This window comes from Wyeomyia smithii, chromosome 2 (genome assembly GCF_029784165.1).
Source record: "Wyeomyia smithii strain HCP4-BCI-WySm-NY-G18 chromosome 2, ASM2978416v1, whole genome shotgun sequence".
Taxonomy (NCBI): domain Eukaryota; kingdom Metazoa; phylum Arthropoda; class Insecta; order Diptera; family Culicidae; genus Wyeomyia; species Wyeomyia smithii.
This window is the reverse complement of record NC_073695.1, coordinates 2,341,870-2,486,048: the sequence shown is the minus strand read 5'-3', so window position 1 is coordinate 2,486,048 and position 144,179 is coordinate 2,341,870. Positions and strand designations below refer to the sequence as shown.

Here is a 144,179-nt window from a genome sequence, read left to right as displayed (position 1 = left end):
TCAGAATCGACCTCCCCTCGATCTCGAATATTGAAGTCGTTGCCATTCAAACGAATATGAATGGAAAAGACCTATGCCTTGTTTCGTTATATATCCCTCCATCCGCGCGGATTGAACAGAGGCATCTCACTAATATAGCAGAGTTGCTTCCCGCGCCTTTTTTGATATTGGGAGATTTTAATTCTCACTGTTCGCTATGGGGGTCGCTGTACGACGACAACCGATCTTCTTTAATCTGTAACTTAAGCGACGACTTCAATATGACACTTTTAAATACTGGGGAAGCGACACGTGTACCTAATCCTCCAGCACGCGAAAGCGTGCTTGACCTATCCCTTTGCTCGACATCACTAGCGTTAGATTGCCAGTGGAAAGTAATCAATGATCCCCACGGTAGTGATCACCTACCAATCGTTATCTCAATTGCTAATGGGTCAACTCCAACGGATCCAATCAATATTGCGTATGACCTCACACGTAACATTGATTGGAAGTCTTATGAGACCATAATATCGCAAAGAAGCGAGTCCCACGTGGAACTTCCTCCGGAGGAAGAATACGCGTTCCTTTCTGGCTTGATCATCGACGCCGCGGCTCAAGCTCAGACGAAACCGATACCCGGGGTAACGATTAGACGGCGCCCTCCCTCCAAGTGGGGGGACAAAGAGTGCTCAGACCTGTACGCGCGGAGGTCCTCGGTGTATTTGGCCTTCCGAGAACAAGGCACTATCGATTTGCTCCGAAAGTACGATGTACTGGAAAGACAAATGAAGAGCTTGATAAAAGCAAAAAAAAAACGCGGATACTGGCGGCGGTTTGTGAACGCGTTGTCGAGGGAAACAGCGATGAGCACTCTTTGGGATACCGCCAGGCGCATGCGGAATCGTAACGTTTCGAATGAGTCCGAGGAGTATTCAGCTGGCTGGATACTCGATTTCGCCAAAAAGGTCTGTCCGGACTCTGTCCCCGAACAGAAGACCTTTCGCGACGCGTTTTTAGTAGCTACGGAAGAGCCTCCATTTTCGATGTTGGAATTTTCAATGGCTCTCCTCTCGTGCAACAATAAAGCTCCAGGGTTGGATAGGATTAAATTCAACTTGTTGAAGAATCTACCCGACTCTGCAAAAAGACGCTTGTTGAACTTGTTCAACAAGTTCCTTGAGCTAAACATTGTTCCGTACGACTGGAGGGAGGTAAAAGTCATTGCTATTCAAAAACCCGGAAAACCCGCCTCTGATCACAATTCTTATAGGCCGATTGCTATGCTCTCTTGCCTCCGGAAATTGATGGAGAAAATGATCCTCTTACGGTTAAACATATGGGTCGAAACAAACGGGTTACTTTCAGATACTCAATTTGGCTTTCGCCGGGGCAAAGGGACGAACGATTGCCTAGCGTTGCTTTCTACCGAAATTCAACTCGCCTTTGCTCGAAAAGAGCAAATGGCTTCTGCATTCTTGGACATTAAGGGGGCTTTTGACTCTGTCTCTGTTGAAGTTTTAACCGAGAAACTTCATTCGCAGGGACTTTCATCAAATTTGAATAACTTTTTGCTCAACTTGTTGTCAGAAAAGCATATGTATTTCTCACATGGCGATTCGACAACTTCCCGAATTAGTTACATGGGCCTCCCCCAGGGCTCATGTTTAAGTCCTCTGTTATATAATTTTTACGTCAATGACATCGATGAATGTCTTGCAAATTCATGCACGCTAAGGCAACTTGCAGACGATAGCGTTGTATCCATTACTGGTGGCAAGGCTAGCGATCTGCAAGGACCATTGCAAGATACCTTAGACAATTTGTCTGAATGGGCTCTTAAGCTGGGTATCGAATTCTCTCCGGAGAAAACTGAGCTGGTCGTTTTTTCTAGGAAGCATAACCCAGCTCAGCTGCAGCTCCTACTAACGGGTAAAACGATCTCTCAGGTTTTAGTCGCTAAATATCTCGGGGTCTGGTTCGACTCTAAATGCACCTGGGCTTGCCATATTAGGTATCTGACACGAAAATGCCAACAGAGGATTAATTTTCTTCGTACGATTACCGGAACCTGGTAGGGAGCCCACCCAGGAGACCTTCTAAGGTTATACCAAACAACGATATTGTCAGTTCTTGAGTACGGGTGTTTCTGCTTCCGCTCCGCAGCAAACACACATTTGATCAAACTGGAGCGAATAGAATATCGTTGTTTGCGTATCGCCTTGGGTTGCATGCAGTCGACCCATACGGTGAGTCTTGAAGTACTAGCGGGTATTCTTCCATTGAAACATCGTTTTTGGAATCTCTCTTACCGGTTGCTAATTCGATGCACAGTTATGAACCCATTAGTAATAGAAAATTTCGAGAGGTTGGTCGACCTTCAATCTCAATCCAGATTTATGACTTTATATTTTGACTATATGGCTCAAGATATTAATCCTTCTTCATACGATTCCTCCAATGTCGCACTTTTAGATACTTCTAATAATGCTATATTCTTCGACACCACCATGAAACAAGACATTTCTGGTATCCCGGATCAATTGCGACCCCAAGAGATCCCTAAAATTTTTTCCAATAAGTTTAAACATGTTAGTTATGATAAAAGGTTTTACACTGACGGATCTTGCTGCTATTCAGTACTCTCTTGGGATCATCGAAACCCTGCCCATAGACCACTACTTCATCTTCACAGACAGTCTCAGTGCCATTGAGGCTCTGCGATCGATGAAGACTGTGAAGCACACCCCGTATTTCCTGGGGAAAATACGGCGGTTTTTAAGTGCTTTAACAGATAAAAATTACCGGGTTACCTTAGCGAGGGTCCCTTCTCATTGTTCCATTCCGGGCAATGAAAAGGCTGACGCTTTAGCTATAAGGTGGGTGCTATTGATGGCGATATTTATGAAAGACCAATTGCTTATGATGAATTTTATAGCATTTTGCGTCAGAGAACACTCAACAGTTGGCAATCATCATGGAACTCAGATGAACTGGGACGGTGGCTACATTCCATTTTTCCTAAGGTATCGACGAAAGCATGGTTCAAGGGGTTGGATGTAGGTCGGGACTTCATTCGCGTGATGTCCAGACTTATGTCCAATCACTATACGTTAAACACGCATCTCTTTCGTATAGGGCTTGTAGACAGTAATCACTGCGTTTGTGGCGATGGCTACCATGACATCGAGCATGTTGTTTGGTCGTGTACCGAATAGTGTGGTGTTAGGTCTGAGCTTATAGATTCCCTTCGGGCCCGAGGAAAACAACCGAACGTACCCGTTAGAGACATTCTGGGAAGCGGTAATCTCCAGTACATGACACAACTGTACTGTTATTTGAAAAAGACTGACATTAAAATTTAATATTCTTTTGTCTATTTGTCAGAATACCCGTATACGACGCTGGAGACACGAACACGAAGAGCCTAAATCTATGTTTAAAAAACAAAAAAGAACACCAGTCGAAACACAAATAGATCGTATATCTTAATTAGTTTTAAGCAAGAATTGTATTTCCCTCCTCTCACCTCGTAGTCGGCCGCGAGAATAAATAAAAGGCCTCCCTCTTTTCCCTGCTAACGTAGAATTAATACTAATTGTACTTGGCTCAGTAAAACAGAAAATGTATCGTGCCGTGTCAAATAAACTAATTTTAAACTGAAAAACAAACGAAAATAAAAATAGCATCTTTTTACCCATCTTTTGAAAAAAAAAAGATCTTAAATCGGACAAAAACTGAGCTCAAAACGGTGATTCTACGAAACCGGGTTTGTTAAAGTGGTAGTCAAATTATTTCTTATTTTGAGTAAAAAAGTCTCAGAAACCGAATGGTAGGTGTCTGATCAACGTAAAATGTCAGCAAAATGTCGATTTTGCCCCAATTCCCCTACAACACTGAAATAAGTTTATCTGCTGAAATTTTACGTAGATCAGACACCTACCATTCGATTTCTGAGACTTTTTTACTCAAAATAAGATATAATTTGACTATCACTTTAAGATATTACCGAATTACCATTAATGCTCAGAAATAATCGATATTATTTTGCTTTGTGAAATATACTAAAACTATGCCAAAACAGTTTTTGTCCGATTTACGATCTGTTTTTTTTTTTTCAAAAGAGGGGTGAAAAGATGCTAATATGTGGACAAACTCTTAGAATTTTGATATTTGGCCTCAAAACAAAATGGCATCGAAAAAACATAGAAAATTACCGGTTTCTCAAAAATTCAAAATGGCGCCATTGTTGCCCCTTAAGTTGAAACACACCAGGGTGTTTTTTTACGCGGTTTATTAAACGCGATTTTTTTACAATAACACGGATTATTTTTATGTGATTTGTAAGACTATTTGTACGCGGTATCAAATAAGTTCAGTATAAGTACATCTAATCTTACCCCTAAAAAGCGGTTCAATCAACCGCGTAAAAAAGACCCCAGTGAATGTTCAAACTCGGGGAAATTTAGTTTTGCATAAAAATACACAAAAAATATATATAGAAGCCAAGGCAGAAAAAAAGTCAATTTTTGTTGCACTGTGTTATAGCTCGTTAATCTTAGGACATAGAAAATTCATGTCTTCAGCAGAGTTTTCCAAGTGATTGAGCTCTATAGAATTATGATCTGTTTGTTAAGGAATTCTGTCACTTCGTGGCGCTAGTGTATATTTATTTGATAACAGAAGAAATTTTACATCATCTAGATCGACAGGGGCCAATTTGACGGAAAACACCCTGGTATCTTTAGGATTTTTATTTGGCCGATGATAACTGCAAAATGGACCCAGGTTCAACTTTCGTTAGACTACCGGTTGCCCTCCGGATCCAAAAATACCGTAGAAGAGGAAAACTGAAAATTATTTTGCCCATAGCTCTGGTATAAGTTATCAGTTTTTCTTTGATATTATAGTATATTATTGCGTTCTGCATCAATTTATACAAAAAACCCAAAAAGTGAAAAAATGGCACATGTACCACATTTTGCTCTCAACGGCTCATGTCAGACCTCCTCGCGTACATACCACCCGTGCATCACGAATTATCTCATAATCGAGGAGGGAGTTGATTCTGATACGGCCCGTTGGAATATTTTGAGCAATAATAAACATTATAAATCGATACACTAAAGTGGCTTTTTACGTGGGAGATACGTGCCGCGTAAAAAAAAACGCGTAAATTCCGGTTTCCGCGTAAAAAAAACCGCGTAAATTCCGGAATCCGCGTAAAAAAGCCGCGTGAAAAAAAACTGCGTAAAAAGCAACCTTAGTGTATATCTTATTATATAACATATTCAAATGCCATTTTTTTCTTGATTTTCATAGAGAAAATGACAGCTGCTCTTTTCGTGAACAGCCCAGTGATAGTTTCGATTTTTACGCTAGTTCCGGATCTTCCGGTGAGCCATCTGGCTTTAGATCAAAAGATTATTTCGTTTCTAGTCAATCACGCAGAAGCAGTTGAGCATGAGCATGAGCATGATTGACCGCCTGCGGTTGCTACTCTGTTATTGCCAGATCAGCTGTATTAAGACAGAGAACCAAGGGATGATGCTTGGGACTAACATTCATCCTCAATGTGTAAAAACTGGTGACCTTATTCTTTCTATTAGGCAATACCAGCGCCGGCCGCATCCGAATGCAGGTCAATGAAGGAGTGTGTATGGAAATATGTTGACGTGATACTCGCTATATAGGAAGCCGAGAACACCTCTGCACTTCCACGAGAAATCACTGGGATATTGGGGAAAATGGTAGGGTTTGCAGCAGAGTTCGTTTTGGTAAACGATGCGCTGAGTTCAAGTACCGAGTTCGTAATAGCAAATATCGCGCCTACAAGTTTATTATATCCTCCGCGAACGCGCACGAGAGAATACCGGACCTTTGACTAAATTAAAACAGACTAAAATATTTCAACATCTCCTTACGAAGTGATTATGCAACTACCGAAACGTATCTACCATTGATTTATCTCAGCCTACTACACAATGCTACGAAAGCTATGGAAGTTGTATTCACGTTAACGTCTCTCCACTCCTGTCACTTCCTCGTAAAGTGAACCTTTTTATACTGAAAATTATATCGCGTATCTATCTGTAGAAAATACGACCTCATGGAAGGTATCTACGCGAAGTCTGTAGATAATCGCTCACCCGGATATCCGGCTTATGCTTAATAGATCGGCTAACGAGGTTCGTCCATTCTTAGAAAGTGATTTTATATGATAAAGTGATTTTATAAAATATCGAAAGATTTATCATTAATGGAACCGAGTTAAATCAATAGCAATAAAAATGTTGTTGGGGCCACGCAAGAGTTTGTGTAAATTTCGAAGGTGTGTTGAATTCTACGATTTTAAACCGGTTTAAACCAACAGCAAAGGTACTGATGGGGTTACACATACGTGAGCGTGCTTTGTATCGTAATATATACATTTTCTATATATCACTTAAACGAGTCTGTTAATAAGATGAGTAACCTAAGACACCTATTGGGTATAAAAATTGGCAGTGTTCCATGCATTCAAAGCTCAAAAATTAATAAAAGACATGCAATTATGCATATTTAACAAAGTAGTTACCATATAAACAAAGTTTTTTTACAAAAAGCCAAACCAAACAAAATCCGAATAGTTGACATGAACTAGTGTCATGTTTGCTTACAAAATTCAACAGTTGCAATTACTTACAATTGAAAATATTTAACAATATTTGTTCAAAAGCTAGAGAAATCATGAATTGCAAAAAAGGTTATGAATATATATCTCTTAATCCCGCGCGCGACAAATAAATGTTTGATTATATAGTTGTTGACAGCTTCCTGCATCGTAATATAAGTATAATTTGCATGGTATAAATTAAATAAATATTGCAGAAAAATTTCCCAGTTTCATTTTACTGATGTTGTCTACTTTACGCTATAAAATAAATTTTTAAAATTTGAAATATAGAATGTGCAAAGCATAATTACAAGAGTTACGAAGCAAAAAAAAAAAACAAAATGCACTTCAGATTCATTAGCCTGTGCTCCCTGAGAACAACATGAATTCTTACTTCGACTCAGTTCTAAATCATAAAACCTCTTCTCTGCTACCACTGTGACAGCTGTTGCACAATACATATAGCTATGGCAGCCAGGAACAATTTCGCTTGGTGGAACCATTTCTCCATAAACTTCTAGCTCGCCAAAACCAAAAATTGAGCAGCGATAACTAGTCAAAAATGTGATTCTCAAAGCGCCGAATTATTCTATTTCTCACTATTGGAAAAAAAAAATCTAAATAGCCGCCATCGATGGCAAACACAAGACAAGGATTTTTTATCCTTCAATTTTCAGCTAGACGCTGCAAATGGCTAAACGGCTCTTGCAACCTCTCGTTTGTAGTCACCTGCCTTAAACAATGATTAAGAAAACAATGGACAGATCATTAAATTGCCGCTGCGTTTATATACAAAATAAAACTTATATCAATATACAAACCATTCGATCAGTTTCTTAAAAATCGATCTTATGTGTATCGATTTGATGTATCGAATGAAAAATAATATATGAATATAGTGTATACGGTCCTGTATTCCATGTGACGTTACCTTTGCGAACACAAACACTAATACATATGTTGTTCACTAGAACCTTCGTTCAGAGTAGAATATGTTTATGATAAAAATAAATATGAAAATATGTACTTATCTTTGAAACGAGTTTCATTAGCTTGCAGAACCGTTTCGATGAATGTTACAACTAGGGTTAAAAACAATTTTTCTGGCGTATAGTAACACATCTACAATGATAGCCGTGACTCGGGAGCTTCTCGATCTTATATATGTTCACACACACTGACAGTGCAGCAATTGCTTGAATGAAAACGCTGGAGCAAGAGCCGCAAAAGTGAACACTTTTCGCTTCGAAAATCGCACTTCCTAGTACATTTTTCACTCAACTTTATATGTATGACAGTACACATCCATCATTTAGTAAACCACTCTACGTTTCTTTAACGGAGACATTTCTTTTCTTCTATATAAAAGCTAATTTCACTGTCAAAATGCTTGATTGTCGCGCTCCTGCTCTCGCACAAACAAGCATCTCAATCACGCAGAAGCAGTTTCGAAAAAACTAGGACGTTATTTCTGGATCTTCCGGAAGGCTATCGGTGGCCTGCCTAAAGCCAAACCTGGGTCCAGTGTGTAAATGTATATCTATTTCAGACATCAGAGTGTGTTCTTATAAATTGGCCACAGCATACGAGTTGATACCGAAATAGGTAAAATTCAAATAGATAAATAGTCACAAATACACTAGCGTCACGTAGTGAGAAAATTCCAAAGCAGACAGATGCATCTGAAAGTTCTCAAGCACTTGACCAACTTTGCTGAAGACATGATTGTTTTATATCCTAAGATCCTCGACTTACAATTCATCTAACATGCACAGACTGAACATGTACCACTTTTGCTCTCATCGGAATGGTGATTATGTTAATTACCAAAAATTGTTTTGGCTATAACTTTGGTTTGGGTTATCAGATCTCGGTTTTTCTTGGATTTTCTAGTACAACGGTTCTCAACCTGGGGTACGCGTACTTCTGGAGGAGCAATTTTTCTGTTTAATACTCTATTTGTTGTTCAATCTTGCTCTTAACGTGAAACGGGACGGAACCCAAGCACGGGATGACCGATGGCTTCCTTCTGCATACTACTGAATTTTTGGAATGCGTCATAAAATATCGTTAATTTTTCAACTAACCGGCAACTATTTATAATTAAACTGCTAAACCACCACCAGAGCACCTAATTCAAAATGACACGTTTTGACACTTGTGGTTTTACTATGTAAGTTTTCAACAAATACCGGTACGAAGCAGTCGCATAACCACTCAAACTAAGTATTCTATTTGTAAGCTCTCATCAGCTCAGAGGGAGGTAAGGGTACAGAGAGGGAGGAAACTTAACCCTGAAGGGAATTAGCTGTGATCTTACTCCACCAAACCTGAATACTTACTTCAGCGAGGAGGTTCCCCGATTCAATGACAGCAGATCAATAAGGTGAAAGTTGCCAAAGCGGAATCTAACAACGTTGGACTGCTCAAAAGCGACAATGAACCTCACGAATGCCGAAACTCACCAGATCGAGAACTGACAACTTCCTTTACGAGTCCGATGATCGAAATTAAACGGTGTAAACTACAAAAGTATATGGACTGTGCTTTACAGTAAAAAGCTGCCATACAAATTTAACTTATAACATAATTTATTCTAAGCGGTTACATTTGGTTTTACTTGCGGTTTGGGTTGTTATCTGAGCATCTTCGAAGTGTCGTAGCAGCCAAATAGAGCGATGGCGGTTGATCCAATCCCCGACTAATATGGAGACTGACGAGGACCATGGCCGATCCTTGCTTCGCCAACGATAACGGCGTCTATGTGAAGCCTGACTGCTTACGGGAGATTGCACGCACGACCCAGCGACCTTAACTGGCAGCGTACGGTAGGCTGAAAGCTGGATACAGAAGATCCTCACTTAGTTAAGTGTAAGGGGCGATTCTATCTTAGCCTGTTCGGGCCCCGTGATCCTTGAAGCGTGCCCAAAACCGTACAGGCTCTGAATGCTGAGGCCGAGAGTGGCGAGGGTAGAGCTCACTCAGTTTATTCGGCTGATGGAACCGGAATCGGCTTCTAGTCCCCAAAAATGACGGAATATTGGATGGCTTTCCAGCTACTGACTGTACCGGAGAAAAACTCCGAAAAAAGACCGATAATAAAAAAAGGCCCAGCTGGACCTGTCCAGCTGCATTAGTCTCAGATCAACAAAACTATTGTCCCACTCTCAACCCGTACCGCATATTTAGTTTTAGAATTACCTTTTTCTTATTCTATTGTTTTAAACAGTTAACAATAAGTAGTTCTTCCTTTTTCCAAGCTAAACAATATTTGAACAAAGAATAACTTTTAGCCTTACTTCATATCACAATTTTCATACTATTTCACTAACCGTACTATTAGTTTTAATACCTTCACTTTTGCACATGTAGGCTTGATTTTTAAACTATTTATTCAACTGTAAAAACAGACATATACTTTAGTTGAAGTTACACCATATAATATAAATTTTTGTAATCATCCACCTTTACGAGCCGGCGCGCACTTCTACTATCTGTGTCGTTTCTGACAGATCGAAAGGTTCATCGTAGTGCGCTGAGCTTTTTATGCGGTTAACGGCGGAAGTTGTCAGACGAGTCAACGACAAACTCGAATCTTTCCGAGAGATCTTTTGGCCTACGTCCGCTGAGTAAACCTCTCTTATGATCTTCTGTGAAATGTGTTGTACGTATACCTCACACTCACTGTCACCGTAACGGGCTTGTATAGATATGTGATTCCTCCGTGAGTGACTCATCCGTTTAGTATAGCGAACCTGTAACTCTCTAATTCATCCCTCCCTACGCGCACGGGGTAAATGTAGGGAGAGCGATCTCGGGGTCGTTCTTCTCCCAAGGCGGGTAAAATCAGGCTGTTCAATCTCACGTAGCCCGGAAATATTTCACCCAGATGTGAATGGGAACTTTTCGCGAATCAATGACAAAGACTAGCGGTCGACTGTGGCCCGTCTACACACGCGAACCCTAACAAAGAAGGTATGCTCACAAGCCGAGAGATGTCTAAGTTTTTAAACCGACCTAAAACAAGCGAGGGTTGGAAACCGCTTTACCGGTTCGGAGTACAGCGAACTTTTCAAAACAAAAAGGAAAGTGTATGGACTCACGCACGACACTTGCGATAAACTTTTATCTGCTAGGCTTAACTTCGGTTATGAACAACTCACAAATTTTCCGTTAAATACTATTTCCTTCCTGGTTGCCTTCAGCACAGTCCCGTGGGTTCCTTCTCTAGTCTCACTCGTCACTGAAGGACGACGATTGCCAATGTAGGATCCGAGTCGATCCGTCGGGACTCCAGCATTCGGGATGTTGCTTTACCCACCGTGAGTTTGGATACTGAATCGATCAAACCGCTCTTCCGTCTTCGTCTCCGCCGTCTGGTTAACTGTTGGATCGGGGACTGCTAGTCGAACTGGACAGCCGAAATGCCAACACGTGGACTGATTCGACTCAACGGCCTTTCTGTTTTTCGTCTCTGTAGGCCGATAGCCTCTTCGATCGGGGACCCCTAATCGACCTGTACCGCAGAAATGCCAGCACGTGGAATATAGCGACACAATCCAACACCTCTAAGCTTGAAGGCGGATTTTTCAGGGGTTTCTGTTCCTGCGAAATAAAACTCGGAAATTGATTCCAAGAGACGGAAAAAGGCCATATCAGGCCTTTTCGATTTTATTAGCTAACTCATCGAAATTCTCTTTTTTTTCACTGTTACGATACAATATCAAATACATTACAAATATTTTAACAATTTTACCATACCTTTTCCGTTTTTTTCTTGTTTTTATATTTTAAGTCGTACAGCGTGCACTAGCTTTTAAGTCGCAATGTGTATTATTTAGCTATAAGTTTTAGTGAATATTAAACCCTGAGATAATTTAAAATTATATTTAACACCACCAACCTTCGTGCTCACTTCTACTTTTCTGTACTAACTTTAACTACTTAATTTTCTGTGTATCCCTGTGGGTTTTTTTTGTTATCTTCTTTGCCTTTGGTAAGACCAACACTTCCTTTTATATTATAAATTTTAAACGATTGAAATATTCTTAAGACTGCGCCGCGCACTTCTACTCTTGTCGAAGGTCGGGATCAGAAGAAAGACATCTCCCCATCAGCCAAGCTTCTGAAGCTAAAGGTTGTTAGGAGGGAGTTTACATCAGCGAAAAGTAGCCGAAGTTTGACAATTCCTCCGCATCCGCTTGCGTTAGTTGGGTTCCGGAGGACGCGGTTAGTGAATGTCCCTGATGTTTATTTTTCGGGGTCCGTTCACACCATTCTATGGGCAGGTATGACGGTTGGTACGCAGCCCCAGAAGTACACCGCTGCCAAATAATTTGGTAGTGGTAGTATTTCTGTCACCTAATCGAACTGTCAGCCTGATTTACAGAGCCAAACGAAGGAGAACGACTGCCCGTGAGTGTTGCAAATAGCTTGGGTTGAAGACCCAAGGCCAGTCCCTTTGAAACCGTTGGTTACAAACCTATACATTAGAGAAATGACAAGACCCTCACCGTTAAGGCAACTGTCAACATCAAAACGGATAACGGCAATGCAAATTTATACAGCTCGCCGTTTTGATGTTGACAGTTGCCTTAACGGTGAGTGTCTTATCATTTCTCTAATATATAGGTTCACTAGTTTAGTACAACTTGGATGACCATCACTCACCGAGTCCACCTAACCCCAGGGACGGACTTCGGGACCATAAAAGGAAACTCCCTTCAGATTGAATCAAGCTAAGTTTTGTGGCGAATGACACAACACAAAATTGTAACCCCAGTGTTACATATTCTCTTAACATTAATAAACAGCGCGATCGTAACTAATTTACATGAAAAATTGGCCGAATGGTCTTAAACTTGCCTACACTGAAAAAACTGCACACGCTCCATCCAAGTGTTTCATCAATTGAATATGAAAATGACTCCGCATTATTCTTTGAAATTTTTTTTTATCGAATTCAGTCATTTTTCACTTTCGTTTCAAGTTGGCGCACATATCAACTTACATCCATGAGCCGCACTTCATTTACGTATGATTCCAACATCCTGAATTGCACTTGAATCTGCCCCACTGTTTCATCACAGTGATTATCATGTGCGAAACACTTTCGGTTGATTTGTTTTGTTTTTATGTGTCAAATGAAATGCCGTTTGTGCTGAAAAGTAGAAAAATGGCGACAGATGAAAAGTCAGCGAGTGTCATACGACTTAGAAGCTCGACGATTTTCCGGACTAAATTTGTAAATGTTTGCAAGGTAAGTTATTTATGTCACGTAAAAGAATCCAATACTAATCATATTTCGTTCTTCTAGCGCAACATCACAGAGATTCTGATGAAAGCATCTTTACGCTAGAGGCAAGTATTTGTTTACTTAAACATTGATTAATACAATTAAATTAATTAAATTTTTTGTTTGCTTCACAGGCTTCTAGAACAGAGAAGTAAAGTTTATATTTGACGATGAATTATTATAGATAAAATTAAATTTTAAGTTTTATAAATAAAACAAAGGTTGCATTATATGCAATAATTTCCATGTAAAACTGTTTTCATTTTAAAATCGAATAGAAATCATTCGAAGCTCGGTAAACATTCATTTGAGATTCGAAATCCAAATCCATGTCTATATGTCATAACACGAGAACTGAAAGTGTTTTCCTTTTGGAAATGAGGTGTTGCACGATAAATAATTCTAATGTGTTTCGCATATGAATTCTATATGTTTTGACCAGTAGGGCGAAATCAAGTGCAAAACACTTTATAATGTCGTGTCGATTTCTTTGAGTGTATAAAGTGTAGTGCCTCGAAAAATCGCGGTTTTTGCTCTTTTCTAATTTCAAGTTAATTGTGTGTGTCAAGTTGTGCACCACTGTTGTCAGCATTATCAGCAGCAGGGGCAATGTTCAACATGATGATTCTGTTGAATTTTATGGCATCACAAATATTAGAAATTTGGAATTAACCATGCACTGTTAACTATGATAAAATAATGATTGAATTCCGTCCCGCTTCACCTTAAAATATGACTGTAGCAATCAAGTAAACCATAGTTTTATTTGTGACTTGAACTAGACTACCACAGCATGGTCTATCACTAATTTGCGAAAACATTCCAAGCCAGGGGACATGACAAATATTGTCAAGGGGTACGCGGGCAAACAAAGGTTGAGAACTAGTGCTGGGACTTTTAACCGGATATATTCGTGATCCGGTTATCCGAAGCTCGGACTATTCGGATGTCTGGATATCCGGATACGGATAATCGAATAGTCGGATATCCGGATATCCGGATTTTTTTTTTCTAGCTTTTACGCCCTTTCGAATGAAATGAAACGCGAAAAATGGCTTTTCCACAGTCCCCTATCCCCTCGTAAGTATTAATTTACATAATTCTCATTGAACTATGTTCGGATACAATATCCGGATATCCAACAATCCGAAAATCCGGATATCCTGTCGGATAATATCCGGATATCCGATCGATCCGGATTTTGGATATTTGTCCGAAATCCGAGGTCGGATATCCGGATATTTTAATCCGGATAGTCCCAGCACTATTGAGAACCACTGTTTTAGTACATTACTAGCTGAATGTACCCGGCCTTGCTCGTGTAAAAATTTCTGCTTATTTTATAATTTTCTATATTTCCATATATTTTTTCCAGCCCGAGCATTTCAAATAATATTTTTATTTTAGTAATAAACTTGCCTATATACCATCTTTTTCGTTGATTCACAATCGATGCGGAGGCATTCCAATTGGGTCGAGTGAGTTCAAAAATTCCGTTGGAAAATGGATTGCCTCATCAGTATCTTCGACGGCATCGATTACCTTACAATAAACTCAAATTACACTCAAATTACATAATCAATAGCCTAGGCTCATCTCTAATAGTTAAAATTATTGCTTGCTATGTCTTCTCGTTTTACTTTTTTTGTGTAAACAATATCAATATCATCGTTATAGTTGAACATCAGTCTTCATGAATTAATTAATAATTTGGAGATACGGGGACTATCTCCAGATTTTTCTCAAGTTTTGAATAACTTCCAGTGCAGAAAAAAACCTTCGCTATACCAAACGTTCGGACACCAATTTTCGATTTAGGGGAATCAGCTCTGACTTATGAACGTAATATCAGGTAGTATTTGAATATTTTTCTTCAGGAATTTGAAAATAGCGTTGGACGCCCGTTGTCATTTTCTGAACATAGTTCTCTTTCTAGAAACAGGTCGCTTTTTACGCGGTTTTTTTTGCGCGGCCTTTTTTCGCGGATTCCGGAATTTACGCGTTGTTTTACGCGGATTCCGGAATTTACGCGGTATTTATTTTTGCGTGGATTTCGGTTTCCCTTTACTCGGAATGCAGAATTAACGCTGTTTTTTTACGCGTATTCCGGAATTTACGCGGTTTTATTTTACACGGATTCCGGAATTTACGCGGTTTTTTTACGCGGTATGTATCCCCCGCGTAAAAAGTTGCTTTAGTGTATCGACATTAGTTAACCATTTTACTTAGTTTTACACAGCTTGACAGAAAGCAGAAATCGCGGAATTGATTTCTAAATAACGGTTCAATATTACGTCCAAGCCTTCTTCTGTATTCTAGTAACCTTTCCAGAAAATGTAATCCGCCATGCACGATTTAAAAATTTGGGCCGGAGATGAATTTTTGGATTCTGGACGACATCTTGAATTCGAAAATATACATATTGCAGAGCATATATTCGTTTTTCATAAAACTCTAAAACCGGAAGTCGCCATATTGAATTTAAAAAATGTCATGGGATTTTTAGTTCTGCTTTCTAAAAGATCCGGGTTCCGGAAATACCAATGTTTGGAGGTTTGAAAACGTTTTCTACAGTTGTATACAGCTTCCCAGCAACCAAAAGTCGCCAAAAACATCCGGAATCATATTCCGGTCCCTAGACATCAACTTCTGGCCATGACCGACCGAGGCTATGGAAGTTATCGTACCTTCAAAAAGTTTCCATAGGGCACTAAAAGACCTGATTTTCTTATAAATTAAGACCCTCCCCTCCCTCTTTGATAGCTGCTCCTTTCTCTTTTCGACATCATGTTCCGGTCTCTAGAAATCAGTTTCCGGTCTCCAGATATGACCAAAGGCCTAAAAACCATCGTATTCATTCAGAAAGTTCCCATAATGCATGAAAATAGATTTTTCGATCAATTAAGACCCTTTCCTCCTTTGGGGGTTGCACCTCCTTCATCACACTATTTCTATTGCCACTTTTTCTGTACAAAGAACACGTATGTCAAGTTTGGTTAAAATCGGTACAATCATTCGAGAGTTATGCTGGAACATACATACATACATACAAAACTTAAATACAAACTTAACTAAATTTTTATTCGGTAATAGTTGAGCTTCAGCAACTTTTCCAAACATATTTTTTATCCAAAACGCTAAATTGGACTCTCCGTTATCAAATTATGCATTAAATATGTCAAGAAATCGTTCCAAAAACGGATCAAAGCAGGTTGGATGTTTTGAAACACTTCTCTAGAAACATTTGCACGAAAGCCGATTTTCGGCTGCAAACAGACGTCACTACGTTTCAAAAAAGGCCATTATTTGGAAATATATGATCGATTTTCTTATGACGACGTCATTCCGATTCTGAAAATACCCATATTGCCAAGCATTTAATTCAATTATTAATATTCGCAGATTTCCAGAAACCGGAGGTCGGCAACCCAAGTTTCAAAGTATCGTCAGATAACGATAACCGGTTCTTAAGAGCCATTTTTGCTCCGAAAACTGCAACATTGGGGGGTTTGTGAGTGTTTTCCACAGCTTTAAATGGCTTCCCAGAAACCAGAAGTCGCCATCTTGGATTGAAAATGGCATCGAACATCATGTTTCGGTCTCTGGACATCAACTTCCGGCCTCCAAATATGACCAAGAACCCGAAAATCATCATATTTCAATGAAAGGTTTCCATTTATATGAAAATTTATTACTTTTGACCCCCTCCTTCTTTAAGGGTGACCCCTCCTCGTATCCAATATTTCTATGACCACTTCACCCAACGCAAACGGGGAATATTTTATTACTTTTGGGCAATTTTTTATTATTTTTTGTGTCTTATGACTGCGCATTATACACAAAAAGTAACAAACAAAAAGTAATAAAAATTATGACGGCCACACGCTTGTATGTGTTTCTGCAGGAGAACATACAGCCAAGCACCGCAATGCATGTGTTGGCAAGAGTTCACACGCTGCATTTGTATTGATGCAACGATCTGGTTCATTTTTGTCTCCCTTCATCCACACATAATCAGAATCTCAACCGTCAACCTCAAATGTCCAATAAGAAACACTTTCGTTTCGTTCCCCAGTGTTTACTTGAAATGGAAATATGTAATACTGTCTGACCAGAGTTGCCGAAGTTGCGAATATTGTTCTGGATGGGCACGAGTTTTGTATATTCAAACAGGTCCAAATGAGTTTCCATGAACCAATGATTATGTGCTGTAAATAGCTTGCAAAAAAGCGAATGTTTTTATTTTTCTCTAGCGCAGTTTACAGATCGTGATGTCATTTTAAGGCGCATTTCAAGTCTTTGAAAATGTTGCTTGGCAGCTCTTGTCAAATTTTTTCGCTACTCCGTATGCATACAACGAGCGAACTAATACACGCCAACCGGATGAATTGGAGATTGAAAAAACTTGTAACATGTGCAACTTATGCGTCGGTGTGTGATTTTTTTTTTTTGACTTGAGGTGGAAAGGGAGCATTTTTCGACAGAAAAAATGTTGCATGTGGTTGAAACGACCATTATTAGATAGTCGTACTCTCATAACACGTGCTAAATAAATGACAGTATGTGTTGTTACTTAACTGGGGAAGAATTTTATTGCTTTTTAAGTAATGGATTTGTTACCTAAAAGGTAATTTTGCGCTATTGCTTTTAAAGTAATAAGGAAAAGTTTTGCGTGTTCCTTTACACAAAGAACACGTATGCCTAGTTTGGTTGAAATCGGTTCAGGCCTTCGAGAGTTATGCTGGAACATACATACATACATACATACAAAACTTCTCTTTTATATATACAATTATTAAATTATTATTATTATTGTTATTGCTTTCTGCCGTAATTTATACAAAAAACCCAAAAAGTGTAAAAATGGCACATGCACCACTTTTGCTCTCAACGGCTCAATTATAAGTCGGCACAGCACTAAACTAAGCAATATCTCTTTTCAACTGTCAACTTCAATCTTTTATTTAAAATTTTCGCTTTTCTGTCAGTCGTAGAATATAAATTGTTTTCCTTTCCTAAATGACATGAACAGTAGACCTAAGAACTCCAGGTGATTACATTTGGTACACTTTGCAGTACATTTTTTTGAATTTTTTACTTGAAATTTTAAAACTGCAAAACTATGTTGAGTGTGCTGAAGAACAGAACTATATTTAAGGAAAAAAAAAGGACGATATCAACTTTCCTTTGTTCACATTGATATGCCATTGTTGCATCCAAAGGGGCTCTAAATATCGTGTGCAACGTTAAAGTTTGTACCTCTTGTAAATCATGATGGAGCTGTTGTTGATATCGATTTCGACTTGGTTAGCGAAGAATAATTTGTTTAACAGTTACGTTGGTATGTCATACTAAATACGTACGATCATAGTGACAGTGTCAATAAAAAAATCTCATTTTTTTATAAATATATGGTATCATTCCTATATTTATATATTGTATGACTGTCAGCAGGTTCTATTCTTTGTGTGTTAAAATTACTGATTAGTTTAAACACGGTCAATTTGTGAGTGAATAAATTTTAAATACCAATTACTCGAAATGATATCTTTGGTGCTTGGTTCAGTTGCACTCTGACCAATTAATGCTCATGTCAGTTATCATATGCATAAAATTTTCTCTGGCTCAAGTAAGCTAAAAACTCATTTTGAAAAAAAAAAAAAAAACTCTGAAGTTCTTACCGGTTAGAGTTTGCTGCCCGAGCGACGGACTGGCTGCTCTTATTGTCGCCGCCTAAATGTTCCAATTCTACATTTTTTAAGCGGGATACGCGATAATCAAATCATGATTATCCATCCTGCTCTTGGGGCGCTGTCGAAAACCAGTTCCACACCGAATCGCCACCACATCGGCCGCCGCCGCGCCAGCAGAAAACTGTATCGCTATGTCATTGACATCGAAGAGCCGTCGTTTGTCATGTATTAAGTTTGAAATTAAAAGTGACAAGCAACGCGTCCATCGCACTTCCAATCTTTTTAGGAAAGTGCTGCGATGAATGAACACACCACGAATACCAAGAAACGATATCAATCGCCGAGAGAAGTAAATCGATATCCGGAAGAAGAAAAAATACTTCGACTCCGTGATATCGTATTAATGAATATCTGCTGAGTTCGATGGATTTCTTTCTTCGGCTCTGGTCCAGTCCAGAATTCGATAGCCGCGCGGTTCCGGCCTGCATGCTTTGCGCAATCAATGCCAGGCGGAGAGAATGATGTTTGCCGAGAGCTTTCTGTTACCCGCCTGAAAGAAAAGAAAAGCTCCCAAAAAATTTCCGATGATTATGTTTAGAATGCTGTCTCCAATCTTTTCTCCTTTGCAATTGAATCTTAGTTGATCGAACGTCTGGAATCAGTTATCTGAAACGAGTTAAGCAAAATATGTAATGAAATATTGGTACAGTAACTGAATATAGACGCAGAATTTTTCAATGAAAATCATGAAACATTTCTTGCCGATATTGGACTAGTTAATTAGATAATTTAAACGCAAAAGCCTTGTATGTTAAAGGTTATAAAAAGCAATTGGAGAAACCCGTCAAGTTTAATTTTTTCGACAAGAAAAGCTTTTGTCAAAATATAACAAAATGTTTTTCGTCAATCTTTTTATGGGTGTTTTACTGCCAAACTTGAAGAATCAGTGCAACGATAATGTTAAGCTGTGATTGAAGCCACACAGAGTGATGAAATACAATTAGGCAGAAAATGAGTTAAATACAAGTAAAATATCAGTTATAAAATACCAAAAAATATTTCTCAAATTTCAATCTGACAGTTAGAAAATAGCTCTGAACAGTCATATTAAATTACTTCACAAGAATGTATAAAAAATAACTTTTTACATAAGATAACTATAAACTGGTGCTGATTTCTTTAAACGATTTTTATGTATGTATTGAAAGTATTATTCAACTAGCTTAATCTTGATTATAAGAGATTGCCAGTTATCGAACCTATCGAATTGAAGATACATGTATTAGTTATATACAAGTATAGCTATAAATCCAGGATTACTTCTTCTTCTTCCCCTTTGATTGATGGAAGCTGCAAAAGAACACTGCTAGAGTGAATTGCACGTATACACGAACTTGACGAAGCAATGCCATTAAAAAAATAAGCTTCGAAATGTTTCCTAAACGAATTCAAACTATCTCTAGAACAAAAAAAAAACTCAAATCGGCAACCCTATCGGACACCAGGTCCCCGCATTCCTCCAGATTCATTCAAAACTCACGAACAGAAGTTTGTTTAGAGGAAGCGTGTTGCCCCGCTAGACATTGAGATGAGATAATCCGTTTTAAGCTGCAGGATCACCGAGCATTCAACGTGTTTATTGGAAACAGAGAACTCCGTGTTATGAATCCTTTTCTTTTCCCTTGACATTTCCTTCCTAGTTAGATACACCTACCAGCCGAGAAATGAACGAAGATTTCGGAATTTGCAACAATTACTCTTTCTTTTCATTTCGTAAAGAAGGCAGAGATAATCTCTTAAACATATAAACACGTCAAGCTGTCGTACAACTGTCGAGACGACAGCCCAAAGAGGAATATCAACTGCTGTGTCAGGAGAAAAGATTAAACTGAATTGATAGGGCTATCTTAGCATTAGAACATCAAAACCTATAGGATGAGAAACCACAAAAGGCACATTATACAAGTCATTTTTGTGCCTTACTGTTCTATCGCCGCTAGCAGAAAATTGAAAGGCCAAATTCGAAACGTGCTCTCGGATCTTGTGTTCGCCTGCGAGATTGAATGAAGAGTGTTTGTACAAGGTTGACTTTTGATTTAGCTAGATTTTACTTACCAGTTTTGGCTAGGCAGGTATTTTTTTCTGAGCTGTGTTTTCTGACTGTTTTTTTTTTACAACGATCGATCAGTAGCAGCAGAGTTGGTTCTGTTTCGCCATCCGTAAATTAACCGAGAATGTTGTGCAATTCCAGTGTCTAGATCAAAACGACAAAGGTATCTGTTTAATCAAAAATCACTGTTAAAATACAAACCGATTAGCAAAAGTCTAACACGCAGGTAACCGAAACTCACCTGCGACTTTTTGGTTTACACACATAGGTATTAATTTTACCGCTATCAAAATGTCAACACTCATTAGTAGCACGACCCATCAATAACAACACGTTGTCATGTGTTGTTGCTAGGTACAAGCGAAACAAAGAAGAAATCAAAATAAGGCTGTTTTTCTCCAGTGGGAAAGACGAAACGATAGATCTGAAAGGGAAAAACAGAAAACGAAACAATACGGAAAACTTGAAACTTTCGTAATGACATTGGATGATTCAATTATTTATCATTTATCTCTTGTTGAAACTGTTAATTAAACATTAATTTAATGACAACAGAAGTGGACAGAAATTTTGCAAGGTGTGTTCAACAACATCAATTTGCCATATCAAATACCATTTTCAACTCGAACACTTCAGAATGAAAATCGAATTATTACAGCTAGTGTTATGAAAAGTATGATAACTATATACCAGTTTATTCCTTGGAATCGTTTTTTGTTGATTTTGGTCAGTACTAAAATAAAATCCATAAACAAAAAAAGATATCATGTGCAATGCACAGCTGCGTTCATGTTTCATTATTGGAGCCGAGTATTGATTAAAAGTTTTTAACATGAGATCTTCGACCTTTTCGGAAAATCTGATATCAGGTTTTATGTTACAGGAAAAAACTCACTCACAATTATACTAGAGTCTCACTATTCTCAAAAGTACATATTTTATACCGTAAAGTCGCGTTTATTGAAATAAGAGTTTTTTTACATCTTGTTTTTTTTTTGCTAGCATCACCAGAACCAACTCTCAGAAATTACAAGTTTCTCACCGCGGGGGATTCTCACATGCACTGTGGGAGGTAAGCTTGATGAGAGTGAATTGAATATTTGTCTCTATTCTTTTCAAGCAAAAAAAGGGTGACAGTGTCGTCAGTACGTTTTTAGTCAGTACACTCTTCACAAACACATAGGTATGAAATTTTGAGAGGCCCGCTTAACGATACTTTGCTCCTAAGACTTTGCTCTGTTCATTTTAATTTTTTGATATTAAAATCAAAATGCACCACTCAAATAATAAGATTGTAAATGAAAACTATCGCGTGACAGAAAAGAACTCTTTTCAATTTACCCCAAGATTTATTCAATCTCTCCTGAATAAAGACGCTCAAACTGAAGCCAGCTGTTGACTGTTGCGTGATAGAAATGAAATTAAACCGCCCCGCGCCGTTGATGAACCATTGTGGATTTCCTTTGCTTTGATCAATCATGTAATCTTTTCTGCGTTGAGTTAGTGAAAAACAGAGTGCTTAATTCAAAATATCTGTTACAAAAAGCCTCTCATTTCACAAAATTATCAATCAACTAATTAACAGCAACAAGAAGATGTTCAACCGATATAAATTCAACCCATTTCCGGTGGGCGATAAAATATGGCATCGTTTGATGACACGATCAACCTGTATGATATTTCGAATAATTCATACAAAATCTTACTAAGCCCTATTATGGAGGGATGGGAGCCTTATCATGAGGGGATGGGAATTTTACATAACATACCTACCTGAATATCATACTACACTATACTATATATTTTGGAATTATTTCACACATATTCAAGATCATGGTTGAGTCAACCCGAAGTCAAGAAGAAGTGGTGATATCCTAGGGGTAATATCCACTAAAAAAAAATTTGTTTGTTCATTTTTTTTATTGGCTTGATTCAAGCTAAAACTAACCTAGAATCAAAATTTACATCGCCCAACGACTACTATGATCGATATCGTATATTTGAAGTATAGAGGTTGCTGCACCAAGTTTCGACCGTTACAGCGTCTCTACAGGACGTGTTTACTCACAATTTCCCTTTATCCAGTCGATCAGCCGTTCTCGTTGTGTACGTTCTCTGTTTGAGTTTTTCTATACTTTTTGACTGTGAGTTATACTGCCCATGATCGCATATTTGTAACATTTGCAAAATCGGTTGTTCGAGGAAATGACACTTTTATATTTTGACTTCAAATGCTTGCGAATAAGCAGTTCAACTAAATTTAGTATCATGAAGAAAGCAATACTTTACATTGATCATTACTTTTGAAGTTAAATTGGTTGAAATTTTTGCAATGATACTTTTATGCCGTCACTTTCAAGCTACTTTTGAAATAGATCACAGTGGAAAGAAGTTTTTCTTGTATTCAACGAGCATGAGCTGAACATCAGAAACGGATCACCGGACCAGAATAATTTCCGAGTTTCAAAGGATACAGATGTGGATTGAGATGGAAGCTTTTTTGACAAAAAAAGTTGAAAAAGATAAATAGTGTGACAATTATGCGGTTATTTACGCTATGTGACAAAACAACTTGGTATTTTTTACAACCTTTTTCAAACAAACATAAGCATATTTTTCAGATGTAAAAAGTACATATTCCAAATAAAAAGCATGAAATCCATAAAATGTCGAATGTTACAATTTTGCGAATTTTGGCAGTATATTCAAAAGTACTTAAATATGAGTGACAGGTTTGAGTTTTGCGTGGCATCGGACGCCAACCGTGTCAAAGTCGCTGAACATTGCATGTCCGATATCGCGAAAGAGGCTAGGTGCAGCCTTGAATCGGACAAAGAAGGAAGAAGAAAAATATAAGGCTCAGGAAGGGCAACTTTACGGCTCAGGGATAGCTGACTGAAGGTTGAAAAATTACCCCGAGCTATAACATAACATAACATAACATAACGTAACATAACATTTTTTTTCCAAACCCCTGAGGTGGCCAACCTCAGGGAGTGTGGGGTTGGTTTGAATCAGTGACCGGACCCACTAAAACCCCTTCAGTCTCCAGCCCATGATACTCCCCGGGACCACCGCTAGGTATTGCTTCGGGGAGCGGCTTTTGTGCTCTGTGCACCCTCTTGGTTTTTTAGGTCTTTTTGCTAACTTAGCTAACTAACCTGGAGACTGGCCGTTAGCTAACACTGGCGTGTCGGTGGTCAACCTGTCGCCTGTTTTGCAATTCTAAAACTATTTGAGAGGCGGCTGTACAAACCGCCCTCCAAATGTTTGGGTCTTTACACATCCTCCGAACTAGGTTGTCCGGAGTGGTGTCTGGCCCGCTCACTACCATCATATCTCTCCGCGCATGCACAAAACGAGGGCACACGAAGAAGACATGCTCAGCAGTCTCTTCCGCATCCGCGCACTCGGGACGCATGGGGGACCCCGCATGCCCGAATCTGTGTAGATACTGCCTAAAGCAACCATGGCCTGACAGAATCTGTGTCAGATGGAAGTTCACTTCTCCATGGCGCCTCCCGACCCATCCGGATACATCCGGAATAAGTCGATGCGTCCATCTACCCTTCGCGGAATTGGACCACTCCTGCTGCCATCTGATCATCGAGAATGATCTTCTGGTACCTCGTATGCCCCTTGTGTCACGTTGATCGAAGCATTCTATGTCCTCCTTAATGGCTATGCTGATAGGCATCATGCCGGACAGGACACAGATTGCGTCGTATGACACAGTTCGATACGCGCTCGCAACCCTCAGGCACATGAGCCTGTAGGTACTTTCCAACTTACTCCGATGTTTACTAGTACCTAGTGCTTTGGACCACACTGGCCCGCCGTATCTCAGTATGGACGAAGTCACGCTAGCTAGAAGTTTCCGCTTGCTGCCGTACACTGCTGAGCTATTGGACATCATGCGAGATAATGCTGCAATAGCCATTGAAGCCCTCTTACAGGCATATTCGACATGGCTCCCGAAGGCGAGCTTGTCATCGATCATCACCCCCAGCAGCTTCAGGGAGCGCTTAGAGGCGATGGTGCAATTCCCGACACTGATCAACGCCTGTTGCTTCGACTTGCGGTTATTGACAACTGAAATCTCCGTCTTATGATGCGCCAGCTCCAGTTTTTTGGAGCGCATCCAGTCCTCGACGACGCTTATAGAGTGCGAAACCGTCAACTCAACCTCCTCGATCGACTCGCCGTAGACCTCAAGTGTGATGTCGTCCGCAAATCCAACGATCACAACCCCTTGGGGGAGCTTTAGTTTCAGCACTTCATAGTACATGATATTCCACAGTACCGGGCCCAGGATGGAACCTTGTGGAACCCCTGCGGTGATTGGGACACATTTTTGACCCTCGTCTGTGCTGTAAACTAGCACACGATTCTGAAAATAATTTTCCAGAATCCTGTACAAAGACACCGGAATGTCTAGTTTCCGAAGCGAGTGGGCTATGGAATCCCAGCTAACACTATTGAACGCATTTTTCACGTCCAACGTGACGATTGCGCAATAGCGCTCTTTTACGCTGGAGTGCTACCTCTGCTGTTTTGGTGACGGACAGAATAGCATCCACCGTAGACTTGCCTTTTCGGAACTCGACAGACCGTTTACACTTTCGGTGTACCTAACCAGTCTATTGAGAATAACCTTCTCGAGCACCTTACCCGCCGTATCGAGCAGACATATCGGTCTGTATGCCGACGGGTCACCAGGTGGTTTCCCTGTCTTCGGCAATAAGACCAGCTTGTGTCGCTTCCATCTCTCTGGGAATGTACAGTCATCCAGGCACTTCTGCATGACTTCCCGAAATAGTCTGGGGGCCTCTTTGATGGCCTTCTTCACAGCCTGATTCGGAATCCCATCCAATCCCGGTGCCTTGCTCACCTTCAGGGAGTTGGCGATTGCGATGAGTTACTCATTCGTAACCGTTTCCGCCTCCTCTGCCTCGGCACGGCTAACGCCGTCACTCATATATTGGGTGTTCGGCAGGTTGGCCGACCACCTCTGGTCTGAGTTTGAGATACTGGAACGTCGGTGAAGTGACTCGCCAGCCGGAGGCCAGGGATATGGCTCATGGCGTTTAAAGAGTCCCTCTATGATCCGCTCAAGCATCGCTGGTGATTTTTCTGCGCCATCGCACCCTTAGTCTTGGCCATCACCATCCTATAGGCGTTACCCCACGGGTTAGTGTTGGCACTAGCGCACAGTCTTTCGAAGCACGCACGTTTACTAGCTTTTATTGCTATCTTAAGTGCCGCTCTTGCGGAACTGAATTCCCCTTGACGATCTTTCCTATCTTCGTCGGTTCGCGCACGTTGAATCCTTCTTCTCGCTTGAAGACACGCTCTGCGGAGGTCCGCTATCGCGTCGGTTCACTAGTAGACTGGTGGCCTTCCATGCCTAGGCTGGCGGTTCCTAGGCATAGTGGTGTCGCACGCCCGCGAAAGTATGGCAACAAGTTGATCAGCGCTCGGGTTACGAGTTCTGCTCGCCTCGTGTTCTAGTCTAATTGCTTCCGCAAATACCTCTCCGATGAAGTGTGATATCCTCCACCCGCGAGGAGCTGGAGTGTTAATTAAACTCGCCACATGCGGTCTCGCTTTACAGTCTACGCTATAACAGAGCGCCAGATGGTCGCTATGAGTGTAGCCATTGTCTACCCTCCAGTTCGTGATCAATCCTGGACTACAGAATGTCACATCGATGATCGACTCCGCGCCGTTTCTACTGAAGGTGCTCTTCAAGCCGACGTTGGCCAGATCTATGTTGTGCTTCGCCAAAGCCTCCAACAAGATCCGGCCTCTCTGGTTTGTGCGTAGACTTCCCCACTCAGTTGCCCATGCGTTGAAGTCGCCCGCCACTACCAACGGTGTTAGACCGATCAGCTCCCCGGTGGCTCGGTCGATCATCCTTGCTAACTGCTCGGTAGACCAACGAGGCGGAGCATAGCAGCTGCAGTAGTACACTCCGTTCACCTTGGCAACCGCGTATCCTTCGTTTGAAGTTGACACTATCTCTTGAACCGGGAACCTGCTCGTCGTCCACATTGCCGCCATACCGGACCCGTCCGAAATCCAGTTACCGTTTCCGGAAGGAATTCGGTAGGGGTCCGAGGTTATGGCGATGTCCGACAACGACTCAGTGACTGCTTGGTATAGCAGTTGCTGAGCCGCGAAGCAGTGGTTCAAATTTAGCTGTGTCACTCTCACGCCCGTGGCTTGCTAGTCGGCTTACCGGCCGTGCACCTCGGGCCTCCCATTATGTGCTTTGCGTCACGCTTCCCGGCGCACGCCAAGCACGTCGGGGGCTCTCCGCAGTCTTTGCTTTTGTGGCCTGCTGCACCGCACCGCCTGCATTGGGAGCTCCTGTCAGGCCCCTTGCAGCTAAAGGACTTGTGTCCTTGCTCGAAGCGTCGAAAGCAGACCTCCGGCGGCTGGTAGATGGTGAGTGGGCACATTGACCAGCCCACTTTGAGCCTCGCTACCTTTAGCGCCTGGTTTGCGTCTACTGACGGAAGCCTGACAGTGGCGGTCTGACCGGTCTGTGATTGTCGATAAAGTTTGTGCAATCAATATCAATTTTTACGAAGATAGCTTCACTGTTCAGTTAAATCAATATGCGTATTAACTAAATCCGCACGTCGATGGCGGGTGTCATATCACCTCACCTAGGCGAAACCTGCCAGATTACGCAGGAGGTCCGAGGTCTAGAACTGGTCTGGATGATAAATGTGGACTCGCGACAATTATCTGTGAATTTTGTGTTTTTTTCACCTGTTATCAAAAATTATCAAATGCCCTGCAAGCCAAAGTGACAGGATAGCGATGAAAGCTGACAGCGCCTGGATGATAAATGATTCCACGCCTGTCAGCTCAGCCGGCCTAGATAAATTTATTTTATAAAAATTGTTACAAAAGAATTGATAAGAATTTTTTAACTTGAAACTACGGTTCGCTAGTGGTAGGAAAATTTTCCCGTTAGCAACGGCCATTCTCAATGCTAAAGCTTTTCGAGTTACGTGACTGTTTTGGGCACGTTTTATCACTTTATAATTTTATTTTTCTACCTCAAAATCATTTTGCCAAACGACGGTTTGCTTACTAGGAATTTTCGGTTCAAATTTTGTTAAGTTTACTAAATTCCAAACTCGAATTTCAATTCTACGACAGCAAGGCACGCCTACTTTTTATTGTTCTAGTTAGCCATTTTGAATAACCAAAAACGCTTACTACCGTTGTGTTTGAGTTCTTGATCGCAACATATCGTGACTTTCACTACCGGTTGGCATGATGAAAATCTGCTTGAATTGTACGATTCGCCAATATGCCATTTTTGCAGGTTATGAATGAGAAACCTGTTTTCTCTTCGTGATGATGATTCCTTACTTTTCACGATATGATACAAGGTTAGTAGAGATGGTAATAGACTTGTTCGTTACATTTTTACCGACTTAATTTTGAATAGGAAAAATACATTAAAAGATTATCGATTTAGGCTACGGTTGCGACACAAGTTATTGATGGCTTTCATGGTTCAGTGGAAGCATATGCATAATTATCGAATTTTTTTCACACTTTTTTTTTTTCATATCAACATGTACTACCTTCTATACATGTATTAATTCTCCAGCTGCCCCGTACAAATTGCCACCGCTGGTTAGTTTGCTGAAACTGAGAATTTCCAGCGCCCGTAATAATAGCAATGTGCACAAAGAAATATCCTGGAACATATTTCTACATTTACAACAAAAAAGTAAGAGAGAAAAAGCTTAACAGAAACATGAATATGTACGCATTTCGAATATGAAGGTGACATGACAGGAAGATGGATTGTTTTTTTCTCTACATGTCCATCCACACTCAAACATCTGAGATCTCAGGATAAACGTGGCTTGACAGAGTGGCATTTATGAACATGAATGTGCCATCTCTCATCTGAGATCGGGTCGGTTATATAGCTACTATTTCAATTTGCTGGCTGTACTAAAATAAGCAGAAAGAAGGGAAACTGAATGGATGTAGAATTTCGTTTTTGGCGCAGCACGACGGCTCCCTTCTTCTCATATTGCCGCTCAGTGAATGACAGCACTTCGATATGCTTCTGTATTCGGACCCATACTTTTATATTATATCTTCAGCATCCATTCGTATAATTCCGTATGTATACATCTATATTTTGTTAATATGTTCTAGCAGTTGACAGGCCGTATGTCTTTGCAAAAGTAAGTATTAAATTAGAACTTGAATTGAGGCGTCATGCTGGAAATGCGCCTGAACGCCTGTCACTACCAACTTGGCATCTTCCAATATAACGAATACAGAGCTAATTTGGTGATGGTGTTATTACGAATAGTAAGTATTATTTGTTCGAAAATGTTTTTAGTATAACTAAATTGTTTAAACGGCAAGAAAAGTTATCTAAAATTCTTGAAAGTTTTGATGTCATAAATGCTACAACACGTGAGAAAGAAACTAGGAAAATTTGCACTGACGCAAAATAAAATGAAAAAATAAAACTAGTTAAAAACAATTTCCGTAACAATTAGAAGTATGTGAAATTATTCAGGGCTCAATAAACAAGAACACATAACTTTCAGAAAGAAAATGAAAATTAATCGGCTCAATACTCAATAGATTAAAAAGGTTTAAATATGAGGCACTGAAAACAACTAAAAATATTCGAACGAAACCGACGGTTAACGGAACTAGTGGAAGTTTCGAAACAAACCCAATAGCCAAAAATAAGAGAAAATGAGGAGTAGAAACTATACACAAGTTAAGTTTGTTTTCAAACTTTTATGCAAGAGCTATTTTATATAACACAAATAAAATAGCAACAGAAATAATAAAACTTACATATAGTATAGAATAAATAAAATGCTTGGAATGTAGGGTTAAGTGAAAACTATAAAAAATCATTAGACCGCATAATTTTAAACCGAACAATTTATAATACATATAAAGGCACCAGAAACGGAAAAAAATCCTTAATCTTACTAAACAAAATATAAACAGCAAAAAGTGTCCCTAAAATTATCAACTGAAACAATCAGAGCATGGATAGAAATTTTTCAAAATCTAGCATAATCACAAAAAAAAGTTATTGAAGTTGAAAAGATATAAGCAAATTGTTATATTTCTTTAGAATACTCAGAGTATTGAAAATCATAAAATCGGTAACGATTAACAATTGAAAAAAGCAGGGCATTTAAGACAACGGTTTAAAAATATTAAGGTGCTGAGTGCATGAAAGAATATTACAGAATAACATAAAAAATATGTTGAATTTTGTCAGAAAATACTCAAACTGGACAGTCAAAGTGATCAAAATCAGAAAAATTCAATTTCGATTAAGTCATTTATAAAGATGCATAAGCAACGACAACCATCAACGAACCGTTTAGTTTTGTTATACAATGAGTTAAAAATAACCGCATGGTATCGATAGTGAGGCATAAACATGCTTTACCAGGCGGAGTTTTATTTGTCATGAGAACAAGAAAGAGAGGTTTATAATATTAAGTGCTAAAGTATGAGAGCTACAGCTTGGGTGCAGAGACTTTTAAAATTTATCACGACGGTAAAATGAAGCAGAAAAATTTATCAATGGGCTAAGGCTCACTGAATCTGAGAAGGTCTCGTGGCATCAAACAATATTGTAAAACCCATAAATAAAATTAATCACTAAATCAGTAAAAAAACCGGAACACCATTAATTTTCAAACGTTTAACGTGTAGCGGCCGAAAGTTTTTAAAACTGAATTTTGGAGATTTTCGAAGAATAATTATTCAAAAAATTAAAAAAAACAAGAATTCTGATACTGATAAAATAGATTTGTAATGGAGATAACAATAATAATGATTAATCGAATCCTGGAAAACCAGGGTAATGAAAACTACAATAAATAGAGGTCGAAGAATGAATTCAAAAAATATATATATATTTGAAACTGATGTTGAGTAAGAATTATCAAAACTATTTTAGGGTCCTGATAGTCTTACTTACCTTACTAATCAGACGAAGGTCTGCGTGGCCTTTGCTGTATCTTATAGCCGACGCCATTGTTCAATCCATGGCTGCTCGTCGCCGCTTTTGCAGACTGCGTAGGCTTCCACCGTGGATCTCGATCCACGTTGCGCGCCACGACGCCGCGTTCCTATTGGGTCGTTATCCAAAACCATTTTGACTGGGCTTCCATTCGAAATCCTCAACGTCTCATATATGCGTGTCATAATGTAAATGTCGTCGCTGCAGCCAAGTAACACCTTCCTTGGTAATGTTAAAAAGCAGACATGAAAACCTTACCGAGATTCGAAAGGACTCGAGATCGTCCACAAAACTCGCACCATACACATCACTCTATCCATAGTCGCTCTGACCAATCACGCAATTTCGTCAGAGAACCCTTGTTCGTGCATTACTTGCTATAGCTGATCACATTCGATTGTGTCATACACCGCTCAGAAGTTGATGAATCGGTGGTGCGTGGTTACGTTACGGGTCCTGATAGTCAAATATATTAAAATAAAAAAAAATGCCTAAACTGTACCTAACAGAATGCCAAAAAACTATTTGGTTCTGCTCTTTTTGCGTTTTGATAAAATGTTTGTTTGTATGGCGAGCAAACAAGTGGAAGTAGGGGGATTAGGGGCATCCCGCGACCAATGTTGGCCCATTAGTTGTACATCTACGCAGTTTCAAGATATGTTCTATAAGAATGCTCAATATACCTCGTGGGTGCTCATTATGCCCCACACATCGACTGATTGCGAGTTTTTGATGCATGAATCTAAATTGTGTTTTTCACCATTATACGATAAACTTTCCAATTTGTGAATAGTGTACTTTTAATTATAGCTAGTTAATTCAAGTTTTGCACTGAAGACAGCTTAAAATTTTTGTCGTTTTCCATGCTTAAATCAGCAACCAAGTTAGGGTGCTCATTATGCCCCTATTCTCCCTATTCTCTAATTTAATCGAAATATATTTATTGTTAAATGGTGCAGTGAGTAGTTGTTTTGTAATGCCTTGTTTTAAATAAATATTTAAATTGAAAAATATTTTCAATCAACTTTCTCCATAACAGGTAATAGGTACTACAAACTTCTGAACTTCGAACGAAAGCATTTCTAATTTGTTTCTGTTCGAAATACAAAACAGAGTTTATTACTTACTTTTACTTTCATGGCGACAGATCGTTGAGATCCTATGCCGAATCCAGAATACGCCTCCACAAAACTCGGTCTTGGGCTGCTTCTCTCCTGTCTCCCCTTACTGCTCTGGCATCCTCGTCGACAGCACACATTCTACGCGTGCGAGGTCTGCCTCGAAGTCGTCGGCCTCTATCCGGTTCTCTGCTAAATATTATCTTTGCCGGTCGCTGTAACCTGCTGTGTTTCATCAGCTTGACAATATCAGCGTGTTTGTATACTTCATAAAAAGCAAAGCCTTGGTGCTACATTCCAAATAAGGAATTCGACCTTTTGTTTATTATACACAGACTTTGCAGCCAACTGTTTGATGTACAGGACATTTGCGGGGCTAGCGCTACGATCCTACCGACACTAACAGTTTCTTCCGAGCCCAGACTCGAACCTATGACGACTGGCTTGCTAGGCCAGCATCGTACCTCAAGACCAACTGGAAGGTCTGTATACTTCGTATAGCTCGTGATTCATGCGCTTGCGCCACACGGATTCTACGCTCGAAGACCCCAAGGGCTCGTCGATCGGCCTCCTTCCACGTCCACGATTGATGTCCGTAGAGCGCCACCGGGAGGATAAAGGTCCTATAGAGCGCACATTTTCTACGGATTTGTAGGCTATGAAACCTAAGCTGGCTACGCAATCCGTAATAAGCCTTATTCGCTGCCGCAATCCGTCTCTTCACCTCGCGGCTCACCTCGTTGTCACATGTCATGAGAGTAACAAGAGAAACAAATTCGTCGACCACTTCAAAAGTCCATCTCCACCGCAGCACCAACACCCGCAGAACTATGCAGAACTACGTGCCGCGCAAAAAGAAACCGCGTAAATTGCAGAATCCGTGTAAAAATAACCGCGTAAGTTCCAGAATCCGCGTAAAAAGCCGCGTAAAGAAAAACCGCGTAAAAAGCGACCTTAGTTTACTTGCTTTTGAGAGCCGTAAAGGCCTCCTCAACTGCTCCCCGGTTAACACCAATTATATCAAAATCGTCTGCGAAGCCCAGAAGCATGTGAGACTTTGTGATGATGGTGCCGCTCCTCTGCACACCTGCCCTTTGTATTGCACCTACTAAAGCTTTGTTGAACAGCAAGTTCGAGAGCCTATCACCCATCTTCAGACCATCTAACGTCACAAACGCTTCCGGAAAGTCGCCCGCTGTCCTGACGCATGTTATGAAACCATCAAGCGTCGCACGTCACAGTTCAATAAGTTGTGTTGGAAAACCATGTTCCAGCATAATTTGCCACAGCTCGTTGCGTTTCACCGTATTGTACGCTGCCTTAAAGTCAATGAATAGATGATATGTCTGCAAGTCGTGTTCTCGAAGCACTCAGCATCGAACCACCCAGTACGCGGTGGTTCCCGTTGTCATGTCTATCACTTCTCGCGCTGTTTCGCGAACCTTGCCTACCTCGAGATAATGATCCGAGTCGATGTTTGGCCCTCGAAAGGACCCTCTCCGCGGCGAAGTTCTCTAACCTCAAGCCGTTGGTAATAGAGTGAAGGCTTTCCCTACCAATAATGGGACGAAAGAACTCCTTTTGTCCGAGTTGTGCATTCATATCTCCGATGACAATCTTACGTTTTCTCAAGAAGCTCATAGAACTCCTCCTTTACGTCATCGATTTTATCGTTTGTCGTACACTTTGACAAGGCTGTTTTTAAAGAATCTGCCCTTGATCCTCAATATGCATAGAGGGTCATTAATAGGCCTCCACCCAATGACACGCTTCATTTAGTTTACGAGTTTATTATTTGATCAAATAAGAAAACAACGTTCGAATTCATGAGCGTTTCAAAAGGTCATAATCAGTTTAAATTTTTTCATTTTTGAGCATGTAACATACATTCTTTACATTCTCCTTGGTCTTTCTGAGTTCCTGTTTCATCGTAGCCCAATCTTTTTCGATAGGCCGGCTCCGGGTAGTTTGGCAGATTCTTGTCTTCAGGAACAATCATGACCGTCCTTGCCTTATACCATTATAACACAGTTTTCAAATAGTAGCAAGAGGCTAGATCTTACCAAAATGGCTTTCTCTATGTTGTCTCAGAAGTGGCAAAAGCTCTTTTTGAGGCATTCAGTCTTGTAAATTTCACTGTTGATGGTTCCTTCTGTGGCGAAAACTTGACTTCGCTTGCCACCTTCCAAATGGCAGCGAATTTGGGCACTTTCTCCATCTCGAAACTATCATCCACTTCAAATTTATCCTTTCCCGAGAAAAACTCCTGTCCGGATAGTTGTTAAAAGTCAACTTTGACATACGTTTCATCGTCCACCTCACAGTAACTACTTTTCGTCTACAGGTTTATGTGGACCTATCCGGCACGGGTTTTGGTAGTTGTCTAATGGCATTCATCAAGATTTTTGAACCTTGTATGTCTATAATCTACTACTTACCTTGATCTTCTGGACGTACGATTTCGAAACTCCTAGCCTTTTGGCCGCATCATGTATTGAAGTGTTGAGATGACAAGTAAATTTTATTTGATCTTCCCTTCGATTTTTCTACCTATTGATGCCGGTTTTTTTCCAGCTCAACTCTTGTGATCCAAAGTTAAAAACTTTAAGAACTCTTGAGACGGTCGAATTACAAATGTGAAGCATTTTTCCCGACTTTCACTTGAACCCTTTTACTTGAAGCTTGCATATTGGCGGCAACAAAACACACAACTGTCAAATTCACAGCATGTAAACAATACATTTTGAAGACGAAAAGTCCAAAATTTGGGTAGTTTTTTTCGTACAGGAAAAAAAGTTCGTGTCCATCGTCGTGACGTTAATGAAGATGTAATGTGTGGGCACGTTGTATTCGCAATAGTTATGTCAGATCTGTCAGATTTAAAAGGTCTGGTTCGTGGTGGCCCGCTTGGTACTGGCCCACGAAACTCCTGGGTAAAGATGATAGATAACGAAACAAGAGTAATTTGCAGGCAGCACTGATAAGTGAGATACCGTGGTAGTTGTGGCACTCCATCCACCCATCCGGTAGCTATTCTTCCTCCCAAATCGCAGTGCAGCGCGCTAGCCTACACCTCTCTACCATGCTTAAAGAACTCTCCCTGCAATCCGTCTTTGTCGCCGGTTTTGTTGTTCTTTAGTTTCCCGATCTCTCAACGAACTTCATGAACATCGGAGGCTGGTACTAGGTCATCTGCTGCTAGTGCTCCTAGATCAGTTCCAGTTCCGCTTTTGCTTGGTGTTCATCGAAGTGCTCCTTCCACCTGTTGATCACCTTTTTGGACCCCATGGGAAGGTTTCCATCCGCGTCGTTGTACATGTCGGCTTGCGACACATAGCCTCCGTGAGACCGGATAATCTTCTCATAGAATTTCCGCGTATCGTTGGCCCGTTTGTAGTTGGCTTTAATGTAGTTGTAGAACCGTCCTTTCATTCTCAACATACACACCCTGTCGGAGATCTACTGCTATTTGATCACACGACTCTGCATCCTGCATAGCACTATATAGCCGGTACCTAGGCCCATGGTATTACTGTACCCTGCGACCATAAGTCCTCCGTACCTGCCATTCTTTTCGGTAAAGCTCCTGAAGCACAACGATTTCGAAGTGGCGTGGTTCTAAACGATTGTTTTCATAGGTCAGTCATCCACTACGGATCAGTCGATGTTTGAGTGCCTTCGGCACGGGAAACTCGGAATCGTTGCTTGGGTCGAGTTCATTGAAGTATTGTGGACTCCTTTGGTTGCCGCTCGCCTAATCCGAGATTCGGTAGCTTTTCGATATTAGATCTAGTTGTCACTGTCTAGCCAAGGAATCATCAGTGTTAATAATAAATCAGTGTTAATAATAACCTCCAGCTTTTCTCTGATAGGGTCTGCAAACTTCTATTCTATTTTCAATTTCAGTTGCCCAAGACTGCTCTTCGAGCATCGCTTTTTGCATTTTGGATTTTTCGACCAGGTGCCCCTTAGATGTGTTTACTTTTAAGAGGAATAATCTCGATTCCAATGTCTATTGTCTGATAAACTAAATTTATCAGAATCATGTCAATTTTTACGCCATCGAGGAGCTACAAGGAGTGAGATCTAAGACTTCTTGTCCTATAGCATTGATGAGAGTGGGTTCGTTTGTTGAAAGTTAAATATTCAAGCAGGTTTTCATCCTTGTGTACACATTCGAACTGCCCCAAAAATTTAGTTATTTTGCTAAAAGATGCTGAAACCTTAATCATTTAAAATATTCCACAACGCGAAATTGGTCGAACGGGCTTTATCTTGACTTTAATGATTAACACCAAGGATGGAAAAACTCGTATCGCATAACAATCATTCGGGTATCATTTCTGAACGTGCTATTTATAAGCTTTCAATCCTAGCAAACCATCGCTATTAAAAGTTACACATTCTCAAGCTTGCAAGAGACAACTTAGAGCAAAGAAATATATGGTAGCTTTCTTTGATGATTTTGTTTCAGTATTGCCTGCTTTAGGCGGAGCGAGCAACATTTAGCGAGTGTTTCACGAAAGAATCGTAAACGATTGCACTCAAGCGATCGCAATGATTCTTTCAAATGTTGGTTGCTTGTAGGCGTAATTCGGCTACTCCACGTCGTGCTTTCACCGTGATATACCACGATGATTCTTGGTGATTTCAAGTATCAGATGCTAATGAACCATGCTACAATTTCTATAAGCATTGATGATACCTATTTGCTCCGGCAAGCAAACAATTGAACGCAATCTAACGTTCATTTGGATTCATAATTTTGTATCACTGGCGATAATATCTCAAAGCTTCTCGCGATAATGTTGAATGCAAGTGAACTTGGATACAATAAATACTATCGTGTTTGAATCATTCAGTCTCCTTCTAAGGTAATCGGAACTCTTAGAAGCGAAAAACAATCAGCAGCGTTTCTATGGAAAACTTGTACGCGAGTGGAAATAGTTGAACGATAACTGATAAATCAAAGAACACATTTGCATGAAATATTGCTAGTGAGTGAACTTTTCCATGCTTGATTAACACTAATAAAATTACTCTCTGGAAATAATTTGGAGGCTCTGATAAGATTCAAAATGGTAGCTGGAGACAATTAACGGCCTATGAATATCATTCCGATTCTAGCAATACTCATACAAGCAGGTTTTTAGTCATCTTTGACTGATTTCCAGGAGCCGGAGGGTCAATATGTTGAATTTCAAAATGACTGTAAATCGACTTCAGTTGCCATTTTGAATTTTTGTAGTGTAATCATATTATTTCCAGAAAGTTATTTTATTAGCGTTGCACAGTGGTTTAAAACGCGATAAACGTGATCGTCAGCCTTTTGAGTATAAAATTGCCATTTAAATGCTACAGTGTATTCGACAAAGTTTTTGTAGATCTTAAGGGGCATCTTTTGTTGTAAATAAATTTTTGATTAATTCACCTAAAAATGAGATAAAAATTTAATTTTTTTATTTACTTATCAAATCAAAACAGAGATAGGTACCCTAATTTTTCCTAATTTTGTCTATACGGAAGTACCTAATCCATACCAAAATACCTACGTATGGACAAAATTAAGAAAAATTAGGGTAACTATCTCTGAGCTGACGTTTTCTTTTCAGAATTCAAGCCGAAGTCCGTTAAGAAATTAATTTGGGCACTAGAGGGTTTATCACACCCATAGTTGGATATGAGGCAGATTTAGTACTCAGGAAGAAACGCATATTTTTGAAAAGGCGTACAACGTTCCGTATAGGTTGAAAGAAAAAGTTCTCACCTATTTGGACAAATTATAGAATGAGAAAGTTATTACTCCAATAAAAACTAGCGAATTGGTGTCACCGGTTGTTGTGGTAATAAATAAAAACGGTAATATAAGACTAGTAATAGATTGTAAAGTATCAATAATCAAATTAATTATTTCTAATGCATACCCTTTGCCTTTTGCATAGGATTCATTCGCCGGATTGGCCGACTGTAAAGTTTTCTGCGCACTCGATTTAGAGAGAGTTTACACTAAGCTTTCGCTTTCAGAGAAATTGAAAAAAAATATGGTTATCAATGCAATCAAAGGGTTATTTACTTACAATCGACTACCGCAGGGTGCGTCCTCAAGTGCTTCAATTTTTCAGCAAGTTATGGACCAAATATTACAAAATGTAGAAAACGTTTGTTGTTATTTCGATGATGTATTGATTGCTGGAAAAATCTTACAAGACTGTGTTGATAAATTAAATCTAGTTTCGGCAAAATTGTCAGAAGCTAGTATTAAAGTAATGTAACAAACAATCCTATGTAGTTCTACGTCAACCTTGCGGTCGTAGCTCTGCATACAATCCTTCTGTTATTTTTTTAATCCATCTCAGCTCTGTAGCGTGTTGTGTTGTGTTCCTGATCTGAAGAACAAAATTTATGAAATTGCATTTATTGACATTATCGTTATATTCTATCCTAAGAACTCTGGAAAATTTTGAAATTTCTGGCTACCAACGGTATACCACATCCGAACTATCGTTTTCAACAACAAGATAAATTTTCAATCCTCTCAAGAATAGAATTTTGATTATCTTCGTCCTGATTAGAGAGTCTATACATCGAGATAAGATAAGGCACTCGCCGTTATGGCAAGCTTGAAAAAACACATCCTAAAATGCTAAATATATAGCCAACAAAACATTAAAACCCAATTCTGATGTTCCAGATCTTGAATTTTGTTTAAAAAACCTCTCCCAAGCGAAAATCCTGCGTTCGGCTATCAAAATAACGAGAATGAATAAATTAGGAGACAAACAATATGTTATCCATGGATAACCGTACGACCCCATTGCTTTACGTCAAATGGAGGTGATTTTTGCTTTGAGTAATGAGTGGTAAACAATAATCACCGGAAAGGTTCAAATGTTTGTCACAAAATCGCTGGAGGTGAAAATCGGTCGCAGTTTAGAAAGATTTTAGACGATTCAACTTTAGGCAAATTTGCTACAGACACAGTCTAGTTTGTTCCACAAATCTTCGAGCTCTGTTTTTTCTGTGGTGGATCATTTCAGAATAAAGTTTTTTGAGAATTAATTACTAAAAATCATCTAAAAATCATCAAAAATTCATCTCAAAAAAATGAAATGTTAGTTCATTTGAAATACGGACATGTATAGCTGATGACGGAAAGCTCGTGCTTTGATATTTTTCTAATATTTTGTACAGCAAACTGTGTTTTGAAGAATAGAACGATTTGATCAGGCAACATCTATGTAACATTTCAATTGTTTTACAAAGGAGGTTGATTAGAAACCATCGAAGATTTTATCAATTTAATATGTCTGTTTGATAACTTAAACAGTCCTTTTACTAGAGATTTACTATTTCACTAAAAATGTGGGTAATCTTAATGTTATGCTTGAAATTTTTACAATTTATTTATGTACTCCACATTAAAAAAGTTTTCCACAATTCAATCCTATACACCAATAAGGCCAACCGATATGTTTTTTGTGCACCGTATACACATATATTCCTCAAACAGATTGATTCAAAAAGTTAGATTAAAAAGAGTAATGCTTCTAAGCAACGGAAGCAACTGTCTTGAAATAAATTATTATCATAATATGTACTCGATTAATTTATTGTCTTAACTCTCAATTTATGCTAGAATTAAGTTCATTTCTCGACACATTAGAAAGAGAAGATTAAAACGGAAGAAAGCGGCGAACAATTAGCCGTTGCTATCCATCTGATTGCTACTCGTTAATTAACACTAAGCGCATCGTGCTTCGCATGAAAAGTTTAAGAACGTAGTTTTCACACGAAAGGGGTTTGTACAATGGGGATTAATGCTCTTCTGAATAGTAACTGGCACGCCCTATTAAAGTTAGCATAATATATTTGTTTCACTGCTAATTATACCGCAGCATTGTGCCGCACGATGCTGTACTAGTGCTGAACACAACCATGATTTTTCTCAAAAACATTGAACAACTAGACGTTTACCCAAAAGCAACCAATAGTTCTCCATCCATTCTCCATTTGGAGTAGAATGTCATCACAAATTTATCAACATACATTCAACAACACAACTGGGGCTACCTATAAAAGGGCGGAGACATCCGATTCAAGCCCGTGTAAATTTTTAATTCAACAATAGTTGTGACTTGTGTGCAATGTACCTTTAAAATTTAGAGCGGTCTCAAGCGGGGTCCTGGAAAATAGGCACGTATGAATTCGTGACTGCACGAAACTCAACTTTTTAATACAGAAGATAGAGAGAGAGCAAAACCAGACCGTGCATCCATAATTCAACATAATAATCATGTCTGCTATTCATTATTTGCTACTCGCATGACGATTCGCAAAAATGAAACCTTCCTGCAGTAACTATTAGCACTCCGCACATGTACATTTTTTTTTGCATCGTACAAGAAGCCACGCCCCCAAAGCGCATGCCGCCTTCGGAGCGAAGCCCTATGCTCTAGTCCCCATTGGTGGCGTTGAAAGCGAACATCGGAAAGGAACAGAAAAATAAAACCACCGATGCAATGAGTTGTTTTCAAAAACAACACGCGAATGAGGGAGAGAACAAATGAGTAGATGGGACATTTATACAACCATGAGAGTAGGACAGCTAGAGCTGTGTTATAGCCTTTTTAGACGATGGTGCTACTCTGGCGGTATGCCCTGTCCAAAGGTAGTAGACACAAGACATTCAGTCTCAATCGAAATGCTTAGGCAGTGACAACCTCGCGTGCTTCCATTCGTAATAATGAAGAAAAAGATTGATGTGGAGATTTGATTTATATAATCGGATTTGTGGATTCGAATTTTGTGCGAATAATTGAGATGAAATTTACGAAACATACAATTTGTGTTTTAAGCTAGGAAATGAGTAAGCCTGCACTTTTTTTTCAATTCATTGTTGTAGCTCAATATGATTGATGTGAGTGTATACGGAAGTCATGCAATGCACGCGAGTGGTTTTCAAAGTAACGAACCGGGATCAGATGGATATCCTTATTTGTCATCAAATCATCAGCACCATTACTATCACCAACGTCAGTCAGTAGCAAGTGTTGTTGATTGTGCAAACCCGTCGGATTCCCGATCCTTCAACTCGCAGCTCATTGGCAGCATCAATAGTGCGGCCAGTAACAACTGTACGAGTTCTCCCAATTACACCCAACAGCAACCTTACTCACATAGCCATTTGTATAGTCCTTCCGCGATAGAATATGGTATAACCACCTCAAATTCCCCGTCGGATCTTTACTTCGATAGTGAAACTCAGAATATTTTCTATAACAATGGTCAAACCAGTTCCACACCCTTCCAACAAACAAGGATTATTAGTGCAGACAATGGTTTAAGTTATACCAATCTAGATTACATGTACAGTCAGCAGGATTGTGGGGACAGCCTGATTAATCAAGAAAACAAGTTACGCATACATCGCTATGGAACGTTCGGGTTATCCGCCGTTAGCGATAACAGTTCGAGTGACCATTCTGTGAACCATCATTCGATACCGGCGAATACCGGCTGGTCTCATCAGATCTATGGGGAGAATAATGTGGTGCACCATGCGCAGCAGAACTGCGCAACCGGATTTCCGCCAGCCGGCGTCCTTGAGTCACAGGTTCTGCACTCGACGGCAACCGCGCGACTAGAATCCGACAGTAAGCTCGGTATTACCGATGGCAGCAGTAACACCTCCGGGAGTGAAAGTAACAGTGCGTTGCTGCAGCTACGACATGACCATCTGCACCAGCAGAATTCGCATAATGCACCGACCTACAAGTGGATGCAAGTCAAACGAAATGTGCCAAAGCCTCCAAGTAAGTGTTTGAACACAGTATGGTAATTTTCTAAGCTTGTAATGCTTGTAAAGAAGAAATATTAGGTTTAATTGGGGCCTTCTTTTAGCCGGTAATACGGCAATCAATAGCATGAAAAACATCTAATGGTATGCAAACATCTGTTTTAACACAATAGGAAGTCAGTTATTATGTATATTTATCCACGTTAACGATCTTTACGGATATGTTAATGTAGCGCCACTACAAACAAGTGTACTGCTCAAAAATTAAAACACGAAATGTTAGTAATTTTAACCCACCGTGTAAATTAAGTGTCACACATGCGCGGCATATTCTAGCGTTTGGCGTTGCTATGGACACAAACAAACGCTGGACGCGTGCTAATTTAAGCGAAAGTTGACTTTTGAGGGTTGTGAGAAAAGTGATTATCGGTGCTCAAGAAACTACTTAAGAGAATTTATCAATCGAGTTTTATGAATTGCTACTAGGGTAAAATAAAACAATGTATATACAACTCTGTTACGGGTGTTGTTTTCATAGCTTCCGTGAAAATTACAATCTGCCTGATCAAATGAAGTTGAATAAATCCAACTTGAATCTTCACCCTTTCAGCAGGTCTTGAGGTACGAAGCTGTTCTAACAAGCTAGTCGTCGTATGTTCGATTCTCGGTTCGGGAGATACTATTAGTGTCAGTAGGATCGTAGCGCTAGCACCAAGGCTTTGTTTGCTAACCTAATTTTTTTATTCACTATAACGAAACAAACAGTAAACATGGTGCTGGAGATCCAAATTCACGGGAACCAACGCCGTATACCAAAAATAGACGAATTTTACCGCTACCGTTCGATTTCATATCTGATCGAATACTTTTTTACTGGGAATTCAGAGTTGCGTTCATCTACGTTGCACCTTTTTTGTGCCGAACGCTGAAAATATCAGGGAAATTGATGTGATGTTTCAGGATATATCAGGGAAAATCAGCGAATTTGATTTTGAAAACTTTTTCGCCACCATGATAACCACATTTTTTGAATTTAACTATGGCAGTACGAGAAAAAATCGTCTAGAAACTTCTTGCAAATAATATTTTACTATGAATAATTTTAGAGGAGGGATTGTGAAAAGCTGATTTTAATGATAAAAAAATTAGTTCTGGAACGGTTTGTTTGATTAGTCTTCGGCAATGTCGGAAATGATAGTTGTGTCCCTATGAAAAAAATATATACTAGAAAAGATCTAGGGAAACAATCAAATATGATTTAAATATTTTAAAAAGCTAGTTTTTTAGAAATTTCCTTTTAATAATAACTACGAAATGGTACTTAACAATGATAATTATTAGCATAAAGAGAAGGAAAAACTAAAAAAAATGAAGTTTACTCAAAACAATTTTTTACGGTGAATGATTTTTTAAAAAAAGGACGAGATAACGCTGGTCGACAAAAACGAAAAAAAAAGTTACCCTAATGCTCAAAAAGTTGCCCTAAAATAGCTATAGCTTTTTGACTATTCTTGCGAGTTTTGGTGTATGCAAAGGTGCACCAAAATGCCGCACAGTAAGTGCAAGTTCGTCGCTTCTATGTTGGCTTACGGGAAAACTCATTTAAATTTCTGAAAAAGTTATCTTTTCTAGGGGCACAGCAAATCATAGGAATGATAAAAAGGCTATAATCATTCATTTTTTTCCAGTTTGAGCTCTACGGAAAAACCTGTGTTTAGTAGTTTAATTATCTACTACTCTGCGAAGGCAGAAGTTAATTAAAATGTTTTGGGTCCAATAATATGTTTTGTCATAACGAGACACTTGACATAAATCAAATTTACTGAGCCCAGTGTCTACTTACTCAACCAATGCCGAATAAATAGTCCTCGAAAGCCAGGAACTCTAGCGATTTTCTCGACAGTGCACAACCATCTGGTTCGGGGCCTACCCCGGAGTTTACGGCCTTTTCTTGGTTCTCTGATGAGTACAGTTTCAGCGGCTCTTACATCAGGCATCCTGGTTACATGCCCAGCCCACTAGAACTTGTCGCATTTTATCACCTCAACTATGTCAGCACATTTGATTTCATGATGAGCCTAACCTCACCGTTTTTTCCCAAAAGGCTTTAGGGCCTCGTCCACATCTCCACGGTTAATCCCGATTATATCCATATCATCCAAGAAGCCAAAAAGCATGTGAGATTTTGATTGTCATTTGCTTCCACGTGAATCTTTACTTCAGTTCTCCTCACGTCTCGCCCGCTATTCGTACGGATGTTGTTGATCTCTCCAGCATCATTCAAATCAGTCAATCATTTTAGTCGTAAGATGTTTTTAAGCATTATCTGCCACAGCGCATTTCCCTTGACTGAATCGTACGACGCCTTGAAATCCACAACAGAATCTACAAGTTGTATTTCCGGAAGACATTTACCATCTGTCGTAGGATGAAGATTTGACCGAAAATGAAAACCATCCTGGTAATCACCGACAAAGGATTTCACAAGGTTCTCAATCTCGGCGGGAGCCGAGTGTCTATTAATGATGAATAGTTAAGGAGGTTGTATATAAGACACGACCGGTTTACGTGCGAAAACCTATCTCATGTCAATGTATTTCTCGTGATAGGTTTGGGAATACATTCGATTGTGATTATTCAATGTGATAGTATAAAATGAGAAACTTTAGTTCTCTTTCTCCTCCAACTATATTTTTTTTGTTGACTGGAAACTTCGAAAATACTCCTATTAGGTGGTATTTGGCCACTTTGGGCTGTTTTACGTAAACTAGAAGACACAATCTTTGATTCCATAATAACGTCTGGAGTCGATTTGCGGAGTCTGGACATCACTCTGGTTCCGAAAATAGGGTATAACTGCCTTTAGTGGAACACTTAGTAGTGTAGCTGCATATTTTGCAAGAATAAGTGTAAATATCTCAACTGAATAAAGTATTTCATTATGTATAAACATTAAGTAACATGTTTCCTATCTTTTCTGCATGAAAAACAATAAGATAATACCTCTATTTCCTTATATAAAAGAAATAAATCATAGCTGCAGTTTCCTTTAATGGGCCACCGTTTCCTAGTTTGGACCACAACAATTTCCTAATTTGGGCCAGGTCTACTTGAATAATTTTCTTATCCACAAGACCATCCTTTGACCATGTGGCCATTTTTTACTCGTTTCGTGGTCAATCCTCCAAAGTAATTCTGAATATTTCGTACGAAACTTGAAAGACGAGGATTTTCTGAGATGAATCTTGCAGCTGTAGACTGCCGCTGCCGCTCTTTCGTAATCGGGAATCCTTTACAATGCAGCTGGTTTTCCTTTTCGTGATTTTCCTGACCACTTCCTGCTTGCACGGAACATTACGGTGGATCGTGGAAGCTTTTCTAATCGAAACACGACTTTTTATTGCTTGGAGACACTCAGTAACAGCTGCTTCACTATATTTTTCACCAATTTTTGGCGTTTCTCGCATTTCAGCTGCAACTTGTCAATTTCTGCACAGTGGCAACATCAATCGCATCGGCCATTTTTTTCCACCACTTCGCCATATCAGATGATGTTTTGATTGATTTGCCACAATTCTTCAATTTACGCTTGACTATTACCCAATATCTTTCGATGGGACGAGAATGTGGGCAGTGTGGTGGATAAATATAGGCAGTTAGCTATATCCGTCCAGAACTTCACGGGTCCTTCGTGTGACAGGACGAACGGCAAAACTATCATAAGACACTTTTTGTAAGCTCGTCCATTCATGGTTGCTCCAGTGATGAAAACTTTTGTCGTCTTTCCACAGCTACAGATGCCTTGCCAAATCATCAACTTGCCGGCGAGTTTATTCGCGAAAATAAATTTGAACCTGCCTGGAGCATTCCCTTTACGGTTAGCAAGGTAAAATTTTCGACCCGGGATTTGTCCATAGTCCATTTTGACGTATGTTTCATCGTCCATCAAAATACAGCCGATGTACTCTGTCAGGACTTGCTCGTATAGCATTCTTGCTCGGGTTTCGGCAATCAGGTTCTGTTCCAGCGTCCCGTTGGGTTGTTTGCTGGCATGTTACGAGCGTAATCCTTCACGCATACAAATTCAACGAACTGTACTAGGTGCTGCATTGAACCTTTTCGCCAAATCTCGGAGGGAGACTCCAGGATTATTCCGGACTGCCCTGATAACCGTTGCTCGTAGTTTCCGGTCCAATGTTCCACTTCCTCGTTTGGTTTGTTTAGCGCGATTCACCGTCAAAGTCCTGGTAACGTTTGAGCACGGTATTCACAGTCGATTTCGGTAGTTTGAGATCATTCCTCCTGACCATGTTGGGTTTTCAACCTTGGCTGTGCACAATTTTTCTCGTCTCTCACGTTCCATCTTGGATAACTTGTCAACGCGTGTAACAATCCTGACGAAATTTTCACCACTGAGTAAACAAACCTTTCAGATCAAAAAGCTAATACGAATACGAAGTGTAATTAATTCTCGTTTTCGAATTAATTCGAATGTTCGAACCTTGATTTAGCTTTTTCGAAAATGGGAACAACATTTTCCAATTCGTTCGAATCTTTACATACGAAAGTCGGATACGACCGTAAATAAGAATAAGAGTGATTACCGTTAATCAAAAGCATCATGTTCGTTGGACTGCTGGCAAAACACTAGTTTAACCGTGACGACAACTCAAGTTAACTCTTTAGTGTTCTTCGTGCGGCAAACATAATTTACTATGAAAGCCGCCTACAACCGTACGTGTCAGCAGGTAGACGCCAAATGAAAATAATTGTAGAAGTTTTGCTGGAATACGATGTCATTTGGTTGGCAGCATTGCAGGTTAATGACGGCATGCTTGAAATCATTTCGTCTACGCATCTCATGAACGCATCTCATGAACAATAAATAGCAAGCAAGTATGGCTAAAAAGGTCCCACAACATTCGGTATACGGGCCTGGCACTATATTTCATCGGCTGATGTAAAAACTTTACACAATTGTGATGGCTTTTGGATGCCATTTGACCGTGACCGTGATGGTTGCGTTAGATAAAATAATCCAATCGTATGAATAATGTATGGGCGCAATTGACCTCGAAACTTTTCCACAATTTTCAACACGAAAAAAGATCATACCATATAATAAAAATCTTGCACATTTTAACTATCCAGCGACACATTGATTATTACTTTTTGTTCAGTTGTATAAAAGTTACTAGCAGAAGTTTACACTCAAAATATTTTTCACGTTATTGTTACGTGAAAGTTCCTATACTAGTTCATTTTCTGTCATTTTGCATGATTTATGTGACAAACATAACATCTTCGTGAAAATCACATGTATGTCATGGTTTATCACGTATCATCTACGTGAATTTGACAACGTTAAACATGATGTATCGCGTGAATTCTCTGTGCGAAAATATCAAAAAATCAACATGGCGAAACGTTTGTCTGATTCAGTGTCAGAACATAAACAGAATTTTTCGATGGTTTGCAAATAAGTGAGTTTTGGGAAAATATAAATATAAATGCCCTAAGGAGCATATTCAGATACATAGTGTGGAAGAGATGATTTCTACCGGGTTTGTTTATATAAGGGCATCTTCAGCGGTGGTCTATTTTTGAAACAACTTTATACTAGATTTACACCAGCGAAACCTGAATAGAACTAGCTAATATAGACCAATTTTTCGTTCTCCGCACCGGTGTTGAATATCTTGTTGTTTTAAACCGCTGACATCTGTCACACTGTCAACAATTCAATACCCCATGCTATCAGTTTATGAGACTTGTTATAATAAAAAGCACTCAATATTTAACGAACGGAAATTCGATAATTTTTACGCATATTAAACGAATACTTTGGCAAGACACTTTATATCCACGAGACTTTATGGATTTGACGGTTTGACCCGAGCGTCAGTGACATTTCTCAGGATGGATTGGTATGATCAAAAAATGTCTGTTGCAAGTAGGGCTTCGGAGGATAGCGAAAAATATTTGATCGCGTAGATGTTCATCTTCCGTTTTCGTCTCATCAATCTTTCAGAATCTTGCAGTTCTTCAAACTTGCTTTCAGTTTTGAGGATATTGAAACAATCCTTCATTTTGAACGTTTTTAGTTCAGTGTCTTCGAGGAAAATTTTTCTGGCCTCTTGAGGACTCCTCTAGTCCCACTACAATTGAGGCGATTAACGAACAGCCAACATATTTGTCATCCTGGTGACTGATGGTTGCAAACCAAGTGGTTGAATCTACGGTTATGATCTTCCAGAATTCTCTCTTTTGCGGGTCGGTTTCCTTGATGCCAAAAACGACAAACCTGTTCATATTCTGCTTCAGAAAAGCCACAAAAATGAATTGTGAATTGTCATAAAAAATTTTTGTTTTATTTATTCCTCAACAATCGCAAAACGCTCATATGGAAATAGCTAAAAATGAGGTATTCAATTAAAATATGACATTTTACCCACCTATTGGTTGCGTACAAAGGATTTTAGAACGATATATTTCTTGTTCCAAAAAGTGACAAAAATAGACCAAAACGTATACCAGTTTCATTTTTTTTTTAATTTAGATCTGGTATAAAACAAAATTTATACCACCGTTGCAGCAGTGAATTTGAGTTTGTTCCAAAAAAAAAAAAATAGATCAAAACAACGATTTGGACCACCGCTGAAGATGCCCTAAGACTAACCGAGTGCCCGATCTTGCTCGAGATCCAATATCAGCTCTCCTTGTCTTTCTTAAAAATTTCTAAAGACTAATATATATATATATATATATATATATATATATATATATATATATATATATATATATATATATATATATATATATATATATATATATATATATATATATATATATATATATATATATATATATATATATATATATATATATATATATATATATATATATATATATATATATATATATATATATATATATATATATATATATATATATATATATATATATATATATATATATATATATACTAGTCAAACGTTCCCGGCGATGCTCGGGATCAAAAGTTTGAAAATTAGGAATCATTTTTTATAATTCATTGCATTATTAGCACAACTCACTTCAAAAATATTTCACATCTTATATGTCCATCATCACTTTAAGTACTTGAATATTCCGAGAACGCACAGAACGGAAATACCCGTATTGGATTGCATTTTGTGGTTTGGGGATGTTTTACAGAAACTGGAAGTCGCCATTTCGGATTTCAAAATGACGTATGGAGTTTGGAAGTTTCGGAAGTATTGAAATGGTTGGCCAAATACCACCTTAGATTATTTTCCTGAAGCCAGAAGTCGTTATTTTGGAAAATGTTATGTGGGGTCATCCCAGTTCCGAATATACCACACTCGGGTGATAACCGGATATTCGTCAATCGTTCACGGTAAAACCTCTTTTTATGTAACTTTTAGAAGAAAGAAATCAAAGTAAGAAGAATTTAGCGTGACCATTCATGCTTAGTTCTCCTCTATAATCATATCTAAAGAGATAACATGTGAATTTTTGTAACGAAAATGTTTGTTGGTGTCCAAGGAACACGTCTGAGAAGAAGTTAACGTTTTAATTCACATAACTACGAAGAAATTAAAAAAATTAAACCAATGAAATGCGTTCTTCCACCAGCCAAATGTCCCAAGATCTAGTTTTGGTGAAAATGAAAAAGTATTTCGAATCCCGTAATGTGTTACTATTCACAAAACTACGAAAATATTAGAAATGTAATATTTTTCTGGTCGACTCACACCAAATTAAAACATAAATTCTTCTGCAAGAAAACATTTGCAGATGTTGAAGGAACAACGAACATTTTATTGAAAAAAAAAAAATAAATTCACAGGCGAATTGAGCTCATGCTCAAAAAGTCAAAATTTCGCATGTATTATATGTATAATATAAATAAATTTCAAAAAGAGTATTTTAGTGTGTTTTTTTGTATGCAGAAAATCATCTTCAAACATACGTAGTTTTTAAAATAATATCTTAACTTTTAGCAATGAGATACCTATTATTTTTCCTCAAATGTCTTTCCTGAACATTAACAAACATTTCAATGAAGAACAATAACATATCATAGCTTTGATTTTAGATTTAGAGGCGAATTGAGTTCAAATATTCATGATTTTGCTTGTTTAACGTAGTGTTGTGAATAATATCTCAATTTTCAGTAATCAAAAATTTGTTATGTTTACTCAAAAGTCTTTCCTGAACATAAACAAACATTTTAATGGGAAAAATCATGCATCATAGCTTTGAATTTGGATTTAGCGACAACTTGAGCCAAAATATTCATGATATTGCATGTTTTACTTAGTTTTGTGCATAATATCTCTATTTTCAGTTATCAGATAACTATTATTTCTTCTCGAATGTCATTCCTGAATATCAACGAACATTTCATTGAAAAAAATCACGTGTCATCGCTCTGAATTCTGATTTAGAGACAAATTGAGCCTAAAAAATTATAGTTTTGCATTTTTCATGTGGTTTTGTGGAAAATGTGCCGCGTAAATTCCGGAATCCGCGTAAAAAAACCGCGTAAATTCCGGAATCCGCGTGAAAAAAAAACCGCGTATATTCCGGAATCTGCTTAAAAAAAAACTGCGTAAATTCCGGAATCCGCGGAAACAAACCGCGTAAAAAAGCCGCGTAAAAAAACCCGCGCAAAAAAACCGCGTAAAAAGCGACCTTAGTGTATTCAGATACCTATTATTTTTCCCTCAATTATCTCTCCAAAACACAACGAACATTTTATTATAGTAAAAATCACAGATCACTGCTTCGAGTTTTGATTTAGAGGCAAATTCACCATAAAAGTCATGATTTTGCATGTTTCACGTAGTTTTGAAAATAATATATCGAGTTTTAGTAATCAGATACCTGTTATTTTTTCTCAATTGTCTTCTTTAAACATCAACGAACATTTTAATGAAAGAAGAATCACATGTCATCACTTTGAATTTTGATTTGGAGACGAAATAAATATAAAAAGTCATAATTTTGCATGTTTTACGTAGTTTTGTGAATAATATCTCAAGTTTTTGTGATCAGATACTTGATATTTTTTCTCAAATGTCTTTCCTGAACATTAATAAACATTTTAGTGAAAAAAGAATCATATGTCATCGCTTTGAATTTTGATTTAGAGGCAAATTTAGCACAAAAAGTCATAATTTTGCATGTTTTGCGTAGTTTTGTGAATAATATCTCAAGTTTTAGTAATTATATACCTATTATTTTTTCTCAAATGTCTTTCCTGAACATCAGCGAACATTTTCATGTTAAAAAATCTACATGTTACCGCTTATTATTTTTGATTTAGAACGATTCAAAATGATGATGATTACTGTACACCTCAGAGACTGAGGGAATAATATCAATAGGAGTGTTACGGAATTCCATTTTATATAGTAGATATATATATATATATATATATATATATATATATATATATATATATATATATATATATATATATATATATATATATATATATATATATATATATATATATATATATATATATATATATATATATATATATATTTCCTCCCTCTTCTTGTGGATGTATATTCTCTTTTTGATCATTCCGTTCTTCATCTTTTCTCTCTTTTTACATGTTTTTTTTTTTCTTTATTATATTATTTCTTTCTGTCTCTTCTATTTGGTCGCAAATTCAAACTACTTACTTTTCAAATTCAGCCGTCTACTAAACTACCCACTTCCTCCATCACCTATATCCCCCACCCACAAACCGAAAACTTGATGTCGTCATATCGGTTTTCTAAACAGCAACGGACACCAATTTTCTGGCGTCATATCTTTTCCGTGGTCCCCGTGGCTCTGTGGTTAGCGATGTCGGTCGGCTAGCTCTCCCACACGGTTGTGATATCGGGCTCGATTCCCGATCGAGTCAAGGATCTTTTCGAGCTGGAAATTTTCTCGTCTCAGCACTGCGGCACGGTGTATCGTTGTACTTATCCTACACATACAAAATGTGCCAAAAACAATATTGATAACGGATTCTTTCAACTAATAATCTAGTTGATCGAGATCGCTAATAGCCCCAAGGCTATGCGTGCGATATTGTTGTATCTTTTCCGGAAATAGATCAAATTAACCCCTTTCCTAGAGTATTTCGGAAGATTTTCAGAAAACTTCTATCGGGAAACATCTTTTCCAGCCAGTCTGCAATGTAAACATTTATAAAATCCGATTTATGGTAAAAACAATTTGAGTTAATCGGACGGTTAATGAAGAAAAAAGGTCCACAATAGGTCCATTAACCCTATAGATATTGGAAAGTATTTAAGAGTTCTGCTTTTCACAAATTGGAGTATTCCAGAACCAGTTTTTTTTGTAGATTTACATAGAAACGGAAAGTGGAGAAAGGTATTTCGAAATAGCGTTAGACATTTGCTGTTTCTATAGGGTCAGTGCCGAGAATGGAGAGTATATAAGCATTTTAATCAATTTTGATTTCCAAAATGGTTTCAGATATCGGCTTTTGGTCGCTGGGCGGTTCTGAAAATGCCAGTATTAAAGGGGTCTTGAACGGTTCCTTCGTTTTTATTCAGTTTTTTTTGAAACCGGATGCCACCATCTTGCATTTAAATATGGCATCAATCCTTGATATTCGGTCTTCAGACGTTATCCTGAATCCGAAAATATTTCCTCATTTCCGATTTCTAGGCATCATATTTGTTGAGGCAATATAATAATATCTTCACTGTTTTATACAGCTTCCTAGAACCCAGAAGTCGCCATCTTGGATTTGAAATTAACATCGAACATTATGTTCTGGTCTTCAGATATCAATTTCTGATCTCCAAACATGACCCAGGACCCAGCCGGGAAAAATATACCGCATCCAGACGGAAATGAGGTTCCAGACGAGAGTCTCAAATGAAGGCGGTAGATTTTTCCAAATCTGTATCATATTTTCAGTACGCATTTGCTCACTGGTAAAAATGAACCCAAATTCCCACTAATTAGAAGCCGCTAGGCTGGCAACCTGTAATTTAGCATTTTTATGTAAAATTGGTCAATAAATCGATTGATGATAGTTTCATCCTGTGCAGTGCACGGGGAATGGTCTATATTTCCAGAAAAAACGCAAAAATAGGGTGAAAAGGGGCAAAATATACCGTTCTTCGGGCCCTGCACAAAATGAAACAATCACCAATCGATTTATTGACCAATTTTACACAAGAAATGCTATATTTTAGGTTGCCAGTCCAGCGGCGAAGATTTAGTGGAATAACCGGAACCCACATTTTCACTATATAATCGCCGCTGGACTAACAACCCATGATGGCCTGAACACGTGCAAAGTTGAACAGAGTAACACTTTTCCAGATTTGAATTCAACTTGAATCTGCTTCCTCTCGATAGTTTGAGTTTTTTTGCACCGCACACTCTGATCGATTGAGTTTCAATGCGTGCGATGCATGCAGTGACGTGACGTGATGTGACGCGATGAGTTTTGTTTTTAGATCAAATTTATGCTTTCAAATTTGATCTTAAATTGCGAATTTCATCGCAATTCGATTTTTATGCAATTGTTGTTATGCAGGATTCAAACTCAAATCTAACTCAAGTGTAATGCACTGTTAGTAGGGTTTACGTGCAGTCCGAAAATAAATGTGCAAACAAGTTTTAAAACTCACTTGGATACGAGTGCAAAGTCACACTGCCTAACTCTGCTAACAACCTGAAATACAGCATTTCGTATGTAAAATTGGTCAATAAATCGATTGGTGATGGTTTCATTTTGTGCACGGCCCGGAAAATGGTTTATTTTGCCCCTTTTCACCCTATTTTTACGTATTTCTGGAAATGTAGACCATTTCCCGTGCCCTGCACAGGCTGAAACTATCACCAGTCGATTAATTGATCAATTTTACATAAGAAATGCTATATTTCAGGTTGCCAGCCCAGCGACTTCTAATAAGATCGAATTTGGGCTCATTTTTTCCCAGTGTGCATTGTCTGTCTTAATGAAATTGAATGTTAACGGGTAAAAGTCGTTGTTAAAAATAGAAATTAGTTCGAAAAAAGTTCAAATGTTTAAGTTCAACACTATTGCCTTTTCAATTTTCAAGTCTCGAGGGCAATTTCCTTTGGATACAGTGTTTTTGGGTCGAATAAAACCGTTTTCTGCATTCAATTATTTCTTCATATCCAGGATGAATCGTAAGTGCATTTTAATTACCAAAAAACGACAATTGACTTGTTAGGCCAGCATCTTACCTCGAGATCTGCTGGGTGATAAGCGAATCTAATAGCAGGATTTCAAATAAATCACTCAAGCAATGCTTAATACCGAAATAGACCCTCTTTGTTACAATTTTAAGTTTTTCTCCGGTTAAATAGAATATTTTTTCAATTTGCGGTGTTTAGTTAACGACTGCCGCAAATATGGTGAGGTTGCAATAAACTATAATTTTGCTAAAATTAAATTAACTTTGGCCTAATCTCACCCCTTCTATGGGGTGAGATTGTGCCAAAAACAAAAAGTTGAATTTGATACCTGTTAAATAAACAGTAGCGTATCTACGACTAATCCACATGAATATGATAAAACAGTAAGTATAGGGACGACCATAAACAACGTAGACGTTCAAGGGGCTGTAGGGGGTTGACCAGAAACTACGTTTCATATGAGTTATAAAAAAATGTATGACTGGATCAAATCGATATCTAAAGTAACCAGTTATGAGAACGTGGCTTATAGACAGTCTCTTTACACATAGTGGCGTCTCCCTGAGAAGACTTTTCGTTTCAGTTATTATGTGTCATTGACCACTGTATATTCCATTGGAGATCTCAAAACTGCTGGAAACGTACCCACAACCCTCCTTTCTCGCTTAAAAGTCATCAGTTTATATAGAATAGGTGTACAAAACTTTGTTACATTCCATAAGCAATATCAATCATTGTAAATTTCCATCTAACAGTAGAGAACAGTGAGCTTCTTAAGCTTTTAGTCATTATTTTAAATAATATCATAGCTAGACAACATACCCTATGCTGTGAAGAAAAAAAAAACACCCTATGTAAACAATGCGAGTATTTTGGTGTATACTGATATAATTTTGTCGTTTTTTTTTTTTTTTTTTAAGGGGGGATTTGTTAGTAGCTTAAGTATTTATGATAAATATTAGTAAATAACGAGTATGTGTGTCCAATCACAAATGGTGACTTCTCAACACTGTTAGAAATTTGTAATTTTAATTGTTAGGATTTGTTTGCTTTCGCAATTAGGACTTATCATTCGTAGGGATTTAAACCTACTTGTCAGAAAAGGGGAAGTAAACTTACAACTAACTTAATTGCTAACTTATTGGCTATAAAGAGAGCTTATCGTAGCAATTGAGGATTGCAACGATTTTTGTCGAAAATTGTTAATAATTTTATTTGACATAGCTTCTAATGGTTCAACACCAGTAAGTCTATGTAATTCGAGTGTACCAAACCAAGGAGGACGCTTCAAAATCATTTTCAGAATTTTATTCTGAATCCTTTGGAGCGTTTTCTTCCTTGTTGAACAGCAACTTGACCAGATCGGTACAGCATAAAGCATTGCTGGTCTAAAAATTTGTTTGTAAATCAAAAGTTTGTTCTTTAAACAAAGTTTAGAATTCCTGTTAATGAGAGGATATAAACATCTCGTATATTTGATGCACTTGGCTTGTATACTCTCAATGTGCTCTTTGAAAATAAGTTTTTTATCATAAATTAGTCCCAAGTACTTAACCTTGTCGGACCAACTTAAAATAACCCCATTCATCTTGACAACGTGATTATTGTTTGTCTTGAGGAAAGAAGCCCTAGGCTTATGCGGAAAAATTATCAATTGAGTTTTAGAAGCATTGGAGAGATTTTCCACTTTTGCAAGTAGGAAAAAAAATATCTAAACTTTTCTGCAATCGACTGCATATGACACGAAGACTTTTTCCTTTTACGGAAATGCTTGTGTCATCGCAGAACAATGACTTTGTGCATCCTGGAGGCAAATCAGGAAGATCTGAAGTGAATATGTTGTACAGGACTGGACCCAAGACTGAACCTTGAGGCACACCTGCTCTGACAGGAAATCTATCAGATTTTGAATTCTGATAGACAACCTGCAGAGTTCGATCAGTAAGATAATTTTTTAAAATTTTGATTAGGAAAATTGGAAAATTAAAAGTTTGCAATTTCGCAATCAAACCTTTATGCCAAACACTGTCGAATGCTTTTTCTATGTCTAAAAGAGCAGCTCCAGTGGAATAACCTTCAGATTTGTTAGCTCGTATCATATTAGTAACTCTGAGCAATTGATGAGTTGTGGAATGCCCATGGCGAAATCCAAACTGTTCATTTGCAAAAATTGAATTTTCGTTGATGTGTGACATCATTCTGTTAAGAATAACTCTCTCAAACAGTTTACTTATTGAAGAAAGCAAACTGATTGGTCGATAACTTGAAACTTCAGCTGGGTTCTTAACCGGTTTTAAAATGGGAGTAATTTTTGCATTTTTCCATAATTTGGGAAAATATGCAATTTTGAAGCAGCAATTGAAAATTTTCACTAAAAAATCCATTGTGCTCTCAGGGAGATGTTTGATTAGTATATTAAAGATTCCATCGTCACCAGGTGCTTTCATATTTTTGAAATTTTTAATAATTGATTTAATCTCATTCAAGTTAGTTTCAATTATTTCTGCAGGTAAAAAATTCTGGGAAGAAATTAAATCAAATTGACGTGTGACTTCATTTTCAATTGGACTCACAAAATTCAAATTTGAGTTATGAACACTCTCAAACTGCTGAGCAAGTCTTTGAGCCTTTTGTTCATTGGATACAAGAAAACGTTCACCATCTTTTAAAACTGGAATAGGCTTTGAAGGTTTCTTAAGAATCTTCGAAAGCTTCCAAAATGGTTTTGAATATGGTTTCAATTTTTCAACTTTAGTCTCAAAATTTTGATTTCTCAGAAGAGTAAATCTATGTTTAACCTCTTTCTGTAAATCTTTATAAATAGTTTTAAAAACAGGGTCACGAGAACGTTGATATTGACGTCTGCGGACATTTTTCAAACGAATTAGAAGTTGAAGATTTTCGTCAATTATTGGTGAATCAAATTTCACTTGAGTCTTTGGAACAGAATAATTCCTGGCATCAACAATTGCACATTTTAATGCGTCCAAAGCGGAATCAATATTCACTTCGTTTTGCAAATCAAGCTCATTATTGAAATTTCTCTCAATATGAGTTTTGTATCTTTCCCAATTAGCCTTGTTATAATTAAAAACAGAGCTCATAGGGTTTAAAACTGATTCATGTGATAAAGAAAAAGTTATTGGAAGATGGTCAGAATCAAAGTCAGCATGTGTGATCAAATCACTACACACATGACTTTGATCTGTCAGCACCAAATCAATTGTTGAAGGGTTTCTTACAGAAGAAAAGCATGTAGGACTATTCGGAGACAAAATAGAATAGTATCCTGAAGAACAATCGTTGAATAAAATTTTGCCATTGGAATTACTTTGAGAATTATTCCATGAACGATGTTTAGCGTTAAAATCGCCGATTATGAAAAATTTCGAACGATTTCTGGTGAGTTTTTGTAAATCACCTTTAAAATAATTTTTGAGCTCGCGTGTGCATTGAAATGGTAAATATGTTGCGGCAATAAATAAAATCCCAAGTTCAGTTTGAACTTCAATTCCCAAAGTTTCAATAACTTTCGTCTCAAGATGGGGAAGAGCACGATGTTTGATTCGGCGATGAATAACAATTGCAACTCCACCGCCGGAACCCTGAATCCTATCATATCTATGAACCACGTAATTGGGATCATATTTTAATTTTATGTTAGGTTTCAAAAATGTTTCAGTAATAATTGCAATATGCACATTATTTACTGTTAAAAAATTAAAAAGCTCATTCTCATTGGCCTTCAATGAGCGAGCATTCCAATTTAATATTTTAATTGTTTTATTTAAAATCATTGCTAAATTTTAAATTAGAAACAATTTTAATAGTAAAATTTGTGCCTATTTGAATGGCTTCAAACATTGATTTTGCCTGCAACATGGCGTTCATAAGATCGAACATTGCCTGTTGCAAAAAAGAAAGTTTACCTGCCGTAATAGGCCCCAGGCAGTTGACATTAGAAAAAATATTTTCGGCAGCAATATTAGCTGGAGTGATAGGTGTACAATTATTTTCTAGCCTGTTTTGCTTACCCATATTAACGGTCATTTTCGAACTACCAACACTAGGCGGTATAATGTTCGAACTACCTGTAACCTGTGCATAAGTTAAACGGGTATGCAAAGGAGTAGGTAAACTATGCGTCACTGGTACGCTTGGAGAATTTTGTTTTGAAGTTGGTTTTAATTGAGAAATTGAATTTTGTTTACCTTGCCTTGCCTTAACAATTGCTAAACGGACTGGGCATTGATAAAAATTTGACATATGGTTGCCGTTACAATTCGCACAGCGAAAATTTTTACTCTCTTTCACAGGACATGTGTCCTTTTTGTGAGAAGAGTCTCCACAATTAAGACATTTTTGGTCCATGTTACAGAATTTGGAACCATGGCCATAACGTTGGCAAGTACGGCATTGGGTGATATGCTTTTCACCTCCGCCATACTTCCTATAAATTTCCCACTTTACACGCACATTATACAAAGCATGTGCTTTTTCAAAAAATTTTAAGTTGTTAACCTCATTGCGGTTAAAATGAATTAGATAATTAACAAGGGAAATTCCAGTTCTCTGACTGTTTTCGCCTCGTGATTTTTGTTTCATTAGAATTACTTGGGTAGGGGCTATGCCAAGTAATTCTGTTAAAGTAAGTTTGATCTCATCAACGGTTTGATCGTTGGTGAGACCTTTCAAGACAACCTTGAACGGCTTGGCGTTCTTGGTGTCATATGTAAAAAATTTGTACATCTTGTCAGTTAAATACTGAACAAGACGATCACGACCCTTTACTGAGTCGGCTAATAAGCGGCATTCACCTCTACGGCCAATTTGATAGGTAACTTTAACGTCAGAAACAAACGTTGAAAGTTCCTTTTTGAATATATTAAATTCAGAAGAAATAGTTACCACAATAGGTGGAACTTTCTCCTTTTTTAAAGATTTTATATTTTGTATAGTTTCATTATTGGTAACTTCCATTTCACCAGCTTCTTGCTCAGGCAAAATATCAAAAGGATTGTCACTACAGACACTCGATGTGTCAGAAAGAGATGCCTCTCTTTTCCTCCCCGCAGCGATGCGAGGTTTCTTTTTTCGTCCAGCCATTTCAGGTGATACGAAAAAAGTTAAAACAAATGTTAAATTCAAAAGTAGGTAGTCTTGAGAAAGACTGATGGGAAATAACTTTCAGGTAGTCTTTAAAAGACACACTGACAAAATACAAACTTTGAAGCTATAGGCAGTCAAAGACCAGTCCACAAGCAACCGAAAAAACGTCTGATCTGTAGGACAGTTCAAGACGCACTGATATAATTTTGTCGTGAATGTGAATTCCGCACATTGTACCGTTCATTATAGCTTGGCACAATCTCACCCCAAAAGGGTTCATAAAGTGTACAGTTTGAAAAAAAAAAACATTATTTTATAAGCAAACACAGGTTCAATGCACAATATTTCCTAAACACATTGGAGACGACATCCTAACGTACCAACTGAGCAGTAAGTTAATGTGATGTGATCGGGTTGGTTTTCCTTGGACATTTTTGTATAACGTTATTTGCGCATGTTTTCACCCTGTACTTTGAAACATTATTTAAGTGAAACAGTTCACTGATATTATCTATATTTCGTTTGAAGTTGTGAATAAATATGTCACGTTTCATGAAGTATTGAGTTTGAGGTATTAGGTTTTAGAAATCTCAAGTAATTGAACATACAAACATTTTCCGTTTTGGCTCAATCTCACCCCCGTGGCTTAATCTCACCCCGGCAGACGGTATCTGAAATATGCTTGAAATAAACAATAAAAAGTATGAGTCAAGTCTCCCTAAAATAAATTCTTGTTATAAACCATCATCAGACTAAAAAAATTACACAATCTTACGCCCCAATAGAAAGTACAAAATACATCAATAAAGTAATGTATAAAGAGGAAACTTGAAATAGCGGTGACGTTGGACGAGCTTCCGGTTCTAGTTACTGTTAGCTAGATATCCTCTAATTGGTGTTAATGGAAACAATAATCTCGATTTTTCAACACATCATTTACACTAGTGCTGGGACATTTAACCGGATATATTCGTGATCCGGTTATCCGGTTATTTCTCATTAAACTATGTTCGGATACAATATCCGGATATCCGACTATCCGAAAATCCGGATATCCTGTCGGATAATATCCGGATATCCGGTTGATCCGGATTTTGGATATTTATCGGATATCCGAGGTCGGGTATTCGGATATTTTAATCCGGATAGTCCCAGCACTAATTTACACCGGCGGCGTCACAGAAAATTAACGTTACCAAATTTCAATAGTTCGTACATCAGTTGTTTGAGGAACGTGCACTCTTCTCTATTGAGTTGATTCGAATCCGAGGTTGGTTTCAAGAAGGAATTACTGATTGAAAAATCTGATCGGTTTGGGACAATTTGAGAATTCTACATACAAACTGACAGCATCCCGATCAGAAATACAAAACAAAAATGAAACAGAAGCTGTTAGTTTGTTAAGTGAAAACCTATCAGGCTGAGCTTAGAATTTGGTCCCGTTAGGTGTTAAAATAACAAAAAAAATATAACAAAAATTATTCTACTAGTATCAAACTCATAACAAATTTTGTTACTAAAGTATTAGTTTTATAGCAAAATATGATACTATACTGATACATACTTTGATAGAGACGAAGTATTTGGTAGATTTGGTTCAGAACAACTTCGTTCAGGATTTTTTATCGTATCTCGCTCAGATTTATGTTTGGTTTTTAATGCGCACAGGAGAATACAAATTCGTATCAAAATATGTTATTCGTGTCTCGTGCAGATAGAACTTTGAATTTTTTTAGTTATGCTCTTCTGATCGGGATGGGATCTGTTGCGATATGATTAAATACGAACAATTAAGCAAGTTACAGTAGATGACATGGTATGATACCCTCTAATACACTAATAGAAACATTAAAAATATAATCATCCTGATGGGTGATATTCTCACTACTGTTTTATTTTATGCCTAATTATAAACTTTGATGCCTCACCGTCCGTCGGAACGTCTTCTTTTGTTGAACCACCCGTGGAGGAACCAAAGTAGGTAAACATGTTTTCCATTGTAATCAATCATCAAGGTCTATAAACTTCCGAGTTTTTTTTCTTCTTCTATGTTTGTTCAGTTGTAAATCAGTGGTTTAACGAATTACTCTTGAGATGGTTTAGATGGGCGCACAAACACCACCGGAACCGGTTAACCGCGCCCGGAAAGGAAACCGGCAGTTTAGTTTTTTGAGCTGGCTTCTTTTTAGCGGAAAGTTTTAAAAGGCATTTTCGCCATTAGAATCGAGGTGATAATTACCTTCGAGATCAAGATTTCTTAGTGTGCAGAATAATAGCATAGCTATAATACCATGATTTTTGTATTATGATTTTTCTCGACTTGAACTCGAGGGAACAAATATTGACAGCTTTTCACATAAACAATAAAATATGTGTAGAACGGAATCAACATTCGGTGATTGGAATCAAGAGTTGAACCTTTTTTGAAACATGGTTATGGATTTGGTTTGGTGAAGTATTAGATTGAGCAGTGATTGTGGCAATTGTCTACTTCATTATTATCATTTTTTTTTTGAGGAGGAAAGCTGATAGGTAGGAACGGTGTCAATCGATCTTAAATAAGAAACGGGGGATTATCAAATCAAAATTCACAATGTTAAAGATACACTGGATTCTCTTTTTACGCGATTGATACGTGCGCGCAAAAAAAGAATCGCGTAAAAAAAATCGTGTAATTTCGAAAAAATCGCGTAAAAAAGAATCGCGTAATTTGGAGCAAATCGCGTAAAAAAAGATCGCGTCGTTACAAAACCTTTCGCTATGTGGTAAGTGTGTGTGTGTGTATGTGTGTATGTATGTCTATGTATGTGTATGTTTGTGTATGTTTGTGTGTGTTACATATTGGCTCAGAAAGAAATATTTCCCATGTCACACATCGCGTAATTTCAAGAAAATCGCGTAAAAAAATCGCGTAATTTCGAGAAAATCGCGTAGAAAAATCGCGTAAAATAAAATCACGTAAAAAAAGTCGCCTAAAAACAGAGTTCAGTGTATTATCATTCTGCACAGTTTCGAACAAACAGGAAATCTGACCAGAATTAGCAATACTTCTGTTTCCTGACCGAGTTGAATGAAATTTCTTTATGGCTAGTAGCCAATGAACTCTCCTTTAGATTCATTACTGCTTAACCTTTCAGAGTGATTTCACGGCTTTTTCTAGTGTTAGCAATACAACAACGGAAAACCATCTCTTTCAGTGCTTAGGGTGCTGTAGTACATATCCTTCGCACCCCCTAATAGAAGGCTGAACACTCAAAACATGGAGCTAATTAACAGGCGGCTGGAAAGCAAAGCATGCATAATAAAAGATTTTTATCGTTATACATAATTACAATATTTTCACGTCAACCGGCATGCAAACCTCAACGATTGCGCTTGGTAGGTACTCCTTCTTAAGCACTTGACCACGCGGCGCTGGGTCGCTGCTGACTGACTGAATAGGGTTTGCTGACGCGACACTCCGGATCGATAAAATAATTAACAGCTGCGTGCTGTATTTTAACTAGACAATGTGGAAAACTAAAGTATAGCCTTGAAAGAAATTGCGGTCATAATAAGAAAATGACCGGGGGAAAGAAAAACTATTGATTTCGTATACTGCTGAGAGGTGTTGATTATTCTAAGCTAAGAGTTTTTCGATGATCGCCAAAAAAAATAATATTTTATATAAGTCTCTATTTTAAGTAAAAAAATTATTTGCTGGGTGGAAATCGAAACTCTTTCGTTGCACTCCGCCGGTCTAGTTGAGTTGATTTCGCGTGGGGTGAACACCGAGACCAAGCAAAGGCTCAATCGAGTTCTAGCATTCACCTTTCCGTTTGCGGGGGTTCCCTTCGAAAGCACGCGTATTTATGTAAAATAAATAGTCACGCTGTTTGAAAGTGAGATTGTGTTGCACAGATACCCACAGCCAGAGCGGTCCTCTGTTTTGAGGTAAATATCAACGCAACTGTCTAAATAGCATTAGTGGTAGGCCGAATCGTTACCGCCGATCGGATCTAATGTTGAGCAATGGTCAAGTTATTCGATACCCGGTGCAATGTCGGAGAAATCTATCCAATACAAATATATACCAATCGCGACGCTGCTGCTGCTGTTGTTGCTGTTGCTGAAAGGGGGATAAAGTTTGATATCGAATTACACTATCGAGAATTATGAAGCTCGGCTTCGAAAGTTCGAGGTCTTTGCGGGATTATGCGATTACCGTGATATCGACTTGGGGAGAGACATTATATTTGTAAATATTAGCTAATGCAACTCCTGGATTCTCGTTTAGAGGCTAAGGCAGAACAGTCTTGGGTTGGCGGTCTTTTTGACATTTCAGGTGAACAATGAATGATATTCTGAATTTTGCGTGTAAATGTCTAAACGAATTAACACGGAAACGATTTTATTGGAATGGTATATCGCTTCCTCTAAATAAACTACAAACCATTGGAAATTACCAAGATATAATCAGAAGTTTCCAAATAAGAAAAAAAGGACCAAGTCTGTTCTAATATTTACGTGTTAGTGTCCGAGACATTTTCTCTGAATTTTCTTTTTTTTGGGCAGTTTTGAGCAATTAATGTAGCACAAGATTTTAATAAAGTAAAACGTGATTACAAACCCATTTAATAAAATAGCGGATTTCGCCATTTTACTGTACTAAACTATACTAAAATACTACAAGGTATACAGCCCTAGGGGTTGTATGAAATGGTGACGTAGGACTAAATATTTAATATATACTTTTACGAACTAATTTCACATTGCCCGCTTTACTAATTTTTAATATATGCTGAACTAAATATTATTATATGCTGCGCTTAACTGTTCATAGGTAACACTACCGTTTATTTTTGATAGTCGTTATTTTAAAACTAACGATGCATGAATACATGAAAATTTTACACTAGTAGTAGTTGCGAAAATTCTCATAACTCTTATCTTCAAGCATCTATAGTTCTGAAAAGAACCGATTCCATAATATTCAGTTAAAAATTCGTGCTACAGAACGCTGATAATCGCACCATGAATATTTTGAGTTGACTCGTATGCAGCTCTCGTTACTCAATGTCGCGTACCTTTAACAGCTGCACTGCTCTCGCTTATGTGTAACAAACTAAACTGAAGCTGAATTTCCTACACGCAGTCTTTTGTATCGAGTTCAGAGCAGATTTTTGCAATTAAGGCGTGGCTACGTAGCTTCGAGAAAGAGGAACAAACCAAAACACCTTCGATACTACTGAGTGATTTTCATAAGCATCAAAAGAAAGGTTTTGCTTTCCCGATGCGAAAAACACTCTGGTTCTTAGATTAACTAATTTTCGTTTCTAACATTTGACTGATAACGGTGTTCGAGTGAACACAAACAAACAATTAAACCGGAAAATCACTCAATTTAGCAGTGCAAATTCTTGAAATGAGGGTTATATCTTGTTGTGATAAACTATTCATAGGTAACACTACCGTTTATATTTGGTGCGTCCTGGTCGTTATTGTAAAAATGATTATTTAGAAATAGATAAAAATTTCACACTAGTAGTAGTTGTGAAAATTCTCATAACTCTTATCTTCATCATCTTATAGTTTTGAAAAGAACCGATTTCATAATCTTCAGCTCGAAATGTAGCTACAGAATGCTGATGATCACACCACCACCGGTAGCATCGATTATTTTGTTGGCCGCGTATAAAATTTGCTCTCCGCTGTGCCCTCCAGCAGCTGTGCCAGCAAAATATCCTGCAGCGTACGATGGTTATTGTTGCTGCCGTGTGCAGAATACAGGTAACATGCTCCGCGGTGCCTGGAAGTTGACTCGTATGCAGCTCTCGTTTCTCAATGTCGCAAAGCTTTAACAGCTGCACCGCACTCGCTATTGTGGAACAAACTAAACTGAAGCTGAATTTTCCACACGCAATCTTTTGTATCGAGTTCAGCGTAGATTTTTACCATTAAGGCGTGGCCACGTAGCTTATAGAAAGAAAGAGAAACAAACCAATACATCTTCAATACTACTGAGTGATTTTCATAAGCATCAAAAGAAAGTTTTTGCTTTCCCGCTGCGAAAATCACTCTGGTTCTTAGATTAACTAATTTTCGTTGCTAATATTTGACTGATAACGGTGTTCGAGTGAAAACAAACAAACAATTAAACCGGAAAATCACTCAATTTAGCAGTGAAAATTCTTGAAATGAGGGTTATGTCTTGTTGTGATAAACTATTCATAGGCAACACTACCGTTTATCTTTGGTGCACCCTGGTCGTTATTGTAAAAATGATTATTGAGAAATAGATGGACATTTCACACTAGGAGTAGTTGTGAAAATTCTCGTAACTCTTATCTTCAAGCATTTATAGTTCTAAAAAGAATCGATTCGATAACCTTCAGCTCGAAATGTATGCTACAGAATGCTGATAATCACACCACCACCGGTAGCAACGATAAAATATAAAATTTGCTCTCCGCTGTGCCCTCCAGCAGCTGTGCCAGCAAAATATCCTGCAGCGTACAATGGTTATTATTGCTGCCGTGTGCAGAATACAGGTAACATGCTCCGCGGTGCCTGAAAGTTGACTCGTATGCAGCTCTCGTTTCTCAATGTCGCAAAGCTTTAACGGCTGCACCGCACTCGCTATTGTGGAACAAACTAAACTGAAGCTGAATTTTCCACACGCAGTCTTTTGTATCGAGTTCAGCGTAGATTTTTACCATTAAGGCGTGGCCACGCAGCTTAGACAAAGACAAACAAACCAAAACACTTTGTTGAGTCAAAATATGTAGGCAGTGGAATTTATTTCGTCCATGTTATTGTTATCTGTGCTTGGGAAGCAAGCCAAGAACAAGGGAAATGTATGAGAAAGCTTGACCTTGGAACTTTTCACCTTTTTCCACCATTGAGCAGTAAAGCAACAATGTTGAACATAATATCAAAAAATTGTTACACATTTTATCCATCCACCGAAATATAAATGACTAAGATGCATTAAATCGTTCGCTTGCTATAACCGTTTGAAATCTGACGCAACATTTGCCAGTTTCATTTTCATTTTCACAAAGTGTAATCTAGTATAGAAAACAAAGACGTAGTCCTACGTCAAAAGCTTTTTTTTTAGGGGGGATTTGTTAGTAGCTTAAGTATTTATGATAAATATTAGTAAATAATGAGTATGTGTGTCCAATCACAAATGGTGACTTCTCAACACTGTTAGAAATTTGTAATTTTAATTGTTAGGATTTGTTTGCTTTCGCAAATACTAAAAAAGCTTAACTTTGCATTTATCACATCAGTCAACCAATCAACCGATGCTTTGCTCATTCGGACGAATGTCTTCAGGACGGAAAACCGGAACGATCTTGCATAGTGACACCACTCCAACTGCCATTGTGAAATAAAAAGTAAATTAATCCACGTCTGTTAAAAATATACACTGGATTCTCTTTTTACGCGATTGACGCGTGCGCGCGAAAAAAGAATCGCGTAAAAAAATCGCGTAATTTGGAGCAAATCGTGTAAAAAAAGATCGCGTCGTTACAAAATCTTTCGCTTTGTGGTAAGCGTGTGTTTGTATATGTGTATGTATATGTGTATGTATGTGTGTTTGTATGTGTTTGTGTTACATCTTGGCTCATAAACAATATTTCCCATGTCACATATCACGTAAAAACAGAATTCTGTGTATGTTAGACCGAACCGAACTTGTAACACTGAATGAACTAATTATTAACTCATCACTAGACAAATTGCCAGACACACAGTTAAAATAGCCCATAGCAATTCGATTCACTTCCCGACTCCACATCGTCTGCGTAGTCTTCCTACATTTAAATGAAGGCATTCTCTTGTTCGATAACTAAAGATTACCAACGATATCACGATAAAGTTGTTAGCCTGCGATAAAGCGATGTTCGATGTTACTGCCACCACCACGAGCTGGATACTGTTGACAAAAGCTGAAATCTGACAGTTTCTCTCAGAACACAGTCAAACCCAATCACAAATCGCTGCAGCAGTCAGTCAGTGAACCTTTCTCACGACAACGACAATCAATCATTGTACGTTGAAAAAAAAAAAAAACGGCGTGCTTTTAAACAGCGAGCCAACAACAGAAATGCCACCGATCCCCAGCACGCACAGTGGGACAAAGTTTAGGAACCAGTGGACTGAATTGATCGGTCGTGTGAATTTATCGCTTGTGGGGCGGCAAGTGCATCTGAGATTGAGCTTTTGGTTCTATTTATTTTGTTTCCGATCAGCGGTAAGATATGGTTTATAATTGGAGATTAGGTATCAGTTGAGCTGTTTTTTTTTTAAATTTTTAGCGATGGATTAGTACCTCCATCCATTGAAAGGTTGTTTCTTGTAGTCTTCTTTTACTTTTTGTGATACCTGTGCATACAAGCGAACATGAAATGTACTCCAGATGCGACTACAGTCGAACATGGAACGCACAAGAAATTACTACAAATAAATGGTGTAACAGAATTCCCAATGTCGATGTGTACTCCTCTGACTAGAGTTGTTTTCAGACGAGCCTATTTCATATGTGATTCAACCATCCGTAGAAAATATGTAAGGTCGTTAATTCAACACAACTCTTATAGGTGGTTTTATGAACTAGAGAAAAAAAACAGGCCCACGTTAAAAGTATCTTAAAAAAAAATTTGCAGAGTATTGACTTATTGATAGCAGATAATGTTTCCGGTATCTGCTTATGCTTTTCAGTTTGCTCATAAAAAAACTTTCACGCTTGACAAGGTAAACCAAGAATAAACCAAACAATTTGGTTTTATATTAAGGTTGGAGCTACCCGAAAAACTAAAAAAAAAATAACATAATCGGCACACAATTATGCATTGAACGGTGGGTTTTCACACATAAAAAAAATTAACTCTTATTTTTTACTTCTAAAAATAGTATTTATGTTGAGTTTTTTTTTTTGGTTAAACCTTTCCTAGATGTACCAAGACCTGTACTGCCGGATTCCGAATCATGCAGGAAAAAAAAAACTCCGATAAAATCAAAGGGCGGTATAATTATTTACTGTTTTTTTAAGTGTTCTTATTATAAGGCTTGATTAGAATTAACAATTTCGTTTGTTATTTTATTTATAACCTCACGTTTATTCAGAGTATTTTTGAGAGGCTAATAGTAATACTTTCTATAGCAGCGGTTCCAAACCGGAGGTCCGCGGCCGGCAAGGGGGCTGCGAGGCTCAGCTAGGGGGGCCGCGAAGCTCTTGATAAAATTGACAGGAAATTAAAGCTTCTATGTATATATTTCTGAGAAAGCAGGTTTGCAGGTTTTTCTTTTGCGTATTAGGACCAAGACGGAAACAAATTAGACTTGAAGGACGATGTGAGACTGAAAAACACAGCCTCGTATTGCAACACTTGTATTTTAAGTTCTTTTAGAGGGCCGCAAAGAAGAATGTGCTTCGTAAAGAGGGGCCGCGGAGCTCTCTGTGATTAGCAGAAGGGGCCGCGGATCGAAACAGGTTAGGAACCACTGTTCTATATAATTGACCTAATGTGGTCTATACTTTGCGTTAATTTATGTTCAGTTTCGAAAATTGTTTTCAAAATCCATAAAAAAACAAGTTCAAACTTCAACTTTAAGAATACTAATTAAGGAGCGTTTCCACTCTATATAACTAAATAAAAAATCTGTTTTTATATCATAGTTTACATTAAATTCCACTGGAATTTAAGCACGGGATACGTAAATCTCGACGTTCGCTCCCGCGTACATTCCAAAAACCCAGAAGGGAGCTAAAGCGCACTAAGAGGTAAAAAACGGTTAACGAAAACGTTGCTCCAAGTGGAACGACGTTGATTGGTTCCGTTGCTTCGAAGACGGTAATTTCAATGTCGTGTGAAGTGAAGCTAAAAACCTTCAAAGACGCTGAATTAAAGGAATCGCTCGATGAGGATCCATGTCAAACGCAAAAACAGTATGATTCGGTACTAGTAGTTACCAGCCAAGTCATTCCTAATTTATTGCATGCTTGAGATTCATTCAAAAACATAAAACTTGAGTACTTTAGGATTTGAAGTCAAATGAAGTAAAGCGTGAACAATTGCTCCAGCAGTGAAAAAACTTTATGAGCCGTTGAAACCGAGTGAAACCATCATTGGGGAACTATATTAAGTCAATTAAGCCGAGCACTTCGCCAAAAAACGGCTACAATACGAGCAAAGGCACGAAAATGTGTTTCCACTGCATGACGACGCTCAATCTCATATTGCTAAAGGCGGTAAAATTTACATTTAAACGGTCAACTGAAAACAACCCTATTTCCCAGATATTGTACCGTCCAATTAATACTTGTTCCGTTCGATGGCACAAAGATAGGACAAAGCTATAGCTAGCGATGGGCAATACTTTAAATTATTTATAGGTACCTTTTTTTCAAAATAAATTTGCATTTCACTAAAAAAAAAACCAAGAGAATTCAGCAGCGCATCTAATGCAGTTATTTGGTGCTTAGAATTTCTGTATGCTGAAATTCCAAATTGAACAGCCACTTCACAACAATGAGTTAATCCAAATAATAAATTACTGTTACGAAAACACGAATTAATCCACCTAACGGTGAGACCTAGCTAAAATGTTAAATTGAGTTTGTAAAATTTTGAAATTTTCAGAAAATAGTTACATCATTGATAATTTCTGCTGGATTTATTTTTCACTCTGAATAATACATTTTTGGTAGTAAACAGCCCAACTACGTTTCATACTAAACATTCAAACACATATGAATATACATTTACACCTACATACCAATATATATTGCACAAATATCATGGAAGAAGTGAACTTTTGTTAATAAAAGCACCCCCGGCAGAGCAGCGTAAAGTCAATGTCATACTACTGAGTCAGTAGTACTGACTGGAATGATGAAAAAATCTACTAACTTTTCGTGAGTTGCCGTACTGGCAATAAACTATCAATAATAATATGCTCATTTTGACAGCATGTTATTAAGCAGAGAAAAATAATAAACTCTTTGGTTTTCTTCAAATTGATTTTAACGAATAATAATAGAAACAGTGCACGTTTTAATTTGTAATTAAAAATGGGTTTTCTCGTATCATTAGTTCTAGTATGGTTAAAGTGACCAGATAGTTGAAGCTCCAATGCGGGACACACCTATTTAATTGTGCGTCGGACGGAGAGGAGGATGGCGATAAAGGTTGGACAGTTGCCATGGAATGGTAAGAACCACACGTAGGCTGACCAGATTTTCTCGGGATAAAAACGGGACAAATGGGTTCAAAAAAACGGGACACATGATAAAATTGATTTTTGAATATTCTTACCAACCAAAGCATGCGAACAATTGAACATTGCTTTGATGCACTTACCCGATCCTGAATTTGTGTGATTTTTTGCAATGAGTTCCTGAAAGTAATAGTAATCAGTACCTAATATTAAAAAAAAAACCTGGCTGCTTGAAAACTTATTTTCCATTTAAGAAAAGTTCCAATGCAAAGCTCTATTTTAGATTTTTTCAAGGAGTATCCCAAAACGGTACAAAATGGCAAAAAGACGAGACAGGTAAAAATAGTCGAATAAACGGTACTGTCCCGTTCAAAACGGTACGTCTGGTCAGCCTAACCACACGCGAATTGCGGAACACTTTTATTTGAAAATATTTGAAGCAGTACAAGAAATCATTCCGAAAATAAACAATTAAGACAATTTAACGTTCTTGGAGTGAAACATGCGTTCTAGAAATAACTTTCACAGTAAAGTTTTTTTTATCGTTTGAAGCAACTAACGGTTTTTGTGAATATTTTTTCTGCCGCTTCTTTGCAAATCTAGCAAATTAACGATTAACGTTTGGAAGACCAACATTTTGACGACGCTAGCAGTTCAGCTGAAAAATTAATGAAATCACTTATCCACTAACTAACATTTAGTTCCTGGTAAAACAACGCGAAGTTTACCGTGCTGGATCGAAACCCGTACAGTATCAAAATCCGTACACCTTGATGTTTTTCTGTAGTTTTAAGCATTACAAAAATGAAAACTCATATAAAAGTTACATGTACATGTCCGTTGAACTATTGGCTTTCTGTTAAATTGAACTATGCGCCAGTAGGCCATGAAATAAAAATATTAAAAATAAAAAATCAATCGTGTATCGGTTTCAGATGTCATTTCGTCGCATCGTTAGAGATTTCACTAAGGAAACGTTCTTCAGATAAAAATGTTTTTCAAGTGGGATATAGGGGAGGATTGCACAAAACGCACCAGTTAAGCATTTGCGCGATTTACAGCGCTTCAAATCATTTCAAAGCGACATTGAACGTGTAGGATGATTGTAGGATCTATTTATTGTATGTTTATGACGAAGTTTTTGAAGTAGAATACTTCTCTCAGGAAGTTCGGCTACATAGGGATGTGAAATGAAAATCTAAAACCGAAAAAAGTGAAAAATATGTCCAATTTCAGATGCTAATAAATCGGTTAGTATTCGATGGATTTCCTTCGTTCTTGCAGCAATAGATTGGAAAATCTTCTAAGATTCTTCCCAAAAGAAGATAATTGTAATTTTATTATTCACACTATTGTACTATTGAAAATAGTCAAGTCTAGTCAAAACGAAAAATTCGACCTCTGATTTGTCGTTATATGATTGCTTCCCAAGCACGGTCGACAGAATCATATACCTTGCAGTTGAAAACATGCTATTTGGCCTATATAAGAACCTGTTTCAGCCGAAGCCGCTCATAATAGTTCTAGACAGCGACAACAGCAGTCGTCCTCCCGCAGCAGCAGCACTAGCCCTCTGGTTGGTCAGCACGTCTCAGGAGCAGCGCGGTTCTTCTCAGCGTGTGTCGCCAGACTGCCATTATTCCCCCCGTGTTGGGGCAGCATGAAGATTGCCATCAGGAAATCCAATTTTGAAAATCAGAATGCCTTTTTCAAGGCAAATAAACAAGTCATTGAAAGTTAATAATTTTTGACAACGCAAGCAAGCATTCTGTGTTGGGTCCTAGCAATTTAAATCTGTCGCACCCGTCTAATTTACTGAATGTGAAATAGCTTCCACAGTGCATGTTGTCCGTGTAGGTGTACTGTTAGGGCAGCTCAAAGGTTGCGATCAGCAGCCGATTTTGAACTGAAAAATGCCTTTTTCAAAGCAAATAAACAAGTAATTAAAGGTTAATAATTTTCTGGCATCAACACAAGCAGACATTCTGTGCGGGATACAACAAAATTCTGTTGTAGTTGCCTAATTCTTGCTTTATTTAGTAAACCCCCCACTGTAAGGGCAGCTCAAAGGTTGCGATCAGCATAACCGACTTTGAATAACAAACTGCCCTGTTAGAACGCATTCACAAAGACAGTTAGGCCTCTGCCATGGTGAACGCGAACGGGCGAGAAACTTGCCGTAGGTAAATAAACAGCTCTCTTCACGGCTGTCTGGCATTCTGGATTTTGGCAATCAAAACTTCTGCTGGCTATCTGATTTTCAGTGTGAAAACCGCCTTCAACTTTGTTGTCAGAGTGCCTGACTACGATTTAGTAATATTGTTTGAGTTAAATGTTTACAAAATTTTACAATATTCCTCTTTCTCCCATTCAATAAAACAGGTAATACGATGCCTTCGTCATACGCAAGTTCACCATAACTCCCGCTATCGGCGTAACACAGAGATGCAATCAGCGTCATATCCATATCATATGTTAAATTCAACAACAAACTGTCTTTTTTAAGACAGCCAAACAAATGAATTGAAGATTTAATGTTTTCTCGTTCTGAGCTTTAACCAAAAGTTAATTATCTTAATTTGAATTCACATGTACATATACTCTGACTGTTGAAACTTGTTTGCACCGCAAAGAGTTTGTTCTTTTCCTGTTCAGTGAGGTCGTATTTATATGTGCAAACTGAAATTTAGTAGTACTTCAACTACATTTGCACAAAATTTTCAATACTGCCAATGAGCGGTCAACATTTATTTGCTAGGAAAAATGACTGACACCGGGTTATCTTTCTTGTAAAAGTATTCTACTTCAACCTTGCGGTCGTGGCTTTGCACACAACCCTCCTGTGATTTTTATAAAATACTCGATTCCAATGTCTTTTTTGGTAAAACATACCATTGCCGCCAAACAAGCCCGTGACCAAAACGCACCACAACAAAGGTCAGTATGCTCCAAAGCAGTAGGCTAATATGCCACTAGCAGAAATCAGCACGCGAAGTGAGAAGCGCTTGAAGTCTCGAAAGTAAAATCGAAAATAATGGAGCATGCTCTAAGTTGTCTAGCAATCTCCTACAAGCTCTTCATAGTGCATTCTGCCCTAATTTTAATTTTGATTGTTTTTAGGTAAAAGTTGACGAAAGTTAGTGAAATAATTTGAAATACTCATAGTATTATAAACTCCAAAAGTTTAAGGATTAGGGAAACCATAGTTTTTCGTATTATTTACAAGTCATTCAATCAAAAACGCTTAAATAAAATTTATGAATAATTACATGTTGGACAGAGCCACAGCCAATTGCACAGTTTTTTGAGTATTTTAGTCATTACGGCACACTTTATTTATATGAGAACTGTAGAGAAACTGGGTTTTTATGAGAAAAGCGAAAAATTTCGTCATAAAAAGCCACATGTGTAAGTATTTTGGGGAATTAATAGCATGGGCCATCTTACCCAACTGGTGCGTCTTGTACGGTTCTCCCCTAAGTGTTTTACTCTGTGAATCTTTTTGAAATCGATTGAAAAGGTATGTCTTTGTCATTTTCGAGCTGTGTATTGTCTGGTAAATAGTGCAAATTGTATTTATTCATCAAAAACTGTGCCGTACGGATTTTGATCCTTGCTAATCGCTTGAATCTAAATCCGTACAGCGTGTGTATCATGCATATTTTGTTGAACTTTCATCCTTGTTTTCAGCATTTTATGGAAGAAAACAAGCATAAATATACGGCAAACAATCCCGAAAGAGCTGTGACAGAAGTGCGCGAGGGAAAGTCGTACCGGGAAGCTTCGAGAGGTTCCGGCGTTCTAGTGACTACGATAAAAGAGCCGTAGCTTATGGCTACGAATCTCAATCAAAAGGAGTTCCACCAACCTTCACTGCTGGAGAGGAAGATTTGGATCATGAAGTGGGGTATAGCAATCGGGGGGCCCGGGGCATTTGCCCCCTCCTTATATCTGGGCCTGGAAGAAGGCGTCTTGCAGCTGGTAGTTGAGAAAAATTATATGTTTTTTATGTCAAATCATTCAATTGGGACCTGAAGCTATCTCAGTTCTAAAATATCATTAAAAGAAAGCCGCATTTTCTGAGCAAAACTTGATTTTCAAAAAAAGTTTATCGTTTTCCTTCGATTTTTAGACGAAAAATAAAAAATTGCCCGAAATTTAGGGCATTTCGAGCAGTTTTTTATTCTTCATTCAAAATTTGAAGGACAACGATAAACATTTTTCAAAAACATGTTTTGCACAGAAAGCTGCACTATTTCAGCTGATATAAAAATTAGAAAATCGTGTAAAACTTTAGGAACCAATTGACCGCCACAATTTTTTTTTTGCTTAGTGTAGAATTTTATAAGAAGTAATTCTTACTCTACATGCTCAAATAAACAAATAATAAATAAATATAATATATTTACCGTAAATTTAAAGATAAATTGAAAAATAAATTACATTTACGTACTTCTATATCTATACGGATTTTGATTCACTGCTGTACGGTCTTTAATCCAGTCTATATCGCGTGCGTGCGGATTTCGATTCAAAAGTGTACGGATTTCGATTCAGATGAAAAACTGCGTACGGATTTCGATTCAAAACATGTTCTATTCAAACATGATTTTTTCGAGTTTCAGAGTAGTTTAAATCAATTCGCTTGAAAATAGTGATAAAATATAAGAAGACCTCTAAGTTAACATGTCAGTTTAAAGCAATATGTCATTTCTTGATTTTATATTGACCGTTGAAGATTATCATGTGCTTAAGTGTACGGATTTCGATCCAGCACGGTACTTTTCAAATTTGGAATACAATAATATTGATTCCAACATGGAGCAAGAGGGTATTAATGAGTACATTCCCAACAAACAATTTTGTTGGATACCGGCTTGTTAAGCTATCGTTCAGCCGAAATCCACTGAATAATACCTTATTAAGCTGTGAATCGACAAAAATGTTTGTTGGGTTGATACTTATCGAAGAGGCACGTTGTCCCAGTAAAGATATGTAAAATCTGGTGATGCAATTTTATTGAAACCGCGGGACATCTCAAGGGTACGCGGGATATTTTAAATGAACGCGGGATGCATTTCTACACGGGACATTTTTTTAGAACGCGAGACGTCTGGTCACCTTAAGTATGGTAAACATGAGTTCCTCAATTATTAGGTAAAGTTGCCGTTCACATCTTTTCTTCTTCACTTAAACCTTCAAATAGTTTTTGTTACTGCTCACATGGTGAATACTATACTGTAATATGATGAGTACTCTTATTACAAAAAGAACTATATTTGGTTTGTTGAATATTGAACTTTCCTGTTATTTACATTCAAGATGCATAAAAAATCAAGTTTTATACTACTTTTGCGGTATGTAATTAGATTTTTGCCTTTTTCCTAGAAAGGTATAGCAATCACTTGCAAAACCGAAAGTATAAAAGTGAATGGCATATATCACTCGACTCAGCTCGACGAGCTGAGCGTTTTCTGTATGTGTGTGTGTGTGTGTGTATGTGTGTGTGTATGTGTGTGTGTGTGTATGTGCAGATTTTTATTCTCACTCACTTTTCTCAGAGATGACTGGACCGATTTTCATGAAATTAATTGCAAATGAAAGGTCTTGTTGCCCCATAAGGCCTTAATGAATTTTTTTGTAATCGGATTTTTAGTTTAGAGGTTATGTTTAAAAATGTGAAAATCATGAAACATCAATATCTCAGAAACTACACAACCGATTTGAACAAAATTGGTCTCAAAAGAACGGGCTACCTAGAAAACCTTTAAGTTTTGAATTTCATAAAGATTGAACTTGTGGTTCAAAAGTTATGAAAAGAAACGTGTTCTGAAGACTGTTTAATCTCACTCATGTTTCTCAGAGATGGCTGTACCGATTTTCATAAAATCAATGTCAAATGGAAGGTCCAATTGTCCCATAAGACTCCATTGATTTGTTTTGCAATCGGACTATTAGTTTGCCTGTTATGTTTAAAAATGTGAAATCCAGCCGATTTCCACAAAATTAGTGTCAAATGAATGGTCTAGCTGCCTCAGAAGACCCTATAGAATTTTACTGTAATCGAACTGTAACTTCATTTGTAATGTGCCGACTTGTGAAAATCACGAAACTTCATTATCTCAGAAACTACACAACCGATTTGATTATTATTATCAGATGAGCGGGCTAGTTAAGGGTTAACGGATGATTTATGATTGAACACGTGGTTTCATAGTTTGGCTGCCCTACACGTTCCCATTTTATTTGATTTTAATCGAACTTAAGCAACCGTTATGTATTAAATCTACTATATAAAAATGGAATTCCGTAACGCTTGATCTTATTGATATTATTCCCTCAGTCTCTGTGGTGTACAGTATTCATCATCATTTTGAATCGTTCTAAATCAAAAATAATAAGCGGTGACATGTAGGTTTTTCAACATGAAAATGTTCGCTGATGTTCAGAAAAGACATTAGTTATAAAAAAAATAGTTATCTAATTACTAAAACTTGAGATATTATTCACAAAACTACGTAAAACATGCAAAATTATGACTTTCTGTGCTAAATTTGCCTCTAAATAAAAATTCAAAGCGATGACATATGATTCTTTTTTCACTAAAATGTTTGCTGATGTTCAGGGAAGACATTCGAGGAAAAATAATTAGTATCTGATTACTAAAACTTGAGATTTTATTCACAAAACTACGTAAAACATGCAAAATTATGACTTTTTATACTTAATTCGTCTCCAAATCAAAATTCAAAGCGATGACATGTGATTCTTTTTTCATTGAAATGTTCGTTGATGTTTAAGAAAGATATTTGAGAAAAAATAATAGGTATCTAATTACTAAAACTTGAGATATTATTCACGAAACTACGTAAAACACGCAAAATTATGACTTTCTGTGCTAAATTTGCCTCTAAATCAAAATTCAAAGCGTTGACATATGATTTTTTACACTAAAATGTTTGTTTATGTCCAGGAAAGACATTTGAGGAAAATAATTAGTATCTGATTACTAAAACTTGAGATTTTATTCACAAAACTACATAAAACAAGCAAAAATATGCTGAATTTGCCTCTAAATCAAAATTTAAAGCGATGACATGTGTTTTTTCTACATTAAAATGTTTGTAAACGTTTAGGAAAGACTTTTGAAGGAAAGTAACAAGTATCTGTTTACTAAAACTTGAGATTTTATTCACAAAACTACGTAAAACAAGCAAAATTATGACTTTTTATGCTGAATTCGCCTCTAAATCTAATTTCAAAGCGATGACATGTGATTCTTTTTTCATTAAAATGTTTGTCAACGTTCAGGAAAGATATGTAAGGAAAAATAATTAGTATCTGATTACTAAAACTTGAGATATTATTCACGAAACTACCGAAAACACGCAAAATTATGGCTTTCTGTGCTAAATTTGCCTCTAAATCAAAATTCAAAGCGTTGACATATGATTTTTTCTCACTAAAATGTTTGTTAACGTTCAGGAAAGACATTTGAGGAAAAATAAAGTGTATATGATTACTAAAACTTAAGATATTATTCACAAAACGGCGTGAAACATGCAAAATTATGACTTTTTATGCTGGATTTGCCTCTAAATCAAAATTCAAAGCGATGACATGTGATTATTTTTTTCATTAAAATGTTTGTTTATGTTAAAATATAAAATGTATGTTTGAAGATGATTTTCTGTATACAGCACAACAATATTGCAGCCTTCTAATAGCGCTCTCGATCAACCAGATTAGATGAGAAATTTCGTTATCGATATTGTTTTAGCACATTTTGCATGTTGTAGGATAAGAACAACGATACACCGTGCCCCAGAGCTGAGTCGAGAAAAATTGCAGTTCGAAAAAATTCTCGACCTGATCGGGGATCGAACCCTATATCACAACCGTGTGGGAGCCAATCGACATCGCTAACCACAGAGCCACGAGGACCACATACAGCATACAGAATACAGAAAATCACCGAAAAATATTTTATTTTAATTTATACGTTTTTATACGATTACATGCGAAACTTTGACTTTTTATGCGCAATTCGCCTCTGAATCAAAATTCAATGATTTGTTTTTTTTTTGCAATTAAATGTTCGTTGTTCTTTCATCTAGAATTTTTTTGAAGAATAACCCATGTCTCGAGCATGAACATTTTACATTCTGATGTTTTCGTAGTTTTGTGAATAGTTACATTTTACGGCATTCGATTTACTTTTGTACTTTTGAATTTAAATTTGATTTTTATTAGAGAGCTTTTAACCAGAAGGTCATTCAGCTCTTAATCTTACTGTTTAACTTTTTTTGCGTTAATCCAAACTAAAACTCACATTTAGCTGCAGGAATGGTTACGATCCATTTGTTTGAATATCGACTAAGAGGCAGCTTAAGCATTAAACATCTTTTTTTTCTTATTTTCTACAAAGTTTTGTGGAATAAAAAATGGCGACTTCCGGTTCCAGGAAAATAACCTAAAGTGATATATGGCCAACAATTTCAATACTTCCTAAAGTGGACCTCCATACGTCATTTTATAGCGATGACACAATTTTTTTTCATTAAAATGTTTGTTAACGTTGAGAAGACCATTTGAAGAAAAATAACAAGTATCTGATTACTAAACTTGATATATTTTTCACAAAACTACATGAAACATGCAAATTTATGACTTCTAAAGTGATATTTGGCCAACAATTTCAATACTTTCGAAAGTGGAACTCCATACGTCATTTTGAAATCCAAAATGGTGACTTCCAGTTTCTGTAAATCAGCCCAAAATCACAAAAAACAATCCAATATGGGTATTTCCGTTCTGCGCGTTCTCAGAATATTGAAGTAGGGTATCGAACGTCTTCGTCAGTGGTTTTCTTCGGTAGTTTTACTGGCGCAATCTTATGCAAAAATGGTCCGAAGAAAACCACTGACGAAGACGTTCGACACCCTACTGGTGATGATGGAAGTATAAGATGTAAATTATATTTTTGAAGTGAGTTGAGCTAATGCAGCAATGAAATATAAAAAAAAATCTGTCTTTGAAGCCTTTGATCCCGAGCATCGCCGGGAATGTTCAACTAGTTGTTAATAAAACAACGAAAGTCTATTATCTCAAAGATTACATGACTTATTTGAACATAACTAGTGTCATACGAACGACTCATCTCTCAAACTTACAAATAACAAACTTCATAACAATTTGATATGTGGCTCAAAAGTTCTGGAAAGAAGTGAAATTCAAAGACTATTTAAAACTATATCTGCTTTGATCGATATGTGTGGCCTCAACATAATTTAAATGTGGTGTCATACTATTTGAACGTTCCAAGTTCATTGATTACTTGCGGTTTGTTTGAAGTCTGCAAATGCACGACGAATCGGCCATAGGATATGATCAAAGTCAAATAACAAATCGTTTGAAATGATTAGTTTTATCGAAATGACAACATCCTCGTCTTTTGGCTTCTGTACATCGCCTTAATTCTGAATATATTCATATTAAGTGGTATTCTGTCATTATCAACAGACTTTCTGGCATCAATCTGACACCGGAAATACCCATATTGGGAGGTAATAAGTTATTTTGGTTGTTTTCCAGAAACTAAAAGTGGTCATCTTTAAATTCAAAATGGTGTCCAGGGTCAATGTTTGGTTTCTATGCATCATCTCGATTACAGAAATATTCATATTGAGTATTATTCGGTCGTTTTCGACTGTTTCCTAAAAGTTGCCATTTAGTAATTCAAAATGGCGCCTGAAGTCAATTGTAAGCTCATTGCATCATTCTAGTTTCAGATATACTCATATTGGATGGTATTTGGTTATTTTAGGCTGTTTTTCACAAACCGTAAGTCGCCATCTTGGATTTCGAAATGGTATTTGAGATAATTTCTAGCCTCTGAGCGTCATTCTGGTTGAAGAAACACCCATATTGGGTGTTATTCGATCATTTTCCGCTGTTTCCCAGGAACCGGAAGTCGCCAACCAAGAATCCAAAATGGAATGTGTGGTCGATTTCAGCTGCTGTGTATCATTTTAGATCCGGAGATACTCATGTCAGACGGAAATCGGCCATTTTTGGCTGTTTTCCAGAAACCAGAAGTTGCCATCCTACAATTCATAATAGTGTCTGAGGTCAATTTTTAGCTTCTTCCAACATTCTGGCTCCGGAGATACTCATCTTGGGTGGTATTTGGTCACTTTGGGCTGTTTTTCAGAAACCAGAAGTCGTCATTTTGAACTTTAAAATTGCCTGTGAAATCAATTTCTGTCATCTGGGCGTAATTCTGGTTCCGAAAACATTCATATTGAATGGTATTTGGTCATTTCCGGCTGTTTTCCAGACACCGGAAGTCACCATCTTACAATTCAAGATTGTGTCTGTGATCAATTTTTAGCTTCTGTGCATCTTTCTGGTTCCGGAGATACTCATATTTAATGGAAATCGTCCATTTTAGGCTGATTTACAGAAACCGGAAGTTGCTATCTTACAATCCAAAATGTTGCCTAAGGTCGATTATGGAACATATTTTTTACCACTAAACATTCGCCTGCCAAATTTGGTTCCATTTAGTCGGTTAGCTCTCGAGATGTGCAGAAATTTGTGTTTCATTTGTATGGCATCCCTCCCTTCCAAAAGAAGGAGGGGTGTCAAAACATTATGGACATAGTTTTTACCCCTTAAAACATCTACATGCCAAATTCGGTTTCATTTGCTTGGTTTGTTCTTGAGTTGTGCAGAAATTTATGTTTCATTTGTATGGGACCCCTCCCTTCCAGAAAAGGGAGGGGTCTCAAACTATTATGGGAACCTCTATCGGCATCAAAAACCTCTACATACAAATTTTCACGCAGATCGGTTCGGTAATTTTCGAGCCTATACGGATCAGACAGACAGACAGACCGGATTGCATTTTAATATGTGTAGATTAAACATCAATATTTTTGAAGAGTGAATATACATTTATTGGATTGAAGCGTTCATGTAAATCTATTTTTACAAATAAAAGTATGAATGAGAAAAGCTGGGTCTGACCGCTAGGTGGATTAATTTAGGTTTTTTGCATCTTTTTTGCACTAACGCTAACGATCGCCTCACAACTCCATCTTGCACTTACACTGAAAAAATCACTTTATCATGGTAATTTTCGATATTTCAAATACACTAAAGTTTTTTTACGTGGTATTTTTAACGAGTCTTTTTATACGCGGATTTCAGAATTCACGCGGTTTTTTTACGCGGACTTACTCCAGTTACTGAACATTCACGGATTTGGCCTAACCTTCTTATATCTTTTATCGATTTTCAGCCTAGATCGCATGCGGAAATGACACTGCTATTGACTTTTACCGAAAGAATTTAACAGTAACGATTAAAAAAGTTTAGCAAATGAAGTTTTTTTTACGCGGATTTCGAAATTTATGCGGATTTTTTAAGCGGATTTCTGAATTTACGCGGATTTTTTTAAGCGCTACGTACCCCCACGTAGAAAAAAAACCTAGTGTATCACCAAGAATTGCACTAGTGTGATATTTTAGAGTGAACTCTGTATGTTCACTACCGTTGACAATGAAAATCTACCAACCAAAATAAAATAGTCACAGCTCTCAGGTCACAACATTGAATCACGTAGCAAATCTCCATGCTTACTGCGATGCGATGACATATTTTCCCTCATTCAGCCTGTTACCTCGATAAATCTGATTGTCATTTTGATAAATTGTTTCAGTACTAAATAGCTTTGGTAATTTGGTATGGTAAACATGAGTTTAGCGATTTTTTTTTTCAATCAGAAAATCAAGCTGATCATAAGTACGACTCGATTTTCTAGAGACTCGATTATCTGGAATTTCAGACTCGCCTTTCCGGAGTATTTTTTTGCAATTTTTTAATATCTAATTTTGAAATTTTAAATGTTTCAGTGCTACGTTCAATATAATCATTTTATCAATATTTGATGTAGATAGGAGCAGAGAGGGGTTTCAAATACTACAACAGCCCGAACAACCCCTGTGCATTGTTTTCGATCAAACTCGTTAGTTCCAATGACTATACCAAACTCATTTTCATACATTTTTTGATGACAAAAAAAAAACAAAAGGAGATAGAACAGGGCTTTTGCATGTAGGGTAGAGGAACCATATTTCGCCAACCCTATGGATCCTCTCTATATTAGTGCTTTTAAATGTTCAAAAGCAAATAAATACTACTACTCTAAAGCTTAACATCTCATGAATTGCATGAACACCGGAACGTGATTCTTTAGATGCAAAAGTTATATTTTGAAAGGACGTATGAGTTTCGGTGAAGGCTTAATTTCAAAAGGGGTTAGTTTTCTCGTAAAATTTATGTTTTTATTTCCACATAAAAGCACAGTTTCACATAATTTTTCCATATTTGAATTGTTTTGAGAATAATCAAACTCCGATAATTCAACATGGTTTTAAAAGAAATTTCAAACCATAAGGGCGACAAACGACGAAATTTTAAATTAAGTTTGGAACATGTCAATTTTTATGAAAATTCGCCTATGTGTGAGTTATTTGTGGTTCTCCAACAGCATATTCGTTGAATTGGAATTAATATAACACCTCTCATTCCTTGAAAAATCGAGAATTATTTGTATTTCCGTCATATATCAGAGGTGGGCGAAAAAGGGTTGGGTGGGCGAAATTAAGTTCTTGGTTTCGAATTTAGAGGCTTGGGCACCCATCAAGGAATGTCTATTTATCTATTTACCACGACTAGATAAGTTATTTTGGCTGTAATGCAACCCGAATGTGCAACACAATGTATAACGTGCACTATACAGTGAATACTGCACATCGTCGAAGTAGCATATTAAAATGTACCACGTTGAACTTGTTTGTCTCGAATAAAGTGGGCGGTTCTTGGGTCCGCTACATTATTTATTTTCAGACTTCATACGTTTGAAGTCATAAGTTTCATTCGAACTGTATGGATAATTGATTAGGGGAGAACCGTACAAGACGCACCAGTTGGCCCAGTTCCAGTTCGCTTTTCTCATAAAAACCCAGCTTCTGTACAGTTCTCATATGAAAAAGTGTGCCATAATGACTAAAATACTCGAAAAACTGTGCTATTGGCTGTGGCTCTGTCCAATATGTAATTATTCATAAATTTTATTTAAGCTTTTATGATTAACTGACTTGTAAATAATACACCCAACGCAAACGGGGAATATTTTATTACTTTTGGGCAATTTTTTATTACTTTTTGTGTCTTATGACTGCGCATTATACACAAAAAGTAACAAACAAAAAGTAATAAAAATTATGACGGCCACACGCTTGTATGTGTTTCTGCAGGAGAACATACAGCCAAGCACCGCAATGCATGTGTTGGCAAGACTTCACTCGCTGCATTTGTATTGATGCAACGATCTGGTTCATTTTTGTCTCCCTTCATCCACACATAATCAGAATCTCAACCGTCAACCTTCAAATGTCCAATTAGAAACACTTTCGTTTCGTCCCCTAGTGTTTACTTGAAATGGAAATATGTAATACTGTCTGACCAGAGTTGCCGAAGTTGCGAATATTGTTCTGAATGGGCACGAGTTTTGTATATTCAAACAGGTCCAAATGAGTTTCCATGAACCAATGATTATGTGCTGTAAATAGCTTGCAAGAAAGCGAATGTTTTTATTTTTCTCTGACGCAGACAGATCGTGATGTCATTTTAGGGCGCATTTCAAGTCTTTGAAATCATCAACGTTTGCATACTCTATGACGGGGAAAATGTTGCTTGGCAGCTCTTGTCATATTTTTTCGCTACTCCGTATGCATACAACGAGCGAACTAATACACGCCCACCGGATGAATTGGAGATTGAAAAAACTTGTAACATGTGCAACTTATGCGACGGTGTGTGATTTTTTTTGACTTGAGGTGGAAAGGGAGCATTTTTCGGCAGAAAAAAACGTTGCATGTGGTTGAAACGACCATTATTAGATAGTCGTACTCTCATAACACGTGCTAAATATATGACAGTATGTGTTGTTACTTGACTGGGGAAGAATTTTATTGCTTTTTTAGTAATGTATTTGTTACCTAAAAGGTAATTTTGCGCTATTGCTTCCAAAGTAATAAGGAAAAGTTTTGCGTGTACAAAAAACTATGGTTCCCCTAACCTTTACACTTTTTGAATTTATAATACTAAGAGTATTTCAATTTATTTCACTAGCTTTCCTTCACTTTTACCTAAAAACGATCAACATAAAAATTTGGACAGAATGCACTATGAAGAGCAAGCAGGAGATTGCTTGACAACTTAGAGCATGCTCCATTATTTTTGATTTTACTTTCGAGACTTCAAGCGCTTCTCACTTCGCGTCCTGACTTCTGCTAGTGGCATATTAGCCTTCTGCTTTGGAGCATACTGACCTTTGTTGTGGTGCGTTTTGGTCACGGGCTTGTTTGGCGGTAATGGTAATTTTTACCAAAAAAAGACATTGAAATCGAGTAATTCAGAATAAACTTCGTCATAAATATACAATAAATAGATCCTACAATCATCCTACACGTTCAATGTCCCTTTGAAATGATTTGAAGCGCTGTAAATCGCGCAAATGCTTAACTGGTGCGTTTTGTACAATCCTCCCCTATCTGTTGCTAAAGTTAGATGCACCTTACAATTGGTCTCAGCTTTCTAGTTACTGTGGTGATTCTAGTGGCGGTTACAACGCAGTGATGAGGAAGGCCCATTTACATAGTGATGAAAGTTTCATCAAATTTAAGTCAGTGGATCAAAAGTTTTCGACGATAGAACGTGAAAGACGTGAGAAAATTCCGCCCACTCACGTTAAAAATTCTACGTGGTCAGGTGCAAAAATTGCGAAGTACCTCAAATTCCCCAAATCAACCGTAAACAGCGTGCTGAAACAACTCAATGAAACTCTAACGCTGGATCGCGATAATTACAGCAATCGCAGAAGTGGAACGATTGACAAGCAGCTATGATTGAATGTCCGCAGAGCAGGTAGGACGAACCCTGGGAACACCCTGCGCGATTTGGCTAGGAATTTCTCGGTACCGTACAGCACTGTTCGACATTCCAACGCCGCGCTAGGATGCTGTATGTGTAGGTCTGGAACAAAATTCGAAGACTGCATTTTAATGGACGATGAGACATATGTAAAAATGCATTTGGCGCAGCTCCAAAAATTCTCTACGTCCAAGCGCAAGCGCTGACACTAAAGCCGGCAAGTCATAGATTAGTACAAGGGGAATTGAATTGATATCAAACGAAAAACCTAAATTAATCCACCTAGCGGTCAGACCCAGCCTTTCTCATTCAATTTTTTATTTGTAAAAACAGATTTACATGAACGCTTCAATCCAATAAATGTATATTCACTCTTTAGGTTCTAAAATATTGATGTTGTAATCTATACATATAAAAATACAGTCCGGTCTGTCTGTCTGTCTGATCCGTATAGGCTCGTAAACTACCGAACCGATCGACGTGAAAATTTGTATGTAGGGGTTTTTGGTGCCGATAAAGGTTCCTATGATAGTTTGAGACCCCTCCCTCTTATGGAAGGGAGGGGTCCCATACAAATGAAACATAAATTTCTGCACAACTCAAGAACAAACCAAGCAAATGAAACCGAATTTGGCATGTGGATGTTTTAAGGGGTAACTAATATGTCCATAATAGTTAAATGAAACACAAATTTGTGCACATCTCGAGAACTAATCAACCAAATGGAACAAAATTTGGCAGGTAAATGTTTTTAGTGGTAACAAATATGTACATAATGGTTTGACACCCGAATCCCTCTTCTATAAGGGAGGGGTCCCATAAAAATGAAACACAAATTTCGCACAGTTCAAGAACCAATCAAGAAAATACAACCAAATTTGGTATGTGAATGTTTTTAGAGGTAACAAATTTGTCCATAATGGTTCGACGCCCCTCCCTCTTCTGGAAGTACATGTTCCTTCACAAATTTCTGCACATCTCGCGAATTAATCAACTAAATGGAACCATATTGGCAGGTGAATGTTTTTAGTGGTAACAAATATGTTCCATAATCGACCTCAGACAACATTTTGGATTGTAAGATGGCAACTTCCGGTTTCTGGAAAACAGCCAAAAATGGCCGATTTCCACCCAATATAATAATATCCGGATCAAGAATAACACACAGGAGCTAAAATCGACCACAGATAGCATTTTAAATTCTAAGATGGCGACTTCCGGTTTCTGAAAACAGCTGAAAATGACCAAATACCACCCAATATGAGTTTTTCTTCAACCAGTATGCCGTTCAAAATCCAGAAATTGTCTCCAAATGCCAGTATGAAATCCAAAATGGCGACTTCCGGTGTCGGAAAAACATCGCAAACGACCAAATGCCACTCAATATGGGTATTTCCGGAACCGTAAGGATGCACTGGAGCCACAAATCGACTTCAGACAACATTTTGAATTGTAAGATGGCAACTTCCGGTTTCTGGAAAACAACCTGAAATCGACGATTTCCATTAAATATGAGTATTTCTGGAACCAGAAAGATGCACAGAAGCTAAAAATTGATCACAGACACAGTCTGGCAAACAGCCGGAAATGACCAAATACCATTCAATATGAATGTTTTCGGAACCAGAATTACGCCCAGATGACAGAAATTGATTTCACAGGCAGTTTTAAAGTCCAAAATGACGACTTTCGGCTTCTGAAAAACAGTCCAAAGTGACCAAATATCACCCAATATGAGTTTTTCTTTAACCAGTATTCTAAATACCATTTTAAAATACAAGATGGCGACTACCGGTTTGTGAAAAACAGCCTAAAATCAAAGCAGGATAGTTTTAAATAGTCTTTGAATTTCTTTTCTTTCCATAACTTTTGAGCCACATATCAAATTGTTATGAAGTTTGTTATTTGTGAGTTTGAGAGATGACTCGTTCGTATGACACTAGTAATGTTCAAATAAGTCATGCACTCTTTGAGATAACAGACTTTCGTTGTATTGTTAACAATTTAATACATAACAGTTGCTTGAGTTCGATTATAATCAAATGAAACGGGAACGTATAGGGCAGCCAAACTTTGAAACCACGTGTTCAATCACAATTCATCAGTCAAAAAGTTCTCATAATGCACAAAAAACCTTCACTTTTGACCTCCTCTTGCTTTAAAGGTAAACTCTCTCTCTATTTCCAATACGGCTATAACTCCTCCTTTGTAAAAGAAACTCGTAAGCCAAGCTTGGTGAAATTCGGTTTTGGCCCTCAAGAGTTACATACATACATATAAAACTTGTTATTTGTGAAAATTGATCAGATCAATTGAACATGAACGAAGTAGGGGGCTCGAAGTAAGTTTCTCGAGATACCTATAACTCAGTGACGGAATCTTGAGAGGAATCGTTTCGCGAAAAGTATAGGTTTTGCATGTGGAAAACCTTCTCATCGATTCCTCAAAAATTCTAATGTAGAAATCTATGTTTTTTTTTTAACTTTCTAATTCGCATACACGCATCTGTAAACGATCCTATTTACTATGACTTTTTCTATTATAACAAACATGGAACATGACCCCAACCCCAGCGACCCACCAACATAGCAGAGCGTAACGTAAAATCGCCAGTTATGCGCGTCAGACTGTTTTAATCAGACTGAACGGTGACTATCTATTTTTTGCGGTTGATCCAGTTCCTAGAAGCACACCATTCCTGACTTTTAACTGCACTACTATCAGTGGTCTGTGCCCAGATCAAAGGTTGAATTTTGTAAAACAATTTGCGCCAGTGAGCAGTGTTTTGTGCATTGACTGAATCCAGTAGCTATTTTTTCTTATCTTGACACGATGTCAATCTAAACGAAAGAGGATCGATGGTTTTTTGCCTGTATATTTTTTTTTTCCTACTACCTACCCGAGTCTTTGGTTATCAGACGTAATCAAATATTTGGTAAGGTTTATTATGTTTTCAGGCGTATAGATACCACCAGCCTATACACGAGGCGAGGTAAGTTTCTTGCCTCATCGAAGCTTACATTTATTTTTTGATAAGGCATTCCTATCACCCTCAACATTTGGGCGTGATTAGATTGGATTTAAGATTTAAGAAAAAGGTACCTCGTTCGACGCATGTTAATGTTACAATTGATTTATTTAAAAGTAGCTCTAGCTTCGTTACGTTTCAATGACGTATGAAAATTTTCAATTTAAATTCATGTGCTCGGTAAAATGGGTGTGAGCTGGTTACATTGATACGACCACCACATCAGATTAGATTATTAGTATTCAATCGTTACTTAAACTTTTCTGGCTAAAACTAATTTAGCCAAATTCAATAACTTTTTTCTTGTCATTTTCGATTACAATAGAAGAAGGTTTTTAATAAGGATAGACAAATACAGAAACCTGGACTGGGTATACCTAATCTGAACTCCACACCTTATCGGGATTTCTGTCAGGTTAAGGTCGGTTACGAGTTCGCTCGATTATTCATTTATCGGGATTTCGTCGCGAACGGGTATTAGCTAAAGTTACTTTCAATTTTATCCTAGAACAATGAAGCCTTGCCAGACATTGGAGAGTTTGTTAATGTCTTATTGGCAAAGCTTGTATCTGTTAGTGATACGCAAATATCATACACCAGAGATTTAATAATCGCCCAATTATTGAATGGACAGAGGTTTATTCTGCTAGCTGCTGATATCAGAAAAAAAGGCATCCTGTTGAATGCTGCACGTTACACCTTATCGTTTCGATTTGGCAACTGCAGACAGAGAGCAAAGTTCATTATTCAGATTTAAAATAATTATTTTTAAATTCAATCACGTTTTTAGCAGGTTTGAGTAAACTGGAAATATGCGTCATCGCTTGTTGATTGCCGACGGCAATGGGTTCAATTAGATGAGAAATGGTTTTTTTTTCAGTTGGACGATAAGGATAGTAAATAAACCAAAACGTTCTGTATTAAAGGTAGTAACCAACAACTGATCACATATTAGAGAAAAGCGACGGTTTGGGTTTAGGTAACTATGACATTAGTTGATGGATTCTTATCCCAAATTTTTAATGTACATCTACTTTTTGATCATTGGTTTATTAATTTTCACCAAATAAAATAATGTACTGGAGATCAATATAATAACCAAATTTAATATTACTTTCTATTTACAGTACAAAAATCAGCCTCACAAACTATACCGGAATTTCATATCAACCATCACGTTGTGGATCCTCTTAGAGGTTTAACAGAACCTAATCTAGGTAGGTATCCGTTAATTTCTATTAATATAATTCAAACTGAGTGTTTCCCGCGTTAAGAACCATTTTTAAGACTCATCGGTAATTTTTTAAACGGGCTCACGTATTTTAGCATGCACTACATTTAAAGCATTGCAGTTCGCAAAACTTTCGTTGTATAGAAAAACTCATCAGAGCTGAGCGGTACGCTGCCGTGAGATGACAAAGTGACGTAAAGGACATTTTCTCGAATATGGGTTTTTCATGCCAATTTGTTCATTATTCGAAGACCTATCTTTTGGTATCTTTTTTTTCGTTGCTACTGATTCGTACGTTGTAAAAAAAAAAACAAAAAAAACAAAATGACGTTGGCACCCATTTCAAGGCAAAAGTGGCGAGAAATTGATTCGTTGATCACTTGGATCACAATGTCACAATGTCATATCACGACAGTACGGCCAAGCACCATTCAATATGAGTATTTTCCGGATGATGCCCAGAGGCTTAAAATCGACCCCAGAAGTATTTTTGACATCCAATATGGCGACTTAACATTTTTTTAAAATAGCTCAAAATTGCCAGATACCATCCATTATGGGGGTAATAGAAACGAAGATGTTATGTTATGTTACGTTATGTTATATTTAAAAAACTTATCTGGCAATATATTGCCTCCAAGTACAGAAGTTGACATCTTCGCAGATTCCTTTCAGGAGCGTAGAGATTCAATTTTGCGGGAATAGCAGGCGAATCAATATTATTTGTCAGGACCATCGCAACGAAGATAATTCGTGCGTTAGATCTTTTTCTCTCCAACGACTCAATCCCATTTCTTATTTCTTACACTTAATCGATTCATTCTTTACAATTGTGTTTCAATAGAACACTTTTGAAATTAGCATTACAAATAGGTACTTTGTTCTACAGAACTAAAAATAGAAATAAAGAACTGTAGAAGAAAGAATTGTAAAACACAATAATTCCCAGATCGAAATACCTCACCAATTGTTGTAAACTTATTAAATTTAACTTCCATATTTCCAGCAGCAGCTGCGTCACCACATCAAACGAGTTTTTTGATGAACAGCACCAGCACGGGCCGTACAAACTTCACCAACAAACAGCTAACTGAACTAGAAAAGGAATTTCACTTCAACAAATATCTGACACGAGCTAGGAGAATAGAGATTGCAAATTCTTTACATTTGAACGAAACTCAGGTAAGCAGTTGCTCGTTAGAATATTAGGCGTAATTTTGATCGTCTACTCTTCATTTTCTTCCAGGTGAAAATTTGGTTCCAAAACCGCCGAATGAAGCAGAAAAAACGAATCAAAGAAGGCTTGGCGCCCAGTGACGCACAATGTCCGTCGCCGAAAGGTATCGCCAACTGTCCGACTGATGGCAGCACACTAGTGAAGACACAGAACAGCGAGAGCAATGACAACAGTCGAGAATCTGCGACTTTATAATGTCCGAGCACAACAGTAGTGGGTCCTGCTTCTTCCGTACGATCAATTACATCTTTTGTTTCAGCACTTGAATGACAAAATTAAACTTTACCACTGGTGACGGAGGTTTGGTTTCGCTCTATCCTCATCACTTGTTCATCAAGTATAGTAACTTAATTTACTACTCACGTGTAGGAGGTTATGCATTCACTTTGATAGAATTTTAGTGAACACTATCGATGTGAGGCTTGTTCCTTCATCTATTTAATCAGCTTCTCACAAAACATAAGTCAAAGATTCCGATAACACAATCTTCCATTTTCCACTATTTAAGCTGTTCAAACTAGTTCATTTTAGTATTTTACTTTTGATAAAAGAATGACAATTGCTCACTTTCTTTTATTAAATATTTTCTTCCAATTCACTGGCACAAACCATTGTTACATATAGGTTGACAAAAAAATTACTGCCAGGCCGAGCTTACTTTGATCTAGATGGCTGAGGCAATATGCGATAATGATTGGCAATAAATATTCAACTTAATTTTGCTTCGAACAATAAGGATTCGTCAATTGTACGCAGTGATATTTCAAAACTTTATTTTATGTCACTCAATGCTCAACAAAATGTGCCAAAACACCAAAGAGAAAACCCACGCATTAGTTTATTATACAGATCAATTCATAAATCCTATATGTGAAAAAAAAAATCATAAATTATATTTTTTGAACTACAACACGAAATAAGAACGTTTTGTAAGCAAACAACAACAGAGCTTTTTTAGAATTGAAATTAAAATGAGTCATGATTGTGATTGATGATTCTTTTTGAAGTTTCGACATATTTGTGATTTTTTTCACAAAATTTTGATTGTAAAACAACGGTTCCAACACCAAAGAATCAACAGTGAATGTCATAATCGCCCGATCATTTTTCCTCCTCCGTCACCAGAGGCTACTGTATATTTTATTATTTATTTAACTTACAAAACAGAAATCAAATACCAAAAATAGTTTAAAGTGTTTGCAAGAAAACGAGAATGAGAATGAGAGCAGTCAAAGCTAGACTAGGATACAAAAGAACTAAAAACTAAGTAAAAAGTAAAATCAACATCGAATGTTCCTCCTAAATTAATATAGATTGTAGTGATAATTAAAGGTAAATAAAAACTAAGCAACTGTTACGAAACATGTATATTTTAGTGTAAATTGAAATAAATTACTCTTTATATTTTCAAGCTCAAGCGTCTCTAGGATAAGTTTTTGTGTTTTTCTTTCCGAAAGCCTGAACTGTGATATAGGGGAGAACTGTACAAAACGCACCAGTTAAGCAGTAACGCAATTTACAGCGCTTCAAATCGACGCGACATAGAACGTGTAGGATGATTGTAGGATCAACATAATGTTTGTTTATGACGAAGCTTATTCTAAAATATTCGATTTTAATGTTATTTTTGATAAAAATAACCGTTGCTACGAAACAAGCTCGTGATCAAGACGCATCATAATAAAGGCCAATATACTAAAAAGCAGATGGCAAAAATCTGCACGAAAGTGAAAAGCGCTTGACATCTCAAAAGTAAAATAAAAAAAAGGAACATACCCTGAGGTGTCACGTGATCTTCTACAGCGCTTCGTTGTGCATTCTACCGAATGTGAATTTCAATCGTTTTTGAGTAAAAATTGATGAAAGTTGGTAAAATAAATTGAAATATTCATTGTATCATAAATTCCCAAAGTGTGAGAGTTACAGAAACCACAGCATGTTGTATCATTTGCAAGTTCGTTAACCATGAAGCTTATATAAAATTCATAAATGTTTACATGTTGGTAAGAGCCACAAACAATTAATTTGAAAAGTAATCGATCTAATTTTTTCTCAGTATTTGTAATTTTTTCTCATTGTTTGTAAATTTAAGGACACACGGTCCAAACTCCAATCATTCTCCTGTACTCCCACGATTCAACACAGTCCACTTAATTGAGCCAACCTTAGCGATATCGATGAAAAAGTAACTCCAGGCAATTGATAACATTTCAATTCAAATGAATATCACATTTTTATTACTTTAAACAGAAGTTTTTCGCAGAATTGTGCTTCAAAACTACAAAACAGATCACCACTTTTCCCCATCCATTCTATTCATGATAATTTTCTTCCTTTGCACCATATTTTTCAATGAAATATGACATACTTAGCATTTACAGGGAAAATGTATAAAAATCGTTCACGTGATTGTACTGAAAATTGGAAAAAAAATTAAAAAGTATTTATTTTATGTCGTTTTCGTTTTTGCGGTGTAGCTACCCCGCGGACTACACTTTGTCCTATCACTGTTTTTTTACATTTTCCGGACTATCCCGGACTACCCTTTTTCTGTCCCGGACAGTCCGCGCAAGAAATAGAGTGCAGTTTTGAAGAAACCAACACATTCACACGTATGTGTCAAAATCAAAAAAAAAAGTGTCAAAATCGGTTTGCTTTGATTATCGTTCTTCGCGTGTCAAACATCAGGTTGAATTTTTTTATTTATTTTATTTTGTTATTTTGTCATTTTTCAGTAAATTGGCGAATTTTTCGTACAGTAGCACAAATGCGATAAAAGACAATGGCGATAATGACCAAAACAAAAGTGACAGTTACCTCTGGTATTACGCACACCATTGCAACTGCTCGGAAAGTGTTTTTTTTTTTTTGAAGTAGAATACTTCTCTCAGGAAGTTCGGCTACATAGGGATGTGAAATGAAAATCTAAAACCGAAAAAAGTGAAAAATATGTCCAATTTCAAATGCTAATACATCGGTTAGTATTCGATGGATTTCCTTCGTTCTTGTAGCAATAGATTGGAAAATCTCCCCAAAAGATTCTCCCCAAAAGAAGATAATTGAAATTTTATTATTCGCACTATTGTACCATTGAAAATAGTCAAGCCTTGTCAAAACGAAAAATTCGACCTCTGATTGGTCGTTATATGATTGCTTCCCAAGCACGGTCGACAGAATCATATACCTTGCAATTGAAAACATGCTATTTGGCCTATATAAGAGCCTGTTTCAGCCGAAGCAGCTCATAATAGTTCTAGACAACGATAACAGCAGTCGTCCTTCCTTAGCAGCAGCACTAGCCCTGTGGTTGGTCACCACGTCTCAGGCCTCTGCCAGGCTGAACGCGAGCGATCGGGCGAGACTTTTGCCGTATATCAGCCGGCACTTCCTCTAATGGAAAAGTTGGATCATTTTGTTCAGAAGAATATTACTGTCGGTAATATTACAGAGCTGCGATTGCATTATACCCGATATGGAATTGAACAATTGTTCTTTTGAGGACAAATAAAACACTTACTTTGAAGAGTTAATAGCTTTGGGTACCAGTAGCAGTATAGTAGCAGCCTCAGCGGTAAGTGCAGCCGGTGTTTCCCTGAGGCCGATGTTATAAGGAAGTAAATGGAAGCGGCACGGCGAAACAGTTCGGGTGTGCTTAGACGCGCGTCATTTTTCATTGTTGATATTATTCCCCACATGAAACGACGCACTTTCGTACGATAGCGGCGGTATTAGCGGTAGATGCATTTGCCAACACTTACTCCAGTAAAGCCGTGTCTAATTTTCAATGTGAAAACACCTTTCTATTGTGTAAACGCGAAAAGCGGCGCGAACCGATTCGCCCGGCCGTAGGGTAATGTACAGCCGTAAGTAGAGCTGTGTAAAAGTATTCTACTTCTACCTTGCGGTCGTGGCTTTGAACACAACCCTCCTGTGATTTTTTCAGCTGCAAAGCGTAGTCCGGGACGGGATAGTCCTGTCGTAAAAACGAATTCGACATTAAATTGTACCATCGAATATTCGAGAGCCAAAGTTATATGATTTCCACACCACTGTTGACTGCGATAGGTGGTAAGGTAGACAACAATAACAACGCGAAGTTGCCATGGTAGCCAAACAAAACTGTGTAGTAAAATATTAGTTTTCAAAATTGGAAGTAGAAAAAGGTAAAATTGATCAATGAGGGGTTATTGTCTACCTAAAAATTCTGAATAAAAAGTATTGATCAATAGATACTGATTTGACAACACTGCATAATGTTTACGTGTCCTCAAATACAATTTTTACGAGAATCACGTATCTGTCGAAGTTAACGCTTGAATCTACGGGGTAATTCTACATATTTGTATAAAATTTATCTAACTTCATCAAAATTCGATTAAATTTTACCGAGCAAGTTTCAAAATTCCAAAAACTTATTGAATTAATTTAAATTGAGCTCAAGTTAGGGTAAATTACGCAAAACCTAGAGAACTGAATGAAGTGATTGATGAAATTACCATACCATCAATTTCATATTGATGATTCACCAGAAAAATATTTTTGACCTAATGCAACAAACCGCATTGAGATCGGTCAAGCGATGATTAAATGAGAGCAAAATTAGTTTATTTCGTGTCGTGAGCCATAATGAACAGATTTTAACGAAGTATTGTTGTTTTCGTTTGCAAAGATCTGTCATTAATAGTTTTCAGAAAAACAGCTATAGCACATTTCTAATAGAATGCGTGGAATTTATGGAGGATCAATTTCACCACCATTCAATTCATAGAACTTAAGAGAATTTCCGGACTTGTATCGTAAACTTTAAAATACTCATTTCAAATAAATTTTCGGAAAAATCAATATAAACCGAATTTCACCCCATTCCATGGTGGACAAAGTAGAAGCAGATTAATGATCTCGCGAGTATTGTATCACACAAAAACAAAAACAAAAAAAAGCTCAACACAAGAAAAGAAAAAAAATTTTTTTGACTTTAGTGCCGTTTCACCTTAACATGCTTTTTAAAATTTCATAAATTCAATTTTTTTTTATCTTTTTTACAGTTCTTTTTTTTTAATTCTTCAACTAGACAAGTTTTTGCAATCATGGAAAAAGTAGTAAGAGATAGTTTTTTTTAAATTTTCTATTTTTTTTTTAAATTGTACTAAGCAGGAACAATGTAGACAAAAGATCCTTTTTTGCAAATTTCCAAGATTTTTCAAAATTACTTTTTTTCGAAAATTTTCCACTTTCTAATTAGGGTTTGCCTTCCCGGGAGCAATTCTCCGGGAATTACCTTTTCCCGGAATTCCCGTATCCCGGGAATAGAAATATTTATTCCCGGGATTTCCGAGTTTCTCGAAAATATTCGCGAGATATAATCTGCCGTGAAACGCATATCAGTCCGACCGACGGAGAAAACTGCGATAAAAGATCTTGAATGTTTAATTCAATAAAATACGATCCGCTTGAAATATTAAAGTTTTTTCTTCTCAGATTGATGGATTTTAATGTTTTTGTTGCTTTTGTTTCAAAAAAATTCAGTTTATAACAATTACAATGGAATAAATTATAGTGGGACTGATATGCAATTATTTTGCATAACAGCGTGTAAAAGAATTGCCTTACAATCCCAGTCTTTATGACCACTGAGATTTAATTAGTTTGTTGCTGTTTATAGTTATCAAACTTGTGAATTTTGCTGGAAGAGAATCATTTTTAAAGTGTGAAAATATTGTTTAATCACGTGCAAAATATCTTCGTCAGATCTGATCCGTACTTGTTACGCATATGAAGATAGCTTTGTTGAAGATTGTCTCAGTTTGAATCTGGCTCTTTTTGATGACTTTTTATTTATTTTTCCGTGTAGTTTTACTCAACATTAACAAGGAAGAATAGAATGTTGTGGAAAAAAGCATTTGAACTTTGAATGTAAGCGTTTTTTTTATAATATTCATTGTGGGACTGGTATGCGATTACTTTTAAGATGGGACTAACTGACCTGATATTTTTTGAAAATTTTTCACATTTATTTTGTAAAGCATTGCCGATTCTAACCTCTGACGGTCATAACTCAACCCGTTTTGATAAGCGGGTGATCGTGGGTTCGAATCTTAGTAGAATCAGGCCATTTGGTTGCCAAAGGACTTTAACATGGGTTTATTCTCAGCCTCCCCACTACACACCCTTCTTTCAAGCTGAATTCTGTAGTATCCCTGCTGACTTTCATCCTAACAAAAATAAAGTCCCTCTTATAATACAACTGGTCTGAATAACGTATAATAGTTCTCTTCAGGGAATTTTGATTATGGCATGATCTTGACTGGAGGAACGATGTTCGATAAGACTCCTTCCTCTTGACAAAAAAAAAATCTACTTATAATAAAACTGACCAGAGGAGAAGCACTAAATGCCTCTTCACTAAATGCCAATTGTAATTATGACGCGGTGTTGGTAGGAGGAACGAGGTTTCGATAAGACTCCTCCCTCATGACAAAATAGGTCCTTCTTATAATAAAACTGATCACAGTAATATTTATCCTCTCCAGGGAATTGTAATTGCCGATATTGGCACGGGTTACGAGGTTTCAATAAGACTCCTTCCTCTTGATATAACAAATCCCTTTTAGAATAAACCGGGCCAGAGAGGAACGTTAGGCGTAGTCGAATTATAGGAATTATAATTTGGCGATATTGGTAGGATAGAAAGAGGCACGGTATTGTAGAGCAGTAAGCTTGAAACGGAAGGGTAAAATCTCACACACAAGCACGGAAATAATTGAAAAAAAGCGTATCATTTATTTTATTAGTAATACTGTAAACCATTTCTCATCAGAAAAAAGATGGCCCTGACTCTTACAGTCAATACTGGCACGATTTGGTGGAATTTAGTGTCACTCGATCCAAGCGAAATTTCGGGGGAGGAACGGTTATGGCATGGTGAGGATTTTATTATGACGAAGAGCTTCCTATCTGCTGGATCACCACCAAAATGCATTCCAGCAACTACTGCGAGCTTCTTAAGACGTTATGGTCCCATACTAGGAGATCATATGGAAAAACCTGTTGTATTTCAGCAAGACAACGATTCTATTCATGTTTCCCGACAAACCAAGGCCTGGTTTTTGAAAAAGACATGACCGGACTTGATTGGTGAACATGTAATTCGGATTGTAACCCTATCGAGAACCTCTGGGGTATATTGGCTGCAAGAGTTCACGCCAATGGATGCCAGTTCAACACAGTAAACGACCTTAAATCATGCTCACGCACATGCTGGCAATTAATCTCTGTAAATACTCTCCATAACCTTGTCAATTCAATGCCCAGAATAATATTTGAAGTTATTAGGAATATGGGAGGAGCTACAAACTATTAGCCAATTGATTGACTCAGAAAATTTAAGCTCTTACTACGTTGACTTAAGGTGCGTCTAAACGAATGCATCAGATTAATTTTAATTTTTCGCTCTTTTTATTCTATCAAATGGACTTTTACTAAATAAATGATGCTGTTTGTTTTAGTTTATGATAACAAATAAAAATAAGTGATGACATTCAAAATCAAAATAGTTTTGAAAGAAAAATCTATGAAAAACATGGTGCGTCTAAACGAACGCATGTCACTGTATTATATACTGCAGTTTCTAATAAAGAAATAGAAGTATTCAAGAATTCAAACACCAGCGGGGATTCAGCAAACTTAAGCAAAGTTTTACAGAAGGAAATAACTCTTTTTGGGTTTAACGAAAAATTCCCGGAAAGTCAATTCTCGGGAATGTTGCAAACCCTATTTCAAATGTTTAAAATTCATTAAATTTCCATAAGTTTTCCTTCATTATTACAGCAATCGATTGGGAATCATCTATGCAGAAATTTTGAATTGTTTACCCGAATTGTACTATTGAAAATTGTCAAGTCTTGTTGAAAAGCAGATTTCGACCTCATCCTAACACGGTCGAAAGAATATTCTACCTAGTTAACCGGTAATGTACTATTTGAGCTGCAGCGGGTAGCAGAATAGGTCATCGGTAAGTGCAGCGGCATTACGTTTACTCATTACACTTCATTCGAATTGTAAAACGCATTGAGAAAGTCAGTTGTAAATTTGACTTTGTCTCCACGTTTCAGAAATAACTGAATTTTCTTTTCCTCCAGTACTATGCAACACCCAACAGCAGCGTAATGGATGTTGCGTAACTGAGTGTGGCAGTTTCTGTTATCGCAAATGCAAACACTGTGTTACAGTGTTTCCCAGATTTCGATTGAACTTATTGGTCGCCTAAAGCTTGCTTTCCCTAGTACGGTCGACAGAATGCACTATTTGGGAGCCTGCTTTTACTCAAACCGATCAGTTCATTAGTGGCCACTAGCGCGGTCCTAACTAAGTAGTAGCGGGTAGCAGCAGCACCGGCTGTAGATAATAGCAGAGGTTGCAGTGTGGGTACCAGTGGTGGTAGTAATCGTTGCAGCGGCATTACTTCCTCATGTAAAAAACTACCTTTGTAGCGGGGTAGCGGTAACTACATTGGCCGGCACCTCCTCCAGCGAAAAGCTACCGTATATTGGCAACACACAAACGGATATATAATTTTTGACGTAGGCGTCTTACGACAACATATGTACTATGTAATTGAAAAACCAAAAACATCAAAAGCGTCACGAAAATTGTCCACTCTCAAATGCTTAAAACTCGGTCAGTTTCCAGCGGATTTCGTTCATTTTTACAGCAATCGATTGGAAAATCATCTATCCACCCGCCCAAATGCAGAAATGTGTAATATGATTATTAAAACTGTGCTATTGAAAATTGTCAAGCCATGTTGAAGCGTCAAGTCTAGTTGAAACACGGTCTACAGAATATTATACCTAGTTAACCGAGAATGCACCAATTGAGCTATATAAGAGCCTGCTTCTATCCAAACCCATCAGTTTACTAGTGGATGCCTACTGGGACGGTCTTTAGTAAGTAGCAGCGGGTAACGACAGTTTAAAACGTGATCGTCAGCTTTTTGAGTATAAAAATGCTATTTAAATACTATAGTGTGTTCGATAAAATTTTTGTATATCTTAAGGGCAACTTTTGATGTAAATAAATATTTGATCAATCCACCTAAGAGTGAGATAAAATTTTTATTTTTTTATTACTTGTCAAATCGAGGTTAAGTCTCAGTTAAGCAAAAATTATTGGTAATCTCTTGTAGAAACATTTTGCTAAAGACACTTTGGTTCTAAATCTTGAAAATCGACCACATACGAGCAAAGTTGCTGATTATCACAATCATTCATGATTCATCATCGTCGCTGCTCACTAGTGACTTGGTACTAGAGCTGCAGCCTATCGCATCATCAAGTGCGAATAACAGTGCTTACTGAACTGTTTGGGTGTATTCTATCCTTTACTTCTTCTCTTGCTATTGTATCTCACTGAGTTAACAAATTCGGCCACCCGAAAAAAAGTTACTCACCATCAATTCGACTAACAGCTGAAACGAACGAATCTAACGAAGCGAACGAAGCGTCGGGAAAGACCAATGACGTTCACAAAGGAAAAAAAAACACCGTTGATTTTGGTAAGAATAGATTCGTACAAGACCCAAACAAACGTCGCCGCCTAGGGTGGACAAGCGAATTCTCTGTTTATCGAATAGGGTGTTCGATACATCTGAGAAGGGATGTATTCTTGACAAAATAAATTTTGCGGAATATAGTTTAAGGAATTAGTTTAGATGTTCACACGTATTGTTCGAGATGTTTGAAAAGGAAAAAATGACATTCTTTCAATGTATGTTTTTATTCTTATGTTTCTTGAAGTCAACTGATTATTGGTTTCTGAAATATAAAATGAATTTAACAAAACTGAAAGCATCGATAAGGCACCTATATTCTATTGCCCCTGTAGCAGCAGCTTTTTCCTCCACAACATCCTTCATCTTTGTTTTTAACGCGCGGCAGTTCATCACTGCTAGACTCTCCCTATTACGCAGCACTGTTGGCTGAAGAAAGCTAATCGCTTCGGTTCACCCAAAAAAAAAGATCCGAAGAATATGACTGATGCAAATCGTACGAACGGTGCGAACGATGCAAATGAAGTGAATGATGCGAATCATCTGAATATTCTAAGTGATGAGATTACAGCGGAAAAAAAAGTAGGAGGGTGGTATTCAAGACACGACCGCATGAGGTTGACTACCGTATTCTTATAAAAAAAAATTAACACCAACAAAAAGATGCATATTTGCAAGGTTTTATCCGCTGGCAGCAGCATTTTGTAATAAAACAGAAAATTCAATTAGCCGCTTCTGTAACAAAATTTCGAGGCACCAAAAGGGGCCAGGTGCCGAATATATCCATGTTTTTGGTCAGTCCGTCCAGAATTCTTTCAAGATAGCGTCCGTATGTAGCCGGTACGGTTTAGTAATGAAACTGATGGGGTGAAATGTTCGAACGGTACGTTTTATACCAAGGCTTCGTCAGATAAATAAAAAAAGGAGGGACTACATAGGTGATGGAATGGTAAGAAAAAATTTTTCTTGAAAGCTGCGCCGGCCGCTGTCGTAATATTAACACCAACACAAACATGCATTTTTGCAAGGTTTTGTGCTAGCAGCAGCATTTGGTAAAACAGAAAATTCAATTAGCTGCTTCTGTACCAAAATTTCGAGGCACCAAAAGGTGCCAGTTGCCGATTATATTGTTGTTTTCTGGTTAGTCCGTTCAGAATTCCAGCCATTTAAGTGTTTTGCAGTAGCCATTTACTACTAAAGCCACCAGCATAACGGGTGAAACCGGCACGAGATGACCGGTACTATTTTGTCTTTCCTCCTTTCAGCTGCTAACACCTAGCGCTGTCGTGAAATTAACATCAACATAAACATGCATTTTTGGAAGGTTTTTTTCTGCTAACAGCAGCAATTGTAAAACATAAGATTCAACTAACCGCTTCTATTTTAAAACTGCGAGGCACCAAAAGGTGCCAGTTGCCGATTTCTTGTTTACTGGTTTCCGTCCAGAATTCCAGCCATTTTAGTATTTTGCAGTAGCCACCAGCATCACGGGTCAAACCGGCACGAGATGACCGTTACTATTTTGTTTTTCCTCCTTTTAGCTGCTAACACCGAGCATCCGTATGTATCCGGTACGGTTAAGTAGTGAAACTGATGGGGTGAAATGTTCGAACGATACGTTTTATACCAAGGCTTCGTCAGATAATTAGAAAGAAGGCGGGGCTACATAGATGATGGAATGTTAGAGACAAATGTTTCTTGAAAGCTGCGCCGGCCGCTGTCGTAATATTAACACCAACACAAACATGCATTTTTGCAAGGTTTTTTCCGCAAGCAGCAGCATTTGGTAAAACAGAAAATTCAATTAGCCGCTTCTGTACCAAAATTTCGAGGCAACAAAAGGTGCCAGTTGCCGGTTATAGTTTCCTGGTTAGTCCGTCCAGAATTCCAGCCATTTAAGTGTTTTGCAGTAGCCATTTACTACTAAAGCCACCAGCATTACGGGTGAAACCGGCACGAGATGACCGGTACTATTTTGTATTTCCTCCTTTCAGCTGCTATCACCTAGCGTCCGCATGTCACTGGTGCGGTTTTGGAATCAGAATTATGGGGCGCCGGCCGCTGTCGTAATATTAACACCAACAAAAAAATGCATATTTGCAAGGTTTTTTCCGCTAGCAGCAGCATAAACATCGGAAACAGAAAGTGACAACAACAATAACAACAAAGTCAGATCGATTATATCCGTTAGTGTCACCTGTGCTTGGGAAGAGAGGTAGTGATTGGCTGCGCGGTATGATTTAGACAATCGATATAATTACCAATTTTTCAATAGTGTATCTCAAACAAAAGTTTGTTTTTGTTACATAAATTTAACCGTAAAAGAATTTCTGATCGATTGATGCCAAAACCTCGAAAACCTGATTATAGATGACTGCAAAATAAGCGCTCAAAACCTGACCACTTTTCTCTGGTTTTCCCTGGTTGAATTACTAGATTTTCAAATTCAGGGGCCTAACTTCGATATAGACGTTAGTCAACGTCAAAAACCTCTGTCTTCCCTATTGATCTGATCGGGTCCGAAGCGAAGATGGTGCGAAGAGAAAAAAAACTTCTCATACGTGAGTCACTCACCATGGCACGGGACAATCAACGCGTTCGTTTCATTTATGAGTGCATGCTTTGTTGCCACTAGCCAACCTATACATTAGAGAAATGACAAGACACTCACCGTTAAGGCAACTGTCAACATCAAAACGGACAACGGCAATGCAAAATTATACAGATCGCCCGTTTTGATGTTGACAGCTGCCTTAACGGTGAGTGTCTCGGCGTCTCTCTGGTGTATAGGCTGACTAGTTGCCACTGAACTGAGTAGGGGAACAACGGGCAACACGGACAGGGCGGGCAAGATGGACCGTTACTCATTTCTATATACACTATTGAAAGTAACACCAATCATTTATGCCAGTTACATACTAACAGGATTCTGGGAGTTTCGGGATATTATGTAGATTGAAACAATGGTTAGTTATTTGAGAAATAATCAAAATAAGCTCACCCTCATCAGCGAAGCAATGTGATGTAGTTTTTGCGGTGTCGAATTTAAGCTTATGCTACGATAAAACTTCAGAAAAATATAGTTCTCAATGACATTGGGATAATTAAGCATATTTGAAACATGTGGGTGAAGAAAGTTTAGTGAAAATGTTATTTTTTTGGAAATCACATCGATCCAAAAAAATGTTTACCTCTTGGGCAAGATGGTTCTTTGTTGTGTTCGCAAAATGGACAGTCTAAGAAAACGACGATAGCATCAATGATTTTTTTCACAGCATTCTTAGCATGCGAGATGAGACCTGAAGTCATTGACTCTCATTTGAAACAAAATCATCATTAGAAACGTTGTTAAAACCTGTACATATACTACATGTGAATGATGTGAATGATTCGTTCTGCGCAGCGGACGGTAGGCGTGTTTAAACGTGCTTTTTTGCGCAGCGCGTCGTCCCGTATAGAAAAAAAATTTGCTTTAGTCTTTCATAGGTCCTTCTTACCAGCACAGCCGGTCCATTTCATATGCACGTTGTAAAATAGTGGTTTTTCGAGACAGTTTATATTTTAGTGAAACTAATATAAAATCACTCTAAAAAGCAAAGGTTTGCATTATTTTATGAAAAGCACTAGTCAACGTCGAATATTATGAAAATCGTTGCTTGAAATGTTGTGTTTTCAACAGAATAATGAATGATTTCCTTAGGGTGACCGTCTTGCCCGTTGTTCCCCTACTTCTGGTTGCAGACAACGTATTTGAGTGTAATGAAGTGATAATCAGCAACACTGCATACGAGTAGTTTTAAACACAGACATTCCTAAAATTTCTAAAAAATAAAAAACATACCAATTACCTTTTTCTGATTTGATTTGATATGTTCTGGAAATTTCGTAATATTTGAGAAATACATCGTACTGTCTAACATAGCCCCCGACCAACCACTCTTTAAGTTTCTTGATGAAACGAGAACGATCGCTATCGATTAGTTTTGAACCTATATCGATTGATTTCAGTTGTTGTTGTTTCATAAAGGTGCATAAAGAGTGGTTGATCGGGCCACTTTCAACTTTTTCATAGGTTTTTTAATGTTTTCGATTGAAACATGCACTTCTTCAAGCTAAAATTCCTTGCAAAGCTACAAAAACAACATTTTACACTCGAAAACTGGAGATTATTGGCAGCTATTTTAGAATGTTTCACTAGTTTCTTGCAGTCACTTGAATACTTAGACGTTGGGTTTTAAAGTTTTATTTCAATAATGTACAGAATTGAAAGAATCATTGATTTTTGAATAAAAAGTAAGAAAATCATTTATGAAAATGAGCAGCATACTTTAAGTTTTTTTCAATACTTGCATTCTAGAAAGGAAATTTCAGCTCAGCGATGTAGATACCGTCATTTTTTCATATTTTTGTCTATACGGCGGGGAGGTACCTCTGTACCCACTGCGCACACAATCAAAAGATTTTGGAGCGTTAAGAAATTAATATCTCTCCGATGCTGATTCCTCTTTGCATAACGTGTGGAATGACTCTTGTTCTGTTGTTACCTCGGTAGCATTTTCTAATATTTTCAGAGCTGTATCAGCTACTCAGTTGTCCATTACAGTTAGCAGATAGACAACAAAATATAACAATACGGGCAATTAGCAGTAAAATCTTAACTATTTCACAATCAAATGACTTAACAATATTCAACACAATTTCTTCTTATCTTTCTATCAACAGGTTTATCATAGGAATAGGAGAGAAATACATTGACATACGACATGTTGTCGTATTTCTACGTAAACCTTGCGGTCGTGTCTTATAAACAGCCTCTTCAACTTCTCACATAAACCCTTCCTCGTTGGGTACGTCGCTTCTACGTTCGCTTACAGAAAATCTCATTTGAGTCTATGAATAAGTTATTTTTGCTAGGGACACCAAAATTCACAGGAATGGTCCAAAAACTATAATCTTTCATTTTTTTTTCTAATTTAAGCCTGTGTTTACCTGTATAATTCAGAAATAATTTGCCTTATTTTAAACTTTTTCTCTGTGCCAATCAGCGTTTTCAGTCTCGCTCAGAAACAGCATGCAACACCTCAAGTGAGGTTCTCGTTGATACCGATATCACACACTGGTGTTTTCTCCATTCAAGCTATTTCTCGTTCTTTTCTGCTGTCTTTCGTGTTCGCATTCGCAACGAGATCATATGCACTCGGGCTTACTCTCAAAAAAAAAAGAAATTTTGACCCGAAGGGCTGCCAGCTAGATTATTTTTGTATTAGAAAATCAAATTTGTATTTTTCGGCAAATAAAGCCAATTTTATTTTAAATTTGAGCATTTCATCCTATTTCTCGATCTCGATACGATTTTACTTAAGGAAAAATTTACCAGTATGAGCCAATCTCGAGATTTAACATTTTTATAAAAATAGTTTTAAAGTTCGCAGTAATAGGAATAGGAAAGGAACAGTAGAGAAATGAGAACTGGAACTGGGATGATAATTTTGTTAAAAAATTTTTTTTAAATAGTTTTATAACATTTTTTTTTCACTGGTCATATTTTGATTTTTTTTTCAAATGATATGAATTTTTTAAATTTCCAACATCGCAATTGTATTTAAACTACTCATCATGTAATTCATCAACTTTTTACAACACTAATTTTACAAATATTGCAAATTTTACAGGTTTTAAACTTCGAATGCATAGGTGAATTACACAAAATCATGTATATTTAACGAAATCCTAGAAGTTTTAAAAATTATTCACAATCTCTGATTTTAGTTTTCGCATTTTTTCAAGCTTTTGTTTTCTAATTTCTGAAAATGTTACGAATGTAAAAGACGAGATATGTTCGCAAATTTTCATAAATAAAAAAAAAACAATTTACTATTTATTCGAAATTTTACTATTTGGATAAGATTTTGCAAGTATCAACAATCATAATTACCTGGAGAAATGTATTCTCATCCAACTGTGCGTGTCTTTTTTTTTTTAATTTAGGGAAGGGTCAATGTGGGTGGAAGAGAGGAAAATAAATCCATGCGTAAAAGTCTTTCTGACACCGAGCGGATCTGCAAAAATCGGAACTCATGACCAACCGCAACCGGTTCTATAATTTTGAGGCTACGAGCCCCCTTTTATGATGAAATAACCTCTGGTTGTGATTCAAAAGTGGTAATATTCATTCTTCAGCATATCCAGCCCAAGATTATGCAGGTAAGTTATAAAACACTACAAAGCCTAGCGGAATTTTGCGCCCCCAACCCTAATCCCTATAATTAGCACCGAACGAGCCTTGGTCGATTGATAAAAACAAACATCAAGGATAATATAAACCTGCATTAGAAATTCAAACGGTCGTCAGTTTATCAGTTATCATTTAATATAGATTGATATTAATCACCTGCTCCAATCATTTCGACGCGGTTTGTGGCGCGACAATCAGCGTGACGGTGCTCATCGTCATCATCATCATCATCATCAGTATGTCAACAAAGAATTAGGCTATTTTACCTAATGAAGAAATAGTATTCATATAGCCATCAACTGGAGGGCACAGAAGGTAAATCTGCCCAAATCACGCTTTTTAGAGTAAAAAGTGAAGAAGGTATTTATTTGGTTCTGCTCTGATTTCGGATTCTAAGAGAACGACAATCGAAACATGTGCTCTTTACAAGAGAGAGTAAACATAATTTCCACGTTGTATTATTTTTTAGTGTCAAATCCATTTTCATCAACGGATCATCAACAACTCAGCTCAGCTCAGCTCACGCCAAGTTTTTTTTATAACAAACTCGCGCCCCCATATTTTGAAGGCGACGCACTGACTGTAAGTACGAACAGTGAGAATGTGTTAAGGCAAAAGTGCAAGTGACGTGCGAAAAAGGAAAAAAGCCTAATGCGAATTTTGACTTCCAGTGCAAGTGGAAATGTATTTTTAATCATGGGCTGTCATTTTTTATATTTTCCGATATGCGCATGTTCCGAGAGAAATTCGGTATCCAGCAGCAGCAGAAGCATATATCTTCGTTCGTTTGCCAACATATACGCGTGATATTATTGCCAGTGTACACTTAGTGATAACAAATGTCGTTTATCGTGTTGTATTTCGTGATTGCAAACATTTCTTTTATACTGCAAATGCAAGAGTGAGCTGCATAGGGAACATCTTTCCACAAGTCCACAGTGCGTGCCATGAAAATCTGACCAGTGAAAATCACCCGAAAGAATGATTTTTCCTGCGGTGATGGTTTAACATTGTTTTCCTTTTAGATATGAATCCTAATGGAGGATCACCATAAACTTGTACTGTATTAAGTTTGCAAAAAGTTGCATGAGATGAACTCCAAACTAATTGACAGCAAACCGGCATCGACCGATAAATTGCACGGGAATAAAAAACTTTGCGATCCCGTAAATGGATTCGTACCGTGCTCCAATCAACAGAGCGTAGATTCCAACTGTCCACTGATGAAATCGTCGGAAATCAACGAGGGCAATGTCGGTTCTACAAACGGCAACGTTGATTCTATAGTGTGCAGCAAACACAACAGCAAATCAATTGTTGTAAATTATGCATCGGGGGCAATGACCAAAACCACAATACAACATCAATGCATCGGCAATACCTCTTCACCACATGTACAAATCTGGAGTGCAAAATCGACCCGCTGCAAGATTTGGCTAACCTTGCTCAGTGTCACACTTCTCGTAGTTGGACTGATAGTCGGATATATGGTTTCATTTTTGCTAGGACATTCCGGCAGGTGCGAACATGGCAACATGTTCCATCCTAAAGACAGCCTTAGACGGGAAGTTTGTTTGTCCGAAGAATGCGTGCGAACAGGTTCGTCATAAAACGTTATTAGGCTTACAGACAGGTCCTATAGAAAGGTCATACTATTTCAGCGTCCTCCTTGCTGGCCGCGATGGATCAATCCGTTGATCCGTGCGTTGACTTTTTCCAGTTTGCTTGTGGAACGTGGAATAAAAAACATGTGATACCAGAGGACAGAAGTTCAATCAGCACCTTTGAGGTTGTCACTGTTGTAAAAAAAATGATTACGATACTGAACTTTTTAACTATTATAGGTCCTTGCTGATCAACAACAGATGATACTGAAAGGAGTACTGGAAGAATCTATAGAATCTAGTGACAACGAGGCAACAATCAAAGCTAAAATGTTCTACAAGAGTTGCATGGACTTGCGTAAGTACTGACGTGCTTTACTGTCGTTTTGACATCTATTAGAGTATCAGTTCATTTTAGAACAAATACGCAAAATTGGTATCCGACCCCTGCGGTACGTGCTGAGCTTGCTGGGCGGTTGGCCAGTTATAGAGCAAACCTGGACACCTCCCAATACCAGTGTAGAACATCTGCTAGGTGTGCTGAGAGGGGTCTACAGTGAACCGGTTCTAGTCGAGCTGTACGTCGGTGCCGACGATAAAAACTCGTCTAAAAATACTTTACAGGTGAGTGACTTTTTGTGACAACAAGTACCAGTGTGACAGCTGGCAGTATTGGTATTCAAGCTCACTTGTATTCGGAGAAAGCATGCGAAAAAACAGCGTAGTATACACCATGTTTTTTTCTAAAACAAAAAATATCGCACGCTAGCCTGGAGGCTAATGCGGTCTCGATCAACTCTATTATTAGTTGAAAGAATTCGTTATCGACATTGTTTTTAGCACATTTTGCATGTGTAGGATAAGGTTACAACGATGCACCGTGCCTCAGTGCTGAGTCGAGAAAATTTCCAGCTCGAAAAGATCCTCGACCTGATCGGGAATCGAACCCGATATCACAACCGTGTGGGAGAGCTAGCTGATCGACATCGCTAACCACAGAGCCGTTTTTTCTAACAGAATTCATTAAAAGTAAATCAAAGTACACCGTTGCCGGAAACCTATTGTCAATTTTTTCCATAATTAAAACTCAGTTTGGACACTTTAGATAATTTATCGGATTTTATGGTTTGGAATCTCTTGATAATTCAATATTTTGTACTTTTGAAACCGAATTCTTGAAATATGTATTCAATCGTACCGAAGACTCTGCAAGATGGTCTATGAGAATCCGTATCAAACGTAAGGAAAGCTTGTTTCTGTGTCAGTAGCTTTTGTTCGCGTTCTGAAATATTTAAAAACTAAGATCTTATGTTTCTCAAGAGAAGGTCCATAAGTGATGTTCTTTCATCTGTGCACTGCTCCAGCGGTGAACAAGAGAAGTTGTTGTCATCGTATTGTGACCGTTCAATGTTCGATAGAAAACAGATCCCTATCAGTGTCAGAAGAACTACTCGGTGGACTAACGCGGCAGGACATACCACCTTGAGAAACGCACGCAGTCTCATCCTTTGTGGCTTACCATCGCAACGCGGTATAAATAAGACCTGTCGGGTCATTTACACGACCAGGATTTATGCCTTTCCATTATGCCTCTTCAGATTGTTGAATGATGCCCAAGGGCATACCGACCAATCGATCTTCAGCTCTGTTTTCTTCTGAGCTCTGTCTCCATCTACCGCCGGGAGCTGTATGATGGCTTCCTTGTGTCTTAACCGGATCCTTTCGGAGGTGAATTGCCTCGGTGGCCACCACCACTTCACACTCTACTTCGCAGACTTGTGCAATGTCGCACCCTTCGGCGATTTCATCATCGGCCTACTGAGCGTTTCGACTACCCACAAGCAGATATAATAAGTCGCCATACACCGCGTGTGAAGAGACACACTTTCTCAGTTACAAAAATAACTTCCACGAAGCAGGTTGATCGTGGCGTGCTAGGAACGGGACATATTTAACGTGATTCAATATCAGCGTTTACAAATACATTTAGCATATTATTGTTCAAAATCAACTCTACAAATGTAATTTTAATTAAATTTTCTCTGAACTCTGAAGCTGCAAGCAAGTTTTTTTATTGGGTTTTTTTCATTAAACTTCGTTTTTGATTGAGAACAGTTTTCTTTTCTTGATTTGTGATGGCTTCCAAAAACTATCTTCAAGCTAAGGCTGCCATAACACGTTGCGCTTAACTGAATCGTACGCCACCTTGAGGTATTTAAACAAATGATGAGTCTGAACCTGTCAAAGACGCAAGGTGAGCATTCGGTCCGGTGTAAATTGACCTTACCAAAAACTGCACTGTTACTAAAGATAAAAAAAAAACACCTCAAGAAATTCTGATACCGTGTGGCTTTTTATATTATTGTGCCGATTTGAGCTGGAGCGAACGGAAATTAAATTGAACAAATCGGGGTCGCTAATTCCTTTGGAAAAACTTCTCGCAAATCGCGCGAAAAATTACTACATCCAACACAAACGGAGAAGATGTTGTTACTTTTGAGTAACATTTTATTACTTTTTGTGTCTTATGACCGTGCATTAGACACAAAAAGTAACAAAATATATGACGGCTACACTGCCCTTCCAAGCATAGTTGTCCCAGCGTGCATAAGAATTGTGTAGAACATGGGACTACTACGATTGGAACGGCAGTACACGTTTGTATGTGTTTCTGCAGGTCCATTTCTGCCCCCTACATTCACACATAAACAGAATCTCACCGGTCAGCCCCAAATGTCTTATTAGAAACACCACTGTTTCGTTCCCCAGAGTTTACTTGTAATAGAAATTTGTATATAATACCGTGAGACCAGAGTTGCCGGAGTTGCAAATGTTGTTCTAGATGGACACGAGTCAGAGCCGGCATCGCATTATTGTCCCGAGTGGGTAGTTATAGGGAAGGTTCATGGGTGACAAAGGCGTGCCCGAGGGGGATGGCGACCTGCTAATACCTGAACATAATTTTGCGAAAAATCTACACCGCAACAACAATAGGGTGCCGATGGAATGTTTAAGAAAAATTAGATTTTCGAATTTCGTTAAGTAGTAATGTTTGCATTAAAAAATGGACTTTTTTCGGTGTTAGAAAAAAAAACCAAGACAGATAATTGATTTTAATGAATTTCCCATGGAAGATAATTAAATAGACTCACTTGCAAAAGAAATTCCACGCCCTTGCGAGCGGCTTTCTGGGAGTTTACCAGAACATTCGCCATGGTGGACGAAAACATGCGTGTAGGCATGTTTTTGAGTTCTTTCTTCGTTTTATTTGTCAATTCCTCCTCAATTTTCGCGTCAAAATTGTTGGAGTAATTCTTACGCTTCTGGTTTGACTCTGGATGGGACGCAGCTGGGGAACATTGGATGGGTTGGCCGACCTGGGTGCCGCATCAATTTTCAGCCGCTTCATCTCGTCCAACGATTGCATCGAGTAGTCGACTCCAGATCCGGCCAGAGCACCTCGTCTTCGCCCCTATGGTATTTCTTAATGAACGACGCAACTTCCGGCAGGCACTTCGTACTATAAACTTCCCCGTTCATGGTCAGTACAGAGCTTCTCGCTGATTGTCAGCCACTTTGTTCTTTGGGAACTTGGTGTGTGAAATGAATTTTACCCCATAGCTCACTTCCTTCGGGGGGAAGTAAAATACGGAGTGCCCTGCCAGTCGTTGGCATCCAGGGTGAGATAGGTCTCGGCATCGACCACCACCATCACATCGCGATTCGCCGGAAAAATTCGCCGCTCACACTGCGTCATTGCCTGCAGCTCCGAGACCAATGGACGGGACTACCGCTTTCTGATGTCCATGTTCGCCAGGTATTTTTCCACTCCCGGACGAACACATTGGATTCACATGGATTCCCTAGGATTCCTCACATTGGAATCGTGAAGCGTCCTCGATAAGGAATCCTGAAAAAAGAATCCTCGACATTGCCAAGTCTATAGGGCTAGGATTCCTTAATAAGAATCGTGTAATGAGAATCCTTCAGATTCCCTAGGATTCCTCACGTTGGAATCGTGAAGCGTCCTTGATGACGAATCCTGAAAAAGAATCCTCAAGACTGCCCTGTCTATGAGGTTAGGATTCTTGAATGAGAATCGTGTAGTGAGAATCCTTCGGATTCCCTAGGATTCCTCACATTGAAATCTTGAAGCATCCTCGATGAGGAATTCTGAAAAAGGAATCCTCAGGAATGCCCTGTCTATGGGTTCTTGAATGAGAATCGTGTTAGGTGAGTTCTTAGGATACGAAACCTTTCACTTTAACCGTTATTAATGATTCAAAGTTCTGAACATTACTTCCACAGGCCATTTACTAGGTTTTGAGTGTTTTGGTAATATGGCTTTAAAATGGTCCTTCCGGAATAGATTCCAGAGGGGCTAAATAGCAGTCAGATAATATTCGGGAAATTTTAAATATTTCAGAAACACAAAAAATGGATTTATATCTCTTTTTAATCATATGCCTGTTCGAATGCAATTTTTGCTTCAATATTGTTACGAAATATATGAAAATTTTCGAGGAAAATGTATAAATCACATTATGTTATCATTTTATAACATATACATTTACTGCTACAGTCATATCTCGAAATAAGGCAACTTTATTTTTATTTTCGTTACGTTATATCGAGTTATGTTATATCGAAGCAAAAAATATTAATTTTTAATTTATACAACAATGTTTATGGTTACTCAAATATGCGCGAAAACCTATTCGCCATAACCTATTAGTATTTAAAAACCTTTCTGATGCCCATTTAGAAATATTTTCAAAAGCAAAAATATATAATTTCGTTCGACCACGACCCAATACCGTTCGATATGAAACTCTGAGCTGTTGGGAAGGTTGTGGTCTTCGGGTACCAAAACCACATTGTTCGCATCGTACCACTCAATTGCCTTTTTCCCACCGCAGCATCTCACCAAGTCCAGCCGGAACAGCACAGGCCTGTTATGTTGCTTCAGAAATGTTGGCAGCCGCTTTTTTAGGCAACCCGGATGTGAATCTCTTGAATGATGGTTTCACACGTGCATTTTTTCAGGAACTTCCATAGTTTTGAAAATCTCGATCACCTTCTCTTTTCAAATGCGGGGTAAAATTCATGCCCCGGAAGCAGTTTAAAATCCATCGCTACTTGCCGATGTGTTTAGTTTATAATCTCGGTTCGTCACCTTCAACATCTTAACCCTATCTCCGCGAAGAGAAGTTGGCACAAACTATATGTTGAAGATCAATCTGTTCTCTAACCGCTTAGAATATTTTCATCGTTAGAAATTTCGAGCATAATTGTTATTATGTCTAGGCATGCTGCACAGTAGTGTGTAAGACAATGAGCTTGCTAGCGTCTTCCCGGATGGAGAGGTTAGGATTCCGCTTCTATTCCGCCGCCACCTTCTTCGTCGTCACAGCAATATTCCGAATACGATTGCCGCCGCTTTCAAGTTTTCTGTCTGTCGACAGACGCTCCCCAAACACTTTTAAAACGTTTGTCACGATCGATTTGGCCACATCCAGTAATTTTGCCAACTTGGCATGTGAAAACGTCGGATTCGCTTGCTGCGCGAGCAAAATTTTAACACGCTGCTCCTCTTGGTTGGACGTCATTATGAAAACTGGAGAGCAAACGGTGAAGGTCACCTCACGATCGTCCACCAGGATGCTCCTTTCCTTATCTCGACACATTGCGACTCGCGGCACAAAGCTTGTAGGGATTGTTAAGTTTTTGGTAGAACTTGCTTGGCTTATGAGATTGATGCAGATGCTCTATTTCCTCAAATTCCTCCTATTCCTGACGGCGCTTCTTCTATAGGAATAATTGGTTTAGCTCATCTGTCTACACTGCTCCACGTTCTGACAGGTAGCTTGACACAACATCAGTACCCGCGCAGGGGTCGAACCGCTCATTCCGTCGGTTTCATTCCACATGCCCCAGGACGTTCTTCACTAAGCCGGTATCGAGTGTTGTTCCCAATGGAGAGTTTTAGGCGCATCTTCACCGTCACTATTAGTCCGAATCAATGTCGGCGTCTCGGGTAGCTCTAACGTCGGTGATGTCCGAAAAGTGCCTACAATCTATCCATACGTGGTCGATTTGCGATTCTATCTGAATTGGTGATCGCCAGGTGTAGGAGGTTGTACTGGAAAAGGACGGTTTTGTTGGTCAGCTGGTGCACGCAGAACTTTCCAATTCCAGGTTTAAACTTCTCCGCTTGGCCAACCTGAGCGTTGTAATCCCCAATGATAATGACATGTGTTGGGCAGCAGTAGTACCCACGCTCCAGCTACGCGTAGAATTCATCCTCGTCATCATCGATGCTTCCGAGGTGAGGGCTGCGCACATTGATGGTGCTAACATTGAAAAACCAGCCTTTGATCTTCAACCGGTACATTCGAGGAGTGATCACCCGCTTGTGCATTTCGCCCACCACGACAGAACTGTATCCAGCTATGACCAGGTATGACTATCCCTGAACGTACGTACCAAAGAATCATTCCAGCACACTTCTTGTGCATCGCTACCATGTCGAATTTGCGGCTCTTCAATTCATCAGCAAGTACTTAGGTGCTTCCAATGAGATTGAGAGACCAGCAGTTTCATGTTTCGAGTTTCCAATCGTTAGTCTGTTTCGATTATTCCGGCTCGAAATGTCTCGTTCCTCGTTCGTTGCCAACCCCTCTGTCTAGCAGGACTCAGGAGTCCCAAATACCATTAGGACTTTTGGCGTCAGGTCAAACGCTCGGATTGGTTCCCGATTGGAGCCTCCTCTCTCTTTGTAAGCATACGACCAGAAGTCCCACCGCGGTTGGAGGCAAATGCCCCAGGCCTTCCGACACGATGGGCCCCTAGTCCTGGGTCAGACGTGAAGACAGGGGTTTTTTGCTCGTCACATTCAAAGCGTACAGTCATTTCCAAAATTAATTTTCTTGCCTCTACATTTTTTTAAAAAAGAGGGCCCCACGAAAACATCAACCCCGGGCCCTCAGCACCTAAATCCGGCCCTGGGATCAGGTTTACTTTTGTTTCATTAGACCGCAGATCAATCCGCTATTTTTTACCATTTCGAGTCCAATCTAATCTAGACTTTTTTGGCGAATTCAAGTCGAACATGAAGTTACTTCGGGGTATATATATATCGTCGGTTTCATGCTATACAGGCACAACTAAACATTCATATTCTCGAGAAAAACGTGTTTGCAAATTAGAGTTGAAAACTACTTTTTTAATTTTAGATTTAGATTTTAGCAAAAACAAACGTTCTCCCAACATTGAACAAGATCGCTTGAAACATGATGCTCATAGTGAAAAGAAAAAATGCAACTTCACCGGCAGATGTTGTTCCACAAGGAAGTAATCGTAGACTTATGCTGTTCTTCTTAATTTAAACAATATGTATGTAGTGCTTCTGAAAGAGTGCTGATTCATATACGATTATGAACTAATGAAGAATTTTCTAGGTCACACATCGAATTTCCAGTGCTGTCGAATTTTTGTTTCAATATCCAACGTATTTTTTCACCCTCAGATCGATCAACTTGTTCTGGCACTTCCCTCACGTGACTACTACCTAAAGGCGAGCAGCGAGGGTGACATCAAAGCCTACCATCGCTACATGACACAGATCGCGGTTCTCCTTGGCGGGGATGCCACCAAAGCATCCCGGGAGCTGATGGACGTGGTGGACTTCGAAGTGCGCTTAGCGAATGCATCGCTACCGGAAGCGGATCGACATGATACGAGTGCGATTTATAAGAAAATTACCCTAGAACAACTGCAGCGTCAGGTGCCACAGATTGATTGGAGAGAATACTTGCAAGTATGAGTAAGTTTGCGAGGTGCGAATTTGGCTATTCATTCTTACCTTCTCAACTTTAGATGACTCTGGGTGACGTTAAGCTTGAGGAAAACGAGGAAATTGTGAGCTACGCGATGCCATACCTGGTAGAGATGGGAAAAATATTGAACGAAACTAACAAGCGGATTGTTCACAACTACGCGATTTGGCGCTTCGTTATGTCCATCATGACACATATGATCGATGACTACCAGAAAGAGAGGATCGAGTTCAAGAAAATATTACTCGGCATCCAGTCGGAGCGCCACCGGTGGTCACAGTGTGTCGAGTGGACCAACAAGAAGCTCGGAATGGCAGTTGGGGCTCTGTTCATTCGGGAAAATTTCAACCACGAAAGCAAGGAAACTGCCTTAGAGATGATACGCACTATCAGGGAAGCGTTCAATGAACTGTTAGCCGATAACCACTGGATGGACGATGAAACGCGAGCTGTTGCGAAGGAGAAAGCGGATGCGATGAATGAGCGAATTGGTTATCCGGAGATTTTGACGAATGCCGCCGAGCTGGACAAGGAATACGTCAATGTGGGTTCCAGTTGGTGATGAGTTGGTGATAAGTTTGACGGTTTTTTCTTTTTTAGTTAACAGTTTCGAATGATAATTTTATAAACAACATCCTAAACATTCTAAAGTGGGAAGCGGAACGTAACATGCAACTGCTGAGAAAACCTGTAGATAAGGATAAATGGACCACCGAACCGGCTGTAGTGAATGCGTTTTATAATCCTAACAAGAATGATATAGGTGAGTTGGGTTTGCATGAGTTTTTGACTTGGTGGAAATATTCTGATCTGAACTAAAAGCGAGACCATAGACAAACAGACGTGCATCCTCGAGGTAAAATGCTAAAACACCTTAGTCCTTATTCGGAACGTTACACCATGTGAGCTTACATTAATTGGCGTTACTGTCTATTAAGCAATATTTCAAAATAGTCATTATTTTTCAGGTAAAAGAAGTCGTCATCGAGTGGCACGTCTGTTTGTCAGTGTCGAGACTGTTGAGTAGAGAGTAGATATTGATATCGGAACGAAAGGTCAAATTAAGGGGACCGATCTGACTCCGTTCCGGAATCCGATTCCGTCGTGATAGCTGTTATATGAGCATTTTGTCGCTATTATACAAAGTTGTAAGTTTGGTCTCAGAATTGTAATTATTCTCTCCATGGGTAGAGAGTATCGACTTTTGAAAAAAAAAAATATCAGAATTTCCAGAAACTCTAATTATTTCACAATTTGCTTGAACATCACCTGCTTCGAAAACTCGACTGTCCGCCGCCTCAAAATTTAAAAACATATGATGAGCCTGCAAGTTAACTTCTCTGAACTTGTCAAGGATTTGACGCAAGGAAAACATTCTTATTCGCTATGGGTACACAAATTTCAGGAAACTAATATTCAAACAAGCTAAGTTTTTAAAAATTATTCATATAGATATTTATATAGACTATTATGCGTAGAACGGCAATATACCTGTTAGTTTTTTGAGCTTTTGCGAACGCCCCTAGCATCGTTTGAATAATATTCCGACTGATAACCACGATAAGACTGATCGGGAATTAAAATAGCCAGCAATTCTTTGCAGGTTAGATTACACTCCATTAATTAGGCTCAAAGCTCAATCGCTTCCAAATCGCAAACTGATTCATTTGGTCGATATCTCGATTCTATATGTCATTTATTTGTATTTCAATAAAATGCTAATTCGGTGACGTTAAACATTCAGATAGTTGAACCCATTGAACATTCAGTATATTATGTCATTTCGAAAAGAAAACGTTAAAAAACATTCAGACTTCGCTCAAATCAGATATAGAATTTTCTAGTCCGTGTTAAAAATAAAGAGTTACAGTGCGTTTATCAAACTGAAAAAAACTATGAAGTAAAGCATTGCAGGAAACTTTAAAATTCGTTCAAAATTCATATTCTACAAGAAAATCAGGCTTACGCGTTATAAATACTTATTTTTCCCTAGGGTTTCCGGGAAAGTAATGACTGTGCTTTTTTATAGGGTAATTGATCGTGGTTCGCATCTTTGTCATAGTTTTTCATGGTACCCTAGAAATGAATGCAAATTTTTTCTAAAACTACAATACTTCTCTTCATACTTGAATTTTTCTATCTCTTACCTGCCCAACGCGTTACCCGGCCACCCACAAATTAAATTTGGTCGTTGGTTCAATGTCCATAAAATTATTTCGACAGGTTATTTTTATAGTTTTGGGTATTTAGGTGATATACAAACAGCTACCAATGACACAGACATAATTAAATAGAATCATATCAATATGGGTATTAAAATTCATAAATTGATTCCAACGAGCTGTTTCTGCGTTCTTAAGGTCCCGCATAATCAATAACCACAAACGGATGATAATCCATATGGTTTAACGATACCCCAAACAGCCGGGACTATACTGCCGTGATCTCGCAGACTGACGTATGCGACAGCGAGTAAAATTTTCAGTACGAAGCTTTTTCCAAAAACGTTTGTATAGTGAGTGTTTGGACGAAATTCAACAATCTGATCTGTACATAATGCATTAATATAATCACAAAACATTGCCGAACATATTTTTTGTGGAAAACGGTTCATTAACTGAAGTTATGTCACCAACGTCATTTTGTTGTAGAAACAGCGATTTTTATTTCACTGTTTCTACAACCGATTGACGTACATCCATCGTAGTATGCGACAAGTCGCTCAACATTTTTTTTTCATAATCAGGCAAAATATCGCGATTCAAGAATACTTTTTAGGAAATGAATTTGGTTTGGAATATAAAAGCATTCGTGGCCTCTGCCATCTTACATCTGCACTTCTTTCGTACAAAAATCAAGTGCGCTTTAGTTGTCCACGAGCATGGACCAAGCTCCATGGCCTTAGAGGGCTACGCTGCCGTGAGATGACAAAGTGACGTAAGTGCCACTTTCTCGAATATGAGTTTTTCATGCCAATTTGTTCATTATTCGAAGACCTATCTTTTGGTATCTTCCTTCTCGTTGTTACTTATTCGTACGTTACATAAAATCAAAAAAACAAAGTGACGTTGGCACACATTTCCATACAAAAGTGACGAAGAATTCTTTCGTTTTTGGGCCGTACTGAAAAACTGATCACTTGGATCTACGTCACAATGTCATCTCACGGCAGTACGTATGATCGAAGTTTTGTAGATAGTCAACTGCGTTCCGCGGCGAATTTTATTCGAGCAGTGCATCCTCCGGAGTCCAAAAAAGGCATGATTTTCCGCCATAGGACCTCGACGAATTTCTCTGCTAATGTCGTTCTCAGTAATCACCAGTTAGCCTGGGTGCACGCACTTGCCAACCAGAGTCTATGTGTATATAGAGTCGCGCGAAGAGAAAATCTATCGTTTCGGCAGCACAGTTTTTGTGCCGTTTGTTGCCAAGAACTATACAGTTCTGTTTTTCACCATGCATAAGCGAATATCATTTTTTAAAGTTCTTCACAAGGTACACAGTTTTGAAAGATTACACCGGTGATGTTTTGTTAAATTTAAGTAAACCAGTGTACAGGTTTAATGTTGGATTAAAATGTTTAAGTAAAACTTCGGAAAAACACACATTCTTCATTACGCTCAATTACAACACTTTTCATCCACTCCTAACAATATCACCTTGTTTATTTACATTGCTCGATTGGTACCCTCGTTTGACACTGATTAGGTTCCTTTGGTTTCATCTTTGCGGGACTCTTATTATAAACATAGACTCTGTTGCCAACTACCTCAATTTCATCCCCGCAGAGATGAGAGAGGTGTTGTACAACCATAGAAATATTTAGAAATATTTGCTCCCAAAAACATCTAAATGCTAAATTCAGTTGAAATTGCGAGTCGTTAAATGCAATAAAAGCATCACAAACATAGTTGGGTTGGATTTACGTCACGTTGAGTAGAAATGGCGGTTACGTCATTTCGTTTTCGTGTATTATTTACGCTATTTTTAGCACTTTTGATAAAATTTCGGTCCCCATAGGTCCGGTTTGGTGTGTTCTATCGTTTAATCTCGAAAAACACAAATCGGCCACTTTGGCGCTTACGTCAGTCTGCGAGATTACGGCAGTATATCTCGAACTAGTTGTTAGGCACGTTTTATGGTTATTGATTATGCGGGGTAATTCGATAGTTTGTCTCAAAAAATGGCAAATTCGTGATATACTTCCTTAGGACTGTAAGTGGTTAAAATAACTATCCACAAAGTCACACAGTAGGTATCAAAAGTCGTTAAATTACTTTATTTATTGTTCTTTTGGCCCCTAGGAGCCCCAGGGACATCTGTCCAAAAATGTTCGCTATGAATACAAATTCATCCCATTGCACACTCGGGAAAAAATGAACCCAAATTCCCACTAATTAGAAGCCGCTGGGCTGGCAACCTGAAATATAGCATTTCTAATGTAAAATTGGTCAATAATTTGATTGGTGGTGGTCTGATTCCGTGCAGGGCACGGGAAAAGGTCTATATTTCCAAAAATACGCAAAAATAAGGTGAAAAGGAGCAAAATAAACCATTTCCTGTGCCATGCACAAAATGAAACCAGCACCAATCGATTTGTTGACCAAATTTACATTAGAATTGGTATATTTTAGGTTGTCAGCACAGGGGTGATTATTTAGTGAAAATGTGGGTTCCGATTTTTCCACTAAATAATCGCCGCTAGACTATGAAGAGGTTCTCGCAATACAGTAATACGGATTTAACTTTTGAGTTGAAAATTCGGGTTTTCGTAATGTTTCGTAAAAATGCAAGGTGCCTCTAGTCTTCCTGATACGTGTGACTATATCAGCTTTGGTACCACCATCAGATGTTGTCTGGCTACCAAGGTATTGATAAAAATTTATCTGGTCAACCTGTTGTTCCGCTACTGTAAAGTTAGGGGGATTTTCTGTCTTCACTACCATAGCCTTAGTTATTGCTACATTGACTGAAGACTAACAAGACAATGTCGTCGGCTAGGTCGAGGTCAGTTGGATGCTCCATTGTTAGAGGATTCCAAGGCAAACCTTGATTTGGTCTACTGTCAAACGCTCCAACTAATATCTCGTCCATAACAACGAACGCCGAAGTGCCCCGGATGTTTCCGTGGTTGAGTCGGTCGAACGGGTTTTCAATGTCAACGAACACCAGCAGAAAAATGTACCTTACAGTGTACTTTGAGAGCGATACAGAGTAACATGACGCCACGCCAGTTATCGCATTCAGTTGAGTCTGCTTTTTTGGGGACTTTGACCAATACGCCCTGCATCCAGTTCACCGGAAAAGTCAGTCAGTAGCTGACCAGCTCTGTATTTTAGCGGCATCTTTGTTCTCATCCTGGCACCACGGGCGGGAAATATCGTATACATCATATAATATATGTACACAACAAGTGGATATCACCATTGGCGGCGGTAATTTCTTCTTCTTTGGCTAGGGAGTTAGTCAAGGTTTTCGTTTCCCATCTACAAGCGCGTTCAACAGCCCTCTCAAGTTCAGCGTATCGTTGACGGGCGTTTGTATTAGCTGCTCTAGTTCGCGCTCACTCAATGCCGGCTTTCGTCTCTCTCTGCTCGTCGAGCTTCATCCAAGTTTCATCCGAAATTCACTCCCCCGCCTGGCCGCGAACTTTGTCGCGATAAAGCCATTCTTTATACCGGTTCATTGCTTTTCGACGACTCCACTATCAGGCAACTCCGAAGCTCGAGGTTCAAGTTGTTCGACCAAGGCCCTTTTCATCTCGGTATTGTCCAGTCGGCGGACGTCGTAACAACAATGCAATGTCGGCGTTGCGCTTGTTGCGTACATCAAGAAGGCTCCTTCGTTATTTTCGGTTGATACAGATTTGGTCAATTTGGTTTTCTAATCGGCCATCGCGGGGAACCCGCGCACAGTGGTTCCGTTTTCTAAGAAGGGCGGTCATAAATATTGTTTTCCTATGTTTTGAGTTCAAAACGTCAATCTTAGTGTATTTTTCGATGCTGAATTCGAAAACCACATCTATTTTGTAGTATTTTCTATAGATTCGTGGTCAAGGGTCATCTAAAATTACTGGTATCTTTTACCAACTTTGGCTTGACTACTATTTTTTACTAGGCAATTTTACAAACTTTTATTGTTCGATGCCAGAAATTTAATGAGTGTATACATATAAAAACCTAAATTAATCCACCTAGCGGTTAGACTCAGCCTTTCTCATTCAAACATATTATTTGTAAAAATAGATTTACATGAATGCTTAAATCCAATAAAAGTATATTCACTCCTTGGGTTCTAAAATATTAATGTTGTAATTGAAGTATAAAATATGAAATTTGACGTAATGTTAGTACACTTTCACTTTTTTTAATAATAATAAAAAAAGTGAAAGTGTAGTGAAGTTTTTCTATCAAGACGCTCGAACAGAAGTGAGTAATATTAGTGCTTAAGAAATAGCGAAATAAAAGAAATGACTCTTAACTTCGAACAATTTAATCACGAGCGATACCGGGAACGTTCAAATAGTACGATACCACATTTAAGTCATGTTGAGGCCATATACATTGATCAAAGCAGGTATGGTTTTGAATAGTCTTTGAATTTCTTTTTTTTCCAAAACTTTTGAACCACATATCAAATTGTTATGAAGTTTGTTATTTGTAAATTTGAGGGATGACTCGTTTGTACGACACTAGTTATGTTCAAATAAGTCGTGTAATACTTGAGATAATAGACTTTCGTTGTTTTAACAATTTAATACATAACGGTAGCTTATGTGATTACAATCAAATGAAAAGGGAACGTAAAGAGCAGCCAAACTTTGAAACCACGTGTTCAATCATAATTCATCAGTTAACCCTTAATGGCCCGTTCATCTGATATCAATATTGTTCAAATCGGTTGTGTAGTTTCTAAGATAATGAAGTTTGAGTGATATCAAATAGTCTCCAGAACACGTTTCTTTCCATAACTTCATTGAAATCGGTTCAGCCATCTCTGACAAAATCGAGTGAGATTGAGAGAGCGTTACACACACACGCACACACACATACACACACATACAGAAAATACTTAGCTCGTCGAACTGAGTCGAGTGATATACTGCCGTTCTACGCATAGTTGTCCCATGTTACTTTTGATCGATTTTCGTTTTTTATCACCAATGAATCTACTTTCATGTATATTTTTGAAAAACTTTTGAAAATAACATTGTTTGTTCCGAAAATCTTGAAAAACCATACCAAGTCTGTTTGTCCCACCGATGATTTTCTACACATATTTGTCCCACTAGATTTTTTCTCTTTTAATTCATCCCACTAACCACTAATTCCCATATTTACAACTTGGGAAGTCCTTCAGAGCACTAAAGACTTCACCTAACAACGTTTGGCTACATTACGGGTTTCGAAAATTCGGTACCGAAAATCACTTTGCTTGATTATTTAAATGCAGTACGTTCATATCTTTGTTAGGGATACCTAAACCTCCTTTTCGAGCATATAACAAGATAAACGCATGAGATTCATACTAAATGGAAGTTTTAAGAACTGTCTTTTGGGTGTAGCCAAAATGGTGAAAGCCCAACAACGTTCAAATATGACAGTAATGTGCAATCTAAAAAAAAAAAAACAATTGCCCTTTGTAATGGTAAGTCATTTGATACTTACTCAATTAACCTAACCTTCATCTCGCCTTTTATCCCCAGTACGAACTTTGTATTGGGAAACATCGAATGCACGTGGTGGGACTGATATGCGCAGATATCACCTATTGGAAGGAAAATTTCTTGGCATTATTGTCCCAGTGGGTATTTTTATGGAAAAGAGTGTTAAATTTAAAAACCTTCAACTAGATAGATTAAAAACAGTCTATCGCAAGGTGAAACTGGTTAGAGACCCGTAATTGCATTTGTTACATTGACGCAATGCGTATTGTAAAACTTTAACATCGTTTTTCTCGTTTGCATGATTTGGAACATGGGACAAATATGCGTAGAACGGCAGTATACGACATTCGGCCCTTTTGAGCACTTTTATACCTTTAGTTTTTGCAGTAATTGCTATACCTTTCTAGGAGAAAAGCAGAAATTGAGTGAGCTCAAGCAGTCTTTGGAATACGTTTCTTTTCAAAACGTGATTTCCTTCTTTTATACATAATTATGAACTACATGTTAAATCACTAGTTAAGGATTTTTTAGACAGGCCGTTCATTTGGCACCAGTTTTGTTAAAATCGGTTGTGTAGTTTCTGAGATATTGATGTTTCGTGATTTTTACATTTTGATACATAACCTCGAAACCAAAAGTCCGATTACAATGAAATTCAGTAGCAACCTATGGGGTAACTACAGCTCTCATTTGCAATTAATTTCACGGAAATCGGTTCAGCCGTCTCTGAGAAAAGTGAGTAAGAAAAAAGTTGCACATACACACACACACACACACACACACGCACACACACATACACATATACATACATACATACAGAAAATGCTCAGCTCGTCGAACTAAGTCGAGTGATATACGACATTCGGCCCTCTGGAGTACTTTAATACCTTTAGTTTTTTCAGTGATTGCTATACCTTTCTAGGATAAAGTCAAAAAGGTGCACATACACACGTACACACCCACACTCACACACACACACACATATACACCTATACATGCATACATGCAGAAAATGCTCGATTCGTCGAACTGAATCGAGTAGTATATAACATTCGGCCATTTGGATCACTTTTCTACCTTTTAATTAGCCAGTGATCGTTAGGAGAAAGTCAATGTTTACTTTCATTATGTGATCTCACATTTTTATGAACAACGGACAAAGTTACAATCCGATTACAATGAAATTCAATAGCAACCTAGGGGGCAACTAGACCTTTCATTTGACACTAATTTTGTGAAAATCGGTTCAGCCAGCTCTGAGAAAAATGAGTGAGTTTAAACAACCTCAGGATAACTTTTTTTTACATAACTTTTGAGCCATATGTTCAATCATTACGAAATTTAAAAGTTAAGGGTTCTGGTGACAGCCCGATCATTTGAAACCTGTTTCATCGAAATCGGTTGTGTGGTTTCTGAGATATTGATGTTTGGTGATTTTTACATTTTGATACATAACCCCCAAACTAAAAATCCGATTACTATGAAATTCAATAGCAACCTATGGCGCAACTAGACCTTTCATTTGCAATTAATTTTATGGAAATCGGTCCAGCCATCTCTGAGAAAAATGAGTGAGAAAAAAAAGTTGCACATACACACACACACACATACACACATACATACATACATACAGAAAATGCTCAGTTCGTCAAAAGGGGTCGAGTGGTATATGACATTCGGCCATTGGGACCACTTTTATACCTTTGGTTTTTCCAGTGATTGCTATACCTTTCTAGGAGAAAGGCAAAAAGTGTGTTTTTCGATGTGTATTTGAAAATTAGGGATATGTTTGACTCACAACATTCATTTGATATGGTAATACATATTAAGGGGCCGTTCCTAAACCACGTGGTCATATTTTGGTCACTTTTTATACCCCCTGTACCCCCCGTGGTCTTTCGTGGTCTTTTGGCAACCCCCCCCCCCCTCCTCCTTGCGACTTTAACCACGTGGTCTTTTCATTTGTCAAGTGCCAAAAATTCACTTTAATTTTTACATTTTTATTATTAAACTTTCAGTACATTCTATGTTTCTAAAATGCATAAGCTTTATTCTTGACTTGGTGGCAACAATAAATTATAAGTCAGGAAAAAAGACCACGTGGTCATTTCGTAAAGTGTTAAAAGAGAAAAGAAGTTAAAAGTGAAAACTGTGCGCACTTCCAAGTCCCACAGTAAACAATTCCTTCGTAATACAACACAATAATTGATGCTATTGTTAGCTTCAGACTACAAGGGATGCTGAGAGGTGAAGAAATACCAAAATAATAAAATTTGATTTTTGGCTTTATGACCTATGGGGGAACCACTGTGCCGCGTTAGGTTATGTGCTGGTTTATGAGGAAAGAGCGATCCACCACAAAATTCTGTAATCAACTCTACGTTTTCGCTCACACCTCCTAGGCCATGGCGTTCCATGACGCATTCAAGGTCCGCGTTGTTTGAGACTATCTTCGCGTTGAAGTCGCCCTAGTAGATTTGAATGTCCCCAGCTCCCCACTGTTCAGCTGGCTGTAGAAACTCTGCAGGTCGGCGGCAGTTGGTGCATAGCACTAGATTGCAGTAAGGTTTCTAACCTGACCACGATTATTCTTTCGTGTTTTGTTCCCACTACATTAGGGCCATATGTACCCCTGGGCTCAGTAGAAATCCAACTCCTCTTTCTCGAGTAGCATTCTCACCTCGTAGAGCAAGATTTTCCTCGTTGATGTCTTGTGTTCGCCAGTACCCGACCAACGGACTTCGCTCGGTTCCAGGATTTCAAGCTTCAGACCCTTGCAAGTTGAGCCAGCTTACCCTGCTGGACAAGAGTCAGTATATTCCATGTTCCGATTCGTGTGCTTTCGTGTTCATGCTAAAGGTCGTTGCCAAAGATTTCTTCTTTCATTTTCGGTAACTTTTTTATGTTTTCGGGTACAATAGGTTGTTAGCCTAAGGTCCCTATCCCGCGGACGGGGCTGTCATCTTAAATTAAGGCCGCCGTAAGCTAGTAACTGGTTTTTCTTTGAACATCCTGATTGTTAACCATAACAATGCGGCTCAATCGAGGGCAAGGAACCAAGGCGGCCCTAATTTTTAATATGGCAGACCATTTGATGGATTAACCAAATTAAGATAAAAAGGTACCAATCTTTGGAATTTTTGATCTTTGGTCAAGAAGCCTCAGAAATCAATCTGCTACTGTTTTTTGAGATCGATATGTGGTGTTCCTTCAGCCAAAAAGATAACTGAAAGTTCTTTGAATTTATGATTAGAGCAGTGGTTCCCAACCGGGGGTCCACGGCCGGCAAGGGGGCCGCGAAGCTTTTGACAAATTTGACAGGTAGGTAAAATTTGTTTCTAGATACCTCTGTGAAAGCGGATTTTTTACGCTTCTGTATACTAGGAAGCTCTCTGTGCTACGCAAAAGGGGCCACGGAGCCAAAAACGTTGTAAACCACTGGACTAGAGTCTGGTGTCGAGCGCTAACTTACTTACTCCATGAAAGAATAAATGGTTCTAAAACAACTCCATAAAAGAATGCAATAAGTTGATTCAAATGGTTGACAATAAGTAGGCTGACCAGATTTTCTCGGGATAAAAACGGGACAATTGGGTTCAAAAAACGGTACACATGATAACACTTATTTTTGAAAGAAATTTCCAACCAAAGCATGCAAACAATTATTCATTGCTTCGATGAACTTACCCGATAATGAAGAGTGTAATTTTTAGCAATGAGTTTCTGAAATTTGTCGCATGATGATCGAAATTTTGACTAACGATTATCATGGTCTCAACTTTCAATCGCGACTTTTTAGTCTGTTCACGATAGGGGATGTCCTTCCAGTAGCGCAGTACTGTCAGGAAGGCACAAACGTATTACTGAGATATTGAAAAAATCCTGGCTGCTTGGAAACTTATTTTCCATTTAGGAAAATTTCAATGCAAAGCTCTAATCAAGATTTTTTAAGGAGTGTCCGAAAACGGTACAAAATGGCAAAAAGACGGGACGGTTGAAAATAGTCGAAAAAACGGTACTGTCCCGTTCAAAACGGTACGTCTGGTCAGCCGAACAATAAGTTGATTCAAATGATAGAATCGTTAACACAAAATGTTTCAGCCTTCGATTTTCAGTTTTTATGATTTAGCACGTATGTTATACATTCTGGATACACACAAACTCAGTTTATCAACAATTTTTCCAAGTTAACCCTTTATGAGGCAGTTGCAACTGTATTGCCACCAACAAAATTTATTTTTTTCGCTGCACTAAAAATATTGTTTTTAAATTTAGCTTAATCAAAGGCTTCTAAAGGTGTCTTAGAACACCTCAGTTTTTTTCTAGGTCTGCTAGAAGTGTGCAATATTGATTTTGGGATCATTTTTATGTGAACAAACCGCGATTTTAAACCGTCTTTAGGAAATTCATTTTTGATCCGGTGAAAACCAAACAAATTGGTGAGTTTTTCACCAAGACTATGCAGACTATGCAGTCCTACTGCTACATTCCAATTACTATGATTTTTCATTTTTTATAATAAAAAATCAAGCTAACAATGCAGCTGCAAAAAAATTGCTTCCATTGTTTTTGGGGTTAACGGGCCACCAACATCGTGGCGTTAACGGGCAGTGGCAACTATATTGCCCCCAATTTTTTCAAATGATTCAATAGTCAATTTTTTAACGAAGGTACATTTGTGTTGTTTCTTCCGTAAGGAATACTTTTTATTGAAGTTATTGTCGATTCATCGTGTAGTTTTCACGGCCTTATAAAGGGTTAAAAAATTAGAGAGAATATTTTTTCGTTTTTAGAATAATAGACTATCTCACCGAATTTCTATAACCTCACTTTTCTGACAGCTAGTGGTAACTTTATTTACATCTTGGATTTTGTGCATTTTTCTGAAGAAGCAATCGTGTGCGTAGTGGAAATGCTTATAATTGTTCTTAGTATACTGGCACCTTACGCACAACATTTAAAGGGAATTTTGGTCACAATTGAAATGATCTGCTATAATTGAGAACAAAACTGCATCACCCAAGGGTAAACAATGTTACCAGTAGCTATCAAACTCAGGTGCGTGACGTCACCGTGCGATGGTCTATAGTCTTCTGGGAAATGATAATTTCTGGGAAATAGATTTCTGGGCATTGGTTTACTCTGGATAATAACTTTCTGGAGATTAGTACTTTCTGGGCAGCAGTTTTCTGGTAATTGGTACACTGGGCTGCGGTTAATACCGACGGTATCAATATCTTCTGCAAAGAAACTTCAAAATAATAGTACCGCTTCTTTGCACGCCAGCACTCCGTTCACCGATCTCCAAAGCAATGTTAACCCTTAAATGCGCAACGTTGTTCCGAAAAATATTAGGAATAATGTTTCAAAATAAATGTATTTTAATTTTTTCTACAAATATAATTGATTGGAGCAGTTATCTAGGGTTTGATTTTTTTTTATTAAAACCCTGATGACTGTTTATACGAATTATTTCTTTAAAAACAGATTTGAAACGTTATTCACAATGTTGCTTCAAAACAACATTGAGCGTTTAAGGTTTGAATAATACCGCTTTCATGCATTATCTGCCGTAGCTCGTTGCACTCAACTAAATCGAATGCCGCCTCGAAGTCTATAAACTGATGATGAGTCTGCAACTATACTTCTCTGAGTTTGTCAAAGATTTGACTATGGGTACACAAATTTCCGGAAAATAATATTCAAACAGGCAATTTGAAACAAAAATTATATGAAAAAAAAATCGAAAAGGTCAAAACATAATATATGTTCAAAGATAATTTTAAATTACAAAGACAACACAGTTTTTTTCAAGACGGCAATATTTTTTATTTTTCAATTTGGCATCATGCTGAAAAATATTGTTCCATTTCATTTATAACTCCATTTATTTGGAAACACACAAAAAATAAGACATGAGACTATTGGGATTTCGTAGCGGGTCATAGGACCAACCGTCTGTGCAAGTTTGATAATTGTCACTAGCAGCAAAAAATAAACAAAAACCAATTTTGATTTGAGCTGCTTCAGATCTCGTTTCTTGCAGCGTTTCCGTAACGTTTTCTGACTAATGTATAAAGTTTATTACCCGGTTTTGTACTCATATATCTCAAATGAACCTCTAAGCAGCTGTATCTAGTGAAGAAACGATAAAATTGTATAATTTTCCTAAGTATTCAATGCTTTCTGCTACACTACAGCTCCCGGGCAATATGCCCCACCGCTAGCCCGGCTGATTTGTTCATTGTTTTAGCGTTTGCTTCTGAGACTACAAGCGCTGTTTCATTTCGCATGCTGAGCTGGCATATAAAGCCACTGCATGGGGCATATTATACTGCATCTGGGACGTTTTGCCACGGTAGATTGGAAAACTAGCAATTTAGTCATATTTTTTAATAAAATTATGGCGTTTTTGTGTAACAGTAATTACAAAACAAAATAATAGCAGTGCATTACAAACTAAATAGTGTATCCAACTGCATGAAAGATTTGTTGTTTGTAATAAGCATAGCTACAATATTGACGATGTTCCCTAGGGGAGGGGGGGGGGGCGGGGCAAATTATACCTGTTTACCCTACCTGATATTAGGCTCATGAGTTAGGGACCATTCATTAATGATGTCACGCGTTTAGGGGGGGAGGGGGTCTCAATTATTGTGACATTTTGTGACATATGGGGGAGGGGGGGGGTTAGCTTGAGTGTGACATCACATTTCAACTACAAAACCTAAATTAATCCACCTAGCGGTCAGACTCAGCCTTTCTCAAACAAACTTATTATATGTAAAAATAAATTTACATGAATGCTTCAATCCAATAAAGGTATATTCACTCTTTGGGTTCTAAAATATTGATGTTGTAGTAGAAGTATAAAATTTAAAATTTGACGTAATGTTAGTGCTTAAGAAATAGCGAAATAAAAGAAATGACTCTTAATTTCGAACAATTAAATCACGAGCGATACCAGGAACGTTCAAATAGGACGATACCACATTTTAATCATGTTGAGGCCATATAAAGCAGGTATAGTTTTAAATAGTCTTTGAATTACTTTTCGTTCCATAACTTTTGAACCACATATCAAATTGTTATGAAGTTTGTTATTTGTAAGTTTGAGGGGTGACTCGTTCGTATGACACTAGTTATGTTCAAATAAGTCGTGTGAGCTTTGTGATAATAGACTTTCGTTGTTGTTACGATTTAAAACATAACGGTTGCTTAAGTTCGATTGTAATCAAATGAAAAGGGAAGATATAGGGCAGCCGAATTATGAAACCAAGTGTTCAATCATAATTCATCAGTTAACCCTTAACTAGCCCGTTCATCTGATATCAATATTGTTCAAATCGGTCTTGTAGTTTCTAAGATAATGAAGTTTCGTGATTTTCACATTTCGATACATTACAGACGAAGTTACAGTCCGATTACAGCAAATTTCAATAGAGTGTTATTACCTTTCATTTGACACTAATTTTGTGGAAATCGGTTCAACCATCTAAGAGAAAAGTGAGTAATATTTTACTTTTCATAGCTGGATTTCACATTTTTAAACATAACAGGCAAAGTAAAAGTCCGATTGAAAAAAAATCAATAGGGTCTTATGTGGCAACTATACCTTCCATTTGACACCGATTTTATGAAAATCGGTCCAGCCATCTCTGAGAAACATGAGTGAAATTAAATAGTCTCGAGAACACGTTTCTTTCCATAACTTTTGAACCACATGTCCAATCTCTATGAAATTCGAAAGTTAAGGGTTTTTTAGGTAGCCCGTTCATTTGAAATCAATTTTGTTCAAATCGGTTGCGTAGTTTCTGAGATATTGTTGTTTCGTGATTTTTACATTTTGATAAATAACCTCTAAACTAGAAATCCCCCTACGATAAAATTCAAAAGGGTCTTATGGGGCAAATAGACCTTTCATTTGAAATTAATTTCATTGAAATCGGTACAGCCATCTCTGAGAAAATCGAGTAAAGTTGGGAGAGCGTTACACACACACATACACATACACATACACACACACACACACACACACACACACACACACACACACACACACACACACACACACACACACACACACACACACACACACACATACAGAAAATGCTCAGCCCGTCGAACTGAGTCGATTGATATACGAGATTCGACCCTCTGGAGCACTTTTATACCTTTGGTTTTTGCAGTGATTGCTATACCTTTCTAGAAGAAAGGCAAAATAATAAATAAAAAAGTCACAGTCAAAGTCACAACTCAGAACTATTTCTAATATTTGCATCATTTATTTATAGTTCCACGATCCCTTTTTTTGCTTCAGATTTGTTCTAGATAAAATGAATGACAATTTTTTTCTCGCTAAACAATCATAATCTTCTGTAATTCTGTTTTACCGTGCATTTTCATTTATGAATGACAGTGCAATTTCATTAATTGTTAGTGTCTCTCAATCCAATCAATACAAAAACTGTGACAAAACGTAAATAAAAATGCTTGGTTATTGTAACATGTGGAGAAGATTTGGATTGCGAATTGATTGTAGAAAAGGAACTAAATATTGATGCTCTTTCAAAAATCAGCAATAATGCTGCAGTTACTTTCTCGGCATTTTATGTCGTCGATATGCGACTCCATCAGCAGCATCCTTTTCTAGTTGTCTTCTATAATCTTCTTTTCCTTTTAGTTTCAGTTTTTCTTTCAGTAAAATCGTTCTTATTAAGAAAAAATGCATTCCTAACAAATTTCTCGATTTTCAATCAATTGTTACCAAAGAAGGGGATATGAAAACGTGACGTAATCAAGGGGGGGGGGGTCAAGAAAGTTGTGACGAGTTAGTTTTTTTTTTCAAATTTTGCGTGACATCATTAATGGATCGTCCCTTATTAATATTTGAAAATTTCCTAAGGTTTCCGTGAAAAGTAGAGACTCTGCGACTAAAGCATTTCGAAACACTTCCCTGTTGTTCCGATCAATCAAACCTTCGATCGGACTTTCTGGATTGTATCTAGTAGAAAGTCTATCGCTTGTAATGAAAAATCCAAGGACTTACCTATTTATGATAGCGTCGCTTAACCAGTAGCAATCTTCCATTGGAACATTGTCCTGAGATACGCTTATGCATATTTGCACATTTTATCTATTTTTACTAAACAAAATTCAATTCATTTTATGCAAAACACAACCAAACTTCACTTTACCCATGAACTCGCCAACGGTTACTTCGATCATATTTTTCTCTCTCTCTCTCTCGGCTAGTCTTTCCAGCCGGAATCCTACAGCCCCTGTTCTACAGCCAGCACTTCCCGAAGTCGCTCAACTATGGCGGAATCGGGGTCGTGATAGGGCACGAAATAACACACGGCTTCGACGATAAAGGACGTCAGTTCGATAAAGATGGCAATATGATGCAGTGGTGGAACAATGTCACCATAAAAGCATTCCGCGAGCGTACGCAGTGCATAATAGATCAGTATTCCCGCTACAAAATCAATGAGGTTAATCTTTACATGAATGGCCGGATGACGCAAGGTGAGAACATTGCGGACAACGGGGGATTAAAGCAGTCTTTTCGGGTAAATATTGTTCGTAGAGTAGAATTTTCACATTTTGAAAAACGTTGTTGTTACAGGCTTACCGGAAGTGGGTAAACATGCATGGCCCGGAACTGGAACTTCCGGGTATGAATATGACGCATGATCAACTCTTCTTTCTGAATTACGCCCAAATTTGGTGCGGCTCTATGCGGCCAGAGGATGCTTTAACGAAAATTCGGTCCTCAGTGCACTCGCCGGGTATCGTCCGAGTTCTAGGGCCCCTGTCCAACTCGAACGACTTTGCAGAGGCATATAACTGCGCCCCAGGATCTCCTATGAACCCTGTTAATAAATGTAGTGTATGGTAGAAAGAAAGTAATGTAATGAAACAATTTTCCGTGCCTAAGAATTATATTCATAACCTAATATGAAAAAAAAACTAAACATAAAGTTCCAGTATTTGGTCACTACCCAACAACTGCACGCTTAACACAACTCGCTTGGGAAAGTAACTACTCAATTATTGACTATTGATTCAGACTAGGTTTATATCAGTTAGTACCAGTTATTAACAACTGCCGAAATTCTATTGTGAACGTGAATCATATGTTTACGGCAGACTTTGAATTTTGATACAATTTTTTGCTTAGTCAAACGGCATTTTGGTGCATTTGTGAGTAGATGTAATGAAGAGTTGAATAGAAAGTTAACTGGTTTCAACCGCGCTTTTTTGTTAAAACAGCACATGAATTGATATTATGTAGTATTTATAATAAATAGTTCTATACATGTGATCTATTCGTACAAAACAAAACAAAAAAATCCATTCCCAGTTTTCTACAACTCCAAACAAACAAACAAACATGTTATGCAATTCATTGTTCCAGCAAAATGAAATATATCTCCCAACCATTAAAAAAAATGTGATTCAATTTATGTACGGAAAACATGCGAATAAACTAATGTTTCCAACAGGTTTGTTTTATTGAAAAAGCTTTTCGATTTCAGTTCCAACATCCGCTTCCCGTTCCACTTTCCGACTCTTGAGTGTTAAAAATTTTTGATTTTCAAAGGATATGCATTGAAAAATAAAAAAAAAACTTGTGAAAGGTCTGGTCTGGATTCTAACTGTTTTTTCTTCTTGTCCACACAATTATTTGACACATTAATGAATTAAAAAAGTTTTGAACAAAAACATAAAACATGAAATGAACAATTTGATCGGAATGTTGATGCTGGGTTCTTTCAAATTAATCACATCACACACTAGATATCAGTTAATAAAATCGGTTTATTCGTTTACATTATTGCATTGTCTGAATATATTCTATTGATTACAATGCATATTATTGTTAGTTAATTATATATATACAATTTATATTTTATTCCGCACTATTATATATTTACAACTGAGAAGGTGATAACATTGATGATCATATTAACTTCTTGACATTCATAGACGCGATTTAATTCTTTTACACATTAATCGTTTATAATGTATGTGATTGTTTGCAATGTACATTTTTAAGTGATTCAGTCACGTCGCGTAAGGATTCAAAAGTTGCAAAAAACATTCAGTGATGCTTTCGGAACTACATATAATCATATCCATATATAAATTCAATATATGATGCACATATATTTATATATATAAACGCAATCTTTATATACGTAAATATAGTGAACATATAAATTTATATAAAACAATATAATGATACATATTCCTTCCTTGATTCTTTGGAATTATTGTTCATAGCCTACTGCAAAAGTTAATTGAGAGTTAGTTCTAGCAGTCATATTAAAGGGGAACAGGAGGGCAGGGAGGAAGTGTTTGGGGCAATTAGATAATGGGAGGATCATCAGAATCATTACCTAAAACAACATCTTCATATGCAGGCCTTCTCGCGCGGCTCGAAAATATCATTTGTCGAATTTTCTGCAGCAAGTGCAGTTTCTTTGTAAGGACAATGGCTGATAGCATTACTAGCACTATGGATATGGGAATCAGAATTCCACCAAGGATATGATGCGTTTCGGGAGCTTCTTTGAAAACTTTATCGAAGGTGATGGATTTATTGTCCGCCACAGACTGCGCTACATCGCGGCTGATGCAGAGCTCCGTTTTGTCGATTTCGGTGAAATCGGTATTATAAACAAACTGTTTCAAACAAATGCATGATCCACCATCACAAATAGAATGAGGCGGACACTGATTTAGCATGTCTTCCAGACATTTGATAGCTGCACAATAAACACAAAAGATTTGTTTTCGCTTTTTTTTGATAGACACTATTTTGGGGATTAATACTTACTTCTAGTTGCATTCTTCCTCAATCCCCATGCAAAGGAGTAATAACTTGAGTAACAAAACAACAGCAAACTATAGTTGCTTATTCGAAACATTCTAATTTTAATTTATAAGAAAACTTCATACTCTTTGTCGAATCGAAAAGTATCCTTTAAAGTTTAAAGTCACAGTCTTCAGGGAAACCGGGTTGCCAGCGAGCATTGCGTGCATCGTTTTCGTACACGGCTGCCGAAGAAATGCCTACAAAATATGTAAAATTGATGCAAGCAGTCCATTTGAAAATGTCACAGTAAAGAATGATTTGAAAGTAAATAATGATTTTAGCAATGCGGGAAAACTACCAAATTTATTTCCTAAAGCTAGGTACCCGAAAAAAAATTTTCGATGGATTTTGCGGTGACGACAGTAAACGGACAATGTTTTTTATTGTAACTATAAAAAACACGGTATTTTTACTGTAAGCTTGCAAACGATAGTTGTCATTACCATGGTTCAACAACGTTTTTTGTTGTTAAATCTACCACCGACTATAATTTTACCATGAAAAACATTGTCAGTGACTTCTAAATGTATGGGTAAAATGCCTGAAAAAATGCTGTTAAGATACATTTATGCCCCCCTTTTTCATGGTAAAAATGGCAAAAACGATGTTTTTTATTGTTCTTGACAATGATATTTAATGTAAAATTGATGTATTTACAATAAAAAAACATAGTTAAATTATGGTATGACTATGTACAATAACAGCAACTTTTAAGGTTTTTTTAATGTTATTTTTTTTCGGGTATGCAGTCCAAAAGAAAAGGGAGTCAATAAACTTACATGTCTGATTCAGTGCGTGAATTTTACATGCGATTGAATTTCACGTTTGCTTTACCTTGCAGTACATGCGAAGTTAGCCTGTGTTAAAATAAACCAAACGATATGTTTTTCTGGAAAGTGATGTCATAAAAACATTAATGAAAATTGAGCATATAGTTAGATAAAATTGAAACAAGCTAAAACAGAAATATTTGATAACAAAAGCAGTCATGAACAACAGACTGTGGATAATATTATTAGTTCTCATCCACGCAGCTTATAAATTAGGAGAAACAAATTTCATGCGTTCGAGTTTCGAATGAAGTGGAATTTAGCCAAAAATGACAAATTGTGGAAGTACCAGAAAAACACAAGAAATAAATTTAATTTTTTTTAAATAATATATTCATTTGACACGGCACAGAACCGTTCAGTTTTACAGTGCCAGATACAAAAAATACAAAAGAACTACTGCTGCTGTTTGCTGCCGCGAGTAATTATTTTCTTTCGTGGTGGCGAGGCAACCTCTGTCCTTGCCTCCTTCGAAAGTGGGGCCTCCGAGTCCATGCTAATCTCATCTTCGCTGCTGTCCGAAACGTTCTGCTTTTGGGATTGATCGTGATCACTTGTCTTCTGCTTCTTGCCTGTTTATTTCGCTACGATAGTGAACTCTACGGGCGCTGGTAACGTGTATGCTCTAGTTGGCAGAGGTGGTGCTGCTTCTCTTCTGCTTACAACTGACAAATTGTGGAGGTAGCAGGAAAACAAATGTAATCAAAAGATTACTGATACCTGGGACAACTTCACTTCATTTGACACGGCACAGAACCGTTCAGTTTTACAGTGCCAGATACAAAAAATACAAAAGAACTACTGCTGCTGTTTGCTGCCGCGAGTAATTATTTTCTTTCGTGGTGGCGAGGCAACCTCTGTCCTTGCCTCCTTCGAACGTGGGGCCTCCGAGTCCATGCTAATCTCATCTTCGCTGCTGTCCGAAAAGTTCTGCTTTTGGGATTGATCGTGATCACTTGTCTTCTGCTTCTTGCCTGTTTATTTCGCTACGATAGTGAACTCTACGGGCGCTGGTAACGTGTATGCTCTAGTTGGCAGAGGTGGTGCTGCTTCTCTTCTGCTTACAACTGACGAATTGTGGAGGTAGCAGGAAAACAAATGTAATCAAAAGATTACTGATACCTGGGACAACTTCACTTTCACTTTCAATTTCGTCTTTGTGGGTTAGATAAGCCAAAGGGCAAATGACAATGAAAACTCCTTCCGAGTTCGAAGCAAAACTGGCAGCGTGTAACGTGCTCGAAAATAGCAAATGACAATGGGTTAGATAAGCCATAAGGCAAATGACAATGACAGCTCCTTCCGAGTTCAAAGCAAAACTTGCAGCGTGTAACATGCTCAAAAATAGCAAAAAATGTTCGAATTAAGCTGCACAGATTATATTTTTCATGCTCGTGATAATAAGCAAATTTAAGATGAGTTTTTCAATGCATTTGGAAGTAATTACAGGATTTCAGGGCACAGAAACTCGAATTCTAACTACCACTTTTAGGGTTACCACTACCAGTTTTATATATAAACTGTTAAGAAAAAGTTAAGTTTGTTAGAAGAAAGATGACATTTCCCGATGGCTTTTGCAACAGTCAACTTTCACAAAATGAGATAATCTGTTGATTCTTATAAATGGAAATCTATCCAAGGTTATATATGCATATAGAGTTCTCCATGTGGGTTTGTATTAGTGCGATGTATTCGGTTTTTGTTTGTTAGCTATAAGAATTTTTTGTCACCTGTGAGAGAATAAAAAACTGCCGAGTTCACACTCTCACAAATTTCAATATACAGTAAAGCGGGACATGTCGTAGTGTTCGTGTGTTTCCGCTTGGAGAACTCTATGTTTAAATATTAGACAAAAAAGATTTTTTGTGGGATCATACCACATACATAAGACATACGTAACACTCAGGAAGAAATCTTCCAAAAAAGTTGGTACAAAATGAACTACTCGAAAGTACCAACCTTTGCAAAAAACCTCTGTTTGAGTAGTTTATGGAGGTTATGTACAGCATTGATTTTGTAAACAACTTTTTTACAGTTTCTTAAGGGATTTTGTTATGGGCTCGAGTAGAGCCGCGATTAAGAAAATTCATTCCGTTCATTTTCGTCGAGCAGTTTAAACTGGTGTTGGTACCGGGTGATGTGGGGCAAAGAGTACTAAAAAAATCGCCAGTGTTACGTATGTCTAAGTATGTGATCATACCCTGTTTTTCTCGTTTCCTTTGAAATTCAAATAATTACAGTTGAATTTACTAGGTAAATGTTTTCAAAAAAAACCTATAAGAGCAGAGTTCTTGCCAAACATGTGAAAAGGGTTTAGTTTACATATGGCACATGGATTTTTTGTACATATTTAGCGATATTTGATGAATTGATTATCATTATAACACGAATGCTACTAAAACTTCAAGGACCCTCAAAGTGGTGGGATGAACATGCGTTTAACTGTGTTTTAGTTGTTTTGACAGGTTTATTTACCGTATCCGAGAGGTTTTCTCAAATTCAAACTTAGTAAATTTTTTAATAAAAAAGATTTGCTATTGTCATAAATTGGGTTGTTTAGTTACTCATTTCTGATTTTTATATATCAGGTGAAAGGCTGTAATTTTCTGAGCAAAACGTGATTTTTTTCTAAATTTTATATCATTGTCCTTCGATTTTTAAATGAAAAATAAAAATCGCTCCAAATCGCTACAATGACAGTTGGTATATGGGCGAACTGTCATTGTAGCGATTTCGAGCAGTTTTGATTCGTGATTTACAACTTAAATGACAATGATAGAAAATTTTTGAAAATCACGTTTTGCTTGGAAAATGCAGCTCTTTCATACAGACATAAGAACTGATATAGCTAAACAACCCAATTTTGAGCTGCGAAACAATTCCTGTTTCGATTTATATTTTGAGTAAATCGATTCGTATGTAAAAAATTGATGTATAGGTATGCTCTAAGACAATAAAAGAGATGCAATTTCTTTGTATTGTTGAACCCCTCGGTGCACATTACAGCTTGACGTTTTGAATAGGAGGTCGACAAAAGTACTCTTCTTTCTCAAGGCAGTTTCGTATTGAATCTTACCTATACAGGCTAGGTAAAGATTGCCTTCTCAGTTACTCATGCAAGAACGATTACTTTTGTAAACAATCTGCAAGCGTTGACAAAATTGGCCCGGCTTAAAAACCTGAGATTAAAAACCATTTCGAGTAATTAGCAAATAACAATGGTAGTGTTACTGGCAAATTAAAGTGTTTCACTCTTATTTTAATCGAATTCCCATTTTCAGTATTCGCTTCTCCACAAAGAAGAATCTGCACACGAGGAGAGCATTTGGGCCTGCTCATGGGGTCGCATCAAGCAGAACCCCGACTCGGAGGATCACGACAAAGATGAGGATGCGGAAAATTCGAACGATTCCTTCAACCTCAAGCAATCGGCGGAATATCGGGACTTTGTTGTGACTAGCGGTTTGGACGACCGGGTAAAAGTGTGGGATGTAACGGCGAACAATCAGCTGAAGCTACGAAACACCTTCACCGGACACTCCCTGGGTGTTGTTTCCGTGGATGTTAGCTCGAGTGGAGAAGGTACATCTTAAATCTAACAGGTGGGAAGACCGTGAGTAAAGTCATTTATTTACAGTGATTGCCAGCAGCTCCCTAGATTCTGGCTTGTGTATTTGGAAGGCTCAAACTGGTCAACTTCTGAATCAAATTGCTCTTGGACCAGTTGACCTGTGGACGGTCGCATTCTCACCCTGCGATAAGTACATTATATCCGGTTCACATGAAGGTAAAATTTCGCTGTACAATGTGGAGACCGGAAAACCGGAACAGGTGTTGGACCCCCAGAACGGAAAGTTTACCCTTAGCATCGCTTACGTGAGTATTAAATTTCGGCTGATTTCGTTCGGCTTTTAAAATAGGAAAATTTTCTTGCAGAGTCCTGATGGCAAATACATAGCAAGTGGTGCAATCGACGGTATTATCAACATATTCGACGTGGCGGCCGGGAAAGTAGCCCAAACACTGGAAGGTCACGCCATGTCGGTAAGAAGTCTGTGTTTTTCGCCTGATTCGCAAATGTTGCTGACCGCTTCGGATGACGGACATATGAAGTTGTACGACGTCGCCCACTCGGATGTTGTCGGAACGCTATCCGGCCATTCGTCGTGGGTGCTGGCTGTATCATTTTCCGGTGATGGAAAAAGCTTCGCATCATCTTCTAGCGATAAAACGGTCAAGTTGTGGAATGTAGCAGAGCGCCAATGTTTGCACACATTCAACGATCATACGGATCAGGTTTGGGGTGTCAAGTATAGCCCCGATAGCTCTAAAGTGGTGTCTGTTTCGGAAGATAAATCTGTAAATTTATACGATTGCCCTCCGAATATAATTTAATTGCTCTATTGAGAATAAATTGTTTTATTCTAATAATTTAGATTTATTGCTCGATCCCAGTATCTGTTTTCGTTTGTCTAATCCTTTTGGTGGAATATGCACTTCAAAGGCCCGAAAGTGTGTCAGAATATTACTCACAACAGACTCCTTCATGTAATACTCAGCGGCTATTCGAGCTGCGGTCCATTCGCTTGGACTTGTCTGATGATTGCCTATGAATTTCATCGCTTGCCGCAACGTGCAGCGACTTTTAGCCACTTTGGTTGGTTCTAGATGTCCAAACTCAAAATCATCTGCGCTTGTACGATCTGTTGGCAGATTTTTACCAGAGCTTTCTGCAGGCATAACAGTGGGGTCCTAAAAATCATCATTGTAAATAAAATGTCGGCTACGAACATATCTTAGTAAGTACTACCGTAGAAGTAACGAAAACTGATTTTAGATTATCATCTAAAGCTTGATTCTTTTGGCTCAATTGTTTTACAAGATCAGGATGTTCTGTAATAGATATAACGGTTAAATTTTAAAGCTATGCAAAATCGATAGCTAAACCAGTGTTTGAGTACCTTTTAATATCCTGTCCAGGTCACTCTGGTTTGCTTGGAAGGTTGGTGCCGGTTTCGGTTTGGGCTGTGACATAACTTTTTCCGCGCGAGACTCCACATTGTATCGATTAACTTGTCGCGAAACAATTGACATAACTTTGCCCATTTTGGTGTTAAAATTGTAAGTGTTTAGTTCTATATTACTTCAGTTCTATTTGTCTAAAAACTTTACCAATAATTTTACTACTCTGTTGTGCAACAATATGCACTTGCACGGAATATTTTGACAGCTAGAAAGCGGCGCATCCGCGTGATCCGCGTGCTGTCGTGTTCAACGCATATTGACAGAATTACAAGGTAAGAAATTGTTGTGCTTTGTATTAAGGGGGGTACTGTTAGTTCGGAGAATAAACCACTTTTTGGTCATTTCTTCACAAGAGACACAGACAACGCATCTTGAATCTATTAACTACAGATTTGTAGAGTAATATTTCAAAGATACAAGGAATCATATTTGATTGATTCAATTCGGGTAGAAAACACGGAACTTTGCACTTTTTTATTGCCATTAATCTGATCTTTGAAATCTGTTTTCAATCTGCTCGATTATGGAGTGGATAGATCTCAAATATGAGCAAAGGTTTAATCACAATCCTTTCATTTTCTTTACTCTTTTGTAGATACCCAAAAAAAATTTTCGATGTATTTTGCGGCGAGAACAGTAAATGGACAATGTTTTTTATTGCAACCATGAAAAACATGGTATTTTTACTCTAAGCTAGCACACGTTTTTTGTTATTACCATGTTTTAACAACGTTTTATTGTTGTTGAATCTACAACCGACAATAATTTTAACATGAAAAACATTATCAGTGACTTCTAAACGTATGTGAAAAGTGCCTGAAAAATTGCTGTTAAGATACATAGAAACCCTACTTTTTCATGGGTCAAATGGCAATAAACAATATTTTTTATTGTTCTAGACAATGATGTTTATTGAAAAATTGATGTATTTACAATGCAAAACATAGTTAAGCCCACGATAAAACTATGTACAATTACAACTACTTTTAAGGTTTTTTGATGTTATTTTTGTTTCGGGTACAATAACAATATCGCACGCTAGCCTGGGGGCTAATGCGGTCTCGATCAACTAGATTAGTTGAGAGAATTCGTTATCGATATTGTTTTCGGCACATTTTGCATGTTGTAGGATAAGTACAACGATACACCGTGCCCCAGTGCTGAGTCGAGAAAATTTCTAGCTCGAAAAGTTCCTCGACCTGATCGGGAATCGAACCCGATATCACAACCGTGTGGGAGAGCTAGCCGACCGACATCGCTAACCACAGAGCCACGGGGACCGACGTCTGCTTACTTCCCCTTCCTAGTTCGCCACTGCCTGAAGTCCGTTGCCACTCGCCTTTCCGGTGTCCCAGTTTTTCGTGGTGCTCCGCGGAAGTGGCTAACTTATTTTTCCCAAGGCTAAGCGTGCGATATTGTTTTTTTTTAAGCAGACGTCGGAAAAGGGGCCCCGAATGCTATGAAAGTGAAGAGACGAGGTAGGAGATAGAGACTAAGGAAGTGGGAGTGACAGACGAAATAAAAGAGTTGTTTGAGACGAAGTTCAAGTGTTTAATTTGACCAACACAAGAAGAGAGTCTCAACATTGCTGGCTCTACCGGCCCGCTAGTTACAAGCTTTATTCTTGACTTGGTGGCAACAATAAATTCTAAGTCAGGAAAAAAGACCACGTGGTCATTTCGTTAACCCCCCCCCCTTCCACTCCCGTGCGTGGTCTGTTCCCCGCCTTCTATTTTGAATGGAGAAGGCATCTTTATGCTGTGTGTGTAACTGGACCTTAAAACAACCGTCGCCTCTCGAACAAAAAAAATGGTCATTCGACACTCGCGCATCAAAGAGATGCACACTGTCATCCGCTTGGCGATATTATTTTGACCTATTTCTGTCCACTTCGTTCTATTTATGTTGAGAAATATTATTACAAGATCAATGATACAGTGACATGCGTTCGTTTAGACGCACCATGTTTTTCATAGGTTTTTTCTTTCAGAACTAATTGGATTTTGAATGTCTTCACTTGTTTTTGTTTAAAATCATAAACTAAAACAAAAAGCATAATTTCTTCAAAAAAAGTGCACTTGATAGAGAAAAAATGCGAAAAATTAAAAATAAGCTGATGCATTCGTTTAGACGCACCTCAAGTCAACGTACTGGTTCTATACTTGGTGGCTAATATGGATGAACCGGTTGTATTGCAGCAGGACAACCCTTCTATTCATGTTTCCCAACGAACCAAGGCCTGGTTTTCTGAAAATGACATCGCCGTACTTGATTGACCAGCATGTAGTCCGGATTGCAACCCATTTAGGAACCACTGGAGTACCTTAGCTGCAAGAGTTTACGCCAATGGATGCCAGTTCAACACAGTAAACGACCCTTAATCATGCATACGTTCATGCTGGCAACAAATCTCTGTAAATACTCTCCATAACCTTGTCAATTCAATGCCCAGAAGAGTATTTGTAGTTATTATGAGTAAGGGAGGAGCTACAAAGGATTAGCCAACTGATTGACTCAGAAAATTTGAGCTTTTACTACGTTGACTTGAGGTGCGTCTAAACGAATGCATCAGCTTATTTTTAATTTTTCGCATTTTTTATTCTATCAAGTGCACTTTTTTTGAAGAAACGATGCTTTCTTCGTTTTAGTTTATGATAACAAACAAAAATAAGTGATGACATTCAAAATTCAATTAGTTTTGAAAGAAATACCTATGAAAAATCACAAGAAGGTTGTATGCAAAGCCACGACCGCAAGGTTGAAGTAGAATACTTTTACAAGAAAGATAACCCGGCTTCTTGCGTGTCAGTCATTTTTT

At 37.8% G+C, this 144,179-nt stretch overlaps 5 protein-coding genes and 1 long non-coding RNA gene across 10 annotated transcripts; 3 read left to right on the top strand and 3 right to left on the bottom strand.

Annotated features, from left to right (window-relative positions):
- Positions 1-18,643: 18,643 nt before the first annotated feature.
- On the bottom strand, positions 18,644-21,082 carry LOC129725869 (uncharacterized). The gene is made up of 3 exons (XR_008728186.1): positions 20,974-21,082; positions 20,738-20,917; positions 18,644-19,288 (listed from the first exon to the last, which is right to left on the bottom strand). It is a non-coding gene; the product is annotated as an uncharacterized LOC129725869 (long non-coding RNA).
- Positions 21,083-40,613: 19,531 nt separating this feature from the next.
- On the top strand, positions 40,614-92,088 carry LOC129725868 (homeotic protein labial-like). Of its 2 annotated transcripts, none has more exons than XM_055682211.1 (4): positions 40,614-41,716; positions 89,392-89,481; positions 90,505-90,677; positions 90,742-92,088. In XM_055682211.1, the coding sequence occupies exons 1-4, from the start codon at positions 40,813-40,815 to the stop codon at positions 90,925-90,927; spliced, it is 1,353 nt and encodes a 450-aa protein (XP_055538186.1). In that variant the 5' UTR covers positions 40,614-40,812; the 3' UTR covers positions 90,928-92,088. The 2 variants fall into 2 exon arrangements, with proteins under 2 accessions (XP_055538186.1, XP_055538185.1); XM_055682210.1 differs by having other exon boundaries at positions 90,502-90,677.
- A 14,890-nt stretch (positions 92,089-106,978) lies between these two features.
- Positions 106,979-134,118, top strand: LOC129725867 (neprilysin-1-like). 3 transcript variants are annotated; one of them, XM_055682207.1, is made up of 10 exons: positions 106,979-107,452; positions 107,540-108,113; positions 108,176-108,303; positions 108,359-108,476; positions 108,537-108,742; positions 115,647-115,937; positions 115,997-116,500; positions 116,557-116,719; positions 132,878-133,194; positions 133,251-134,118. In XM_055682207.1, exons 2-10 carry the CDS (start codon positions 107,606-107,608, stop codon positions 133,521-133,523), a joined length of 2,508 nt encoding a protein of 835 aa, XP_055538182.1. In that variant the 5' UTR covers positions 106,979-107,452; positions 107,540-107,605; the 3' UTR covers positions 133,524-134,118. The 3 variants fall into 3 exon arrangements, with proteins under 3 accessions (XP_055538182.1, XP_055538183.1, XP_055538184.1); XM_055682208.1 differs by having other exon boundaries at positions 106,979-107,476; XM_055682209.1 differs by having other exon boundaries at positions 106,984-107,096.
- Positions 134,119-134,428: 310 nt separating this feature from the next.
- On the bottom strand, positions 134,429-135,652 carry LOC129725866 (uncharacterized). 2 transcript variants are annotated; one of them, XM_055682206.1, is made up of 3 exons: positions 135,468-135,652; positions 135,028-135,396; positions 134,429-134,915 (listed from the first exon to the last, which is right to left on the bottom strand). In XM_055682206.1, exons 1-3 carry the CDS (start codon positions 135,556-135,558, stop codon positions 134,899-134,901), a joined length of 477 nt encoding a protein of 158 aa, XP_055538181.1. In that variant the 5' UTR covers positions 135,559-135,652; the 3' UTR covers positions 134,429-134,898. The 2 variants fall into 2 exon arrangements, with proteins under 2 accessions (XP_055538181.1, XP_055538180.1); XM_055682205.1 differs by having other exon boundaries at positions 134,429-135,396.
- A 3,767-nt stretch (positions 135,653-139,419) lies between these two features.
- On the top strand, positions 139,420-140,750 carry LOC129725861 (SKI8 subunit of superkiller complex protein). Its single transcript, XM_055682200.1, has 4 exons — positions 139,420-139,557; positions 139,618-139,918; positions 139,974-140,212; positions 140,273-140,750. Exons 1-4 carry the CDS (start codon positions 139,555-139,557, stop codon positions 140,729-140,731), a joined length of 1,002 nt encoding a protein of 333 aa, XP_055538175.1. The 5' UTR covers positions 139,420-139,554; the 3' UTR covers positions 140,732-140,750.
- On the bottom strand, positions 140,740-141,583 carry LOC129725863 (protein NDUFAF4 homolog). The gene is made up of 3 exons (XM_055682202.1): positions 141,298-141,583; positions 141,147-141,229; positions 140,740-141,088 (listed from the first exon to the last, which is right to left on the bottom strand). Exons 1-3 carry the CDS (start codon positions 141,440-141,442, stop codon positions 140,756-140,758), a joined length of 561 nt encoding a protein of 186 aa, XP_055538177.1. The 5' UTR covers positions 141,443-141,583; the 3' UTR covers positions 140,740-140,755.
- Between the last annotated feature and the right edge of the window lie 2,596 nt (positions 141,584-144,179).

Excerpts from the sequence above, each read along its gene's own strand:
- LOC129725866 (XM_055682205.1), bottom strand. The coding sequence starts at position 135,558 with ATGTTTCGAATAAGCAACTATAGTTTGCTGTTGTTTTGTTACTCAAGT. Across the intron at positions 135,397-135,467 it reads GAGGAAGAATGCAACTAGAA|CTATCAAATGTCTGGAAGAC; the intron begins GTAAGTATTAAT and ends TTTATTGTGCAG.
- LOC129725868 (XM_055682210.1), top strand. The coding sequence starts at position 40,813 with ATGATTGATGTGAGTGTATACGGAAGTCATGCAATGCACGCGAGTGGT. Across the intron at positions 41,717-89,391 it reads AAATGTGCCAAAGCCTCCAA|TACAAAAATCAGCCTCACAA; the intron begins GTAAGTGTTTGA and ends TTCTATTTACAG. Across the intron at positions 90,678-90,741 it reads TACATTTGAACGAAACTCAG|GTGAAAATTTGGTTCCAAAA; the intron begins GTAAGCAGTTGC and ends ATTTTCTTCCAG.
- LOC129725863 (XM_055682202.1), bottom strand. The coding sequence starts at position 141,442 with ATGGGCAAAGTTATGTCAATTGTTTCGCGACAAGTTAATCGATACAAT. Across the intron at positions 141,230-141,297 it reads CCTGGACAGGATATTAAAAG|AACATCCTGATCTTGTAAAA; the intron begins GTACTCAAACAC and ends TATCTATTACAG. Across the intron at positions 141,089-141,146 it reads CAGTTTTCGTTACTTCTACG|GACCCCACTGTTATGCCTGC; the intron begins GTAGTACTTACT and ends GATGATTTTTAG.
- LOC129725861 (XM_055682200.1), top strand. Across the intron at positions 139,919-139,973 it reads TGTTAGCTCGAGTGGAGAAG|TGATTGCCAGCAGCTCCCTA; the intron begins GTACATCTTAAA and ends ATTTATTTACAG. Across the intron at positions 140,213-140,272 it reads TTACCCTTAGCATCGCTTAC|AGTCCTGATGGCAAATACAT; the intron begins GTGAGTATTAAA and ends ATTTTCTTGCAG.
- LOC129725867 (XM_055682207.1), top strand. The coding sequence starts at position 107,606 with ATGAACTCCAAACTAATTGACAGCAAACCGGCATCGACCGATAAATTG. Across the intron at positions 108,304-108,358 it reads GTTCAATCAGCACCTTTGAG|GTCCTTGCTGATCAACAACA; the intron begins GTTGTCACTGTT and ends TAACTATTATAG. Across the intron at positions 133,195-133,250 it reads GATTAAAGCAGTCTTTTCGG|GCTTACCGGAAGTGGGTAAA; the intron begins GTAAATATTGTT and ends TTGTTGTTACAG.